The sequence below is a fragment of the Staurois parvus genome, unplaced genomic scaffold (genome assembly GCF_062004578.1).
Source record: "Staurois parvus isolate SC_StPar_1 unplaced genomic scaffold, SC_StPar_1.0 ptg000153l, whole genome shotgun sequence".
In the NCBI taxonomy this organism is placed as follows: domain Eukaryota; kingdom Metazoa; phylum Chordata; class Amphibia; order Anura; family Ranidae; genus Staurois; species Staurois parvus.
The window spans coordinates 25,153,689-25,282,500 of NW_028317949.1; the positions used below are offsets into that span (position 1 = coordinate 25,153,689).

Genomic DNA, 128,812 nt, shown 5'->3' on the forward strand with positions numbered 1-128,812 from the left:
TGCAACACAAAATAATAATAAATGCATTTTTTTTACCTGCAAAAAAAGTGCATTTTATATTTTTTGTCAAAAGGTAAAACTTCTCCTTTAAGCTGGGGCTTGGCAGATGAAAAACAGTCTGAAAATCAACTCCTAACCCTTCTGCCGGTTTGTAGAAAATAATTTCTTGAAGCAATCAGCTATGTTCATGATTTTCATAGCATAAATCCAAATACTCCACTGCTTGGCTTGCCAGCAAAGGTCAAGATGACCAAATACCCTGGCCCAGTCACTGGATTTAAATCTTGTTGAGAACTTAGGAGTCCTTCTCAAATGTGACACTTATAGTGAGAGAAGACAATACACCCACTTTAAAACAGCATGTGCGGTGGTTGTTGTTTCAGCAAATGTTTATTGCACACAGATCAACAGACCCCATGGATAGGGCTAGGGTGGTTATTAAAAATAAAGGGGCTAGGTTAATCACTGAATATTTCTGAAAGGCAAGGATGTTATATTTAATTTTATGTTATTGTTTATTCTCAAGTTTTACAGTAATAATTCCACACACAAATAGTTGCCCAATAATTATGCAGGCTTATAACTTCCCCTGAGAGAGACAAAATGCACAACCTAAGTGCAACATCCCAGAATTAAATGTCCAGTATCCCAGGAGGCTGTGTGACCAAAGAAATTTGCAAGGAGGCTGCAGGGGCAGGTTCACAGAGGGGGCAGAGGGCAGGCTAAACTCACCATTGTCAGTGGATTGCAGTGGGACAGTATTTGATTCACTGCGTGCGCAAAAAACACTTACTGGGGGAGGGATTAGGCTTACCTTTAAATACAACGCACAGCTTGATTTTGTGTAATAGGTTAGAACAGGCCTGGGTAGATATAGAAGAATGCCACATCAGTGCTGCCACTAGAGGCAAAACGTTTTTGAACTGATCTCACAATAGGCTACAGATTTCATATATCTGTTACTATATAAAAAGCAAGTTACAGCATTTAGCTACTTGTTGGAGGAACACAATAGTGCTGCGATTTCCCTGAAATATGTTCTACACTAGACACAGAGCTTTTGTTCCCCCAACACTGTGCCTCACAAGGACCAATAATATTTTCACAGTAACTTAGAAAAGGCACATTCCATTCTGGTGAGAACAATAGTAGTGCTATAGACACAGATATGTACAAACAATATACAAAGTATAGAATACAGATCATTGTTTGTGTAAAAAAGAAAAAAACAAAAAAACATGCTTGAATCACAACTTTTTGGTTCTTAAACTAAATTGCTAGATGTTGATTATACCCAGGAATTTTTTCTTGAATGGTTGCTTTGGATATTCCACAAGGATCCATTTTACCCTAGTAAATACAGCGATTATTCCATACATATTGTACGAGTACCCTGTAAGTGCATTGCTATTGCTGACTATTCATAAATAGACATCAAAAGCGTAGCACGAGATCAGTAATGTAAAAACTGTGCAGGATAAAACTTTGGGCTAGCACTTGCTTCAATGTCCCAACATTTTCTGTTCTAATCATTCCCAATGAATACACCCAAATTGGACTCTAGCATAAAAAGGCACCAACATTGTATTAGAAACAACAGTCTGACATCCTAGAAGTGAAAAAAAAAAAAAAATCAAAAAACAGTTCACTATTAAACAACACTGCTAGCTATTTACAAGTTAAATTTGTTCAAGGAAAACCTCAGCTTAACAGTAAAGTGAGGATTTAAAAATGTCTTTGGCCTTTAACAAAATCCTCTTCCATACAATTTCATCAACATATACCATGGAGAAAAGTAGGCACTGCACACGTTACAATATGACCCAACACTGAACTTTTGCAATAGTTACTAACTGCAAATACTCAAATATTTGCTGGGAAACAGATCTAATAAATTTAACATTTTAAAAGCTGCTGGTCACTTCTGCTCCAATTGAAAAATCACATACTGGAGAAAGAGCTGCAGCATAAAGCTGAAATGCAGGACAATATGGATAACTACATACACTGCTCAAAAAATATAAAAAAAGGAACACTTTTTTTTTTAATCAGGAGTATAGCATCAAGTCAATTAAACTCATTTTGTATTTATCTGTTCAGTTAAGTAGCAGATGGGGTTTTAAGTTTCAGCTGTTTTGGTGCACTAGATGGGCAACAATGAGACGATCCCCAAAACAGGAATGGTTTTTACAGCTAGAGGCCACTGAAAATTGTTTTCCCTACTCCTCTTTTCTGACTGTTTTTCACTAGTTTTGCATTTGGCTAGGGTCCGTGTCACTACTGGTAGCATGATGCAATACCTTGTCCCTACAGAGGTTGCACAGGCAGTCAAACTCCTCCAGTATGGCACATAAATACATGCCATTGCCAGAAGGCTTGCTGCATCTCAAGAGCATGGAGGAGATTCCAGGAGACAGGCAGTTACTCTAGGAGAGCTGGACAGGGCCGTAAAAGGTCATCAGCAGGACAGGTATCTGCTCATTTGTGCAAGGAGGAACAGGATGAGCACTGCCAGAGCCCTACAAAAATTACCTCCAGCAGGCTACTGGTGTGAATGTCTTCGACCAAAGAAACAGACTTCATGAGGGTGGACTGAGGGCCCCACGTCCTCTAGGGGGCCCTGTGCTCACTGCCAGGTACCATAGAGCTCAATTGGCATTTGCCATTGAACACTAGAATTGGCAGGTCCACCACTGGGTCCCTGTGCTTTTCGCTGATGAGTGCAGATTCACCCTGAGCACATTTAACAGACATGAAAGGGTCTGGAGAAGCTGTGGAGACTGTTATGCTGCCTGTGACATTGTTCAGCATGACTATTTTGGTGGTGGGTTAATGATGGTCTGAGGAAGGAATATACATGGAGGGACAAACAGACCTCTACAGGCTAGACAATGGCACCCTGACTGCAATTAGGTATCGGGATGAAATCCTTGGACCCATTGTCAGACCCTACGCTGGTGCAGTGGGTCCTGGGTTCCTCCTGGTGCACGACAGTGCCCGGCCTCATGTGACAAGAGTATGCAGGCAGTTCTTGGATGAAGAAGGAATTGATACCATTGAATGGCCTCCACGCTCTACAGACCTAAATTCAATAGAACAGCTCTGGGATATGTTTCGGTCCAACAGACGCCATCAGGTTGCGCCTCAGACTGTCCAGGAGCTCGGTGATGCCCTGGTCCAGGACTAGGAGGAAATACCCCAGGACACCTTTTCATTGTCTCATTAGGAGCATGCCCTGACATTTTCAGGCATGCATACAAGCATGTGGGGGCCATACAAACTACTGAGTACCATTTTGAGTTGCTACAATGAAATTGCAGCAAAATGGACTAGCTTGCTGCATAATTTTTTTTTCAATTTGATTTTGGAGGTGTCTTTGAATTCAGTCCTCTGTAGCTTGATACTTTTCACTTCCATCAAATGATGGGGCATCCTTACGTTCCTAACCCATTACCCAGTCCATATCAGTATAGAGATCCAGCATATTTATTTCCCCATTGAGATCTGATGTATTGTTACATTAATTTTTTTTTTTTAAAGCAGTGTATAGTGTAGCTGATTTGCCTGGAAAATTTGTACTTATATTCATCCAGTCCTGAGATTTACACAGCTTTGCCATACCACAAAGTCTTGTATGGCAGGATAGGAGACCTGATGTTCCCCTACCCTGTGAATAGACCGTGAAGAGGAGAAGCAGCAGACCAATGTATTCCTCTCTTGAGCACTCTGCTCCGAGTAAGCTCCTTGCACTGTAGCACAACATATTGGCTTCTTATGCCGCTTACCCTTTTCATGGTTGAGTTCTGCTGTACAAGGGACTGTAAGAGGCTGATACCAAATCAAAATTCAGTTACTTAAACTGCTTGGATATTAGAGAAAAAAAACAAACATTAAAGAATGAATGAAGAGCTACACTACTTTGTGTCTTATATCTGCCCAGTGTTCAGTTTTAACATTTTGAAATAGTTTACTCTGAATAACAGTTGAAATTATTGCTCAGTATCAGATTGCAAAATGCTGATAACTGTGCCTTATAACATCCATTCACATCATTAGATAAGATGGATAATTCAGCAAAAAAAAAAAAAAAATGGATAGAGCATAAGGTGATAAGGAACAGAGCAAATTGAACATCAGAAAATATTTTAGGCAATACTTTAAGAAAAAAAAAAAAAACCTTAAGTATAAACCTCAATACAATTTGCATAGTACCATGCTGGTGCTCAGCATATTTCAAACACTCTTCCCTATTCATTTAGACATGTAGCTCCATGGTGGGAACAGTATAATCTAGTCAGATGGTAGAATTATCTTCAGGTCATATACTTTCTAGCAGCAAGCATTTGAATTAAGTTCTTGGCAGTCCAAGGTTCAGTCTGTTTTATTGGCTTGCTCACAGGTCTGCTTTTGCATCATGCAGCGACGGACGATACTGTCAAAACTGCCAAGGTAGAACAATGCAATTGTACGAAACAGTCCCATTGTGACAACCTAGAATGGAAATCAGTAGTATTAAAATACTATCAAAGCTCAAGTGCAATTTTATTTATTTTTTTCAATCTAAATCTTTATTCATAGGCACATACACAACCCTGAGTCACCAAGAACAAAAGACTCCAGCATAGTTCTGGTAATCTAAAAGAGGAACTAGCCTTAGAAAGGTGTTGCCCTAGCAAAGTCAAACATCCCTTATAACCCAACTAATTCATTTTCAAAGTATTACATGGGGGGGGGGGGGGGGGCAAAAACACTTTCCTACAAGGAGATGCCAGAGGCACATTTATAACATTTCCTTCCTTCATTACAGTGACAATATCCCATTCACAAAACTTGTGATGTGCCGCCTTATGGTGCGCTCTGCATTTCCCTTAAGCAGAGACAGATGTGTGATAGAAATAGCCAGATATGTGATGGAAATAGCCAGTTAGGTGACTGACAAGTCACATGACCAGGCTCTCTTCCCAGAACTTCCCCCAAATACAACTTTCATTTAGAGGGTAGTGGAGCACAGAGTTCCTGTAATGCACAAGCAATGGAGGTCATGCTACTGTTTTTCAAACGAGCCCATTATTTTCACTTCACTAATGGGGCCCTATATCATCAGTCAGCTTAAGGCACTAAAAGAAGACAGTATGTCATCAATAAAGAAATGTATGACTCCCCCTTTTCATGCTCTTTGCTCAATTTTGTTGCCAATATCCTGCAGCTGAGCATGCACACAAGTAGCATAGTGAAGGAAGTGATGAATGAGGCTAAAAGTAAAGTAACTCTTAATCTTGATTTTTACCTACAGGTAAGCGTATACTAAACATTTAGGAGATATTCTAGGGAGCAGCAGCCAGTGACATCACGTGCACATGCACTCTGAAGGGACAGTATACCCGTGCTGTTCCTTCACAGCTCTGTGCCGTGGCACACATGCACAGGAGTGACGTCATCACAGCTTGGCCACTCACTCCGTGCAGCCACAGCCTGCAAACCCAGAAGAAAGACCAGATGAAGACAGAAGTCTCTGCAGCGGTGGACGGCTTTGTTCTCAGGCAAGTCTTTCACAATGTGCTAGTATGCAATGCATTGTAGTACTTTATGCTTTTACCTTGTAAGGTTTTGTTTTTTTACCTTTACTACCACTTTGAATCTGGGTGCCTTTCCAATAATCCCTTTTTAATCACTGAAGATGCAACCAAGTGGCTGAAAATTCATTACTCACATTCCATTGTAGAAGAGAGAAGAATGGTCACAAAATGGATCTGAACAAATATCAGGGTACGGATTGTATGGCTTTTTACCTGTGTGGCCCTAACCAGCATTGACTAATCCATATTTGTTGCTTTTTTCTTCAAAATTTTTAAAGGTAGGTTGAAACTTTTTTTTTGTATATTTTAAATTTGAGAGAAAGCTTGAAAAGCTGGGAAAGATAATCTGTGATATGCTCCAGCCATGCAGAACTAGAGTAAGTTTAATAAAACAGCAAAGAACATGGCATCAGTCCTAATTGCAGGGTGAAATTCTTTTGTTTGCAGTATGCAACATTTTAACCTAGGTCTTGGAAAAAGGATAGTAGTCAAAAGTCACATCCTGGTACCTTTTCAGTCTCAATCAACTAACACATTTCAAATATTATTACCTGCTGGAGTCCTTCTGTGATGGTGGTGACAGGTGACATGCCACATGTTAAAGACGACAGCATATAGCCATCAGATCCAACAGAACTGTTGAAATTACCTTGCTGCAATTAGATGGTAAGAGAAAAAAAAAAAAAAAAAAAAAAACACAAACATTTAATAGCAAGATTATGTTAGGAAGTTCACAATAATGCAAAACGAGTGAAATTAGGGCAGCAACATTTGAAAATAACTTGATACTGCCTTGACCTTAACCACCTCCCGCCTGCCACATAGTCCAATGACGAGTGCAAGGTGGTTCTCTCGTTCTGAGGACGTCATATGACATCCTCCCATTCTCATCGCGCATGCGCGGCTCAGGGAGCATGCAACGCGGCGATCGGATCGGCGGTGCGCTATTTCCCTTGGACACAGCGGATCACTAATCACGGAAAGAGCCAAGGATGTCGGCTTGGTCATGTGATCAGCTGTGTCCAATCACAGCTGATCACATGTAAACAGGGAAATGCCGGTTATCGGCATTTCTCTCCTCTCGAGCTGTCACGCTGACAGCTCGAGAGGAGAGCCGGTAATCGGCTTTCCGCGGAGGGGATATGTACACTGATCATCAGGGCACTGATGATCAGTGTGCCCTGATGATCAGTGTAGCCCCAGCAGTGCCACCTGTGACAGTCCATCAGTGCCAGCTGTCAGTGCCTATCAGTGCCACTTGCCAGTGCCTATCAGTGCCACATCAATGCCACATATCAGTGCATACCAGTGCACATCAATGCCACATATCAGTACCCTTCTGAGCTGCCTTTCAGTGTCATCCATCAGTGCCAGTCAGTGCCGCCTATCAGTGCCAGTCAGTGCCGCCTATCAGTGCCAGTCAGTGCCGCCTATCAGTGCCAGTCAGTGCCGCCTATCAGTGCCAGTCAGTGCCGCCTATCAGTGCCAGTCAGTGCCGCCTATCAGTGCCAGTCAGTGCCGCCTATCAGTGCCAGTCAGTGCCGCCTATCAGTGCCAGTCAGTGCCGCCTATCAGTGCCAGTCAGTGCCGCCTATCAGTGCCAGTCAGTGCCGCCTATCAGTGCCAGTCAGTGCCGCCTATCAGTGCCAGTCAGTGCCGCCTATCAGTGCCAGTCAGTGCCGCCTATCAGTGCCAGTCAGTGCCGCCTATCAGTGCCAGTCAGTGCCGCCTATCAGTGCCAGTCAGTGCCGCCTATCAGTGCCAGTCAGTGCCGCCTATCAGTGCCAGTCAGTGCCGCCTATCAGTGCCAGTCAGTGCCGCCTATCAGTGCCAGTCAGTGCCGCCTATCAGTGCCAGTCAGTGCCGCCTATCAGTGCCAGTCAGTGCCGCCTATCAGTGCCAGTCAGTGCCGCCTATCAGTGCCAGTCAGTGCCGCCTATCAGTGCCAGTCAGTGCCGCCTATCAGTGCCAGTCAGTGCCGCCTATCAGTGCCAGTCAGTGCCGCCTATCAGTGCCAGTCAGTGCCGCCTATCAGTGCCAGTCAGTGCCGCCTATCAGTGCCAGTCAGTGCCGCCTATCAGTGCCAGTCAGTGCCGCCTATCAGTGCCAGTCAGTGCCGCCTATCAGTGCCTGTTGGTGATGCCTGTCAATGCCCATCAGGTCCACCTCATCAGTGTCCATCAGTGCAGCCTCATTAGCGTACATCAGTGAAAAATCACTTATTTACAAAATTTTATAACAAAAACTAAGAAAAAAACTTTTTTTTTCAAAATTTTCAGTGGTTTTTAGTTTAAGAAAAAATAAAAAACCCCGAGGTGATTAAATACCACCAAAAGAAAGCTCTGTCACAAAAAAAATGATAAAAATTTCATATGGGTACAGTGTTGCATGACCGTGCAATTGTCATTCAAAGTGCGACAGTGCTGAAAGCTGGAAATTGGCCTGGGCAGGAAGGGGGTATAAGTTCCCAGTAGGCAAGTTGTTAACTAAAGGATCCAAGCCAAATTTAAAAAAAAAAAAAAAAATTTACCCCAAAAAAGGTACACCCACAGACTTGTTTTAATGAACAAAACCTGGCACTTGCTGTTTTTGATCCTCCTTTTGGACCAGATGCAATAAAACTGGGAACAGAAAATGAGCACACAAATAAATTTGCCAGCAACAACCAGTTAGGTTGCCAAATGAGGTTTTATCTTATTTCAGGTAAAATCTCAAACTCCGGTGTGGTGCCATTTGTTCCTCCAGCTTTAATGCATCAGTCCTTTTTTGTAAAGTGAACCTGTTCTTTGTCAAAGGGCAAAATACCAAGATCACCTACAGATGGAATTTAAGCAGATAGTCCTAACCTTCCCTGCAATCTGCTATTGCTCTGATCAGAGATTTCTGCGCATAGTGTCCAAGCACATTCTCCCCCACATGATTCTTCGGTTTAGAAACTAATTGGACACAGAGTGCTGCATTGTAGGGAGCCAAGAGAAAAGTCATGACTCATTCCATACCAAAAAAATTTCAGATACTTCTTGGCAGACTGGTAACAGGATGTGCAGGGAAGGTAAATAATGGCTGCTTAAGGTTCATTCTGTAAGATGAACCCATTTCCCCAAAAATAAATAATACAGGTTCAATTTAAAACCTCTATTATAATTAAAACTCTCACTATTTTTTGCATGCTCCAGTCTCACAGTATATGTTGCTTTTTATCCCTTGCTTCTGGGCAGGGGCAGACTGACAACTCATGGGGCCCCCGGGCAATAGGGGGTCATGGGGCCCCTGTGTCCTTGCCCAAACTCAAAAAAGCCTATGGAAAAAAAAAAAAAAAAAAAGAAGGTACCAGGGGCATCGCATGGGGCCCCCTACTGACCCCGGGCTTTGCCCGAGTTTCCAAATGGTCAGTCCGCCCCTGCTTCTGGGTATAGTGTAAACAGAGCATGTAAGGCTCTATGCAGACTGGGCTTTTGCTGGTAGCATTAGCTGTGTGAAGTCACATTAAAAACACGAGTTTCAGTGTTTTAGCATTAGTGTTAAGTGGCATGTGTTTTTTTTGCTAAAAAAAAACCAAAAACAACAAAAAAAACACCTGGTCTGGTTTGCTGCATTTTACAGCTAAAAAACCCTCTAGAAACCCACTAGTTCTGAGTTTTTTTTCCCACCCCCCCCCCCCCCCGGGAAAAAAAAAAAAAAAATGCTGATTACAGTCTGTGTGCATGGAAATATAGGATAACTTGCTGGGGAGTTTACTGGCTGTAGAAAAATCAAAAAGAAAAAAAAAACAAAAAAACATCAATGTGCATGAGGACTAAGGGTAATGGCATGCACCCTCTATCCCTGATGTTGCGTTATAAAAGGAGATGGACCTGTCACTCATCTCCCTCTCCGTGTTCCCAAGACAAGCACAGTATGCTTTATCTCAACAAAATGAATACAGTTTACACACAAAAATTGAATCTATTTTTAGCAGACATTGTTCAAGCTATATTTAATTTTTATAGTGCCACGAGAACACTTCTTCTCCAGAGGATTTACCCCCTTTCCTGACCAGGCCATTTTTTGTGATACGGCACTGCGTTACTTTAATTGACAATTGCACGGTCATGCAACTCTGCACCCAAATGAAATTTATATGTCTTTTCCCCACAAATAGAGCTTTATTTTGGTGGTATTTGCACAAACAACCTTTTACTTTTGCTATTAAACATGTCCAATAAAATTTAGGCTAAAAATGTATTCTGCTACATGTCTTTGCTAAGTCAAAATCCCATTATGTGTAAATTAACTGGTTTACGTGAAAGTTATAGCGTCTACAAATGACGGTATAGATACTGGAATTGTTTTTTGTATACATTAGTAATGGCAGCTATCAGCAACTTATAGCGAACTGCGGCAGGCTTTCTGACACAGGGGGGAGGAACTGCCACTGACATCCCCAGCGACACCAATACAGTGATCAGTGCTAATAAAAAGAACTGACACTGTACGAACGACACCGATTGCCCCAGATGTTAGTACCCAGTTAACCCTTTGGGCAGAAAGGGGTTGTGTGTGCGCTTTACACTGTAAGCACACTTCTTTGTATGGCTCTGCTATGAAGAGCCATACAAAGCAGTGTGCAGGAGCTGACAGGGGAGAGATCTGTCTTGTTTACATACAGGTCTCTCCCCCGTTCGGGTGACGACGAAGAATCACCGGCCAGGACCCAGTGATCGTCAGGTGAGGCTGCCAATGACCCCCTACCCGGAAACACAATTTTGAGCACCCCAAGAAAACACACACCAGAGTTGATAGCAACCACTTTAAGAATAGGTTATAACAAAAGTGAAAACACAAGGCTCAGAATATGACAAGACTTTCTGTATACTCCAATTCTGTGATATGTCAGCTGGCAAGGGTACAGATCATTCGCACCAACAGGTCTGTGTCCAGCCATAAAAAATGAAATCAAAAACATCTACCAGCAAAAACAAATCGTCTCCTGCTGTTGGGGTAACAATATTTTGTTCAGTTTTCAAGTGATCACTGCGTAGGCAGAGAGAAGCATATGAGCTCTCTACCAGATTACCAACAGATATTACACAACATCCAGTATGTCAGGTCTGATCTGCCGGGGATCCCCTTGTTAATTAGGTACAGAAAAAGCACCTCATATAGAACTAGCACAGATTGTGTTCTGTTAATGTGGTGCAAGCCTCTCGTGCCAGTTTCTTGCACCATTATACCAACATAGGAAGCTTTGCCAATTCCCTACAATGTGTTCACCAAAAAAAAAAAAAAAAACCCAATATGGCCTTGCAAAGATGGCGGATATCTAGGCAAGGAATTTAGCACACATCTGCACAAAACATTACTTCTGTTTTGGCAGTCAGACAATTTGTCAAATGGTCATTTGATTAATGTATGCATACAAAGTAGTATGACATTTATCAGAGGTTTGCCATCTCAGCATCACCTTAGAGTATATTCCTGTAGCCCTTTTTGTTTACTGCTTATATACACAATTACAAGGAATTAGGTGTTCATGTATACATAGGTATGTGTTATACATGTGAAATTTCAGAAATACTGGGGGGGGGGGGGGTGTATGGATGCATCTCATATTACTTGAGATTATATGCCGTCATCCAGATGGCCATGATAAATGACTGGATGTATCCAAATACTCTCTGATTGTGAAGTCCTTCTGACTCCACCACAGACAAAAAGGTCACTGTCATTTTCCAGGTTTTCCAAAGCCTTACTATTTGCTTATCACAATTAGATTGTCTAAACCCTCACAATTCTGAAAAAACAGTCACAAAAAAAATATGGAAGAACACTTTAGTTGTTCCATAAATTATATACCATTTCACATTTCTAAGCGTCCTGTCCCCCAAACCTAAAAGAAAAATACTTTTAAATCATATACAAGGGGGGGAAAAAAATTCTAAACTGGGGATAAACTGTTTCCAATGCATGATCAGACGTAAAATGTGTACTTCACAGGTGAGTAAAGCCCTCATACTTACTATGGCATCTCTAACTATTACTCTGGCAACTTGTTCAGGTTGGCAAAGACTTGAAGATTCTGAAATTAACTTGGTTTCCAGTGGCTTGAAATGAGACAAAACATGGGTTAACAGAAACATTCATCATTTACATTTGAAATTAGTGGTTACAAGAGTTGCATATGCATGAACATACACTATATTGCCAAAAGTATTGGAACACCCCTCCAAATGATTGGATTCAGGTGTTCTAATCACCTCCATGACTACAGGTGTAAGAAATCAAGCACCTAGGCATGCAGACTGCTTCTACAAACATTTGTGAAAGAATGGGTCGCTCTCAGGAGCTCAGTGAATTCAAGCGTGGTACTGTGATAGTCCATCTGTGAAATTTCCTTGCTACATTCTCAGCACAGAGCGCAGGAGTTAATCCATCCAAGAGTTAAACCAATCAAGATAACAAAAGACCAAGCACCTGCAAGAAACTTGGGCAGATATCTGAGTATTGTGGAGTTTAGTTGTGTTTTAACTTCTACAATTAAAACACACATTTAATCAGGTGGCCAAACGGTTGTGCACAATTTTAGATATTCACAAATTCCACTCTCCCCACACGTGTCAAGGACAGCAAGTGAGTTACAGTGAGCAGCAAGATTGTGTTGTATTTTCATTTGGAAGCAAATGTGCTAATCACATATTAGGAGCTCTACTCTATAGGAATGTATGTTTTGTTTTAGGTACGCACTTGTTCTCTCCCAGTATAAAACACTGAAGTGCCAGTGTCAATATGACTTCGAGCAGCACCTTTAGCCTAGATATAGGAGTGAACCAGTAAAGATATATGCAAATACTACCTTTGATTTGTTCTCTTCAGCAAACCCAGGTGTGTCAGTGTCTGGAGGATAGGCAACAGTAACATAAACGTTATATGGCTTAACCTGGAAAAAAAATAAAAAATAAAAAAAATTGTGGCAGCTTCAATGTGCGATATATTTGTGGAACATTACAGGGGTTACTACATTGATTTGCAGGTGTGAAAGTGACAATATGTTTCATGTTGAAAACAGAAGTGGTGCAACATTCTTTTGCTTCCACTGTGTGATGCGACACCTAGCTAACAGGTGGGAAACCTCACTTTCATAATCATTCACGGCATACACTGCTACTAATATGGAGTCATGTCAGAGCTTACAGAGTTTTCAAAGAGGGCAAATTGTTGGTTCCCGCTTAGCTGGTGCCTCTGACTTTGTTGCCAATTTGCCATGTCATGAGGTACAGTATCAAAAGTGACAGCATATACAGTTTCCAGGAAAACTTAGTCTGTTAAGTGTAAGTGCAGTCGACATGTCAACTGACCGAAAAAAACAAAACAAAAAAAACCAAAACACACACCACACACGACATTGCACAGGATTGTAACTTGGAATAAGACAACTGCTGCAAAATTGACTGCAGAGCTCAATCTCAGTCTTCCAAAGCCTGTGTTCACAAAAATTGTCTGGAGAGAACTCCATAAGCAAAACATGCACGAGCGAGCTGCAACTGATAAACCACTAGTAACCAACATTCATGCTCAGATGAGGAGAGTGGGGCAACACCTATAAATTATGGACTATCAATGCAAGACTAATATAAACACAAGATATAAGGCGAGTGCAGATAATATGGTAGCTGATAGCACAAAAGGCAAGGTAACAAAAAGCCCACAGTAATCAATTCAAATGTAAGTGCAGCGCTAAAGTGACAAATGCAATCACAAAGTGCTTATGTGAATATAAGTGTTCATACAATATTCAAGTGAAAACACACACACACACACACACACTAAAAATCTGAACAAAAATAGTGGATATAAATAGTCTGTTGCACTACAGGTCACAGAAGTGACTAGTGATACATGTGTGCTTATTTAGCAATAGGGATTATGCAAGTCCGTGGCACTACAGGTCACAGCAATGCCTGGTGATCGTGGAACTACAAGGTGCAACAATATCAGCTGGGATGCTCAGGAGTGCTCATGATCCAACATGGGAATCCACCACCTTATATCGATGTGCACTTGTCAGAATGCTACTTGTATAATAGCGTTAATGTTGATCCTTATGGGGGGGGTCTCAGGAAGCCATAAATTAGGGACCAGACTTCTCCAGGGACAGGGCTATGCAAGACCAGCAAAGGATCCTCCTAAGGGGAGAAGCTCACCACAGGAGACGAAGGTATGTGTAGTATTTATTGTAAAATAATACAAGTAATCCATGTGGATACAGCAGAGTTAAATGCATAAAAGCATACCATGATGGCTGCTGCTCCGAGGTCCGGCAGCGTGACGTCAGCACGTAAGGCTCCACCCAACGAGTTTCATGCGCATGCACATCCTCAGGGGGCACGCCTACTAGCCAATGTCATGGACAGACTGTTTAAATAGCCTGCAGGGCACCATGTAAATTGGTTGGCGCCATTTTGTTGGAGACAGGAAGTGCTCACAGAATAGCAGGAGCCATGATCCCGTATGACAAAAACTTTATTGGATCGGACATCTGTACTGCTAAGGAGCAATGTAAACAGGAGGAAAAACTGCTGTGAAAGACTAATATGATCTGATGAATCAAGCTTCACACTGTTCCCAACCACTGGACGTGTTTATGTGTGGTGCACACATTCTGAAGACTCTTGTGCCAACGGTAAAGCATGGCGGTGGCGCAATTATGGTTTGGGCAGCCATATCTTAGTATTCAGCAGGCCCCATCATCTTGAAATGCAGAGTCACTGCCAGCGACTATGTACAAATGTTTGGCTGACCATGTGCACCCAATGGTGCAGACATTCTTTCCTGAAGACAGTGCCATTTACAAAGACAATACTACTCCGATTCACACAGCTGGTCTTGTCAAATTGTTTGATGAGCATGCAGACTAATCCTCACACCTTCCCTGGGCTCCACATCTTAATATCATAGAGCCATTATGGTCAATTTTGGAGGACAAGGTTTGAGCTCGTTTTCGGTCTCCGGCATCTCTGCACGAACTGGAAAGGTTTTTGCATGAAGAGTGGTATCAGATGCCACCATCTATTACTAGGAGAATTCAGGCTGTCTTGGATGCCAAAGGCGGTCCAACACCATATTAGATATCGATTTAATTTTTACCTGGCGTTTCCATATTTCCATGGAGGTGTAATAAATTACACACAAAAATTTTAGTTAGGTCCACAGTATACAGAGTACCCTTGACGTGGGACTGTGGCTTACACATGTATTTGAAAATGTGTGCAAACAAAACCCTCTGTTTTTAAACACATACTGTTAGACAGGGCTAAAGTCGTTGTTTCGCAAGCTGGCGCTGGAGTAGTATTGTGGATGGTCTGGAGTGTTTTTCACGTATGGAGTGCAAAACCAGTGGATAGAAGCTTCAAGAGTACACAGGAAGCGGATTAGATTGGAGGCTTGCTGAAGTACCAAACGCGCAGTTTGACCTACCTATGCAGGTGGTCAACATCTTGTGGTGAGTGGGGCTCTGGAGGGGGAGCATTCAACACAAAGATCTACGGATAAGAAGATTGATCACTGAATCACATTGTAGCACTTGGGAAGTGAATGTGGAAAGTGTTTTACACTGGGACTTTGAAACATATTTCCGCACAAGTGCACTGCATATATTTAATTATATACCTCCTTTTTATTGGGAGGACTGATGTCCATGATTATTGTATTTGAACTTTCATAGCACAGTATATTGCATTGGTTTTATGCACGCATGGTATAGATATGTATACTTCCTCCTAACCAAAGGGATGCACAGAGGCCCTGGGGAGGAAGGGTGAATATAAGGCACAGTATGTTTATATGGCAACAGTCACGTATTTGTGGGTCACAATCACGATTGAAGTGTGGCACAGATAGCAATTTTTAGCATTTAAAAATCACAAGTGGCAGCGCAGCATTTACATTCTTATTAACATATTTGTGGTACTGCTAGCAGCAGCCAGCTCAATTAACACTACCTCCAGTCCACTGCGCAGGTTTTATTTGCATTTACCAAGTAGCAGCTTTACAAAACTTGAGCTGCCAAAGTACGATGTTGAATAGCCCAGAAAGCAATCACACTCCTGGTAGAATAAGCAGTCACCTAAACGATGGAACTTCACCCTTTAGACTGTAAGCATGAGTAATAAGCTGATGGATCCATTAAAAAAAATGGTGGACTTGGAAGCTGCATGACCCTTCCTCGGGCCTTCAAGAAGCACAAATCACATCCAAAGTATGAAGAACCTTGTCCCCCAGTGTCTGCAGCTTAGGATAGAAAGACAGCAACACAATGTCCTGGTTGAGATAAAGGCAAGAAACCACCTTAGGTAAAAATGAAGGCCGAGACTGTAGAACGACCATGTGGCAGAGCACCAGGAAGGGTTCCCTACAGGAAAGGGTAGGCAATTCCAAACCTCTGCAAGCCAAAGTAATGGCAACCAGATAAATAACGGAGTCAGGACTAAAAGGGATATATTGGATGTTTCAAATGGAGATTTCTGCAATACAGAAAATTACCAAGTTGAAGTCCACAGAGCCCTGACTGGTGGATTACACATGAAGCCTTATACAAAAAGGCATGCACCAAGGAACGTGAGGCAATCTGTCTCTGAAAAAGGACTACCAAGGTCAAAATCTAACCCTTGATTGTACTCGAGGCCAATTCCAGATCAACTTCAGATTGAAGAAAAGCTAGGATGTGCACCATGACATACAGGATAGAATCCCCTAGCCTCACACGACAAAGGATTTCCAAATTCTGTGGTAAATCATCCTTGAAGCCACCTGTCGAGTCTTCATTAGGGTATGAATGGTTAAGAGCTTGCAGAAGAGCAATTTTTTTTTGGATTCAAAGAAACATTTGAAAGTATAAAGCGCAGAGGGAGAAAGCTCTGAAAGATCAGTGTCTAGCTGAAAGTCACTATACTGCAGACCCATTTGATAGCACTCCCTCTGCCAAAAACTTTCATGAGGGCCAGCAAATGTCCCCCTATCCGGATGGGTAGAAGTGTCCCCTCATTGTGAAGAGGACTTGAGTGTGTGGTTTCATAGAAAACTGGGACTGTGGTTTCAGGTTAGCGCCAGGGGCCTGAGATTGGTGAAAGGAACTCTTTTGAAGTAGGGTGTGGCAGGATCCTCAGCTTAGCCTTCTTTTAGCCATAACCATTTACTCTTACCCACCATCACCTTCTGAATGTAATCTTCCAAAGCAGGACTGAACAAAGCCATGGTCCACAGAGAGCTTCCAAAGCATCAAAGGGATCTTATTGTTAAAAGGTATCAGTCAGGAGAAGGGTACAAAAAAATTTCCAAGGCATTAGATATACCATGGAACACAGTCCGCATCAAGTGGAGAAAATATGGCGCAACAGTGACATTACCAAGAACTGGATGTCCCTCCAAAATTGATGAAGACAAGAAAACTAGTCTGGGAGGCTTCCAAGAGGCCTACAGCAATATTAAAGGAGCTGCAGGAATATCTGGCAAGTACTGGCTGCGTGGTACATGTGACAACAATCTCCCATATTCTTCATATGTCTGGGCTATGGGGTAGAGTGGCGAAACTGACACACACACACACACACACACACACACACACACACACACACACACACACACACACACACACACACACACACACACACACACACACACACTAAATTTTGCAAAAAAAAACACATCTGAAGTCTCCCAAAAGCATATGGGAAAAGATGTTATGGTCTGATGAAACCGAGATTGAACTTTTTGGCCATGACTCCAAAAGATATGTTTGGCGCAAATACACTGTATATCACCAAAAGAACACCATACCCACACAGTGAAGCATGGTGGTGGCAGCATCATGCTTTTCGGCAGTTTTTCTTCAGCTGGAACTGGGGCCTTAGTCAAGGTAAAGGGAATTATGAACAGTTCCAAATACCAGTCAATATCGGTACGAAACATTCAGACTTCTGCTAGAAAGCTGAACATGAAGAAGAGGAACTTCATCTTTCAGCATGACAACAACCCAAAGCATACGTCCAAATCAACAAAGGAATGGCTTCACCAAAAGAAGATTAAAAGTTTTGGAATGGCCCAGCCAGAGCCCAGACCTGAATCCGATCAAAAATCTGTGGGTTGATCTGAAGAGGCGCTGTGCACAGGAGATGACCTCGCAATCTGACAGATTTGGAGTGTTTTTTTTTCCAAGGAAGAGTGAGCAAATATTGCCAAATCCAGATGTGCCAAGCTGATAGACTCATACCCAAAAAAGACTGAGTGCTGGAATACAATCAAAATGGTGCTTCAACAAAGTATTAGTTTAAGGGTGTGCACACTTATGCAACCATATTATTTTAGTTTTTTATTTTTACTTCCCTCCACCTAAAAGATTTCAGTTTGTTGTTCAACTGAGTTGTACAGTTTCTAGGTTACATTATAAAAAAAAAAAAAAAAGAAAATAAAGAAATAATTTCAGAACTTTTTCCATTACAGAAACCTGACTTTTTAACAAGGGCGTGTATACTTTTTAGAATATCTATATCCCCTCTATCAAAAAATGTTCTTACCTCAATTTTTTTGGGTGAAAGGGTAGGGGTACAATGCACCCCATAGGCATTCATTAGGGGCAGGATCTGGGAACCCACCTCCCCACCATCCCAGGGTTGTAGGGAAGAGGATCTTGTCATCAAACATGGGGACAAGGTGCTGTGGGGTGGGGGTTGGGTGGGGGGTAATAAGGGTCTGCTATAGATTCTGGAGAGGGGACAATCTCCTTTTGGAGAGGAGTACTTTATTCACTTTTTTTTTTTTTTTTTTTTACAAAAAAGGTGCCTGCAAAGCATTGCATACACAACAAGCAGATCACGGGTGCAATCTCAGGCTCCTGCAGACTCAGCATAGCTGTCTGTTCATACCTTGTGCAGGCAGGCAGTTACTTGAGAGCAGGACTACGAGAGTGCTCACCAGTGCTCTAGTAGCTCATTGAGAACTATGAGCCATCTGCCACAATAGATGATGGTACTTGTAGGCATTCATTCACAAGTATCTAAATGAATGACCTGGCCGTGTGGACAGAGTGACAAATTGTAACAGCGGGTGCAGCAGTAGGATCTCCCACCCGCCCGGGAGGAAGATGCTGGAACATTTTACATTAGGTAACATACTACTGAATAAATCATCTTTCATGTAGAAAAAAAAAAAAAAAAATTGTCAAAAAACGGACTATTGTTTAAGGTGTACAGATTCACACAGTATAAGCCCAAAGAACAAAATTCTCTATTCATTTCATGTGCTCTTTATGGAAGATCTAGTGTCACAACTGAACACATTGTGAACACTTTTCACAAGATTACACAACTGATTATGGGTCAGTGTAATGAAAGATTTCCAGTGGTTTAAGCTGGGGAAAAAAAAAGTGATGAATTTTCATAAAAACAAAAAAACAAAAAAAACAAAACAAAAAAAACCCCAAAAACTGATGGCTAAACAGAAGTTGGCTAAAGGTTTTTCTTCATATCAGAAACAGAATGATATATTAAAGCATTGAACTCTTTAGCAGACTCCAAGCTGGTTGTTCTACCCAATGTTGGTAACAACAGGGATATAACAGACACAGAACCAGTTTAGGGTTTTTTTTCCTTGCAGATAGAGAAATGCTTTCAAAAGACAAGACTGAACGTTGAAGAAGGGCAGTATAAAGGAGAAAATGGCCTTGTTTATCAAACCTCCATTTGTAGTGCTTCTGCTAGTCCTCGGAGAGCAAATTTTGTAGGAGAATATGCAGTGTATCCAAATAATCCCAGCTGTCCAGCCTGAGAAGACACAAATACAATTCTTCCCATCCTTCGTTCCTTCATAGTGGAAATCACAGCACGACTAGCATATACACTGCCCAGATAATTCACTTCCATCAGTCTCTACAGAAAAAAATTAAATAAAATATATAATATAATACAATAAGATAGTGTCAGAGAAAGCTCAAAAACAGATACTACACGTTTGAAATAAACATACACAAAAAAGGTGCGACTTGACAGAGCAAAACTCACCAGCACAGGTGTCCCCAAATTATGCTATCAGTGCAGTATTTCTGGCATGAAAGCAAAACATACACAGTACTTCACAGAACAAGATGATTTGGATGAGAGAAAAAACAAAAAAAAACAAAACACCACAAACAAAACACTATACTTTGTGAAACTGTACCAAAGCAATTATCTTAATTATGTTGTGCAGCTTCTTAACCACTTCCTGTCAGGACGCTTTTACCCCCTTCCTGTCCAGGGCAATTTTCAGCTTTCAGCGCTATCACACTTTGAATGACAATTGCGCGGTCATGCAACACTGTACCCATATGAATTTTTTACCATTTTTTTGAGGCAGATAAAAAAAAAACAACTTTATTTTGGTGGTGTTTATTCACCGCTGGGATTTTTATTTTTTTTGCTATGTAAATGAAAATGTCCAAAAAAGTGTTTTTCTTATACAAGTTTGCAAATAAATAATATTTAATCATAAATCCTGGCCAAAATTTATTCTGTTATATTTTTAGTAAAAAAATAAGCCAAATTAGTTTATAACCAAAATTATAATTTTTAAACATTTTTTTTTAATTTTTATATTATTTATTTTATTATTATTATTATTATTTTTTTTACATACGGTCACCCTAGCAGTACAGTATCACCATGGTGACACTGTACTACTTTTGGGGGGTGATGAAGATTTTTTGTTTTTACATTGACTGCTTTTACACCCATATAGGATGTAAAAGCAATAATTTCTCTGTCTGCATTCTTGCAGCCATTGAGAACTACTGAGTGATCTGTGATTGGTCACAGCTTGTCACATGGTACAAGGCTGTTGTTAATAGCCTTGTACCATGTGACCCCATTCCATGTGACCCCATTCACAGATTTCACATGTAGTAAGCAATGATGTCAGAAGTGAGATCTTGCTTACTACTTTGCATGTGATCACTGATTGGCCAATCAGTGATCACATGATCGGGACCTCGTACAGAGGTCCCGTCCGACGATCAGTGTTTCACGGTGTCCTGAGGACACAGCGGGCACCGGATCGCGGTGCTGCGTGCTCCCAGGGAGCGCGCACAAGCAGGGTGCGGGGAGGCAGTTTATAAACGGCACCCCAACCCTGCAGTGCCACCGTCTGGCCGTTTATATACAACGGCCGGTCGGGAAGTGGTTAAAGTTGCATGAAAGGCATTGTACCAAGACTGTCATTGCAGTAGCATAAAAATAAGTCTTACATCAAATTGGCAGACCTAATGGGTTAGTAAACCTGCTTGTTACTAGTCAGTTTTGTGCTTCAGTGACAGGACCGTGAAAGTTCATGTTCTTTGTTTACTTATATCAGTCTATACCAGGGCTCTGTGGAACCCTAGGGTTCCTTCAGAGGTTGCCGGGGTTCCTTGAGAAATTAGCAATTTCTGCCTCCCACGTAAGTTCCCACTGACACCACTGATCTTTTTAGCAATCTAAGGGGTAATTCTTCCCAATGACCAGTGTAAGGAGCATTCTTTCTTCTGACCATCACACTAATGTATCATGAGTTGCAGATATAGTAATTTTTAGCAGGGGTTTCCCGAGATAAGAAAGTTACATCAAGGGTTCCTCGGAGTTGAAAAGGTTGAGAAAGGCTGCTCTACACAATAGACCAAGACAACACTGTTCATGTTGCCCTAACAGTGTCATCTCTGATCAACTAGATTCCCAGTCACTTCCTGTCCCGGAGACAAGACAAAGGCATTTACGTATCTCCTTTACTTTTTCATATCCAATTTTTACAGTATGGTTTGCCCTTCACCTGTGTGTAGAGCCTTTCAATACCAGAATTCAACAATGTGGATAGAGGTCTCTGGTCATGTTTTGCAAGAGGAAACCCCTTATCTGTACAAGCCCTTAATATATTTGTACATTGGTAAACGGACAATTGGAGTAAAGTCGTAGAAAACAAAAAATTGTGACCAAGTTGGGCTGTGATCCAGTCTCACCGTTTCTAATTAACCCCTTCCTCTTCGGAAGATTTACCCCCCCTTAATAACCAGGCTATTTGTTGCTATTCGGCACTGCGCTATTTCAACTGGTAATTGCGTGGTCATCCAACACTGTACACAAAATAAATGTATGCATTTTTTCACACAAAAATAGAGCTCTTTGAGTTGTTTGATCACCACTGGACATTTTCTGTTTAAAAAAAAAAAAAAAAAAAAAAAAAATTCCAATAAAATAAAATTTAGGCCAAAAATGTCTTTGGTAAAAAAAAAAAAAAAGCAAAAAAAAAAACCCAGTAAGTATATTCACTGGTTTTTGTGAAAGTTACAGCATCTACAAACTATGGTATAGATACTGGCATTTACACAACCTTTACTTTTGATTGCCTTCCTTGGGGTGCTAAAATGCCAGGGCAGTACAAACAACCTCCAAATGACCCCTTTTCAGAAAATAGACACCCTAAGCTATTTGATGAGAGGCATATTTAGTCCATGGAAGATTTTTTTTGTTTCTCCAAAAGTTTTTGGAAAATAAAAAAATATATATATATTTTTTTAAACCACACAAAGTTGTCGATTAACTGATATATTGCTCACACATGCAATGGGTATATGTGGAATTTCACCCCAAAATATATTCTGCTACTTCTGCAGAGTATGGGGATACCACATGTGAGACTTTTTGGCAGCCCAGCCTCAAACAGGAGCCCAAAATCCAATGACACCTTTGAGTGCCTGATGGTGTGTAAATTCCTCATTTCACTTCCTCGCTACCTATTAGTTTAAAAGGCTTTGAAATACCCTAAATGACCCCTTTTTGGAAAGTAGACACCGCAAACTAATTAAAAAAATATAAATAAACAGCGCAAATCAAAACCCCCTCACCAAATAAATAACATACACACAAATCCATACAGTGTATAAATCAATATTAAATAGAGTGTCCTTACGTCCTGCGTCACTTTCGGTCAGTGGAACGCACGCTGAGTGGTGTGTTCCAAGCGGCCATTTTTGTGTGTTTGAGCTGTATCCTGTCATCCTCTGCTAAAATAGGCTGTGAGGTTTCTAGAATCTGGAATTTATGCTAGCCGATGGAAGCAATAAATTAATGCTTTTATTCATCTTTTGAAATGTGAGTGACCTGGTATTATTATTAGTACTGCATGGGGTAATATCAGTATTACACTATTTTATTTTTTTCTCCCTTGCACTGCTGTGGAGCTTGGTTGAAAGGAGAAAGCAGGAGCGAGGGGGAAGGACAATCCAAAGTCCTATATGGTGGAAAGGAGTCCTGGAGGCTATAGTGGAGGTGTAGGATCCCTAAAATCCTAAAAGGCGCATTACTCACCATCATCTGGTGAGTGCGGTTGATGTTGGTTTCTCACTGGTGGATGGTGGAAGCACAATCCTTTAGGAGAAGGCTTTTGTTTATAGTTTTCTAAAACACCCAATTTATTTGGGAAGAAGGACTTTTGCTCATTTTTTTATTATTTTTTATATTTTCCTAATTATTTTTAATTAATTTTTTTGGACACTCTGTTATTATTTAATATTGATTTATACACTGTATGGATTTGATCTATGTTATTTATTTGGTGAGGGGGTTTTGATTTGCGCTGTTTATTTATATTTTTTATATTATTTGGTATATTATACCTGTGCACAGCAGCAATCTATACCCTTATTGTACCTTGGAGGTTCTTTCCTGTGTGCTGGGGTTTGTATTACATTTACCACAAACTATTTGCTTAGAGGAATGCTAAGTCAATGAAAGTTTTTTTTTTTTTTTTTTTTTTTTTTTTTTTTTAAACACAACCACAAGTTTTTGGAAAGTTTATAAAAAAAAAAAAAAAATATATATATATATATATATATATATATATATATATATATATATATATATATATATATATATATATATATATATATATAAAAACAAAAAAAACAATTGTCCAAGTTGTCACTTAAATGATATATTACTCACACATTCCATGGGTATATGTGGCCTTACACCCCAAGATACATTCTGATACTTCTCTCGAATATGGGGATACCACATGTAAGAATTTTTGCCAGCCTAGCTGCATACAGCAGGCCAAAATCCAATGACCCCTTTGAAAGCCTGAAAGTGTGCAACTTCCCCATTTCACTTCATTTCTACCTATCACAGTTTCAGAGGCCTGAAATGCCAGGATAGCGCAATAGCCCCCAGCCCTTTTATTTAGTACATAGACATCCAAAAGGAATTTAATGAGGAGGTATGGTGAGTATTTTATCAATCTCATTTTTTGTCACAAGGATTTGAAAAAACACACACTTTCATTTTCTTTCTTCATTTTCCAAAAACTTTGTGGCAACAAATGAGATATGCAAAATACTCACCATGCCTCTTAGCAAATACCTTGCAGTGACTACTTTCCAAAAATGGGTCATTTGGGGGGTTTGTACACTGCTCAAAACAATTAAGGAAACACTTTGAAAACACATCAGATTTCAATGCGGAAAAATATCATGCTGGATATCTATACCGATATGGACTGGGTAATGTGGTTAGGAATGTAATGATGCCCCATCGTTTGATGGAAATGAAAATGCTCACCCTACAAAGGACTGAATTCAAAGACACCCTGAAAATCAAAGTGAAAAAATGATGCAGCAGTCTATTCCATTTTGCTGAAATTTAATTGCACCAAGTAGTTTGTATGGCCCCCGTGTGCTTGTATGCATACCTGACAACATTGGGGCATACTCCTAATGAGACAATGCATGGTGTCCTGGGGTATTTCTTCCCAGGTCTGGACCTGGGCATCACTGAGCTCCTGGACAGTCTGAGGTGCAACCTGGTAGCATTGGATGGACTGAAACATGATATCCCAGAGGTGTTCTATTGGATTTAGGTCAGGTGAACGTCGGGGACATTCAATGGTATCAATTCTTTCATCCTCCAGGAACTGCCTGCATATGCTTGCCACATGAGGCTAGGCATTGTCAAATGAGAAACACAGGACCCACTGCACCAATGTAGGGTCTAACAATGGATCCAAGGATATCATCCCAATACCCAATGGCAGTCAGGGTGCCATTGTCTAGCCCAGCAATGGGCAAACTACGGCCCGCGGGCCGTATACGGCCCGGCGGACCTTTTAATCCGGCCCGCGGAGCTAGGCTCCCGCAAGGCCAGTGGTCGGCAAGCCGCGGCTCTTTACAAATTTAGATGCGGCTCTCCTGTGTGCCGGGCGCCCGCTCCCCTCCCTCCTCTCGGATGGCAGGACTCTGCAGCTGTCAGGATGTAGGCGGGGCAGCCAGGATGTAGGCGGGGCAGCGTGACGAACTCCTCTCACAGTCCTCCCTGAAGACCAGAACGGCGCGGGAATACGAGAGGAACGCGCGGACCAAAGGTAAGTGAATTGACACAGGGGGGGGACTTACTATATGGGGGACTTACTATATGGGGGATGAATTACTATAGGGGGGACTTACTATATGGGGAATGAATTACTATATGGAGGACTTACTATATGGGGAATGAATTACTATATGGAGGACTTACTATATGGGGGATGAATTACTATATGGGGGACTTACTATATGGGGAATTAATTACTATATGGAGGACTTACTATATGGGGAATGAATTACTATATGGGGGACTTACTATATGGGGAATGAATTACTATATGGGGGACTTACTATATGGGGAATGAATTACTATATGGAGGACTTACTATATGGGGAATGAATTACTATATGGAGGACTTACTATATGGGGAATGAATTACTATATGGAGGACTTACTATATGGGGGATGAATTACTATATGGGGGATGAATTAATATGGGGGATGAATTAATATGGGGGATGAATTACTATATGGGGGATGAATTACTATAGGGGGGATGAATTACTATGGGGGACGAATTACTATATGGGGGACGAATTACTATATGGGGGACGAATTACTATATGGGGGACGAATTACTATATGGGGGACGAATTACTATGGGGGATGAATTACTATATGGGGGATGAATTACTATATGGGGGATGAATTACTATATGGGGGATTAATTACTATATGGGGGATTAATTACTATGCTTACTATGGGGGAATATTACTATACTTACTATGGATGACACATACACATCATTCATCTACTCTTGGTCCGGCCCCCGGGTCCAATATATGAACCCATTGCGGCCCTCAAGTCAAAAAGTTTGCCCACCCCTGGTCTAGCCTGTAGAGGTCTGTGCATCCCTCCATGGATATGCCTCCTCAGACAATCACTGATCATGGTCATCACGGTCATGCTGAACAATGTTAGAGACAGCATAACAGTCTCCATGGTTTTTCCAGACCCTTCCACGTCTGTCACATGTGCTCAGGGTGAACCTGCTCTCATCTGTGAAAAGCACAGGGTGCCAGTGGCGGACCTGTCAATTCTGGTGTTCAATGACAAATGCAAATTGAGCGCTATGGTGCCGGGCAGTGAGCACAGGGCCCACTAGAACACATTTGGCCCACAGGCCACTCTCATGAAGTCTGTTTGAATGTTTGGTCAGAGACATTCACACCAGTGGCCTGCTGGAGGTTACTTTGTAGAGCTGCGGCAGTGCTCATCCTCCTTGCACAAAGGAGCAAATACCAGTCCTGCTGATGGGTTAAGGATCTTCTACAGCCCTGTCCAGCTCTCCTAGAATAACTGCCTGTCTCCTGGAATCTCCTCCATGCTCTTGAGATTGTGCTGGGAGACATAGCAAACCTTCTGGCAATGGCATGTATTGATGTGCTATCCTGGGGGAGCTGGACTGCTTGTGCAACCTCTGTAGGGTCCAGGTATCGTGTCATGCTACCAGTAGTGACACTGACCTGAGTCAAATGCAAAGAACTTGTGGAGAAAAAAAAACAAAAAAACAAAAAAAAAAAAAACACAAGAATAGTAGGGAAAAAAAAAAAAAAAAAAGTCAGTGGCCTCCACCTGTAAAACCATTCCTGTTTTGGGGATAGTCTCATTGTTGCCAATCTAGTGCACCTGTTAATTTCATTAACACCAAAGCTGAAACTGATTAAAAAACCTCCTCTGCTACTTAACTGACCAGATCAATATCCCAGGAGTTTAACGGACTTTATGAGATACTTTGATTAAAAAAGTGTTCCTTTAATTTTTCATAGTAGTGTATTATTTTGGCATTTCAGGGCCTCTGAAACTGATAGGTAGTCAGGAAGTGTAATGAGGAAATAAAGCTCTTTAAGCCTGAAAGGTGCTTTTTGGATTTTGGGGTCCTGTACTTAACTAGACTGCCAAAATGTTCACGTGGTATCCCCATACGGAGAAGTAGCAGAATGTGTTTTGTGGTTTAATTCCACATATACCCATGGCATGTGTGAGCAGTATATCTTTTAAGTGAGAACTGTAAAAAAAAAAAAAAAAAGTATTTTTTTGTAATTTAAAAAAAAAAAAAATTAATTCTTCTATTGACTCAACAAGCCTCTCAAATAGTTTGAGGGTGTCTAAAAATGTATGTACCCAAATGACCCATTTTTTGGTATTTTCCACAGGCGACACTTTACAGGCTACCACTTTAGAACTCAGGTCTAGTGCTAGAATTACTGCCCTCAATCTGACGTTCGCAGCAATACCTCACATGCATTGTACAACTGCTGTTTATATATTGACAAGGGGCCGACGCTCGCATACGCCTTTGCGCATGTGGACAGGGGTGCTTTAATGTAATCATATTTTAATATTTATTTTGCCACGGTCCCATTTATTTTTTGATCACTTTTTTTGCCATCACAGGGAATGTAGATATCCCCTACGATAACAGGCAGTGACTGGTACTCTTTTTCTGAGAATTCTGGGTTCTATTTGACTGTAGAGATCTCTTCTGCCCTTAAAGCATCTGATCACCCAAAGATTAGACTGATCAGATTCTTTCCCATTTTAAAAAATGGCATGGTTTATATCCAGCAAAACCAAAGTGACAAAATGCTCAGAGCTTCCGATTCCCTAGACCATAGAGATGATTGGAGCCATTCCAGGCTCTGATCAGCAGGCAGAACCACTGGCTGCATTCTCTGGTTCTCAGGTGGGACGGGAGAGCCCAAGAAAACCGAGGAAGACGGTGGGGGTGGGGGCGCACATTCCCTCCTGCTGCTTGTAAAAGATATTCCTCCATTCACATCAATCAAGAAATTCACACTCACACTCTTAACCAGCAGATGAAAAATCCATCCAGCAGTGCTACATGCACTGATATATATTTTGAGAGCAAGAGCCCTGTTGCTGTCAGAAAACACAGATCTGTGCTGAATGGTGTTCTTGCAAACAACAACAGTTAACAATGAAACAATAGCACATTAACTAAAAAAACCAAAAAACCAAAAAAAACACAACCCACAACTTTTTTGGAGTTATATTTTTTTTGTAACTCAAGAACAGTCTGATTTTTGGATCTCAAAATATAATTTCCTGACTAACATCCTTCGAGACCCAGTGTGAAAATGGTGAATATGTGCCCTAGACTGTGCCGTGCTGTACCATATACAGTTGCAAGAAAAAGTATGTGAACCCCTTGGGATTACGTGGAGTTTTGCATGAATTGGGCATAAAATGTGCTCTGAATGTCATCTAAGTCACAACAATAGAAGAACACAGTCTGCTGAACATAATACTACACAAACATTAGATGTTGCCATGGTTTACTTGCACATAACATGTAAACATTCACAGTGCAGGGAGGAAAAATTATGTGAGGCCCTAGCTTAATGACTTCTCCCAGAGCTAATTGGAGCCAGGAGTGAGCCAACCTTGACTCCAATCAGTGTGATGATATTGGATGTGTTGCTGACAGCTGTCATGCACTTAAAAAACACACACCTGTTTTGGGTTTACTGGTTTCAAGAAGCACTGTCTGATGTGAACCATGCCTCGCAGAAAAGAGCTCTCTGAAGACCTACGATCAAGAATTGTTGACTTGCATGAAGCTGGAAAGGGTTACAAAAGTATCTCCAAAAGCCTTGATGTTCATGTGTCCACGGTAAGACAGACTGTCTACAAATGGAGAAAGTTTAGCACTGCTACTACTCTCCCTAGGTGTGGTCGTCCTGTAAAAATGACTGCAAGAGCACAGCGCAGAATGCTGCATGAGGTAAAGAAGAATCCCAGAGTGTCAGCTAAAGACCTACAGAAATCTCTGGCACATGCTAACATTTTTGTTGACACATCTACAATAAGGAAAACATTAAACAAGAATGGAGTACATGGGAGGACACCACGGAGGAAGCCATTGCTGTCCAAAAAGAATATTGCAGCACGTTTGAAGTTTGCAAAAGAGCACCTGGATGTTCCACAGCACTACTGGCAAAATATACTGTGGACAGATGAAACCAAGATTGAGTTGTTTGCGAAGAACACACAACACTATGTGTGGAGAAAAAAAAGGCACAGCACACCAACATCAAAACCTCATCCCCACTGTAAAACATGGCGGAGGGGGCATCATGGTTTGGGGCTGCTTTGCTGCCTCAGGGCCTGGACGGATTGTGGTCATTGATGGGAAAATGAATTCCAGAGTTTATCAAGACATTTTGCAGGAAAACGTACAACCATCTGTCCACCAACTGAAGCTCCGCAGAGGATGGGTGATGCAACAGGACAATGACCCAAAGCATACAAGTAATTCAACAAAACAATGGCTGCAACAGCACAGAATACGCCTTCAGGAGTGGCCCAGTCAGAGTCCTGACCTCAACCCGATTGAAATGCTGTGGCATGACCTTAAGAGAGCGATTCACACCAGACATCCCAAGAATATTGCTACACTGAAATAGTTTTGTGAAGAGGAGTGGTCCAAAATTACTCCAGATCGTTGTGCAGGTCTGATCTGCAACTACAGGAAACGTTTGGTTGAGGTTATTGCTGCCAAAAGGAGGGTCAACCAGTTATTAAGTCCAAAGGTTCACATACTTTTTCCTCCCTGCACTGTGAATGTTTACATGTTATGTGCAATTAAACCATGGCAACATCTAATGTTTGTGTAGTATTATGTTCAGCAGACTGTGTTCTTCTATTGTTGTGACTTAGATGACATTCAGAGCACATTTTATGCCCAATTCATGCAAAACTCCACGTAATCCCAAGGGGTTCACATACTTTTTCTTGCAACTGTACCAATACTCCACTAGTTTGTGGTAGTGACGGAAGCAAAGACCAGGTTGTCCAGGACAGGAGAGACAAAAAAACCCACACAGCAAACCCACACAGCAGGTGTTGTGTCCTATTCCATGTCTGCTACAGACACATCTTTGGGGTGACCTTTGGGTTTGGGTACCAGAGAGGATATCTGTAAAATGCTTCTCATGCAGTCGACTCACAGCATCTTGATTTAGAAACTGGGCCACAGCACTTTTTGTATACAAAAAGGGCCGTGACTATCTTCCTGAAATTTGAGGAAGGGTCCACTTCGTCCAGGTGCTTTGTAAATTACAAAAGCGTTATACATAACCAGTTGAAATAAACAAATGGACACCTTTTTATAAATGTCGAACGTTGTAGAAAATTAGGTACAGATTCATCATTTGGTCGCTGAAGTCCTCCCCTCCCATGTTAAGGTTATAATCATGGACACAGAGGGGTTTCTCAACAACGCCAGATGCCATGCTAATTTAGGTCATCATGAATGGAGGACAGGATGAAAACATCTAGTTTGTCCTTCCACTTCACTGCAAGCAATTCATCATTTCTCAAGCAGGCTTTCTCCCCCTTTCTAAGTCATGTTTACAAGTAGTTGGGGGAAGCCCCAGCAATTTAGGTTGCACCGTGACACATGAGCCAAGATTGTACAAATGTCTAAAATAGTGGCACGCTTTTATAGAAATTGTCCAAGTATAAGTGGTACCCCTTGTGGAACAAAGACGACACCAAGTCCTATACTGCTCCCCAAGTAGTCTGGGCAGTCAAGGGGCTCCACTTCAGTCTCTTCACTCAAACCCTAAAATTGTATGTATAGCCTGTGGCCCTCTCACAGAGCTTATACAATTTGACCCCGTATCTGGCTCGCTTGCTACAGAGGTAATGTTTGAATGCAGGGCAGCCAGTCAAGTGAATGAGGGACTCATCCATGCAGATGTTTTGCTGTGGCATATACGCATCTGCAAATTTCTCAGTGGAGGTAGTTTAGGAGGGGCCAAATTTTGTAGAGCCGGTCATGTTCAAGGTCACCCCGAGGATAACCGGGTGTTATCACTGAAATGCATGAAGCGCATTATCAGCTCATATCTACATTGGGCCATGGCAGCAGAGAACATGCGCATATGATGAATTGGGTCTGAGGACCAATAAGACCACAACTCATTCTTTTTTATAATGCCCATGTTGAGGGTTAGGCCCAAAAAAGTTTTAAGTTCGGAAACTGTATTAGGTTGCCATGCAAATGATCTGGCAAGAGCTGAATTTGGGTTGGTGGAGATATATTGTGTGTATAAATTGCTTTGGCCCACCACAATCAAAATTATACAAATCTATGAAAGACTGCTCCAAAAAAGAAAATCAAGGGGAGTAGTTAAAGTGTTACTAAACCCAGGACCCCGCATTCACTATATCTGGTCTCCCAAAGTACACAGAACATGGAAATGCAATTTTAGTAAATAAACTGCTAAATGCCTTTTCTCATCAGCAGGAGATAAAAAAGGGGGACACTGGAAGAAGGGGAGGATCAGAGAAGCAAGGATCAAACAGCATTTTTACACAATGCAGATGATTAGCCCTTAAGGTTCCACAGCGAGTAGAAAGCATGATTTACTGCATCTACAGACTGATTTTATGGTTGTGGGTTTAGGAACACTTTAAATTTGCTGTTTCCACCTGAATTCTAGGTTGGGCAGCAAATGAGGGAAGTATGGGTGCTGCAGAATCTGTGTGCTGCCAATCAGAATTTGCAAGCATGTCCAGAAGAACACTGGGCTCTACCGCCCTGTGTAGGAATTCTTGGTGGCTGCGGGATGCTACTTGGGCTCACCACTTCACCAGCTTGTACTGCACTTCTGGGACTCGCCACATTATTATTATGTATTAAATAGTTAAGCGCTCCCAAAATTACCTAAAAAAATTCCCTCTATGCATACCATGAATACCAACTGAACTTAAAAATAATCGATACCATAAGGTGATGAAAAACATATAAACTAAGTCTATTAGTGAAAAACTAGAATACATAAACACCTCTCATATATACCAATTACTAATGCCTCATAATTAATCTGTGATGGAAAATAACGAATATAAAATTCATGATAAATACTCAAATATCAGTGATAAAATCAATTTTCATAATAATACTAATTCATAATAAAAAAATGTGACAAATCGTGATAAATTGTGACAAACCTATAGATCAAAATAAATAGTGATTCTTCAACAAAATATGTAATACATATATCCTGTGGTAAACCCTATAACAGAATAAAATTAAGATTAAATAGATAGCTACTTAATTCAGTGAAAAAATAAATGAACTCAGTGTCCAGAATAAACTCAAAAAGTCCATGCAAAATGTGAAAACACTCTGTGATCTTCACTTCTAGTGCTCAAAAAGGAATCCTCCAATGGCAGCAATGCCTGCTCACCTCCCCTCCTCGACCCACACAGGGCCACAAGGCAAAAAACCTCCTCAAAAGGCAATCCTTTACTCCAGGCAGCTCAGCAAGGGACCTCAGGACTTCCACTCCACCTCCTCTCAAACGTTATATAGGACACTAACTAACACTATAGAACGCCATTCCCAGTTCGAGATCACGTCACTTCCGGTCACGTGGGGACGTTTGTCCGGACGCAGCGGCCATATTTGTTTCCCTCCCTGTATGAGAATACACCCATGATGTGAGGTGGAAAGCGCTGTATACAAGGATTACATGTGAGTGGGAAAAGTATGTTATGCCAAATTACTCCTAATAAACGGTATTACACTATGGGAAGCTTTTGTTTGTGTCCTATATGACGTTTGAGAGGAGGTGGAGTGGAAGTCCTGAGGTCCCTTGCTGAGCTGCCTGGAGTAAAGGATTGCCTTTTGAGGAGGTTTTTTGCCTTGTGGCCCTGTGTGGGTCGAGGAGGGGAGGTGAGCAGGCATTGCTGCCATTGGAGGATTCCTTTTTGAGCACTAGAAGTGAAGATCACAGAGTGTTTTCACATTTTGCATGGACTTTTTGAGTTTATTCTGGACACCGAGTTCATTTATTTTTTCACTGAATTAAGTAGCTATCTATTTAATCTTAATTTTATTCTGTTATAGGGTTTATCACAGGATATATGTATTACATATTTTGTTGAAGAATCACTATTTATTTTGATCTATAGGTTTGTCACAATTTATCATGATTTGTCACATTTTTTATTATGAATTAGTATTATTATGAAAATTGATTTTATCACTGATATTTGAGTATTTATCATGAATTTTATATTCGTTATTTTCCATCACAGATTAATTATGAGGCATTAGTAATTGGTATATATGAGAGGTGTTTATGTATTCTAGTTTTTCACTAATAGACTTAGTTTATATGTTTTTCATCACCTTATGGTATCGATTATTTTTAAGTTCAGTTGGTATTCATGGTATGCATAGAGGGAATTTTTTTTAGGTAATTTGGGAGCGCTTCACTATTTAATACATGGTATTTACGACTTATTGGTTGAGGTTGAGTGATTGCAGCTGGTAGATAGGGACGTACCCATATCAAGCGCAGGAGGATATCCCCCCCCTTGCCACATTATTATTATTTATTACACAGGATTTATATAGCGCCAACAGGTTGCTCAGCGCTTTGCAATATAACGGGAGACAATACAGCAACAATACAGTTCAATACAAGAGGGTTAGGGGGGCCCAGCTCCTCGGAGCTTACAATCTGGGAGGTAGGGGCTAGTGGTACAAAAAGGTAGTAACTGTGGGGGATGAACTAGTAGGAAAAGTTGAAGACTCCATTACTAACTGAGGGCAGGATAGGCTTCCCTGAAGAGATAGGTTTTCAGAGATCGCCTAAAAGTGAGCAGAGTAGGCGATAGTCTGATAAATTGGGGTAGAGAGTTAGAGGATGGGGGAAGCTCTGGAGAAGTCCTGGAGACGAGCTTGGGAGGAGGAGACTAGGGAGCTAGAGAGCAGGAGGTCGTGCAAGTAGCAGAGAGTGATACTGCAGTGCTGGTATGAAAGACCAGGATGTACTAGGCTGCTGGTGCTCCAGTTCAACAAAAAGGTAATGTGGCACTAGTACGTTCCTAGCACTTCGGCTTCATGGGGTCAGGTACGCCTGACCTTAACAGGAACCTTCTCTCCATCAGAGTTACCTGTTGAAGCGCCACTGCTTTATACAGGTTCACATTCTGAGGCAGATTCTGTCAGAGAGGCTTCCCCTTCGCTCTCATCCAACATGCTCAGAACCGTGTAGGCCTCATCACTAATGTTCCTTTTTAGGGGAAATTTTGGGCTCTAAGTTTACAGCTACCTAGTGCGACTCATGGGAAAAAAAGCACCTGGCTGTCATGTACTGCTTGAACCACCACCAATAAAATTCACCTGATAGTGTTAGCAGAGATCAGGCCTGATTCTACCAACGCTGCAGTTGTGTGCAATGTATCACAGGTGACAGTGATCAGAAATGACACTGACACTGTACTCCTTGTTAGGCATGGAGGTATGAGGAGCATGGGGCTAAATGCAAGAGCTGGCAGCAAACAGAGCTGTTCCTGCCAACACTGCATTTTTGGGGACACTAATACTAAGGGGACACTGGTATAGTTCTGTTTGTGATCAATATATTGATCCATACTAACACTATACTAGTAATGACTGATCAGCGCTAGTGGCACCAATACACTGATCAGTGAAAAATACTGTACTAATGGCACTGGCAGGGTGGCAGGGCGATCAAAGGGTTAAAAAGGTGTCTAATGTGTGGGTGCAAATGCACTGCTTTTACTCAGATCAGCAGAATCCCAGCCAAAAATCACTGGCTGAGACCTGCTGACATGCATCTCCTACAGCGATCCGTGCTCTAAACCCAGAAGAGTGAAGTGACATATGGTTATATGTCACTGGTCCTGCTGCTGCCGCCCATTCGCAGTACATTGTGGGTGGGCTGACCAAAACTGGATAAGTGCCATTACAATTAAATAGGATTGCCCCATGCTGCCCTGTCTGGAAGAAGCCAGGGAGAAGATGCCAGCAAGGAACCTCACAGGTGTTGGACCATTGGAGCAAAAAATAAGCATTTGTGCCTTTAGTTCTGTTTTAAGTTGGCTATACACAATTAGTAACCGCTTCCTCCATCCACACAAATGAGACGGATGGAGGAATCCCACCCCCTGCTGCAGTCCAAATACACTGGTCAGTGGCTGCAGCCACTGATCGAGAAAAGGTTTCCAGCTTATCCATTCTATAGAAAATGATCCACCGATCGATTCAAACAGGGACAACCACACACTGATCCAAATTCAGCAGATCCCAGCTTTACAGTTATCAGAAGAACACTTGTCCCCATCAGATTTACTCTGACTTCTTACTTTGGATTTCGCCACCATTTTCAGACAGTGTCAATGCTCACCAGGACCAATAGAGCATGAATCTCCACTGGGAGCACGGATCACCATAGAAACTGACAAAACCCTTCCCCACATTGCTCACAAGTGTTTTCTTAACACACGTTACAATAATAATAATAATAAAAAAAAAATAAAAAAAAAATTGCATGGCATTAATTTATATAAAAAAAGCACGTTATGAGGCTTCCAGTAATCATAAGCCAAACAAACAACAACAACACAACAGCACACCACATACTACTTACAATAAATTGACCGATTTCTATCTCTTCAAATCGTCCAGCAATTGCCATACCAGCACAATTCACCAACATATCAACAGGTCCTAGTTTTTCTTGAGCCTAAAAAAACATAACAATTAACTTGATTATGATGATTATTATTATATTATGTAATGCAGCAGGAAAAAAACAAAAATTTCTGGTCTTATACCAGACCCCTGTAGTGTTCTGCAGGCAGCCTGTAATGTGTGAATATGGATTACTGTGCTATGATGAGCAACTATGGCAGTTTGGGACTTTACAAGTTGAATTAGTGGGTGAAGCTACTCTCCAGGGTCCCACACACACAGGCTATGTCCAGCACAGCAATGATGTCACCACTGTTTTTTAGGTGATTTCTGCATCTGAAAATGTATTTGGTGCAACAAAAGGGATTTAAATCATTTTCAGTTAAAGAGGAATGCACTGTGTGCACAATTAGACAAGGGAGTTTGACCAAGTCATTTTAATGCATATTTTCAAACTCCAAGCTGTATAAACGTGAATCTCACCCTATATCAAGTTTTGCATAATTAGGCAGTTTTCCTCAGGCAAAATGGCTACAAAAAAAAAAAAACAAAAAAAAACGACAAAGATTTAACCGACTCTAAAAAGTCAAAAATTGTAAAAAGCAATTTCGAGAGTGCTACATCCCTCTGAAAGACTAAGATATTGGAGCATGATCGCAGAACCATCAAAGTTTTGTTGCAAATAGTCAGGGTCGCAAGAAACTTGAGAGAGAAAAAAAACAAAAAAAAAAAACATGAAGCTACCAGGAACCCATTATCCTCCAGTGCTGTTATATTCCAGAACTGCAACCTACCTGGAGTGCCCAGAAGTAAAAAGGTGTTCACTGCTCAGAGACATGGCCAAGGTGAGGAAAGCTAACCTGACCACCACTGAACAAGACACATAAGTTGAAATGTCAAGAATGAGCCAAGAAATATTTGAAGACAGATTTTGCAAAGGTTTTATGGACCGATGGATGAGATGAGAGTGACTCTTGACGGACCAGATGTATGAGCCTGTGGCTGGATCAGTAACAGGCAGAGCTCCACTTTGACTCAGATGCCAGCAAGGTGGACGGTGGAGACCTGGTATTAAAGATGAGCTAGGTGGACCTTTTCAGGTTGAAGATGGAATCCAAAACTGGCAGTAGTTTTGGAGAGTTGATTTTAAGAAACTTTCTTCAAGCAGTGGTACAGGGGGAAGAGTCTGCATCTTTCAAAAAAGACCAGGATAGTTATGCAGGACAATGCTCCATTGTATGCATCAAGTACTCCACTGCGTGGCTGGCAAGTAAAGGCCTTAAAGATGAAAGAATAAATTACATACTCCCCCACTTTCTCTTCTGACCTAAACCCTACTGAACTTGTGGGCCCTTAAATGGGAGATTTACAGTGAAGGAAAACAGTACATCTCTCTGAACAGTGTCTGGGAAGCTGATGCTGTAGCACAAACTTGATCAACAGATCAAGAAACTGACGACTCCATGAATGGAAGGCTCATGACTTATTGAAAAGAGTGACTATATTGGGCACCAATTTTTTTTTTTTTTTCGGTCAGAAAGGTTTATTTGTAAATTTAGTTGGTTTATTACTCACTTTAAGAGATGAAAAAACAAAAAACAAGATGAGAAAAGGTTTTCCATTTAGTTGCATAGTAATTCTGCACACCTATATTTGCTCAATAATTGTGTACAGATAGATATTCCTCTAAGAAAGCCAAAACCCAACTCACTTTCTTAAATATTCAGGTTTGAAGTTCATGAACATTTTGCACTGTAGTTGTTCAATAATGAAATTAATCCTCAAAAATACAACTTGCCTAATTGCGCACAGTGTACATTTAAAATCTTTGTGACCATAGGCATTAAATATACATTAAAAATAGAAAACAAAAACAAAGCCATAACTGAAGGTAGAAGTAGTGACTAAGGCGGATTAGAAAAATTGGCCTACTGAAGTCTTTTTAAACCCCACTTCAGATGGTATAGTCACTATATTGTAGGAATGACATGCCATTTACCAAGGAAACCACTTTAAACTGTCAAGTCAAACTGAGCATAATTAGATGAGCTTGACATCTTACCTGTTTTATGACATTTTCTACTTGTCTATATTCTTTGGATACATCAACTGAGATGCACAATACTACCTAGTAGAAAAAAAGAAAAGCATAAAAAACATCACTGTGTTAAAAAGCGCTTCTTCCCTTAATGAATATAATCCTGGGAGAATACATGCATTACTCAGTATTTTTTCTACTGTAGCTGCTCATATTAAAGTAGAAGTGGGTTTTTACCACAAATATGTAAACCTCAAGATTTCCTATTAACATAGGAGGCTATTTGTCCATAAACATTGGCAAAGTTGAAAAATTAGGATAGGGTCACAGCCATATTTAAAGTGGAACTACACCACCTGAGCACCACAAACTAAAAATACTATTTAATTAATTTTTAATATTCAAAGCAAACACACCCACCCATCCATGCTTTATTTTGTTGAGAAATCACTTTGAAACACTCCAAAGCATTTCTGACCATGGCCATCTTGAGTAAGGGCTGATGATTCATGTAGCATTTACTTCCTGGAATGCTCTTGCCCTTAAGCTCAGGAATGCAAGCAGGAGTGGATATGCTTAGCTGAGAAAGCCCCCTCTCTACTGAAGACTCCTGCGATGTATGACATTTGACTAGGCATGGAAACCAAGAAGTAACTGAAGAAATCAAGTAAATTATATATTTTCCTATCCATTTACTAATGCTAGCAGCATAAGAATTAAGTCAATGCTTATTGAGAGAGTGAAGTTCTGCTTTAAAAGGCATATCATGTTGCAGTTCACCAGCCCTTCTCAACTCCCCCCCCCCCCAAATTCCCGGTAGATATAGCTATGTAACACATTAAAAATGAAGTGCCTATACTGTTTGAAATCGAGTAATAGACTCTCACCCTTTATTGCACATGCTCAGTTGCTCTATTTTTTAGGCACTGTGCTGATTTTGTAGAGGCCGATCTGCTGGCAACTTAAAGATTTAATGCAGGTCAGGACTCTGGGCTTCAGCAAAATGGCAGCCTCCAGCAGGAAGAAAAAAAAAAAAAATAGTGCTGAGGCAATTTACACACATTCATTTTGGTAACTTTTTTTTATCAAGTTGATATGGTAAAGTTCCACTTTAATAATTTACCAAAATTGGGTAAAATATTGCTTGTCTGCACTAACATTTTTTACTACATTTTTGCATTTGATAACTGGTCATGCTACAATCTTGTGACCAAATAAACAAATAGATCTTTTCTAAAAGCAGACAATGTTGAATGTTGATAGTTTCCTATTTTTTTGGCGGTTTTAACAAGTTTTTAGTCCCAAAATGTGCATTTTAACATGTGAAAAAAAAAAACAAAAAAAAAAAACACAACCACCACACAGATCTGGCAGTGAAAGGGTTAATCAAAAAGTTTGGCTGGACGAGTCAGAGTGTAATTAACCACTTGAAGGCCATTTTTGCAGTTTTTAGCACTGGAAAAAACTAAAACAAAACCCCAAATAACACCATTCTCTTTTGGTGGTACTTGCAGCAGAACGTCACTCTCTCAATCACCAGTAACCATTATTAATACTACTGCTAGCATTAGTAGTGAGCTAGGAAAATATTATTTACTTGTTTTAAACTTTTTTTTTTTATATTTTACAATTCTTCAGTTACTTCCTGGTTTTCAGTCATGGGAAAATTAGGCAATACATCTCAGGAGTCTTCAGGAAGTGTTTTCTCAGCTAGGCACACCCTCTTGTCTGCATGCCTGAGATAAGGGCAGATTGATCCCAGGAAAAATGCTACATGAATCACCTGTCCTTACTCAAGATGGCCATAGCCAGAAATGCTAGGGGGCATTTTTCAAAGTGATTTCTCAACAAAATAAAGCATGGATGGAAGGGATTTTGAAAAGACTACTGAATTAATTTTTAATATTCAAAGCAGTTTGTGGTGCTCAAATGAAATCTAGTTCTGCTGTAATTGCCACTGTGCACTGTTTTTTTTCCCCCCCACTAGAAAAAAAACAAAGACAAAAACAAAGTGTGAAATATTCAGATTGTGTAAAAGCTGGTGTCTACAAACAATTGCATATACTGTATATTTGAAATTTAAAATGCCAGGACAGTACACACCCAAAATGACCTATTTTTGGAAAGATATGTCAAGGTATGAATCATGCCACAATTCTTTGGAAAATTAAGTAAAATAAATATTTCTTTGTACACAGCACGGGCATTCTTACAATTACACCCCAAAACACATTCTACTCCTCCCTACTATGGGAATACCACACGTGTGAGACTTGCACTGTATAGATGCAAATAAAGGGACCATCAAAATCCATAAGTCAGACCATAAATAAGGCATCCGATTTCCTGGATACCCATTACACTGCTTGAGGCCCTGAATTGCCAGGACAGAAGAAACACCCCAAAAAAATTACCACATTTTGCAAAGTAGGCCCTTCAAGTATTAGTGGCACAGTATGTCTTTTGAAGATCACATTTTTGTCACATTTTAAGAAAATGACGGAAGAATATAATAAAAACAAAAAATAATTGGAAGGACGAAGAGATCACAGGGATTACCACTGCGCATGCTAGTAGGTGTGCGCATAAGTGGGACAACATTTTATTACATCCGCTCACCTGCAGGAATGAACCATCTGCCCATTGAGTAAAGCAGCTGGATGGCAAGTGATTAAACTTGCCACAGCCCATCTGAAGCAGAGCAATATTTAAAATATATTTAGTTATCCCTCTCATATTCTGAGAAGTGTCTCATATTCTGAGTAGTGTCTTTCAGTGTCAAAATACTCAAAAAAAAAAAAAAAGTATAATTTCTTCATGTCCTTACCTGTTTGTCATTTATAGCATACTTTTCAATTTCTTTTTTGGCTTGAAGTAGTTTGCTCTGCAAGAAAAACATGACAATCAATATGCACAAAGGCTCAGCCAGACATGGCTATATGTTCCAAAGCAGATATTTAGTTGACAGACTAGAGGTCAGTACAGTTCAATAAACATATTTGTTAATACAGGTTGAAGTCCAACAGCATGCATATACGTCTATTTTTCACGTTACAGTTGACCTGTCTGGACTGAAGCAATGCTCCATAAACACACCAGTATAGATATAGATTTCAATTATACTAGTAAAAGTCAAGTAAGTAAAACAAATCTGTTTTCATTTTACACTGGATATATCAAGCAAAATCAATCAATCAATATTCCTCTGCCAAGATCAGGAGGGAAGACACCCAACTGCATTGGAGAGAGGAGGATAGAGAAGTTGTAAAACATAAGAGACACTACTTAGGAAGGGTATACACCAAGTTTCTTTTAATTAATTCCCCCCCCCCCTACAAAAAAAAAAAAAAGAAAGAAACAGTGCTGCAGCCATTGTCTGTGTGTGCCAATTGAATGCTCATTTTCTAGCACCATTTGACAGAAGCCAGTCTAACTAGCAGCTTCTGTTCAACAGATAGGGGTATACCTGTACTGAAATGTATCCAGTTCGTGCTGAACTGGTAAATTTTTGGTGCACATGTACCCGGCTTTAGATGTACAATAATTATTTACAGCTGTGTTGGCCATGTTGCAATGTAATGGTGTATATTGATTGGGTGGGGGTCACGTTACCTCTAACACAAGGATAGTACTACTTTCCCCCTGCAAGATCCCCTCTACACTGATCTGAACACAAAAAAAAAAAACAAAAAAACCAACATTTTCAAAAATGCAGCTACAGGAAAACTGTGGTATTTGACCATGCGATTCCCGCTCCTGCGATCGTGCTGCAAGCTGAAATGTGTGGGGTGCCATTCAGAATGAATGGCAGCCCCGCACATCTCCCAGAAGCGATTCGGCTTGCCTAGGCCAGAATGACATGTCACTGGTCTTGCATCCCAATAGGAAACTCATATCCCCCCAGAGACTGCAGCACCAGTCACAGCTGGCTGCCAATCTACAGATTGCAGATGTCAAGAATAATAAACTTTTTTTTTATATTACAGGTAGTATATGAGACAGTTAAATGATTCCTATACTGACTATTGAAAACCCTTCCCTCAGCACCTTTGTTGTTTAGAGGGCAGTACATATTCAGTTTCAATACATTTTTATTCAAGGATTTGTAAGCATACATGACAGCAAGCACAATTTCAGTCAAGGCAAATACAGTCAAAAGTGCAATAGAATGGTCGTCTAGAAACAAAAGTGCCATGCCCATAATCTATGTGCACATTACTATTCAATGGAAAATCCATTAAATTGTGCTACAATGGTCAACTAGAGGGGTAAGTAATAAAAAGAAGTAGAAGAAAGGAACAAAGATAGGAGTAGGTTAACAATGGATGGACATAAATTGCTCTTAACCAGACAGAATAGCTCAGTGAAGAAATCAGATGAATAAAACCAAGTTGTCAAAGTTCCCTAACTAAAAGGTTCAATCCAGGGGATCTAGATCCAGTCAAAATATCAATTGGATGAAGGACAATCAAGCTTTGGCAACGTGTTTTGCCACTCTAAAAAAGGAAAGCAAGAAGTCGAAAACTGAATATTTGTACAGTGCTTTGGCTTCAAATTTTGTATGGCTTCCTTAGAATCTGTCAGAGTATTTCCTTTAGTGAGTGTAGACATCTGATGTACCACTCCAAAATCTCCTAGTGCAAGGACAGGTCCACCATACGTGGAAGAGGGTCTGGCAGCCCCTGAAAAACTTAAGACAGTACATTTTGCCAGCTGTTGTGGGACTATGTACCAACACGCAAGTAGCTTATAGATTCTATAGCTGAGGCATTCATACAGCAGTAGGAAGTGGTATACCAGATATGCCCCCCAGGTCTATGGATTCACCTAAGTCTTTTCCCAGCACTCCATATATTGTAGAGGTTGGACAGCACCGACTTTGAAATTATAATTATTAAATTATATACTGTTGATATAATTCCTCTGGCAGTTGGATTTTGGGGGTGCTCAATCTTTTGTAGGTACCGAAAGATCTGAGGCCAGGCTACACATGAGCTATGTAATGAGGTGAAGCTAACAAACTGTGTGAAAACATGGGATTCTGAATTTGAGAGGCTAATAATGCATACATCACACAGCAATTTGCCTGAATATTTTACACTTAGATAGGTTTGTAGCGATTGATGGACAACTGGGTTTGCCATTTGGGTTTTGCTTCCATGGAGAAGAGTGGTGGACCTGCTAACAGGCAATATGTTGATAGTTGGGCGATTTGTGCTGTGGTATACTAGTGCACTATATGAGGTACCAAGAAGCCCTCCCCCGATGCATAGGTGCAAATAAGATTTGTTGTCTTATTCGAAGTCCGGAATTCCCCAGATAGAGGAGAGGAGCGGTCTGTGGAGGATGAGCATCATGTAGTAAGGAATTTTGATAGGTAGAACTTGAAATTGATGCAACAAAACTTGGTAGGAGGCAAATTTTGGTAACCACTATGTGGTCTAGGCATGAAATTCAGTATTTTTCCCAAGATTCCATGAACTGGGTAAGCAGTCTTGGAGAGGAATAATTTGCCATGTACAGGGTATTGTAGAAGGGGTAACCTAGAACCAGATATATGGCAAGCAATTGTAAATGACCAAATCAGGTACGAAGGTGGGTTGATCGTTCTTGGGGCATGCATTTATCATTGCATAAGCCTGAAAAGCTCTAAAATGTATCCAAGACTGAGATTAGATTCAGGAGAGGGGAAAAAAATAAAAAAGAAGAAGATTGGTCAAAAATAAAGGAGTATAGAATTTGCAAAAAGACAAATGTTATGATTAAAACCTGCTATTTCCAAGTCTTTTACATGTGAGTCCTGTCCTATTGCTTATAATAAAGGCTGGACAGTTAAAGTGAAGAGGTGCAGGGACAGGGGGCATCCCTATTTTGCCCCTCTCGATCTGAAGGTAGGGGGAGAGAGCCTAGATGATGTAAGCCCTTTGTTCATCAAAGAGTGATCCTACCCATTTTCTAAAGCAAGGACCAAGTCCCCAGTGCTCCCACAGGAATGTTAACCACGTACCCATATGTCCTCAGGTTTAAGTGGCTGTATCAGGATCATGGCCAATTTTCAGCCAGCGATTCTCTTTTCTGTAACAGTGATCCAAGCAGCTACAGACAACCGATCGCTTTTACAGGGGGTGGGAGTATCTCTTCCTCTCCCCATCGCCTTTGCTGGGTTCTCCCATACCACTGCGGAGCCTGGGCTTGATGTAGGCAGTTGGGCCAACTTACCATGGAGAAGGAGGAAAATCCATTCCCCGATAGTGTATATCGTGCATGAAACTAGAAGCAATGAAGATTGCGTCAGTTCCAGTTTGCAGTTTAAAAGCGGTTACCAGCTTGTGAGAAATCTGATCAAACTGATGTAAGTTTGATCAGATGCTTTTGAGGGCAGAGGAGAGATTACCGCCCATGCCATCGCAAGGAATGTTGAATAATAATTCAAAGTTAAAAAAAAAAAAATGTTTAAGCACGTCTGTCTCCCAAAGCCCCCCCCCCCCCCACTCACAAGGTAATGCAAATTTACATATAGGTTCTGAACATATATGTAAAAGGTGAGCACAGCACATACACAAGTTATCATGAATGTCAAGAGTGAGCAAGAATTTTAGCATCAGACCTCCTGTTTAACGCTAAAATGATAACATGTAAAAGATATTTTATATTTTACCAAAAAAAAATTGTGTAGTTATATTTGTGTGCACCAAAATTCATTCCAAGTGCATGTTTTCCTGAAAATCTGTGCTAGATAAACTGCTGCACAAATATGTTATATAACAAATAAAAAATATGCACAAAAAAAAAAAAATCTAACTAAAAGTGTCAGAACTTGTTTGTGCATCAAGTGGTTATGTACGGCAGTATAGAATCAAAGACTTTACTATCTAAAGCTAATAAGAATGATGGACAGGGTCTTTTCTTGGAGATATGGATAAGGTGCAAAATGCGGATATAGTTCCCTGCCTGCCTTTTAAAAACAATGCCAACCCAATCTTTACTGATCAAATTTCTGTTGCCTGTGTTTAAGCGAGCAGATAAGACCTTGGCATCTAAGTTAAACATAGGGATGGCATTGGAAGCTGGACCATGAGGCAGTGTGTTTTTATTGGGGATCATGCCAACTGCAGCAGTAAACATATCAGCACTCAAAGAGTGCTTAGTGTTAAGGTAACTGAAAAGCATTAACCTCCTCGGCGGTATGATTCCGATTTTTTGTGCTGAAAGCGGTACATTTTTTTGCATGGAAATATGTAGTTTTTTATTGTAGGCTGTAATTTTTAGGAATAACTCACTGAAATCTGTCCGAACAAGAGTCTAGTAAACATTCCGCATATGATAAAACTTGAAAGACGAAATCATAAATTATAATTTAATAAATAATAATAAAAAATAATAATAATATAATAATAATAAATTTAATTCAGTAATATAATCAAACCAAAAACACTGAAATTTGAAATACAGAGGCAAATTCGCACAACGCTGAGCAAAGTCGCAAAATCGTTTTCAGTGTCTGATGACGAATTTCCCCACAAATCATCACTCAATTCTGCAAGTGGTTCTGATTTACTATCGCTGTTCTAAATCCGCTTTTGACGTAAAAGGGACGCTTTTTGGACGCCATGGACTTTTCTAAGTTTCCAGGCAGAAAGAACAGTCAAAATGCAGGCAGGGCGCAGGACAAAGCAGTAGGGACAAAATATATGTGAAATGCATTGAAACCGCAATGACAGCAAAAATGACATTTTTAAAAATTTCAAATTTCCCGCCGGTTCCGGCGCCCGTACGTCCTGAGGTCACAGGGACCGGAACACAGAAGCCGGATGCCGGCATCGGCCGGAGGAGATGGCCGGGGACGCTGCAGGGGACACACCACGGGAGCGAAGGACAAGGTAAGTGCTGCAGGGACCCACGGAGAACGCCGCATGGTAAGCCCAAGTGTAGCTCGGGGTTACCGCTCTTGGTACTTAAATTTTACCCCGAGTTACACTCGGGAAAATCGCTAAGGAGGTTAATAACCGCAGGGCCAGTATAACTTTGCGTTTCCTGCAATATAAGGCTGTGAAGTCATCTGGCCAACAGCAGTGCATATTCACAGGGTATACCGCATATATGTGCTGCAGGCTGGAAACGGCTTTTATATACAAAAGGCTTTATATTTATTTACACAATGTGAGTGCGATTTTAAAAAAGGGGAATTTTGATTAACAAACATTTAAACGTTATTATGCTATGGCGAGTGTTTTCTATCTATTCACATGTGGCTTATACTTGCCATGATGGAGAGTATTGAGATCATCTGATGAATGAGTATTATCGATATGTTGCCGATTTTTCCACATTCATTGATATTTGAAAGATATGCTGGCTTATCACCAGTATCTGGTGAGTTTGCACTTTGAAGGGGTGTTGAGCACTGAAATATTCACGTTTTTGTGGAGGAATATTTTTTTTCAGAAAGATTCCATATCTTCATTGAAGAAAGATCATATATTTAATATGGACTTTATGTTGGATTGTATATAGGTTTGATATACACAGATACATGTTTTTTGGCACATAGCTGCACTTTATTTGGTGGCAGTTTAATTTATTTTATCTCCTAGATTGTAAGCTCGTAAGAGTAGGGCCCTCTTACCCCTCGTACGTTGTTTGTTGTTGTTGTACTGTGCCATGTATTGTCCCCCCTATTGTACAGCGCTGAGCAAACCCTTTGGCGCTATATAAACTCGTAGTAATAATAATAATAATAATTTTATTTAATCTTTGTTATGACATTTATATTTTGGTATAGTTGTAGGTTGAGAGCGCTGTTTTGAGGGTCTTTTCACACATTTTTCTTTTACATATATTTCACAGAATTCTAGGACATACATGTGTGGGATTTTTTCAAAGCTTTTTTTAACCAGCAAAATTATTCAGATTGATAGACGTAGATTAAAAGTAATTGACATTAAAAGTGGAACATACGATTTTACATTTTGACAATAGACACTTTAAAATGTCACTTTTTTGTGGTTTGTGTCTAATTGATATTTCCCTTCTGTAACGGTCTCAGAAACAATACAAAAGTGAGGCAACAGTCACTGACAGCTTTCACCTGTACAGTTTTCTCCCATTGGAAAACTTACCCCTCAAACAGTTAAAACCGGTTTCAACACGTTCAGTTTCACGCTCTATCCAAAATTAAGAAACATTTTGGTTTTAGACACACCTTAATATATGGCGGATGCAAGGGGGTTTGCGGAGCAGTTGGTGATGGAATATTCACGGGGTCGGTCCCCCCGCACTGTAATGTAAAGGAGCACTGTGAAATAAAAAAGGGACTGCACTGTAAAGGGGCACTGTATTGATTACAGTGCCCCCTTACTTTTTAGTGCCCCTAGAGATCTAATCACAGTGCCCCCCTATACATTCAGAGACAGGCCCAGTCCAGCACTGAGCTGTAACAGAGTGCTGGCAGATGAAGGCTAGAGGCTGGCGTTGTCCCTTCAGTGTGACTGTGTGCAGCGGCCAGCGAGGTGCCTGTGTGTCCTCGGCGGCGCTTCCTGCCTGTCACTGGAGCTGTCACTAACGCTCCTCCTGTCAGCCCTGCTTTGGGCATAGCCACACAGCAGGAGCTGAGCAGCGGCTGCGGTCTGAGTTAGCCCTGTCCAGGCCACAGTCGCCACTTACCTCGTGCTGTGCGGCCTGCTCATGAACAGGCTGCTCTTCTGCAGCCCGGCAGCCTCGGCCCACTGGGCAAATGCCCGGTGTGCCCTATGGTCAGTCTGCGCCTGGTTGAGTCTGATTTTAGCATTATGTGTTAGGAATATGAAATAAAAAAATTCATGCAGAAACCTGACCAATTGCATATCTGAAACAATGGCATTTATTTTACCTCATCACGTGCTACCAAAGTAATAAAAGCTCCCTGTTTAAAGCATTCAATGGCAATACATTTTCCAATACCGCTGGAACCACCAGTCACCTAGAAAAAAAAAAAAAATATTAGTTAAAAATCTATTAGTAAGACTTTCTACCATTTGCTCTGGTGTGAGTGTTGCACAAATAACCAAACAAATGAACTTAATTCCTACCCTTCATATCCAGCCTCTACATGTTGACATTCTGCAATGTAAACCAGGTTCACCAGCAATTCATCAAAGATGGAATGGCTTAAAAAGCTAGTCAGGCTAAGATGTAGGCACCTCAAAACTGAATTGGTTATCCAGCTTTAGATGAAGCTATTCCAAAATGTTGCTAAATACCATGCATACAAACACAAGTAGGGTAGCTGACATTACCAGATTTTTTTTACCCCATAACATACAGTAATAGTATTTTAAATATCATTTTAAGCTTCCTGTGCAAAAAAATGGTCAGGAGTAGCAAACACCACGATAACTAAACAGGCTCAAGGTTCTTTACCTTCATGCATTCTATGCTTGATGGTAAAAAAAAAACCTTCTGTGTGCAGCATCCTCCTCTGTCCCCCTAAGTCTAGGTTCACACCTATGCAGGTTGCGTTTGAGGAGTTTTTGCATTGTGTTTTTAATGCATTTTTCTTTATTTTTCTTGTTGCTAGGCAGATTTTAAATGCAACACGCATCAAACACATGGCAAAAAAACCCGCAATACATGTTTTTCTGCTGCGTTCCCATTGAAGTCAATAAAAACACAAACACGTTTTGCATTCAAAAAAAGTCCCTGACCCTTTCCAAACAATGCACTGGGTGAATATGCGGAGATGTGAACATGTCCCATAGGAAATCATGTTAAATAATCTGTACTGAGTTTCTGAAAAACACCTACGTGTTAATCTAGGGTAATACTTGAGCCCCATTGCAGTCCAGCGATGTGCACAAGAGCTTCGGCTCTCTGGGAACTCTCCCTCATTGGCTGAGACAGCAGTGGTAGTCAATGGCAATCACAGCCAGTGAGCTGAGGAGAGAGGGGGCGGGGCCAAGCAATGGCTGTGTGTGAATGGACAAGCAGAGCAACGACTCAGGAGTGAACCTGCTTGGGTGCCCCCATAGAAAGCTGCTTGCTCTGGGGCACTTGGCAGGAGGCAGGGGCCCAGAGCACCAGTGGGGCACCCAAGAAGATCGTGGTGCTCTGTGCAAACCACTGCACCGAGCAGGTAAATATTTTTTATATATCACTTTAGAACCTATTTCAGGTTTATTTGTGCCACCTGCACCAGTTTCTATTTCACAGAAAAATGAAGAAAACATCTGCACATCTCAGCCAAGTCTGACCAGGAGTATTTGATGACATTCCAGACTTCCAGCACAGAGTGACAAAGATACTATGCAGCATTCCAGAAATGTTTCCAGCACTGGTACAGCTGTCTAGAAAAGTGTGTTGCTTCACAAGGGGCCTACTTTCAAGATGACAAACTGCTAGTGTATAGGTAAGCAAACATTTGCCAGTCCATTCCTGGAATTAAATAGTATACTTCAAGCAAACTTTGGATTTGCAAACTTGGTCTACGCTTGTGACTTAGAAAGTACTGAAATAACGGGGCACAGTTCCTACCAGTGACATCAATAATGCGGCATGATTCTTCCCATCCAATGACACCAATCACGGGGCACAGCTCCTACCAGTGACATCAATAATGCGGCATGATTCTTCCCATCCAATGACACCAATCACGGGGCGCAGCTCCTACCAGTGACATCAATAATGCGGCATGATTCTTCCCATCCAATGACACCAATCACGGGGCACAGCTCCTACCAGTGACATCAATAATGCGGCATGATTCTTCCCATCCAATGACACCAATCACGGGGCGCAGCTCCTACCAGTGACATCAATAATGCGGCATGATTCTTCCCATCCAATGACACCAATCACGGGGCGCAGCTCCTACCAGTGACATCAATAATGCGGCATGATTCTTCCCATCTAATGACACCAATAACGGGGCACAGTTCCTACCAGTGACACCAATAATGGGACAAAATTCCTCTGACCATCACCGATGATGGGGCATTGCTTACTCCCAGTGATGCCAGGGCATTTTCTACTTCCAACGTCCACAGTCGGACCCCCCCTGAAGGACACCAAACCGTTTAGAGACCCCTGGTCCACGCAGACAAGTTCCTTTTCCTGTACTGTACGTACAATAACAGCACAACCTACAAACACAAAATGACAAATGTTAAAGGTCGGACTTGACTCACCACTATATGGGCACCGGACAGTTTTAGGGGGTTTGGACTGATGAGCGGAGACACCATGTACAGCAGCAGCACAAACGCCACTAGGAAGGCAGCGGCCAGCAGCAGCATGACGGATTGCGTGAGGATGTCCAGCCTGAAGAAAGGGAAGGCACACAGGGGGAAATAGGGGCTCAGTCACAGTATGAGGGGAAGTACACAAGGAAGGCTGACTGCCAACAGATGCCCTGGGAAGGAGTTCAGTGGATGACTGAATAGGGTAGAGAGTGCCAGAGGAAAGGCAAGTAAGACAGGTTTGGAGGGGAGACTAAAGAGCAGCAGGACACAGACAGACACACACATGGATATGTTACTGAACAACTGGAAGGAGACAATGTGGAGGGACAGAACAGTCAGCACGTGATAGAGAAACAGGGAAGAGGATGCCAGGAGCACGTGTGACCAACACTCAGGACAGCAGGAGGAAATCACAACCAACAGCTCCTTCATAACATGGGACTGCAGGCAGAAGTGGCAGTTCGCTGACAGAGCCGGGCTCGTCTATGTGACAGCATGCACCTCTCCCAAGCTGGGTCCTCCGCACGCCCCTCCCCCTGCGCTGCTCTTCCTGTTTACATTTCACTTTCTCTACAGTCAAGAGGGCTCGCTGTGGGTTCTGGCGCCCGGGAGATGTTATGCTGCCATCTAGTGTCAGAATTCAAGAATGCCGTTATCATTTCTTCAGGCGTTTCACACGATCTATCTGCAGGTTTGGAAACCTTTTCAAGAACAAACCTCCGCTAAATATAACTGATGGTAAAGTGGAACCAGGGGCGGACTGACAACTCATGGGGCCCCCGGGCAATAGGGGATCATGGGGCCCCTGTGTCCTTGCCCAAACTCAAAAAAGCCCATAAAAAAGGTACAAGGGGCATCTCATGGGGCCCAATACTGACCCCGGGCCCTCAGCGGTGCCCGAGTTTCCAAATGGCCAGTCCGCCTCTGAGTGGAACTTTACCCATATCTGCTTGATAAAAAATAATGTTGTTTAACATTCATGCCACATTAATAATTATGCTACCAAAAGGTGTGTGTGCTGTAAATTGCCTCCAGCATTGCTCCTGTTGGAAGCTGTCAATTTGCTGAACCCCAGAGGCCCTGGACTCCAGTAAGGCCTGCTTCACACCATAGGATTTATTTATTAAAGCTGAAGAGTATAAAATCAGGCTCACTGCTGCATAGGAACCAATCAGCTTCCAGGTTTTATTGCCAAATTAATTGAACAAGCTGAAGTTAGAAGCTGATTGGCTACCATGCACAGCTGCAGCAGATTCTGAGTGCTCCATGTTTAGTGAATCTACCCCTATATGTGCAAAAAAACTGATTGAAACTGGCCAACAGATTTCACTTGCAGAGACATCCATTTTCATATGTGCTGCAATTAGTTTTACACACGTTGCAGATTCCTGCATAGAAAAAATCTGCATGTGATACCAATGTGGTGGTGTGAACAGGGGCATTTAGAGAGCAATTGATTTCATGGTGCCCTTGCAGAATGGGTGCAGAAAAACTGGCATCTCTGCACAATGGTGTGAATGAGCACTAGATCATAAAGCAGAAGTAAAGTGTTACTAAACCCAGGACCCGGCCTTCACTATATCTAGTCTCCCACAGTACACAGAACATGAAAATGCAATTATTTTAGTAAATATAAACTGCTAAATACCTTTTCTCATCAGCAGTATTGTGACTTCTATCAGTGCCCAGCAGAGCACTGGTTAAAGCTTGTAGCAGGAGTTTTCTTTCTGCTGTAGGAGGATGCAGAACCTCTGACCTCTGTCTGGACAGTGCTGATTTGCCCTGTGATGATCACATGCACTCTTCCAAGAAAAAAAAAACCTCTCTAGTAATACACACCAAACTGAGCATGTGCAGAGTGTCTCCACACGATATATCTTATCAGGAGATAAGAGGGGGACACTGGAAGAAGGGGAGGATCAGAGAAGTCAGGAGCAAACAGCATTTCTACTCAATGCAGAGGATTAACCCCTTAGGTTCCACAGTGAGTATAACAAGCATGCTTTACTGCATATACAGACTGATTTTATTGTTGTGGGTTCAGTAACACTTTAATGGTTTCACAAAACAGCTACATTCCTGAAATGCCGTGATTGCTAAGGGCTCGTTCACACCACGGTGCAGAGACATCAGTCTTTCTGCATGTGATCTGCAAGGGCGCAATGAAATCAATTGTTCCCTATGTGCCCTGTTCACACCACAACACTGGTATCACATGCAGATTTTTTCTGCACAGGAATCTGCAACATGTATAAAAATCATTGAAGCGTGCATGAACCTGATGCTTCTGTGATGAATTCTGCACATCAATTTCGATCAGTTTTTCTGCATGTATGGTGCGAATGAGGCCTAACTGTCACATTTGCTTGGTGTCCTCAGCCAAACTGTCAAACCATCAAATTGGCTGGTGTCATGACTGCACTAGTATCACAGTGCAGATTTGTTCACATCTGCAATATGTATAAGGCCTTGTTCACACCCTACATGCAGAAAAACTGATGGAAACTGAGCAGCAGATTTCACTTGCAGAGACATCCGTTAACATTAGTTTTCATGTGCGCTCCAAAGAGTTGCAAATTCCTGCACAGGAAAAATCTGAATGTGATACTAGTGTTGTGGTGTGAACAGGGCACATAGAGAACAATTGATTTTGTTGTGTCCTTGCAGAACATGTACAGAAAAACCATCTCTGCACCAAGGTGTGATTGAGCCTTAAAACTCATTGAAGCGTGCATGAAAACTAATGTAAACTGATGTCTCTGCAAGTGATTTTCCTTCAGTTTTTCTGCATGTATGGTGTGAATGAGGCCTGCAAAAAGGATGGAATGGTTTAATTCCACTTTAAAGCTGTCAGCAGATTGGCCTCTACAAATTCTGCAGTGCCTAAAAATAGAGAGCAACTGAGCATGTGCAGAGCACGGTGAGGCAGTGCATTACTGGGTTTACACAGAATAGGCTTTGTTTTAGGCCTTGTTCACACCATTATTATTATTATACAGTATTTATATAGCGCCAAAAGGTTTGCTCAGCGCTGTACATTATAGTGGGGGACAGTACATGAGACAATACAGTAACAAAACAATACATGAGGGGTTCGAGGGCCCTGCTCTTTTGAGCTTACAATCTAGGAGGGAGGGGATAGTGGTACAGGAGGAAGTGGCTGTGGGGGATGCAGTGGTAGGAGGAGTGAAGGAGATCGGCAGTTAGGTGAGGGTGGTGTAGGCTTCCCTGAAGAGATGGGTTTTCAGGGTGCGCCTAAAGGTGAGGAGGGTAGGTGACAGTCTGATGGATTGGGGTAGTGAGTTCCAGAGGATGGGGGAAGTCCTGGAGAAGTCCTGCAGTCGGGCGTGGGAGGTGGAGACCAGGGAGCTAGAAAGTAGGAGGTCTTGTAAGGAGCGAAGATTATGGGTTGGGTGATATTTGTACACCATGGTGCAGAGATGTCAGTGTTTCTACCTGTGCTCTGCAAGGGCACAAAAAATACAATTGCTATGTGCCCTGTTCACACCACAACACTAGCATCACATGCAGATTTTTTTCATCGCAGGAATCTGCAACGTGTATAAACCTCACTGAAACGTGCATGAAAACTGATGTAAACTTGTGTCTCTGCAAGTGAAATCTGCTTGGTTTTCCCATCATTTTTTATGCATATATGGTGTGAACAAGGCCTTAATGTTTTACATAGCTATACCTGCAAAAGGGGCCAGCCTGAAGTGTGCTAGCAGGACTTAAAGTTCCACTTTAAGAATAGATAATGCTTATGTGCTAAACTGTCTGTTGAAAAAATAAGTAGTTAAAAACATTTTATATATTCATGGCAGTTACAGTTAATATCATCTTAGGGCTTGTTCACACTAGAATGCTGTGCGGTATTCAAACATATCACATTCAATTGCACTGCCCTTGAGATCTGCAGTGGGTGTTGTAACGATTATGCGCAATAGAGACTTGGAAGTTGTACGCCACAGCCATCTTCTTAAGGTCTCAGCCATTTTGTTTTTCATGAACAATCATCTTTCTCCCCTCCTCCCTCCTCTTGAAAATGGAATTTGTAGCTGTAAGTTGTAACAAAACTTCAAAAGAGCCTCTTATCTTAAATAAAACACAGATAGAGGCCAGCTCCAGAGCTGTAAACCGCCAATTAGGCTTGGCAGGATGTCTATTTTGCAAAGACACTTTCCTCTGCCTTATCGTAAAACAATAACTCAGCCATCACACATGACCTGTTAGCGCATTAGAGCTCTAGGAATGCAGAGTGTGTCATAAAACGTCTATTCCACATGTAACAATTCTTAAAATGCAACAGGAACTGGGCACATTAATATTAGGTATATATTTGGATAGATCATTTCATGCTGAGCCAAATAAGGTCCTACATAACTATGTTAGCACATAGGAAAGGGAAGAAAGCAGTCTCTTCCCTCCTGGGTGACAAAGGTACGCTGTGTTTGGTATCCCTGGGTTTGAAATATAATTCTGAATATTAATCTGCCAGTTGCTAGAATACCACCTGCACATACTGGAAGTTATTAATATTAGTATGAAATTGTAGTTGGGACTTGGCCATAAACTTGGTGACCTCCTAGCACTCATCCCCTAAATCGGATGATTGGTCAGTTGTTCTCAGGTGACACCCCTTTAATATCATAGAAAAGGACTGACAGGCCTGGTAAAGGGAGCTCTCATTTAACATCAATCAATAAACATCGTAACGGACTTGATAGCCAAGGAAACATTTTTGCTGGGACAATCGGACTCTTCTAAACCAGGACTTTGCAAGTATTCTGCCTTATTAACTCCTTTCTTTTATTTCTCTGTTGCTGTATTGTTCTCTTTATGTGTTTGTAACATCTTTTTCTGTAAATATTTTAATTGCACCGTTTTGACCTTTTTAGTAATAAACCCTATTTTGAAAAGTGTTGAAACTGTCTCTAAGGCTTTTAATGCAAACTAAAGAATCCCTGTCTCTTGAAGAGTGCTACTGTATACAATAATCCTTTGAATATCCATGTCTGTGGTGACAGTGTGTGTTACAGACGCTTATGCTAATATCATAGTGTTATTGCTAGGATTTGTGAGTTTCCTCCTTCTCTGTAAAAAGACGATGGTGGCAGTGTGAAGGGTAAATTGCGTAATTAACCTAACCTAGTGACAATCGCTCTCAGGCTGCTGGCATACAGATTGTGGTCCCACAAGCTGGAAAATCTTTGTGCAGGGTGCAGCTGAGAGTGGCATTGTTACACAAGTGACAGCGTGGTGTGAGATTGGCTGGTCCTTTGTCACGAGTTGGTGAGAAAGGCACTGCATTCTGTCACAGGTGTTAGTGCAAAGTTAACGACACCCCAAACGAAGGGTGTTTTCCCTCATTGGATCATATGTTACCAAAGGACCATGCGATCTGGTTGCAGTGAATTTCCAAAAGCAGTGCATGCAGTACTTTGGTGCCATGGGGTGCGATTTGAGTCCATTCGAAATGAATGGGCTAAAACTGCACTGCACAGAACCACATGTGAATCGCACAGGTATCTGCAGTGCATTCCTGTGCATTCCACATGCAGTTCCTGGTATCAATGGGCCCTTAAAGCAAAACTAAACCAAAGTTAAAGTAGAACTAAAGGCAAACTTTTTTTTTCGTATTTTTTGGTATTAAGTAAGGGAGGGCTATAGCTCCTGTCAGTTTTATTGTTACCATCTGTGTCCCATTATGGAGATTTGCCTCCATTTCCTGTGCCATAGCCAAAACAGGAAGTGAGAAGATCCCCCAAAGTGAAGGAATCTCTGGTTGTCACCAGGATCACAAGAACTAGTGTCCTCATTGGAAGATTCCCCCTCTATTACTGTTTTGGGGACAACCAAAAACTTGGGATTTTCTTTTACTTTCACTTTCAGTGATAAAGAAAAACCAGGCAAAGAGAGGTTGAATCTCCTTAACGGGGTACAGAAAACAATAACAACCTGACAGGTGTTCTAACCCCTCTCCACTCTATCCAAAACAACAAAAAAAGTGTAAAGAAAACTGCACATAGGCAAGCTCTTGTTCTGCAACAACAAACACTTAACTTCCTGCTTAGTCTTCTATTAATTGCACACACTGATTTGCACAACTGTCCCTGATTTCGCATGACTGTCATTTGGAACAAAGTCCCTCTGTCCCTCTTTCCTCCTCATTTGTCCCCCGGCTTGGTCTGATCCATATAGTTGTATATAAAATGCACTACTTAGCTATCAAAAAGTGTTTCACAGTGCTAAACCTTTCATCTTATTTCTAGATTGTTGCATTTGTTAACTTCAAAGGCCAATATAAAGAAATAGTAGTAGTAAAAATGCACTTGTTAGTTTAACCTATCATTTTTTTTTTTGTACCATTCTTCTTTTTAGGGGGGCATTGCAGGGGTGTGTGTCCTATGCCTACACATGTTTGCTATTGGGTGTCCCTCATTCCCATATCAGAAAGTTGGAAGGTATACAGTTGCAAGAAAAAGTATGTGAACCCCTTGGGATTACATAGAGTTTTGCATGAATTGGGCATAAAATGTGCTCTGAACGTCATCTAAGTCACAACAATAGAAGAACACAGTCTGCTGAACATAATACTACACAAACATTAGATGTTGCCATGGTTTAATTGCACATAACATGTAAACATTCACAGTGCAGGGAGGAAAAAGTATGTGAACCTTTGGACTTAATAACTGGTTGACCCTCCTTTGGCAGCAATAAACTCAACCAAACGTTTCCTGTAGTTGCAGATCACACCTGCACAATGATCTGGAGTCATTTTGGACCACTCCTCTTTTACAAAACTGTTTCAGTGTAGCAATATTCTTGGGATGTCTGGTGTGAATCTCTCTCTTAAGGTCATGCCACAGCATTTCAATCGGGTTGAGGTCAGGACTCTGACTGGGCCACTCCAGAAGGCGTATTCTGTGCTGTTGCAGCCATTGTTTTGTTGAATTACTTGTATGCTTTGGGTCATTGTCCTGTTGCATCACCCATCCTCTGCGGAGCTTCAGTTGGCGGACAGATGGTCGTACGTTTTCCTGCAAAATGTCTTGATAAACTCTGGAATTCATTTTCCCATCAATGACAACAATCCGTCCAGGCCCTGAGGCAGCAAAGCAACCCCAAACCATGATGCTCCCTCCGCCATGTTTTACAGTGGGGATGAGGTTTTGATGTTGGTGTGCTGTGCCCTTTTTTCTCCACACATAGTGTTGTGTGTTCTTCCCAAACAACTCAATCTTGGTTTCATCTGTCCACAGTATATTTTGCCAGTAGTGCTGTGGAACATCCAGGTGCTCTTTTGCAAACTTCAAACGTGCTGCAATCTTCTTTTTGGACAGCAATGGCTTCCTCCGTGGTGTCCTCCCATGTACTCCATTCTTGTTTAATGTTTTCCTTATTGTAGATGTGTCAACAAAAATGTTAGCATGGGCCAGAGATTTCTGTAGGTCTTTAGCTGACACTCTTGGATTCTTCTTTACCTCATGCAGCATTCTGCGCTGTGCTCTTGCAGTCATTTTTACAGGACGACCACGCCTAGGGAGAGTAGCAACAGTGCTAAACTTTCTCCATTTGTAGACAGTCTGTCTTACCGTGGACACGTGAACATCAAGGCTTTTGGAGATACTTTTGTAACCCTTTCCAGCTTCATGCAAGTCAACAATTCTTGATGGTAGGTCTTCTGAGAGCCCTTTTCTGCGAGGCATGGTTCACATCAGACAGTGCTTCTTGAAACCAGTAAACCCAAAACAGGTGTGTGTTTTTTAAGGGCAGGATAGCTGTCAGCAACACATCCAATATCATCACACTGATTGGAGTCAAGGTTAGCTCCCTCCTGGCTCCAATTAGCTCTGGGAGAAGTCATTAAGCTAGGGCCTCACATACTTTTTCCTCCCTGCACTGTGAATGTTTACATGTTATGTGCAATTAAACCATGGCAACATCTAATGTTTGTGTAGTATTATGTTCAGCAGACTGTGTTCTTCTATTGTTGTGACTTAGATGACGTTCAAAGCCCATTTTATGCCCAATTCATGCAAAACTCCACGTAATCCCAAGGGGTTCACATACTTTTTCTTGCAACTGTAGCACAGCTCAACATACATTTGAGGTACACTCCAGCTGTACTGGAATGATGGATTCCCATGCACATGATGGTGTCATTCCACCACCTGCCAATCATCAGGCCGAAAACCTGGCACCTGAGAAGAAGGTGACAGCAGCCAGTGAGGGATGTAACAATCGCATCACTAAAAGGTGGAGGTGAGTATTTTGATAGTATTTTCTGTGTTATTTTCCTAATTTTCCCTCCAGCCCTGCTCCTTGCCACCATTCTGGCCTAAGACAGAATGATGTGTCCCTGGTCCTGCAGCCTCCTAGAAACTCATGTTACATCTCCCAGGAGGCTGCAAGACCAGTCACCGATAGTGGCTGGAGGGCGGGCCTGGCACATCATGTAGAGCTGGTTGCCTGCACTCAGAAGATACAGCCAGCTGAAAAGGGCCAAGATGGCAGCACGGAACCTGGGCTATGTCACCCCAACACCACAGCACAGAAGGACAATTGTGGATTTGCTCTGCAGGTGACTGTTTTGAAAATAACCCAGCAACACAGGAAGGAAGGGAAAAAATATACTGGGGGAGTTAATACTTTAACTTGATGAACAAGTGAAAAGTATTAGGTGGTAAACTGATAAGTTGTGAGGAGGTCTTTACAATTGATGGCTGATGTGCATGTGTGTTTTAGAATCAGTTAGGGGCAGTCTTGAATCAATGTGTACTGTATTTTCTTCATAACATGAATGTGCCACAGGCATGTTAAAAGGATATTGGAGAACTGGAGAAAATGCAGAGAAGGACAACCAAACTGATAAGAGGCATTGAGGAGCTTGGCTATGAGGAAAGATTAGAGGAACTGAATTTATTCTTTCTTGAGAAGAGATGGTTAAGGGGGATATGATCACCATATATAAATACAGTTGTGTTCAAAATAATAGCAGTGTGTTGAAAAAAGTGAATAAAGCTCAAAATCCTTCAGATAGCTTTTATTTCCATACGCACAAATGCATTGGGAACACTACACATTCTATTCCAAATCAAAACATGAAGAAAATATATCAAATTTGTGTTGTTCCTCTAAAAAAAAATTGAAGAAAAGTGAATATTAGACTGTTCAAAAAAATAGCAGTGTTTGTATTCTTCTTTACAAACTCAAACATTCACTATATAAACTGAAAAATGTTTGAAGATTTTGCTTTCCTTTGAATCACTTAATGAATATTTAGTTGTATAAGCACTGTTTCTGAGAACTGCTGTACATCTGTGTTGCATGGAGTCACCCAACTTCTGGCACCTGTGAACAGGTATTGCAGCCCAGGATGATTGGACTACATTCCACAGTTCTTCTCTATTTCTTGGTTTTGCCTCGGAAACTGCATTTTTGATGTCACCCCACAAGTTTTCTATTGGATTAAGATCCGGGGATTGGGCTGGCCACTCCATAACGTCAATCTTGTTGGTCTGGAACCAAGATGTTGCACGTTTACTGGTGTGTTTGGGGTCGTTGTTCTGTTGGAACACCCATTTCAAGGGCATTTCCTCTTCAGCATAAGGCAGCATGACCTCTTCAAGTATTCTGATGTATTCAAACTGATTAGAGATGAGCAAATTATTCAAAAATTCGATTCGGCTGATTCGCCGAATGCGCGGAATAAATTTGATTCGATGCGAATATATTCGCTGCGAATTTAACTTATAAAAAGGGTGTTTCTAGGCTTCAGAGAGCCTTTATATTAGTGCAGAACACTGTACCTTTAATTTAAATGCCCTTGGAGTCTGCTGGGGAAGAGAAATAATACTGTCAGTCAGTATGACATGCAGATGAGTGCCGTCGATCTTAGAATCACCGCACACTTCACTCATTTGGGCAGTCACGGGGCCAAAACCAGAGTGTGGAGCCACAGTGTGGCGGTGGAGGCAGCAGCAATGGGAGGCCATACAGCACCCTATGACAAAATGGAACCCACCAGCAGTGTGAGGAGACCTGAAAGTGGCACATGGCAGAGTGTGGCGATGGAGACAGCAGCAATGGGAGGCCGTACAGGGACCCATGACACACTCTGGACCTGGCAGCAGCATGAGGAGGCGGTACAGGGGCCCATGACAGATTACAGGCCTGGCAGCAGCATGAGGAGTCGGTACGGGGGCCCATGGCAGATTACGGGCCTGGCAGCAGCAATGGGAGGCCATACAGCACCCTATGACAAAATGGAACCCACCAGCAGTGTGAGGAGACCTGAAAGTGGCACATGGCAGAGTGTGGCGATGGAGACAGCAGCAATGGGAGGCCGTACAGGGACCCATGACACACTCTGGACCTGGCAGCAGCATGAGGAGGCGGTACAGGGGCCCATGACAGATTACGGGCCTGGCAGCAGCATGAGGAGTCGGTACGGGGGCCCATGGCAGATTACGGGCCTGGCAGCAGCAATGGGAGGCCATACAGCACCCTATGACAAAATGGAACCCACCAGCAGTGTGAGGAGACCTGAAAGTGGCACATGGCAGAGTGTGGCGATGGAGACAGCAGCAATGGGAGGCCGTACAGGGACCCATGACACACTCTGGACCTGGCAGCAGCATAAGGAGGCGGTACAGGGGCCCATGACAGATTACGGGCCTGGCAGCAGCATGAGGAGTCGGTACGGGGGCCCATGGCAGATTACGGGCCTGGCAGCAGCAATGGGAGGCCATACAGCACCCTATGACAAAATGGAACCCACCAGCAGTGTGAGGAGACCTGAAAGTGGCACATGGCAGAGTGTGGCGATGGAGACAGCAGCAATGGGAGGCCGTACAGGGACCCATGACACACTCTGGACCTGGCAGCAGCATGAGGAGGCGGTACAGGGGCCCATGACAGATTACGGGCCTGGCAGCAGCATGAGGAGTCGGTACGGGGGCCCATGGCAGATTACGGGCCTGGCAGCAGCATGAGGAGGCGATACAGGGGCCCATGGCAGGGTGGCGGAGCAGAAGCAGCTTCAATTGAAGGCCATACACAGGCCTAGGTTTAAAAGTCCCTCACAGTTAATTCCAATAACGAACTCTACTCCTCCGTGCAATCTACTTACGAGACCCTGGGCAGGTCTTGGTCCAATTTGTGGTAGAGACTGGTTTTGTTCAGCCATGCTTGAGCGAGTAATAACAGGTCTGTGCTGCCCTTTGGTGTCTGGCTTAATGCGCACAACACTGAACGTCCCAGCGTTTGGCAACGATTTGCCGTTAAGTGATGCAAACCCGCTGAACCACGTTCATGAGGAGCCGGTACAGGGGGCCATGAATCAGTATGGACCTGGCAGCAGCGTGAGCAGACGACAGAGGCACATGGCGCAGGGTGGCGGTGTAGGCAGCATTATTCTGAAGCCATACACAGGCCTAGGTTAAAAAGCGGAAGCCGTCAGCAGCGTGAGCAGACGACAGAGACACATGGCGCAGGGTGGCGGTGGATGCAGCAGTATTCGGAAGCCAAACACAGGCCTCGGTTAAAAAGCGGAAGCCGTCAGCAGCGTGAGCAGACGACAGAGGCACATGGCGCAGGGTGGCGGTGGAGGCAGCAGCAATGGAAGGCCATACAGCACCCTATCACAAAATGGAACCCACCAACAGTGTAAGGAGACCTGAAAGTGGCACATGGCAGAGTCTGGCGATGAAGTCAGCAGCAATGGGAGGCCGTACAGGGACCCATGACACACTCTGGACCTGGCAGCAGCAAGAGGAGGCGGTACAGGGGCCCATGGCAGAGTGGCGAAGCGTAAGCAGCTTAAATTGAAGGCCATACAGAGGCCTATGTTAAAAATAATAACATGTTTGGGGCATGATTCATGGCGGATTTAGTCAGTTGTGTCAGGAACTGGTGGTTTGAAATCCAGACTAATCCATGCCTGATTCATTTTCACAAACGTGAGTCTCTCCACACTTTGGGTGGACAGTCGTGTCCTCCGCGGAGTTACAATACCTCCTGCCGCACTAAACACGCGCTCCGATGCCACGCTACTGGCCGGGCATGACAGCCTTTCAAGGGCAAATTCAGCTAGTTGGGGCCAAAGGTCAAGTTTCGTTGCCCAGTAGTCAAGGGGATTGTCTACCTTGGTTGGCAGGGTGCTGTCCAAGTAGGCCCAAGCCTGTTGTTTGAGGTCCTGCTCCAGGTCCACCTGATGCTGCTGCGGCTGGTTAGTAGTTTCCTCACTGCGCTGGTGAAGAAAGCTACTCATCATCGACTGCAGACTGAGGCAGCCGCTGCTGGTGGAGCTGCCACTGCTCCTACCACCCCACCCCTCCCCTGCTGCCATGGCAGCGGAACGCGAGCGCACAGGGCCCACAGTGTCTGAGGATGGACGTTGGCGCAGAAAGGCAGAGACCAACTGACTACATAGGTGGTTTTTATAGTACTTTATTTTGGCCTCCCTCTCAGCAGGTGTGAAAAAGGCCACCATTTTTGAACGGTAGCGAGGGTCCAACAAGGTGGACAGCCAAAAGTCATCCCTCTGTCTGATGGTTATTATTCAGCTGTCGCTACGCAAGCAACCGAGCATGCTATGGGCCATTTGTGCCAAGGAATGCGAGGGACTCCCTGCCTCCATCTCCACAGCATACTGCCACGGTGCGTCTGGGTCCTCTGTCTCCTCCTCCTCCTCTACCAGATGCTCCTGCTCCTCCACTCCTGTCCGCTGAGTGGAAAAACCACCCATTTCACTCAATAATTCCTGAGCACCAATGTCCTCCTCTACCTCCTCCTCTTCTTCCTGTCCTGCCCCCACAGGGGTCATGTGGCATTGAGATCTGTGCGCCACGTCTACCGCACCCTGACCAGCCATTGTTAACAGCATTTGTTCCAGGACGTGCAACAGAGGAAGGACGTCGTTCATCCCATAGTCCTGCCGACTCATGAATAGCGTGGCCTCCTCAAAGGGCCTGAGCAAGCGGCAGGTGTCACGCATGAGCTGCCAATGGCTGACATCTAAGTTACACAGGGGAGTACCTTTATCCGCTTGTAACATCAGGAAATCGGTGATGGCCTTTCGCTGTTCGTAAAGGCGGTCTAACATATGTAGGGTTGAATTCCACCTTGTTGCAACGTCGCAGATCAGGCGATGCTGTGGAATTCCGTTCTGCCGCTGCAGCTCAAGGAGGGTGTGCTTTGCGGTGTAGGAATGGCTGAAATGCATGCAAAGTTTACGTGACATTTTAAGGATGTCTTGCAGTGGGATGGTGGATTTTAGGAACCGCTTGACAACCAGATTGAACACGTGAGCCATGCTTGGCGCATGGCACAACCTTCCTTGACGCAGAGCAGACACCATGTTCTTTCCGTTGTCGGTCAACATGGTTCCGATTTTCAGTTTGCGCGGAGACAGCCATCTGTCGATTTCTCTGTTCATTACACTCAGAAGTTCCTCCCCTGTGTGACTACGTTCGCCAAGGCATACCAGGTGCAGCACAGCGTGACACCGTTGCGCCCTGCACATGTGATATGCCGGTCGGGTAATGGGACTTGGCACGGGGGTGGCGGCTGAGGACACGGCGGAAGAAGAGGTGGTAGAGGCGGACATCTTTGCTGGACCAAGGATGTGCAAACGTGGAGGCAAAAGCGGCGTGACCTGTCCAAGTTGCTGGTGCGGCTGTGCCGGAACCACGTTCACCCAGTGGGCCGTAAATGACATGTACTGTCCATGACCGTAGTTACAGCTCCACATGTCGGCGCTGCCGTGCACTTTGGCAGAGACCGACATGCTCAAAGACTGGCCCACCATCTCTTCTACATGTGAATGCAGGGCTGGCACTGCCTTTTTGGCGAGGAAATGCTGACTTGGCACTCTCCACCGCGGCTCGGCACAAGCCATCATTTCTCGGAAAGGTGCTGAGTCCACCACTTGGAAAGGGAGGGACTGCAGCACCAGCAACTTGGACAGGAGGACGTTCAGCTTCTGCACCGTCGGGTGCGTGCTCGCAAACTGTTGTCTCTTGGAAACGGATTCCAAGAAAGACTGCTGACGGAATCCGTGAAGAGGAGTAGCAGGAGAAGGAGCATCTGAACGAGCGGAAGATGCCAACGAGCGACAACTCCCCTCAGCAGAGGTGTTGGAGCCTTGACTGGCTGATAGAGGGCGATTGACGTCGGGTGACGGAGCAAGTAACGGAGCGGGTGATGGAGCGGGGGCTGGGGCAGGCAGAACCGCCATATCTTTATCACGGTTTTCCCAGGCCACCGAATGGCGACGCTGCATATGCTGACGCAACGCTGTAGTCCCAACATGGGCCCCCTGGCCACGCTTGACTTTCTGGCCACATAGTCGACATACGGCTACGTTTACTTCCTCGGGCGGCTTGACGAAAAATTGCCACACCGCCGAGTAGGAAACTTTGCCCCCGCTACTCCTCACTGGCTGACTGCTACTTCCTCCGTGCACACCGGCACCACTACTGGCCGTGGTGGTAGGCTGCAGTGGAGCTGGTGCTCTACTCCGTGGCCGTTTGCCTCCACTGACACTGCTGCGACCCTGCTGCCTCCTGGGCAACCCACCGACTGTTTTGCTCGCTGCCAAGCTGGCACCCTCTTCTCCTGATGATGCGGAAGCAATAGCCTGATGACGACGAGGCTGCCAAGTGCGATCAGCCTCATCATCATCAATTAGGGTCTCCGCCTCACTACTAGCCCCCTCGGCTGCGTGTGGGTCAGGAGACAGACCTGTCTCCAGACCGGCTAACGAGCCACTCTCCTCGCCAGTACTTCTTCGCCTGGCTGCTGAAGAGGCGGATGTCTACCCCCGTTCCTGACCGCCCTCTGTTAGCTCTTCCTCACTGTACAGTGGGGCTGAGCCCACAGCATGCGATACTTCGCTTGGTGAGGGAACACCAAAGGACAGGGGCAGGTAGAGGACACGTGATTTCAGTGGGCTTGCTCCCGGGCCGTGCCAACTAACGGTTGTGTCTGACGTACACACCGACCGTTGGCTGTAGGTGTCAGAGGTGACCTGGGAAGAGGAAGACGACCGAGCCAACCAATCGATGACGGCAGGGTTGTCGGTGGAGACACGACCGCTGGATGACACCGGGAGCACTGGCCTCTGGCTGCGACTAGTGCTGCCTCGACCCCTTCCTCTGCTGCCACGTCTGCTCGCTCCTGAAACATTGCCTCCTCTGCCACTCCTCTGCGTGTTGTCTGACATACTCTTTAATTCAATAAGCACCCCAAAAATAACGTAACGATTCTGTGTCCCTGAGTAACAATTCTGTGTCCCTGAGTAACAATTCTGTGTCCCTGAGTAACGATTCTGTGTCCCTCAGTAACGATTCTGTGTCCCTGAGTAACAATTCTGTGTCCCTGAGTAACAATTCTGTGTCCCTGAGTAACGATTCTGTGTCCCTCAGTAACGATTCTGTGTCCCTCAGTACCGATTCTGTGTCCCTGAGTAACGATTCTGTGTCCCTGAGTAACGATTCTGTGTCCCTGAGTAACGATTCTGTGTCTGTCCCTGAGTAACGATTCTGTGTCCCTGAGTAACGATTCTGTGTCCCTGAGTAACGATTCTGTGTCCCTGAGTAACGATTCTGTGTCTGTCCCTGAGTAACGATTCTGTGTCCCTGAGTAACGATTCTGTGTCCCTGAGTAACGATTCTGTGTCTGTCCCTGAGTAACGATTCTGTGTCTGTCCCGGAGTAACAATTCTGTGTCCCTGAGTAACGATTCTGTGTCCCTGAGTAACGATTCTGTGTCCCTGAGTAACAATTCTGTGTCCCTGAGTAACGATTCTGTGTCCCTGAGTAACGATTCTGTGTCCCTCAGTAACGATTCTGTGTCCCTGAGTAACGATTCTGTGTCCCTGAGTAACGATTCTGTGTCCCTGAGTAACGAGTCTGTGTCCCTCAGTAACGATTCTGTGTCCCTGAGTAACGATTCTGTGTCCCTGAGTAACGATTCTGTGTCCCTGAGTAACGATTCTGTGTCCCTGAGTAACGATTCTGTGTCCCTCAGTAACGATTCTGTGTCCCTGAGTAACGATTCTGTGTCCCTGAGTAACGATTCTGTGTCCCTGAGTAACGATTCTGTGTCCCTGAGTAACGATTCTGTGTCCCTCAGTAACGATTCTGTGTCCCTGAGTAACAATTCTGTGTCCCTGAGTAACAATTCTGTGTCCCTGAGTAACGATTCTGTGTCCCTGAGTAACGATTCTGTGTCCCTGAGTAACGATTCTGTGTCCCTGAGTAACGATTCTGTGTCCCTGAGTAACGATTCTGTGTCCCTGAGTAACGATTCTGTGTCTGTCCCTGAGTAACAATTCTGTGTCCCTGAGTAACGATTCTGTGTCCCTCAGTAACGATTCTGTGTCCCTGAGTAACGATTCTGTGTCCCTGAGTAACAATTCTGTGTCTGTCCCTGAGTAACGATTCTGTGTCCCTGAGTAACAATTCTGTGTCCCTGAGTAACAATTCTGTGTCCCTGAGTAACGATTCTGTGTCCCTGAGTAACGATTCTGTGTCTGTCCCTGAGTAACAATTCTGTGTCCCTGAGTAACGATTCTGTGTCCCTGAGTAACAATTCTGTGTCCCTGAGTAACGATTCTGTGTCCCTGAGTAACAATTCTGTGTCTGTCCCTGAGTAACGATTCTGTGTCCCTGAGTAACAATTCTGTGTCCCTGAGTAACAATTCTGTGTCCCTGAGTAACGATTCTGTGTCCCTAAGTAACGATTCTGTGGCCCTAAAGTCTCTGTGGCCCTAACTCTGTCCCTAATACACACAGGTCTGTCTCTCTTGAATGACCGGAGGCTAATGGAGAATTCTAAGATGGCCGCGATTTATAGCTCCACCATTACACAGTGCTGGCTGGCTGGCTGCTGATTGGCTAATGCGATCACATGTCATGAATGAATGCATTATGGGTCAGCGCGCCTTGTCTGCGCGCCTTCCCAGAGATCCCCGCTCCGTCGCCACACATGTCGCCGCCATTTTTTGGGAAAATTCGATTCGTGCATCCGAGGTTTGCTAATTTTCGGATTCGGCGCGAATCGAATATTTCCTAATCTTTGAAACGAATTCCACTTCATCATGTTCGATTCGCTCATCTCTAAAACTGATCCATGATCCCTGGTATGCGATAAATAGGCCCAACACCGTAGTATGAGAAACATCCCCATATCATGATGCTTGCCCAACCATGCTTCACTGTCTTCACAGTGTACTGTGGCTTGAATTCAGTGTTTGGGGGTCGTCTGATAAACTGTCTCCGGCCACTAGACCCAAAAAGAACAATCTTACTTTCATCAGTCCACAAAATGTTGCACCATTTCTCTTTAGGCCAGTCAATGTGCTCTTTGGCCAATTGTAACCTCTTCAGCACATGTCTTTTTTTCAACAGTGGGACTTTGCGGGGGCTTCTTGCAGATAGCTTGGCTTCACATAGGCGTCTTCTAATTGTAACAGTACTCACAGGGAACTTTAGACCTTCTTTGATCTTCCTGGAGCTGATTGTTGGCTGAGTCCTTCCCATTTTGGCTATTCTTCTATCCATTCGAATGGTAGTTTTTAGCTTTCTTCCACGTCTTTCAGGTTTTGGTTGCCATTTTAAAGCATTTGTGATCATTTTAGCTGAGCGGCCTATCATTTTCTGCACTTCTTTATATGTTTTCCCCTCCAATCAACTTTTTAATCAAGGTACGCTGTTCTTCTGAACAATGTCTGGAACGACCCATTTTCCTCAGAATTTCAGAGAGAAATGCACTGTAACCAGCATGTACATTTGCTGCCTTCCTTCCTTAAATAAGGGCAATAATTGCCACCTGTTTTTCAAAGAATGAATGACCTCACTAATAGAACTCCACACTGCTATTATTTTGAACATGCCCCTTTTAATTAGTGATTCAATTACACAGAATCAGCAGCATGCATGTCATGACTGTTGGGTCTGTTGGATTTCTATTACTCTACTACACCTGCTAGTAAATTATTTGCCATGTAGAAATATCATTTCTACCAAAAACAGTGATTGATCAGGTTAGTGATGTCTGACTGCTATTTTTTTGAACACAACTGTAACTGGATGTTAACATTTATAGGTAATAGAACCAGAGATTGTTGATTCAGGAAATCAGGAATTCATGTCACATCCCCCAGGAGGCTGCAGGACTAGGCTCAGGCATCAGCCAGGGGAGGTAGATATTCTCATCAAGAACTGGCTGCCTGAATCTAGAAGAGGCAACTAGCTGAAGAGGACCAAGATGGCAGGACAGGACCTGGGCTATTTCACCCAGTGAAACGCAGCTGGATTGACTAATAACTGACTCATTTGTCTACCTAAAATTACATTGTTAAGGACATATAATACTTTCATTTAGTACACATCTTTCAGAAATATCCTGCTCGTGTTTTTATTATAAGCTGACAAAAATGTTTACATCCGCCTGTCCATAGGGATGAATGAAGGGTGTGATCAGGTCCAAGCTGACAGACAGACCTGATTGGACCTGCCATGTGAAAGGAGGCTCAGGTCCCATTCACAGCGGGGGGTTTTCTATCTTTGGCAGAATTGTGGCAAATCTACCCTAAATACAAAATGCCCAGATGTGAATGGGTCCTGAGGCTCCTTTCACACGGCAGGTCTGAAAATGCTCTGCAAAAACAACAAATCACACCGCATGTGTTCAGGTGCCATTCCTTTTTAAATGGCACCTATTTGCGGTGCGGGTCTGCTGTGATTGTCACGCTCTAAATCGTGGAAAACTGCATTGTGTGAAGCTAATCACCCAAAAGAAGCTCCTGCTCCTCTTTGGGCGACAAGCTTCATGTAATGTGCCTTTCTGCGATTGCAGCGAGATTTATTGCATGACAATCGTGGCAGAACCACACCATGTTTATGTGCCATTGAAAATGAATGACACCTGAACACCTGGTACGATTTGTCATTTTTGCAGAGCATTTTGGGATTGCAGGCAGAACCTTGGCGATTCTGCCCAAGATACAAAATACCCAGAAGTGATGGCGTCAGCAAGCAAAAATAGAGATACCACCTTTGTCAGCTAACAGCACTTTTTTCTAAAATTTTAGATAGAAGTAAAAAAATCCCATGTAGCACTGTCCTGACTGTAAAAAATTGGACAGTGTAGTTTTAAACCCAATTACTCACAGTCACTGCTAATGCTACACAAATAACAAAAAGGATAGGCCCGTTGCAGACTTTTTTCACTTCTACAGAAATGTTGATAATCATCTGGAGATCCATTGTAGAGACACAGAACTTACCTCCATTGCTGGCACTTCACCAGAAGAATGCAAGGGGGCTGGGAGCGATCATCTGAGGCTGGCTGCACACACTTCCACCCATCACACTGTAAAGCCTCTCTACCTGGGGGATGCCGGAGTTCTCAGTGACAGCGCCTGGACAGAGCTGCTGGGGGAGTTGGTGGGGCAAGGGATGGGTCTCGACTTTCTGCCCGCCAGCTCAATAATGCATGAAAAAAGTACAGTGAGCTGACTTGTTGCGTCGGCCACTCACAGGCAATCCATAGTGACACAACCTACTGCCTGTTGTTGAGCTGGGACCTGGTGTAAATTTACAGAAGGAAGGCTGGGAAAAATATACTGTATTTCGGGGCTTGGCTTTAAAATTGTGACTGGCAATTTGTGACAGTTGGCAACTATGCATGTATGATAGCTATTTTATCTGCCAAAGGATTTGTATTTCTACCCATCCAGTCTTAAGAGTTAGAAAGCTCTAGCCCACAGCACAGTCCAGTGTAGCAGGGGAAGGTTACTGACTTTTCTCTGCTGTAGTTTCACTTATAGGGCTCCATCCACCTCCACCCTGTGACTTGACAGTGATAGGAAAAGCAGCACAACAATGAGCTCAACTCTCACTCTTTTCTGTCCTCCAATCAGCATTATAGTTGCACTGTAGCAAACCTAAATGGCTCCTTGTGCTGCTTCTCTTTCTCCCTCTCTGAGCTCTGCAATACAGGGACTCCAAGAAGTTGATACCAAGTCAAATTCATGAACTTGCACTACTTTTATTTCATGTATTATTAAGTACAGCTACTGACATATTTTAGTGCTTATAGTATTAGTTCTTTGGCCACCAAACCATTTATTTTTTTTATTTTTTACACACATGTATACACAAATATACCCCATTTTATGTACTGGAAACAGAAGCTGTAGAATAAACAAATAACTTAGTTCCAAATGTTGCATATTTATACAACTGTCTATCAAATTTATTTTTTTTGTAAATAATCTGTTTATCAAACCTGTAAAAATGTGTGCAACTGAAATAGCGACAGACTGTGATACTTAAAATTTTACAAAGGAGGCACTTTTAAAAATCCTTTATGGCTCATCAGTTTAGAGTCGAAAAGGCTAAGTTTGCCTTACCAGTAAAACTTTCCATGCATTCAACTTTCTGCACTAAAAAAATATATATATATATACTGTATATATACCGGGCAGCTTTTAAAAACTAAGCTTCTACATACCTGTAGGTCATCCACAGCCTCTTCCAAGCCTGTCAGGAAAACCCCTAGTGTGAGCCACCCTCTTCATTCCGCCTAGATTCCAGACTACACCATGCGTTGGGCACATTCCCTTAGCACTGCAGGAATGAGCACTCCACCAGTTTCAAAGCTTCTGTCACAGAAAATGTTTAATCTACTGGGCATGCTCGAATGCATGGGAACCTTTACTGGAAAAGTGAATTTGGCTTTTAACCATAAATGATAGACCTAGAATTATTCCTCTTATTTTTTCATGTACGGCGATACCCAATATGTGTTGCCCAATCAGTGTTTATGTAGCTATGTGCATCCCAAGGGCATATAATTTTACATATTTACCAGGGAATAAGTGAAATTGGGTGCCTTTAAATTAGTTTTTTTTTTAAATAGATTTTATTTTACTTTTTTTAACTAATTTTTTCTGACCGAACTTTATTGCCATCACAATGCAGTTTCCATCCCCCTTAGTGATAGACTTGTTTAGGCGACAGGTGCTCTTCAGGAAGACATCAGAAGTCACTCTCGCACTCTGCATCAAGTCTCTCCTCCAAAGACACCACCAACCATCATGATCTAAGTTTTGGTTTTCTTGGCCTCCAATGAGGAGCAAGAGAGCCTGGGAACTACAGAGAATGGATGATATTTCCAGAGTTTATAAAGGTGACCGGGAAGTTTTAAAGCTGTTCTGATCACTTCTACAATGAAGGCAGGAGCTGGCTGGCCATAACTATATATATTATGCACCGCTTGTTTCTAAGGACTGTTTCCACAAAGGTTACAATCCTTCAGTGCAGAGCCAATTTTCAACACTGCACTGAAGCTCTTAATGCAACTATCCCACGTACGCTGCCAACCAATATGTGACGAACGCGGCGTCAGGGCCCAGCCCTTCTCATCAAACTCGTGACTGAAGGACTAGCCAATCTAAAACCGCAATGTCACGTATGCCACACCCAGCTGCACCCTGCACAACGATTTTCCAGCTAATTGGACCACACTCTATGTACCGGCAGCCTGAGCGATTGTTACTGGGTCAAGTTAATTACGCAATTAACCCTTCACACTGCCACCACCTCCTTTTTGTACAGAGAAAGAGGAAACTCGGCAATATCAGCTATAACACTATAATGGTTGAGATAATCGTCTGTATAACACTGTCACCGCAGGCCAGTTATACAGAGGGTTAAACAAACACAGTAGTGCTCTTTTAGAGGCAGGAATTCGTAAATTGCAATAAAGAGCTTTAGAAACAGTTCAACACTTTCAGAAGGAAAGATTTATTACTAAAAGGTCAAACGGGTGCAATAAAAATATTTACAGAAAAAAGATGTACCCAATATATATATAAATATACAGAGAACAACAGCACAGTGAAGAGGTAACAGAAATTAGGTTAAAGGGTTAAAGTACCTGCCAAAGTCCTGGGTTAGCAGATCAAGTTTCAGAGCGAAAGGGCTGTCTCCCAAGCTGGTTCTGATGTTAAACGGGAGAATTCTTCAACTTAACCCATTTTGTAGTTCCCGGACAGGGGGTGTCTCTGAAGTCAAGGACTAATAGCCCGTTTAGGGCGGGAAGGTCTGGGCGTAGACCTAAACTAGAGCCAAAATCTCTTATAGTTCACATTTTGGCTCATAACTTTCCCTGCGCACAAGTGACACTCCACCCACGGGAAGATTATTATGCAGATGCCTCTGATGAGCGGGTAGATATGAAATATGAAATACATATTTGAAGGGTTCCAGAGATGTAATTTTCTGCTTTCCTATGTATTCCAGTCAGGGAGTGTGACCTACCAAACGGTTTGTCTCCTCGTGGCCAATCTGAAGATATGCCTGTTTTGTTTTTTTTTCAAAAACTTAATTGGAGAGGGGAAAACATAAAGAAGTGCAGAAAATGATAGGCTGCTCAGCTAAAATGGTCACAAATACATTAAAATGGGAACCAAAACCTGAAAGACGTGGAAGAAAGCGAAAAACTACCATTCGAATGGATAGAAGAATAGCCAAAATGGCAAGGACTCAGCCAACAATCAGCTCCAGGAAGATCAAAGAAGGTCTAAAGTTACCTGTGAGTACTGTTACCATTAGAAGACGCCTATGTGAAGCCAAGCTATCTGCAAGAAGCCCCCACAAAGTCCCACTGTTGAAAAAAAGACATGTGCTAAAGAGGTTACAATTTGCCAAAAACCACATTGACTGGCCTAAAGAGAAATGACACAACATTTTGTGGACTGATGAAAGTAAGATTGTTCTTTTTGGGTCTAGTGGCCGGAGGCAGTTTGTCAGACGACCCCCAAACACTGAATTCAAGCCACAGTACACTGTGAAGACAGTGAAGCATGGTTGTGCAAGCATTATATGGGAATGTTTCTCATACTACAGTGTTGGGCCTATTTATCGCATACCAGGGATCATGGATCAGTTTGAATACATCAGAATACTTGAAGAGGTCATTCTGCCTTATGCTGAAGAGGAAATGCCCTTGAAATGGGTGTTCTAACAAGACAACGACCCCAAACACACCAGTAAACGTGCAACATCTTGGTTCCAGACCAACAAGATTGACGTTATGGAGTGTCCAGCCCAATCCCCGGATCTTAATCCAATAGAAAACTTGTGGGGTGACATCAAAAATGCAGTTTCTGAGGCAAAACCAAGAAATAGAGAAGAACTGTGGAATGTAGTCCAATCATCCTGAGCTGGAATACCTGTTCACAGGTGCCAGAAGTTGGGTGACTCCATGCAACACAGATGTACAGCAGTTCTCAGAAACAGTGCTTATACAGTCAGGTCCATAAATATTGGGACATCGACACAATTCTAACATTTTTGGCTCTATACACCACCACAATGGATTTGAAATGAAACGAACAAGATGTGCTTTAACTGCAGACTGTCAGCTTTAATTTGAGGGTATTTACATCCAAATCAGGTGAACGGTGTAGGAATTTCAACAGTTTGCATATGTGCCTCCCACTTGTTAAGGGACCAAAAGTAATGGGACAATTGGCTTCTCAGCTGTTCCATGGCCAGGTGTATGTTATTCCCTCATTATCCCAATTACAATGAGCAGATAAAGGTCCAGAGTTAATTTCAAGTATGCCATTTGCATTTGGAATCTGTTGCTGTCAACTCTCAACATGATATCCAAAGAGCTGTCACTATCAGTGAAGCAAGCCATCATTAGGCTGAAAACACAAAGCAAACCCACCAGAGAGATAGCAAAAACATTAGACATGGCCAAAACAACTGTTTGGAACATTCTTAAAAAGAAGGAACGCACCGGTGAGCTCAGCAACACCAAAAGACCCAGAAGACCACGGAAAACAACTGTGGTGGATGAGCGAAGAATTCTTTCCCTGGTGAAGAAAACACCCTTCACAACAGTTGGCCAGATCAAGAACACTCTCCAGGAGGTAGGTGTATGTGTGTCAAAGTCAACAATCAAGAGAAGACTTCACCAGAGTGAATACAGAGGGTTCACCACAAGATGTAAACCATTGGTGAGTCTCAAAAACAGGAAGGCCAGATTAGAGTTTGCCAAACGACATCTAAAAAAGCCTTCACAGTTCTGGAACAACATCCTATGGACAGATGAGACCAAGATCAACTTGTACCAGAGTGATTGGAAGAGACGAGTATGGAGAAGGAAAGGAACTGCTCATGAAATGTTATGCAATGGCCAAGTCAATCACCTGACCTGAATCCGATTGAGCATGCATTTCACTTGCTGAAGACAAAACTGAAGGGAAAATGCCCCAAGAACAAGCAGGAACTGAAGACAGTTGCAGTAGAGGCCTGGCAGAGCATCACCAGGGATGAAACCCAGCGTCTGGTGATGTCTATGCATTCCAGACTTCAGGCTGTAATTGATTGCAAATGATTTGCAACCAAATATTAAAAAGTGAAAGTTTGATTTATGATTATTATTCTGTCCCATTACTTTTGGTCCCTTAACAAGTGGGAGGCACAAATGCAAACTGTTGTAATTCCTACACCGCTCACCTGATTTGGATGTAAATACCCTCAAATTAAAGCTGACAGTCTGCAGTTAAAGCACATCTTGTTCGTTTCATTTTAAATCCATTGTGGTGGTGTATAGACCCAAAAATGTTAGAATTGTGTCGATGTCCTAATATTTATGGACCTGACTGTACAACTAAATATTAATTGATTCAAAGGAAAGCAAAATCTTCAAACATTTTTCATGTTTGAGTTTGTAAAGAAGAATACAAACACTGCTATTTTTTTGAACAGTCTAATATTCACTTTTCTTTAATTTTTGTTAGAGGAACAACACAAATTTGATATATTTTTCTTCATGTTTTGATTTGGAATAGAATGTGTAGTGTTCCCAATTCATTTGTGTGTATGGAAATAAAAGCTATTAGAAGGATTTCGAGCTTTATTCACTTTTTTTCAACACACTGCTATTATTTTGAACACAACTGTAAGTCTCTCATATTCCAAGATATGAGACATAGGGGAAAAATGGATTTTAAAAGGGTTATCTGGTTTCCTGCTTCTCTGGAATGCCTTGAACTCCTGGGAAGGCCTGCCTTAGCTTTTACGAGGTGCTATATGGCACAGCTCCCTCAGACAACCAGGCACCTTGCTCAAAGAGGTGTTTTATAGCTCTGGGCTGCCTGCTGTGCCCTGGCCTGTGACACTCCTAACAAACAGGCCATATGTCAACGTGTATGAACAGAGAAGGGGGGAAAATGAGGGACAACATGGAGATTCTTAACAAAATGGAGGGTTGGAGCAAAATGGTTGAACCGCATTCATCTCTGTGTGTCCGCTTGCTACATGGTCCAAAAAGATTGTCACCCTAGAAGGGAAAGGTGCAAAGATGCAGTTTAGACGCCGAATCCCCTGCCCAGGTTTTTAACCATAAGGCCCACCTGGCTGAATTTACTAAGGCTGAAGACCTTGCGGCTAGCTTTACAGATTCTGCCGAGGCATCAGCAAGGAAACCTCCCGCCTTAAAAACAGTAAAGGCAAAGATTTTAGAATCTGCTGCCTTAACGTTCCAGCCGCCAGGTGATTCTGCAACTGGGTAAGCCAGCTCTCCAGGTTTCTGGCTACACAAGTAGCCAATAGGGCTGGTTTAAAAGACTAATAAATGAGGATTTCCATGCCCTACACTGCAAGACTTCTCCCCTCTTATCCATGGGGTTCTTTAGAGCCCCCATGTCCTCAAATGCCAAATCCATCCTCTTGGAAACTCTGGATAAGGGGGCGTCCAATCTTGGAACCTTGTTCCAAGGTTGGGAGGCATCCTCGTCAAAAGTAAATCATTTTAAACTGCCTGAAAAAAAGGATTTCCTCTTTGGGCTTTCCCACTCCTCCTTAATGGTATCAACCAGGGAGCTGTGGACTGGAAAGACCCTACTTCTCTTAGCATGAAGCCCCTGGTACATGAGGTCATGCTTGGATAGACAAGCTTCCTCCTCAATCTCTAAGGTCTCATAGATAGCCTTCAGGAGGTCGTCCACATCTTCCAGGACTAATTTGTACCTAGAATTTCTGGAGGCGCTAATATCCTCCTTGTTATTTGCCTCTGAACCCGACAGAGGAGGCAAGGGACCAAGGGTCCTCCTCCGGGTCTTTCTGCCTAGCTGACACTACTGCTGCGGCCGACTGAGTCCAAGGGCACAGCGGTGTCTGCATTCTATCCAAGAGGGACCTGAAGGACTGGAATGTCGCTGTCATGTCATCCTTAATAGTGGCGAGAACCTTGTAACAGGCCGTGAAAGACTCATCTTTAACCAGGCTATCTACACAGCTGCGGCATAAGGGTTTGTCACAAGAAGACCCCAATTTAGCCACGCACACTGCACACTTCTGTCTCTTTCTTTTAGGTTAAGACCCAGAATCAGACCCCAAAGAAGAACACAAGGCGGACCCTCAGCCCTAATCTCCCTCCACACACCCTGTGCTAGGGGAGACCTGCAGTGTGCCCCACCATCACCTGCCCTCAGAGACTGGGGGAACAATCACCCATCCCCCAGGAGTCAGCTAAAGGGACTGTCCCCAAGCCTACCTGAGAGGAGCCGGAACCAGGATCTGCTTGCTACGATGAGCCAGCTTCCGTGGCGTCCCATCTGGCATGGTCCGCAGCCTCTGCTGGTTTTAAAGGCCGCACTGACTGCCCGAAGTGGATGCTTGCGCCTTTTCTTCAATGGAGACCGGAACCAGCGTCTCCAGGTGCCCGCCGATGACGTCACCGCGCCGGACTTCCGGTCTTTGGAACGCAAACCACGCCCCCCGGAAGTCACACCCTGGTCTTCCTTCCGCCCAGCACACCCACGCTACGAAGGGAAAGGAAGGACTCCCAGGCACCAGGGAGAGCGGATGCCTGGGGCTCTCCGCCGGGCACCCCCCTGTCCACCTGCGGGTGACCTGCCAGCAGCGGTCCCTCACCTGAGGATGAAGGCCTATCCACAGCGCAGCCCCACTCTGCTCACCATGGAGGGATTGCATCGGGAGAGTAGGTAAGCAGACCCTAGGAGCTTATACTCTTCCAGGACCTACCCCAAGAGTGCAGAGACCCCTCAGGTTCCAAACGTGGGTTCCGCCGGATCAGGAAACACTAAAAACTGGGGATGGAGGCCTGGAGATCCGCCTTTTAAGGCTTGAGGGATTGTGTGTTTCCTGACCCGGAGGGAGGAGCTCTCTGTCTCAAGGGACTGTCCTGGAAGACGCTGGGAGAAAGTCATATGCCTTTATCTGCATACTTGTTCCAGGTCTTTCACTCAAAATTTTAAAACCAAGAGACTCAAGACAGGCAAATGGCATTTACAATTAGCAGCGAGAGCCTCCATATTTATCTTATGACATGCTTCCTTTAAAATAGAAGTGTGACACTTCTAAATCTGCAGTGTGAAATGTAGTGTAGTCTAATGCAATAAAGAGCAACTATAAGTAACCAACACCTTTTCAATATTCTGACTATTCTAAATTGATAAAAATGAAATTTGTAGCATTTATCAGAGCAAAATACTAACAAAAAAAAAAAATAAGATCACATTGTAGTGAATAGAAGTTTATTGAAGTAAACAGATGATTCAACAGTTCTAGGATTTCACACATACAGTACAAAAGCCCGGAATAAAACAAACAGTTGACAACAAGAATGTCATTAGGAGTAACTGCAGGAATGGAAAATTCCATAAACAGCAAGCTTAATGGAATTATTGGTACTGAATACATATGGCTAAAACAATCTAGCCCCATGGAATATACTGACTTCTGAACAAAAACTAAATTCTAACCTCCTACCTTACAAGGCACTACTTAGGTCAAACCTGTTATTAAGGTTGTAGCAAAATACATTCAGCTCTACTCCGAGGTCACAAATATACAGTATGCATTTTTGCTCATAATCAGCCAAGGCATCTGTGAAGTAAGGAAGTTTTACTTTTTCCCGGGACATTAGAATCCTCTGGACTGTAACAGGATTGCGACTGTTGTGTTATTAAATTCTGAAACTTGGACAAGGAAGATAAATACGCATTTGCAATAAATTCCTTTTAGTCCTGCTGTAATAATTTGGCATGTGATTGACAAATTTATGCACCTGGAAATGTAAAAAAATAGATATATACAGAATACATTGCATAATAATCTAAACTGTTACATTTTTCTAGAACAAAACAAGAAGTGAAGAAAAAAAACAAAAAAACAAAAACATCACCACATAAAAAAGGTATACATCCTTATTATCTTATACTTTTTGCTGAAAAAAAAAACCTGAAGAGGACAAACAGCAAAGGGGTTAAAGTTACATTAATCCTGTAGGCTTTCGAAACATTAAATCAGTTTTTCATTGAATATTTTAACTAGTCTCCCTCAGTGCTGGTCTAAAGGACTGATTGCACATATATATTTGCCTCTGACTTTTTTTTTCCAAAGCAAAAAAACTTTCATCTTTACTGGCATACATTTTATAAGTGCCAAATGTTGAATTAATAGTCCAGCAACAAAGTTCTTGTATGATTTTACACATTCTGGTACAATATGGCCTTGGATGCTTGGTTAGTGGTCCCACATGCTTCTTCTTGACAGTCATCTAAGCCATTACAGGAATATATTTTTTTTTAAATACAGACTTTACAGTAGATTCTGGTATATTAGACAGCTCAGAAAGCGTTTGGTAGGATTGAAATCACTTCCACGCGACTTAAATAATCAGTTTTACAGGCAAATATTTGGTATGCCATGTATATTGTTGCAAGAACATATGAGAAAAGAAAAAAGGCTTCAGAAAACGGTCTTGTATCTGTTTGCATGCCAATTTATCCTTCTTGTCCAAAGTCTTCTGTGAATTTCTTTAATTTCTCCAGATCCTGTTCATTCACAGTGGGTTTGGTGTGAGCTAATGATCTCAGCATATCAGCCTGAAATGGAAAGAATTGTACAGTTAATATATAGAACACTCTCCACAGGGTCACTTTTACAGAATAGCCTATCTGTAAAAGAAGTGCTTATTTACTTACCTTTTCCAGTGGTTCATATATTGAAACACCATTGCCTGTTAACCAGCAGCTGCAAGTATTTTTACACTTGTTTTGCTCCCTGAAGAGTGAACCACATTCCGGTCACTCTAAAAAGAGCATTTGGCAGGATGTGAAAAGGCACTGTATTGCCATGTTGTGGGGGGCAATTGCAATGCAGTGCCTGCTGAGCGCAACAGAGTAGAATTCCTGTCGCAGCTTTGGCCTGTGAACACCCCCGGAAGCTGCCTCAGAGTTGTATGATAAAGACACTGCAAACCTGGGTGCAGAGCAGAATGCACAGTCAAATGTGCGCATGATAGCTCATGGGTTTTAAGTTGTATATGTATGTTGCCTAAATAAAGGTTTTTACACTAGTAAAACCCTTTATTTCCTCTGTTTTATGAAATCCCTGATTGTGGAGAGAGGAAGGAGTGGTGGCACCTTGGATGATTAGCCCCTAGGGGGATAAAGCACTGATTGACCTACTCTAGCTGGGGGTCAATTCTGTCTGGTGAGTTTTCACATGTGGTGGTAGCTCTCTGCTGAACACAAGCACTTTTTGAAGGACACTTTATGATTACCAGCATTTGGTTTGCAGTTTGCACAGAGCACTTTTTGAACTGTATTGCACAAGATACAGGATAGCTGCAAGCAGCACTTGAAGGATGTTAATAATTAATGGATGTTTTAATTTAAAGTTCCATTATTATTATTATTATACAGGATTTATATAACGCCAACAGTTTGCTCAGCGCTTTACAATATAAAACAGGAGACAATACAGAAACAACACAGTTCAATACAAGAGAGTTAGGAGGGCCCTGCTCCTTGGAGCCATTACGTGGGATATTATATATTTATTTAATAATTTAGTATTTTGCACAATTGTTGGTTGTTGGTTTAAAGTTCAGTGATAAAGGACTAAAAATGTTATGTAAGCTTACACACAGCAGCTTTTTTTTTTAGGTATTTAGTTAATTGCAGTCACTGAGTGCAGGTGTGTAATAGGTATTTCTTGTTTGCCCCGTCCCTGCTCCTCTGTGAGCACTGGGGTCACATTAGGTGAATGAGGGAGAAGAGAAACACTGAAATACTAGTCAGTAGCAGTGTGCAAAGTGTATTTACTTTGGAAGCATAAATCACCTCTAACTTTGGGTGTCCTACATATGTGAATGTTGCTGCATTATGTAAAACTATTAGTTTATTACATTGTATAATGGGGTGCCTCAATATTGTGCAGAATTGTAAAGGGCGGCTTGACTGAGAAGAGGTTGAGAAACACTGTCTTACAGTGAAAATGCTCACTCACTGAGCTGTATCTATAAAAGGAGAAGTGTTGTCATCCCAGGGCAGAAAGAAATGCAGTTCACATCCCTCTTTTCATTATCATAGGAAAGATACGTTCACAACATAGGGGAGGGTTTTTGGTTGTTCCCAGAGGTAAACTTGTCAGGGCTAATAACACTGCTTCAGATAAAACTGCAGAGTGCAAAGGGTAGCACTGCTTTTAGGACAAGATCAACAGGCCCCTCAGGCCCCCTCAATACCTACCTAAGCCAGATCGGGAACCAGTGATGTGCATGGGAGCAGCAGATCTCCTGGCTTTTTTTCCTGCTCATTGGCTCAGACAGAGCAGCAGGAGCCATTGGCTTCTGCTGCTGTCAATCACAGCCAGTGAGAAGGGAGAAAGGGCTTGGGAGCAATCAAGTGGCTTGCTATGGGGGCACGGGCCAAGAGCTCTGGCGGGGACCTGAGAAGAGGACAAGCGGGGCTGCTCAGTGCAAAATCATTGCATGGAGCATGGAAGTATAAAATGTTGATATTTTTAAAAAATAAAGCCTAAGTCTTTAATATCATTTTAACATTTAAATAAAGCTTTCAAATTTATATTAATAGATTTAAATGGAGCAAATAAAAGCAGTTAATTTTTAGGGATTACATATACTCTCACAGTTTAGGTAATCCCAATGAATTAGATAATGGACCCTATTACACCTTCTTTGGTCAAGCGACTAACATCTTTCAGGATCTTATTTCTGACACTTCTGAAAGTTGTTTGTGAACATTCTTATTGAATATTTTATTTCACTACAATTCTAGTGTTAGAATTCTGTATGTACTCTTGCATTGCAAATATAATTTCATACCTCTATTCCATTATGCTACTTCCATAATGCACATTTCTTGGAAATACAAAACTTGGCAGGAGCCAATTGTTGAGCAGAATAAACATAGGGATGGTATTCTCAGCAAGAACACTAATTCAAATGCACTGCATTGAATTTTCTAGGTGATCATAATTCAGCTTGACTAACTGACCGCACAAAGTGAAGTCACTGCTATAATAATGCAATTGCTGCTTGGAGAAGAACGAAAGCTCGTGAATCACATGGCTTATTCTGAAGAAATTATAAGTAATGACAAGCAGCATTGTGCTGTCCAAACAATACTGAAGCATTGAAGTAATACACAAAATAAATGCAAGCTGTACTCCAACTGCAAGGAAAAAGAAAAATATACCTCACAAAAGAGTAGCATCCATTAATGCATATACAGTACACATAACCGCATTATAGCAATATTTTTAGACAACGGTCTGCTGTCATTAGCGATCACTGGAAATCACTAGTGATCCACAAAATGGGAGGAGCAGAAGTTTCACAGACCAATTTCTATATACCAGTAATAACTGCCACTTTAACATACCAAATTATACTTTACAAGAATGATATGTCTTGGAAGAAAAGTGTTTTTTTTAGCAGTTCTACTGAATATGCTCCCAACTAATTTCGAAGGACTTTCTTGATGTAGAGATTTTAATTCATACTCTCAAAATACCTGCAGGTGTTTGGGATTGCTTTCAGCTAGGTTCACACTACTGTGGCTTAGCCAGCCGCATTTGCTTGGGCACGACAGCCCATTCATTTGAATGGGCTGCCATGCCTGCTTTTTATGCAAGACAAAGGTTCCTGCACCACTTTAAAAATGCAGCGTCTGGGAATATGATTTGTCATGCGATTTGACCGCTCAAAATCGCATGGCAAATCGCACCCTATTTGGAACCGTTCAAATTGGTGCGACTGATTTTGACAGAGGTTCCAGCACTATTTCTGGTAATTTCATGTGCGACTTGCATTGACAACTGTGCATTAAGTTGCACAGATGTCAGCAAGCCGCATATGAAATCACACTGATCGGCGACTTTAAAATTGCACTACTTTAGCTGAAGTAGTGCAATTTTAAAGCCACATTCAGTGTAAACCAGGACTTAGCTAGAATGAAGACCTCAGTAGGTACTGCTTACTTCTTAATTAGAGGAATAGAAAAAAGATATCTGAAATTTTTAGGGCAATTTTTTAAATTTGCATTATCTCTGACTAACCATGCCTACGATGGGTTCCAGTAACTTATCTCCAGGTACATCCACCCATGTCATTTCACGGGCATTTGGATCTCCAGGAGAACACGGAGTAAGCATATCATCACAGATCTCATCTGGATTGAGAGGAGATTTCCCTCGTACCTAGAAAAACAACACACTTCTGTTACTGTTCTGGCATCCAACAAATAAAGGAATATTATGCACAACAAAAGAATAACATTGCGCACAAGTAATGCCTTACTATCCATAGCAGTCAATTTACAAAACTTTAAGATTATTGAAATGAACAATAGAAAGATTTATTGCATGAAAAAAGCAAAAAAGAAAAAAAACTTTATGTAAAAGGAAAACACCTTTCATTGTAATAAGTAGAAAACAAGTGAGACTGTTTTGTTAGAAATACTGTAGCAAACATCTGAAGTCAGCATAAGGTAGGCTAGTATAAAAATTATCCACGCATTTCATTTTGAGAAAAAAAAAAAAAAAAAAACAAAGATCTGTACCCTCATGCCCCAGTACAGCAACACACATTTTATAAAGCGATCTGCACATTTCAATGGAATCTCATTTGTATATACAAACACACAGTACTCCAACTTTTTCACTGTAAAACACTAAAACTGTGTGCTACCAGTGGAGTTTATTGCCTCCGATATCTATCTTGAGGTGAACAAAAAAGAAAAAATTTATATTTGCTGAAAAAGGAGTCAAGAGGTCATCTCCTTATGTCTTCAGGATAAAACTACAACAGATATGTAAACGAGATCTACAGAGAAAAGATCTGCACCTAGCATAGTGAGAAATGGCAAAGTACCTTTTTAAAATGAGTGGCAGACTGAACTTTCCTGACAGGCTGCATTAGGGCGTCTCGTACAATTATGCTGACATCAGCACCAGAGTAGCCATTTGTTCTTTTCCCCAGGTCTCGAAAATCTGCATCTGTGATGCTGTGAGCTGTAGTTCCAAGATGAAGTTTAAACATGTCTGTTCGGGCGTGTGCTTCTGGAAGAGGAATGTAAATTCGCTTTTCAAATCTAAAAAAGAAAAGATTTAAAATTACAACTAAATGCTGTGGAGCACGTGACCAACACAAAAGCATTGACAAAATTATAAAAACATAAGATGCAAATATGAAGATGCAGACTATACTATGTGTGGACATTCTTAAGAAAGTAAATTGTAAATTCCATGACCATACAATAGAATGACATTTGCATCACAAAGCAACAATAGCTGTGTGTAAAATTCAGATCAAGCATTTGGGAACATCAAAGTGGTTGTAAACCCTCACATATACCCAGTGAGGTGACCAGCCTCCGATGATGAAACGTAAATTGCACTATACCTAATAACCTGAAGCTATTTGTCCTGTAAACCTTCTACAATACATAGATTAACACAAAATCTGGCAGTATTTCTCGCATGCAGAAAGTACTGGGGTGGGAACCCGAATTCACACACTGTACAGCTCAGAGAGAACTCCTAGCCCTCATTGGAAGGGAAGCCCCCCCCCCCCACACTCTACACAGAGAACAAGCACAGCAGTAACTATCAGTCAAAGGCTGGAGCTCTCCTCTCGGTCACCTTTTTTCTGCTGGTGTCTGGAAAAGCTGTCAGAAGTGAGTCATGCTAATAAAAGAAGAACTGGGCAGCAAAGAGAAACAAAACTAAGTTTTTGGAGAGAGCCAAGTACACAGCATAGGAGGATGTGCTTTGTTCAGATTTCATGTCTCAGGTTTACAACCACTTTAAATAAATGGATTTTCTTGGTTGCCTGTGAAGGAGGTGGTGTCAAGGCAGATATATGTGAGTTGACAGTTCTGACCTTTCTCTGATGGTGCATGCTCCAGGGCTGTCATCTTAAACAGATGTCACTGCCACTGACCTTAATGAAGCATGTGTGTATCAGGAGTCTTGACATTTGATATAAACATGCTTCTTTTAGGCTAGCAACCTACCAGATAATTACCACTTGCACTGCAGAGGATTTACCCCCCTTCCTGACCTGGACATTTTTTGTAATACGGCACTGACAATTAAATGGTCATGCAACGCTGCACCCAAACGAAAATTATGTCCTTTTTTCCCCACAAATGGAGCTTTCTTTCGGTGGTATTTGATTGCCTGTGCGGTTTTTATTCTTTGCGCTATAAACAACAATCTTGAGAAAAACAATATTTTTGACTCTTTGCTATTAAACATGCCCAGTAAAAATTAAAAAAAAATAAATAAATAAAATTTCGTCATAAATTTAGTCCAAAATGAATTCTTCTACATATCTTTGCTAAAAAAACAAAAAAAAAAACCAAAAAAACAATGTGTATGTGTAAATTAAACTGATTTACATGAAAGGTATAGCATCTACAAATGGCGGTATATATACTGGAATTTATTTTTTTTTTTTCTTCTTCTTGTACTAGTAATGTTGACGATCAGCGACTTATAGCAGGACTGTGGCGGGCATTCTGACACTGGGTGGAAGGGACATCCCCAGTGACACTAATACAGTGATCAGTAATAATAAAAAGCACTGACATTGTACTAATGGCACTGGGCAGGAAGGGGTTAATATCTGGGGCGATCAAAGGGTTAACTGTGTGCTGTTTTAAGGTGTGCTGTGTGTGTGTTTTACTGTGTAAACATATTGCTTTGTATTGCTCTGATATGCAGAGCAATACAAAGCAGTGTGCAGGAGCTGACGGGAGAGATCTGTATTGTTTACATACAGGAGGCTAGAATGTTAAAGAGGCTAGAAAAACTACTTAACACAGATCCTAAAAAAGAACGGATTCTTGCAGCTCTGCAACATACTAGTAAAATATAGGTTGAACAACTGACATTATAGAATAAACAATATTTCAAACTTTTACAACTTAGGGCCCAGTTCAAACTGGTGCATTATAAAAAAATTAATAAATAATATGCGTTTTTGGAAAATGTTTATGAGCTTTTGTTGCACTGGAAAGTTGCGTTTTAGTGCAGCAACACACCAATGCGAGCAAGGCCTTCACTACATACTGTTGCTCAGTTTCAAACTAGGACGACAAACTGTAAGCTTTTGATGCAATGGTATCATATCCCATTGAGACTGCATACAATTTATCCAGCATACTCAATGAGATTTTGAAAATGAGAGAGCTTATTGTAAGAAAACCATTATTCCCTATACACTTAATGTAGCCAAAGCTACTATATATCAGCAAACTGGAAACTTATTCCACTCACTAAAACATGGTGGTAAAAATTTAAATGTATAAGACTAACAGGAGAACTTACTCCTGATGTCAAAACAGCTCATGAAGCTACTACTCAATATGGGCATACTGAAATGCCTTAAATATAGGATGTCAGTGCTTACCATAAAATTCTTTCCCAGGGAGCGCGCACAGCTTGAAAATGCGGGCGCCGTTTATGAACGGCAACCCGCCCCTGGACTGCCACTGTCCTGCCGTTTATATACAGCGGCCGGACGGCAAGTGGTTAAAGTGTATTTTTTTCCAAAAAACATACATTAATTTTTAAAAACCGTCCATTTCGGTTTTGGTTTTCAGCCAAGTGCATCCTGAATATTCAGTTTCTGTACCAGAATTTTCATTTGGGTGCACCACTACTGTGTACTGTGGAAGACTGGATATAGTGACTGCAGGGTCACGGGTTTAGTAACACTTTAATGCTATTTCTAAAAATAATAGTTCTATCAATATAACACCAATGTTCTGTGACCTGTAGATGTGAACATTTCAGAGGTTCCTTAAGACTTTTTGCCAAGGGTTCCTCCAAGGGAAAAAAGGTTGAGAAACTCTGCACCAAGGCAACATAGCTCCAACTCACATGCATTTTCATATTTTTACTCATTTACCCCTCTGTCTTTCCCTAAATTCAATAAAAGTACATATTAAAAAAAAAAAAATGTAAAGGTTTATTTATTGATGACCAACTTAGATTATCTAGCATGATGTAATATACTTAACTCACTGTATTTCCTTTCCATTTATCATCTACCTTCTTTAGGTAGGACAGTACTGAAAGGCTCAGTAGTCCTGGCCCCAAAGTCATATGATTGCCCGACAATTCATGCTACCAAGGATATACAAGAAGTGGCAGGGGATTGCAAGCTGCTGCTAAGAGACTCTAGATGCCTGATGCTTCAGGATCTGCAAACACTCCAGTTGGCGGTCTTAGTTCAAGGCAAAAGGGGCTGCACATAAATAGCTGGAGTGCTGCAGGTAGAGCACCAAGGCTCTAATGGGTTCACAACGTGATATTTAAAGCACAGAGAGAACCAGAATCAGACCCCACGGAGTCACAGAGTATCGAACAGGGATAGGTACATGGGAGACTCCCTGTACAAAGGTCTAAATCAAAGAGTGAAAGATCAAGAAGAAGGTTATCCTCTGCTGGCCAATTTAGTTTTTTTGCAGGTGTCCATTTCTCCTGTAGGCAGTAATATAATCTGACAGCCTAAGAATTACAGTTTCCATCAACAGACAGAAAAGAAAACAAGACTCTTTTCATTAGTGTCACTTAGTGTTATAAAACCCAGGACCCTTTTTATATAAAATGTGTTCCCTGTCTGACCTACCACCCATGTTATCCCAATATGTTATGCTGCAATAAAGCATAGGATCCAGTCCCCTTTCCCATGTCACCACCATTATGTAGCCCTGTCTTGTGCCTCGCTGTTTTGTCTACTCACAACACAGGAGTACAATGTTGCTGAAAAATATAAAAATTATCTATACGATTATTGTATAAACCATCAAAAATCTCTACAGCTGAACAATGTAATTAAAAAAAATATGATGCAGACTGGTAATGTATTGCTTTTTGTGAACATAAAAAAAGCTCCATCATCAGGGTGCTAAGAACACCTGTAACATAAGCAACGACTTACCGCCTCCGGATGGCAGAATCTAATACCCATGGTATATTTGTGGCTCCAAGAACTAAGATGCCCTCATTGTCAACTCCAACACCTGTTTTCAATTGAAGAAAACATTTGAATGACATGTCAAATCCATAAATGCTTATGATTAGGTGTTAGAAGAGCCATATCTTGCCTTGCATTTGTACCAGGAACTCTGTTTTGATTCTGCGAGCAGCCTCACTTTCATTCTCACTTCGAGACCCGCACAGTGAATCGATCTCATCAATAAAGATGATTGAAGGCTTATGTTCCCTGGCAAGCTGAAATAAATTCTTCACCAACCTGAAACACAAGTAATGACGTGTCAGCAAGCATTTAAATATTATTGGCAAACAACTGGATCAAACAGTCAGCAATTGCACCATATGAAAATGCACAATATTAAAAAAATACACAAACAATACACAACTAAGGCGCTATATTTACACATGTAGCTGTCATTGCAGATCTCTTTTTGAAGGAATTTGACAGGTGGTGAGGAGGTGATAGGTCCCCTCCTCATACCCGTTTTAACTCTGTAAACCCCACACCAACATGGTGCATCCATGTGTACTGCACATGGTTGTGGGTCAATTACAGCATGGCCTCAGTTGCTTAAGCGGGTCATGTTCAGCGGCAGTACTGCCTGCTGAATGCAACAGGGCGGACAATATCTGCTGTCACTGAGAAGTACAGGGTCACTGCTGTGACTTTGTAACACCCGTGCGTACCTTTGCAGCCTAAAAGCAGTATTAAACCTAAAAGCAAACAAACATTCATTATATTGCAGCTTACCAATTCCTAGAAGTGATGGCTGCATTAGTTTTTTTTTTTTTTTTTATTAGTAAGCTTGCTTTCCTTTATTTTCATCTGGTCATCCTGCCAGTAAGTGCTGAATTTCAACAGAACTTGCTGTTCTGCAGACGTAGCAGGTAGATGTTGAGGCAAACAATTTTACACTGACAGGGGTGCTTACAATCAGCTTTTATTTAAAACCTTTATTCCAAAAGGATAAAAAAAAAGAAACTGCTTGCTATAACTGCTTAAAAAGTGTTATATGGAATTAGATTTCAATTTGTTAGTGTATTTAAATCTGCCAATGCATCTAGCACTAGTGAAACCCTCTCTCCCCTCCCTTCATCCAGAGTGTCGGCATTCTAAGGCTGTGTAGAACATGTGTGGAGCTTTATGACACTGCTCTGAAGCTGGATTCAAAGAAAAGAATCACCCCACCAGCATAGGAATGATGGGAGTAGTGACTTTTGGTCTGCTCCAGCGTCTAGAATGAGGGGAGGGGGAGCGGATGCCACTCAGAACCAATCTCTGGAGTCAGGCATGTTAGGTACATGGGGTGGCCTCAGCACCACGCCAGCCACACCCTCTGACGCGTTTCACCCCACCCATCAGGGCTTGGTCACAGAGGTGAGAGGAGAACAAGCTGCTAGGGGATAAATTCTCAATCATCGGTGAATGAAGTGAGGTGAATCAGGGTGTGTGTGTGTGAAAAGGTACAGGAAAACAAAACAAAAGCAGACAGAATAAAAAGTATAAGAGAAAGAAAAAGTAATTAAACAAATAAGGAATAAAAGATGAAAGCAAACATGAAATTAAAAATAAGAAATGAAGAATAAAAAACGCAAACAAATACAAAAATACAGAGAAGAATTGAATGAGAAACAAATGAAAAAAGGAAAGGAATTAAATCAGATGAAAAGATTTGTTTTTCATCCTATTTAATGTCATTTGTTTCTCATTATTCCATTCAATTCTTCTCTGTATGGTTTACTTTGTTTATTCTTTTAATTTCTTATTTTTACACACACACATGGAGGGACAAAACATGTCAGAGGGCGTGGCTAGCATGGTGCTGAAGCCACTTCATATACCGAACACTCCTGACTCCCATGGTTGGTTCTGAGAGGCGTCTGCTCCCCCACATGGCATTCTAAGGCTGGCCACACACTACACAATCTCCTTCAGATCTACCAGCAACTATGCAGTGTAAAGGCCTTCCTGAGTTGTCATTAAGCGAATAAATTGTTTAGGTTTGTCCTCCTATTACATAGTTTTGGTAAGTATAAAGGAAATTTTGCAATCGGATTGTACACTTTATATCCAGCTTTATAAGGAAGTGTGTTAAGCTGGCCATACACGTGTAGATTTTCAGACGAGAAAATTTGTACGAAAATTCTTTCAACATTCCGTGAATGGACAAATGTCGTTCAAAAATTGTCTTTTGCCGTTAACATTCGAGTTTAAAATGAATGTAATTTCTGAACGATAACCACATATACTGGCTGAAAATTTGTTTGATCAAGAAAAGTTAAGTTTATCCAACTTTTGTACTCATATTCAGCATACTATATGAAGTATACTCACTTTTCACTTTCTCCCAGCCACTTTGACACAAGGTCTGAAGAGGATATTGAGAAGAAGGTGGAGTTGTTTGCTTCTGTAGCTACAGCCTTGGCTAAATAGGATTTCCCTGTTCCTGGAGGTCCAAAAAGTAGGATTCCTCTCCATGGGGTTCTTTTACCTAAAAGGTAGAAATGAACATGAAACGATTGTCTATACATTAGAGCAAAATGTGCTCAATGCCTTCTCCTCACAGTTAATTCCTAGTGAATTGGGCGAATAAATGACCCCTGCCTTCTTCAAAACAACCCCCATTCCCTACTAAAAGATCTCAACAGCATAAAGAACATCCAATTGCCAGAACAGTTATTGGCCGAAATACTTAATACGACTGAGAAACACTCCAAGGTTTTAGGAACCCTGGAACCATTTGGCTTTAACCCTTGATTAATGAACAAAACCCTATAAGGTTTGTTGAACCCCTAATGGCTGGATACCTTCACAACCTGTTTCCGAGTAGTTCAACCCTTCCTTCCTTTCCAGTTCCAACCCACACTTATGTGCTTTAGAACATCCTTATTTTGGTTTCAACTGACCTTTCCTATAGCATGGTTAAGCAGACAAACATTATGCAGTTCTTTGAAGTGTCTTCTCTAGCGGCTTCCCGACCACCCTACAGCAGCAATACTGCTACAGGGCGGCACAGGTGCGCAAAAGCACGTATATATACACAGGTGATTTTGCATTTCCGGGTAGGGGGTGCGCGCCCTACTCACGCTGCCATTCGCAGCTGCGGCTGTAAATCACCAGGTCCCGGCCAGTAATTACTCGCTGACGCCCGATGGTTTACGAAGATCTCCGACGGGGAGGATGACTGTTTTGTTTACTACTTAGTTCTCCTCTCTGTCAACTTGGGCACACTGGTCTGGATGTCTGTGCACAGCCCAGCCATCCAGAAAAGTGAGATTACAGTGAAGCACCCTGACACAGCCCCCTAGTAAAACACTCCCTCCACACAGTTAACCCTATGATCGCCCCTCATGTTAACTCCTTAATACCCAGTGCCATTAGTACAGTGTCAGTGTTTTTCTTTTTTTTAGCACTGATCACTGTATTGGTGTCACTGGGAATATCAGTGACACCAAGTCAGTTCCCACCAGTGTCAGAATGTCCGCTGCAGTCCAGCTATAAGTCGCTGATCGCCGCCGTTACTAGTAAATATAAAAAAAAAAAATCCCAGTATATATACACCGCCATTGTAAATGCTATAACTTTCATGTAAACCAATTAATTTACACATGTTGGGATTTTTTTTTCTAGCAAAGATGTAGCAGAATACATTTTGGTGTATATTTATGACAAAATTAGATTTTTAAAATATTTTTCTTGGACATGTTTAATAGCAAAAATTCAAAATATTGTTTTTTTCTCAAAATGCTTTTTTTTCCCATAGTGCAAAAAATAAACGCACAGGCGATCAAATACCACTGGATGAAATCTCAATTTGTGGGGGAAAAAAAACCCTGTAAATTTTATTTGGGTGCAGTTTTGCATGAGCGCGCAATTATTGGTTAAAGTAACGCAGCGCTGTAACGCAAAAAATTGCCTTGTCAGGAGGGGGGGGGGGAGGGTAAATTCTCAGGAGGGCAAGGGGCTAGAAAACATTCCCTATGTTTTCATACTACCAAATGTTTATAAAAATCAAATTGTTAAAGTGTTTTAAATCCAAGAACAAAAATGTATAGTACTCCAGCTTATCAGTCTTTAGATGTGGTGGCTGCATTACTTTTGTCTTTTTTCACACTTTTCCTTCTTTTTAACCTAGTAATCATGCCATTAACTCACTTCCTGTCCTAAGGTGACAACCATACTCAGCAGCACTGTCACACTTAAGTCAAGGGTTGTGTTAGGACTACATAATGGGGGGGATGGTTTGTAGCCCATAGATATAGAGGAGTAGTCCATGAAAAACTGGACGTTAACAGCTCAAAAGATTTCTGGCTGTTTTATTATATCGGATTGACAGATGCCAAGAAAAGCTGTTAAATTAAATACTTTCAATGGTATATTTAACAGACCAAAAGGAAGCAAATAGAAGAAATTTATTAGACTACGCATGCATGCATACTTTAACTATGCAAAACTGGAAGAGATTGTAAGTAAAATCAGAGTGTTTCCAGTACATTACACCATTGTGACAAAGAGAATTTACATAATCTATAAAATTATCAGATTTCAAATGCAAAGCAACCATTTCTGTATTTTTCTATGTATCACTATCATTCTATAAAATATATTATAAGTCTGGTGAGACTATTTATGTGGAATATTGTGTAATGGTCACTGTATTGTATGGGTGCCCTTATAACCACCATAATACTACTAAATAAATTGAAAGAAACAAAAAAACCCCCAGAATTTTACAAAAAGTAAATAAAAACCTTTCTTCTCCAAAAAATAGAAAGAAAAAAAAAAAAAAAAAAAAGATTTATGGATTTAACCAAGAAAATCACTCAAATGGGCCCCAGTGGCACTAACACAGTGATCGGTGCTAAATAAAAAAGCACTGACACTAAACTAATGATAATGGGCAGGAAGACGTTAGCATCTGGGGTGATCAAAGGGTTAGCTGTGTGCGTTTTACATTGGAGTGCTGTTTTACTTGGGAGACATGCTGCTTTGTATCTCTTTGCTATGCAGAGATACAAAGCAGCATGTCCATGCTGACAGGAGAGAGATCTGTGTTGTTTACACACAGATCTCTCCCCTCAGCCCTGCAGACGACCACCAAGTCCAGGCCGGGCATGTCCAGCCAGGACCCGGTGATTGACATCCCCAGCAGCCAATAGTGGTGGAAATGCAAATCACACATATACACACACGTGATTTTTCACAGCCATGTCGCCCTGTAGTAGTATATCTGCTATAGGCGGCAAGCAAGTGGTTAAGCAACTCTGATCAGGACAAGGTTTTTTTCAAGATTTTCAACTTTGCAATTTATACTGCCAACAGTATCAGGATGTACTTATTGTGATCAAACATGTGCAGTGCTTACAACTGATGCTCACAGAGCCACTCCTTTGTTGCCTTGGCAGTATGTTTTGGGTCATTGTCATGCTGGAAGACCCATCCACAACCCATTGTCCGTGTTCTAGCTGAGGGAAGAAGGTCCTCATCCAAGATTTTACAATACAGGGCCCCATCCATTGGCCCATCAATGTAGCAAAGTCGGCCTGTACATTTAGCAGAGAAACTGCCCAAAACATAATGTTTCCACCTCCATGCGTGACTGTAGGGATGGTGTTCTTAGGGTCATAGTCAGCATTTTTCTTCCTCCAAACACGGCGAGTCGAGTTTATGTCAAAGAGCTCAATTTTGGTCTCTTCTGACCACAGCACTTTCTCCCAGTCCTTTTCTGAATCATTCAGATGTTCATTGGCAAATTTCAGACGGGCCTGTACACGTGCCTTCTTGAAGAGAGGGGGACCTTGTGGGCACTGCAGGATTTCAATCCATGGCGGTGTATCGTGTTGCCAATGGTTTGTTTGGTGACCGTGGTCCCAACTGCCTTGAGATCATTCAAAAGCTCTTACCGTGTAGTTCTGGACGGATCCCTCACTTTTCTCATGATCATCCTTATCCCATGAAGCGAAATCTTGCATGGAGCTCCAAACCGAGGGCGATTGATGGTTATTTTGTATTTCGTCCATTTTCCCATTAACCTCCCTAGCGGTCTGATTATGTCCATATTTCTGTGCTCAAAGCGGTACTTTTTTTGCATGGAAATATGTTTTTTCTTTTTATTGTAGGACTGTAATTTTTAGGAATAACTCACTGAAATCTGTCCGAACAAGAGTCTAGTAAACATCCCGGGTAGGATAAAACTTGAAACACGAAATCATAAATTATAATTTAATCATAAAAAATAATAATAATAATTTTAATTCAATAATATAATCAAACCAAAAACACTGAAATTTGAAATATAGCGCCAAGTTCGCACATCAGTGAGCAAAGTCACAAAATCGTATTCAGTGCCCGATGACGAATTTCCCCACGAATCATCACTCAATTTTGCAAGCGGTTCCGATTTACTATCGCTGTTCTCTAGCCGGTCTAAAACCGCTTTTGACCTAAAGGGACGCTTTTTGGACGCCATGGACATTTCTCAGTTTCCAGGCAGAAAAAACAGTAAAAATGCAGGCAGGGCACAGGACAAAGCACTCAGCACTCGGGACAAAATGTATGTGAAATGGTTTGATACAGTAATGTTTTACTAAATTGCCCGCCGTTCCATTCCCTGTACGTCCCGACGCTCGCAGGGGACGGAACCCAGATGACAGATGCCGGCATCCGCCGGATTACATTGCCGGGGACACTGCAGGAAGGACATCGCGGGAGCGCAGGACAAGGTAAGTGATTGAGGGATCGCGGAGCAGCACCGCATGGTAAGCCTGAGTGTAGCTCGGGGTTACCGCTTGTGGTACTGAACTTTACCCCGAGCTACACTCAGAAATACCACCAGGGAGGTTAATCTCGCCAACAGTTGTCTCCTTCTCACCAAGCTTTTTGCTGATGGTATAGTAGCCCATTCCAGCCTTGTGCAGGTCTACAATCTTGTCCCGGATGTCCTTAGATAGCTCTTTGCTCTTGCCCATGGGGATGAGGTTTGAATGGAAGGATGAGATTTTGTGGACAGGTGTCTTTCATACACAAAACAAGTTGTCGTTAGGAGCAACTTCTTAAATTGACAGAACTTATCTGTGTACCACATAGCCAATCTGTGGGAGCCAGAATTATTGTTGGTTGGTAGGGGGCCAAATACTTATTTTGCTCACTGAACTGCAACTCAATTTATAAACTTTGTATAATGTGTTTTTTCTGGATTTTTGGTTGATATTCTGTCTCTATCATTTAAATTACAACTATTATAAAAATTAGAGACCCTTCATTTCTTTGTAGGTGGGCAAACTTACAAAATCTGCAGGAGATCAAATAATTATTTTCGCCACTTTAACAATTACCTAAGCCCCAGCGCGATCCAGCGATGTGCACAAGAGCCATTGGCTCCCACTGTTGTCAATCACAGCCAGTAAGCCAATGAGGAGGGGGGGGGGGGGCGAGGCCAAGCCATGGCTCTGTGTGTTCTAGGGGCAAAACCACTACACAGAGCAGGTAAGTATGTCATGTTTGTTGTTTTTGCTTTTATAATATTGCCTTTAATACCAAGTTAAAAGAGAAGTACGGGATGTTTTTTTTTTTTCTTTTCAAATCATACTTACCTAGGTGGATGCATCATCGATCCAATGCAGCATCTGTCCCCCGCTGGCTCCAAGTGTGAGAACACTGAACGCTGATAGCCGAGTCCTCACCGCAACTGTGAGCAGAGAGTGATAACTGTCTGCTCTGCTCCCCCCACACTGTCAGTGGATTGCTGAGAGACTGAGTCAGGTGCCGCTCCAGACTCTTGGGTGGATCCCGACTTTAAAGTTGGGATCTTTCCATAGCCTGGACCAGCTGAGTGACTTCAACCCGCTTTAAGTTGAAAACTGGTCACAGGAGTGAAGATCAAACTGCACTTCTGTGATCCACAGAAGTACAGCCAAAAGATCTTTGGCTATATATTTCACCTTTAAGTAGATTTTGAAAACCAAAAGAGAGGCTACGTGATTCTGAAAAGCTGAGTATTGGCATACATTATACAGAATATATATATATATAGCGCCAACAGTTTGCGCAGCGCTTTACAAAATGAACCAGCAAAGTAATCCCTAATACAGTCATGACTACCACGTACTATTGTTAAAAGCACAATGGGTTAATGTTTCCAACAATACAGCTTTGGAGCCACGAGTCATTGATATGTTAGGGCAATGTGGCATTTTCAAATGCTCACCTCAACTGCTCAAAAAATTGGTGACATGTCAAAAATAAAAATAAATTTTGTAACCAACAGTTAAACAGGTAAAATTTTCACAAGAAAACAATAGGGTAAATATCTACCTGTAAAGAGATGAGGAAATTTAATTGGTAAAATAACAGCTTCTTTGAGTGCCTCTTTGGCTCCTTCCAGGCCAGCAACATCACTCCATTTTACATTTGGTTTTTCCATGACAATGGCACCTGCAAATTAAGAAGAAGCCATTAATAATTTTAAAAAACCCACACCCGATCTTAATATATTGGAAGCTCAGACAGTTCTGACTTAGGGACCAAAAACTTTTCAGAAGTGCCTTGACAAAGTAGTTTGGGATTTACATGTATTTGCAAATGTATGCCACAAAACCTGTTTTACCCTTAAATGTTTAAATGGTTTAAATGAAATCAGACTTTTTGTACACTAAGGCCCCTTTGAAATAAGGGGTATGTTCAAAGCAACATGCAGCAATGCATACGTAAGTGTGAAATTGCCATCACTGATTAAAGCGAATTGCCTAAAATAGAGCAAATTGTGAAAATTTGAGTTTGTAATGTAAAAAAAAAAAAGAAAAAAAAAAAGTTCTGTATACAGTAAGCCCCCTACTTATGAACTGGTTGCGTTCTGGGGTTCTGGGAGTTCGTTCGTAAGTCCAATTTGTTTGTAAGTACAACAAAGTAAGGTTTATAATACTTTTCACACAAATAATGCATAAAAAACAAACATAAGAAATACTGTAAAAAAAAGATGTTTAATCTTACAGTACCTTGAAAACATTCTAGTAGTACAGTACAAAAGCTTACATACAGGGGCTGGCATGGAGTGATCAGACAAGACCGCTGCTTTTATGCTTGCTTCCAGACACCCTAGGCTTGAAATCAACACTGTACTACTGTACACTATTGTAATATACAGTAAATTACGCAGCAGAACAACCGCTTGTGGCAGAGGGTGCACACAGCTGACAATGTCTGGCAGACACGTGAGATACTTTCGTGACCTGGTATGTGAATGCAAGTTCACAACTTGGAGGTTGTTTGTATCTTTGAAAGTTTGCAATTCGAATGTTTGTAAGTAGAGGACTTACTGTAGCCAGATAGGATTTCATACTAAAAACCATAAAAAAAAAAAAAAACGAACAAAAATCGTATTTATAACATACAGAAAAGAAATATGACCTTGAAGCTGGCTCTGCATCTTCTTTTTTTCTGGGTCTTCCGACTCCGCTTCATCACTATCATTCCTAAAATAAACATATAATAAATAAAAATATGATTATCTATTTAACTGCTTAAGGAAGATAAACACTTGAAAAGAATGGGTCAGCTAACCGATTACATCTTCAAAATGTCCAAGGAGAACTATTCATCTGGTTTCAAGCATTATATATCTGTTTGGTGATCAAAATGACCAAATGCAAAGAATAGCTTAACATTCATTAAAACAGTCAAACTATCAATATAAAAGATATAAAAAAAAAAATAATGTACAAATAAGAGAAAATTCACAAAACTTATAAACTCATCGTTAGCTACAAAACTAAAACTGGTTTACTGAAAGTAAGAGGGTACAGTCCACAGCAGAGGAATTTTTTGCTCCAACTCCTACTGACAGAGCTTACATACAGATTAAATAAATGCTTTTAGGACTCATTTAGAAGCACGCTAAGACTCATCTGTGCTGAGCCATCATTTGCTGCGTGTGCATCCACCTCGGAGCTGCATGCAGGGCGACCACAAAAGTAGATGCAGACACAACAGCTGGACAGACAGTTGTATATCAAAATTTGAGTCTACCTCCATACGCCGGGATGCTCGCTATGCTTTGCTTCATTGCCCCATACCGGGCCTCTTGGCTCACCAGCAGAAGTTGGCTTCCTATCTGTTTTTATTCGCCACTAGAACAATTGCTCAGGCCTGGAAGAGTCCGTTTGTCCCTCTTCAGGGGGTGCGGGATCGTATGACCGCTACGATGCTCAACGAACAGATGTTGAGTATCCGCAACGACTCCCAACGTAAATTTTTGAAAATATGGGAGCCGTGGTTGCAATATGCCTTTCCCTCACTCCCCCCGGCTAGTCTGGGGATGTAATGGCGCTCTTGGACCCCTGCTCTTTGCCCCCTTTTTTTTTTTTTTCTCTCCTTTCTTCCTTTTTCTCTCTCTCTCTGTTTTTGGTGTGACTAGATAGCTGTATTTAGTTGTTATAGTCAGTTACATTAATGTTTTGTAACTTATGTGTCATTAATAGCCCCTGCGTGGGCGTACCTTTTGCCCTGTTGGTGTTACAGCACTGTTTTTCCTTTTTTTTTTATTTTGCATTTTATCTGTGCAATTTATAGCCCCTGCGTGGGCATGTTTTATTGCCTCTGTTTTATACGGTTTAAAAAAACTAATAAAAACCATTGAAATAGAAAAAAAAAAAAAAATATGTGTGTCTACCTTCAGATTGCAGTCTGTATTTATTGCACCAGCTCCTGCCTGCATACCAAATTTTTACATGCAACCTGTGTCCGTTCAGCTGCTCCATCAGCATCCATCTCTATGGGCTGCCTGCACTCAGCTCTGAGTTGGATGAAAATGCAGCAAAAAGTTGCTCAGCACGGAAAACAGGTCTCAGGCCCTCATCTGAATGAGCACTTAGAGGCATATACCCTTTATCTTCAGCAGGTCGAGGAGCTCCTTCCTTTACAGGTTTTGCTGCTGGGGCTTTCTCCTTTTTCTTCAAATATGCCTTCAGCTGTTCTGCCCTGTCAAGGTACTCTATACACTTCGCTCGAATACTCTGCTTTGCTTTTTCACCCTGAGTGTCATCTAAAGAAAAAAAAAAAAAATACACATACAAAGATTAATTGCAACATTTCAAGTTCCTTCTACTTAGGGCTATATATTTTCTGTATAGATTTCCTTGAAAGCACATGTCTTTTAATCCAGTATCTGCAAGAAGACGCATCATCCTGTTAATGCCAGTATGATGGACAAATTCTTTTCACACTAAATAAGCTCAAAATGAGACGGATTATCCAAATCAACTTCTGAAAGCTTGTTTTAACCCTTTTGCTGCCAGGTCATTTTTGCAATTTTTTAAAAAAGGTTTAAAAAATAATTTTGGGCCTTATTTTGGGCCTTAAGGTTTAGTTAAAACACCCAAGACATATTTTTTGAAAGACACCCTGGAGAATAGTATACCAGTAGTTCCAATTTTTTATGTCACAAGATATTTGGGCAAAAGTTAAACAAGTGCAAATTTTCAGTAAACAATAGACTAAAGTTCATTTTAGAGCACACAAAACACATTACCCATATTTTTGTAATATAAAAGATGAAATTGTGCAGAGTACATAGATACCCAACATGAAAGTTAAAGTTATGAGCGGCTGCAAAAAAAAAAGTTTGATACCGTATATTTTCCATAGCCAATGCTTTAAAAGCCTCTACAGGTCACCACTTTAGAGTGAACGGTGAATACTGTCCCTGTCATTATTGCTCTCACTTTGGCAGGCACAGTGATACGTAACATCTGCGGCAAAAGCAACGTTTTTGCACCTAGGCTCCACATTACTTGCTGATACCGAGTACCCGTACTTTGCGACGTGATTTGCGTCCATAAAAAATGACCGGGTGCGAATTGCACTGTGATTTGAACAGAAAAGTGGTGTGATTCTTGTCCGAAATCACGTGTGGTTTCCTGTTCCGCTCCTGTGTGAACCCAGGCTGAAATCACTATGACAAGCCTTGGTTCACACAGCAGCAGTGGGGAAACCCCATGCGATTTGGTCAGGAATCACACCGCATTCCTGCTCAAATTGCATGCCATTTTCTGCAGTGCGATTTGTGTTCATTCATTTTGTATGGACACAAATCACGTCACAAAGTATGGGTACTCGGTATCAGCAAGTAATTGACCGAAAGTATCGGCACTCATACTCACGGATTTTACAAAAAGGGTATCGGTGCATCCCTACTTACTAGGTTTTGTTTTTTTATTATTTTTTCATTCATTTTAAAAATATTTTAAATTATAATACTTTATACTTTTTTTTTGGCAACATATTAGGGATCAAAACATCGGGGTTAAAAAAAAAAAAAAGACCCCTGGTGTCTCTTTTTTGAGACAGAGAAAGGGACTGAAGAAAGTCCCTTTCTCTGCAGCCCGAGCTGCACATTACATAAATGAATGAGGACTGTATAAGAGCCTCCTTTTCATTCATAAACTGACATAGAAAACACAGTTTACTATACTAAATATAAGAGCAATCAGTAGTAGTTGCTAACTGTATCCACTGAAAGAAAGGCTGGTAAAGACATATTTACCAAATATCATTTGCATAATAATTTGGAACAGGGTGTATATGTGGGTCAAAGCCCTTCACCACTTCAGCTCCAGGCTGTTAAAAATCAGTATTTTTTGCTAGAAAATGCCTTAGAACCCACAGATATTTTTTTAAAGCAGAGCTCCTAGGGAAAAAAATTACATAACCCAATTTTTTTGTAAAATATAAAAGATAATGTTACACATACCAAACATGTCACGCTTTAAAGTTGTGCAAACCTGTGCAACGGCAACAAACAACATAATTTTGACTATTTATAGGGGACGCTTTACAGGTTACCAGTTTAGATTTACAGAGAAACTGTAGTGCTAGAATTACTGCCCGTGATCTGGCGTTCATGGTGATAGTTCATCACGGTTTGTGTGTGTGCGGGACCAACGCGTGCGTTTACCTTTGCATGAAAGCACGGGGGAAAGAGGAGCCTTTAATTTTTTTTTAATTATTAATTTTTACGCTGTCACTTTAATTTTTTTTTTTTTTTTAAATCGCATTTATTGCCGTTACATGGAAGGCAAACATGCCTTGTGACAGCAATAGGTACTTGACAGGTACTCCTTATGAGGGATCTGTGGAATTGAAACTTCCCCTGCAGCAGCTTGTACAGGAAACTGAGTGGTTAATTCGGTCCTCGAATTGCCTGTACAAGAGAGCCAACCATTGGCTCCAACAAAAAGGTACCAAGATGATGCCTGGTATATCAAACCGAAGTTCAGCGGCGTACGGGTACGTTGCTGGTCCGGAAGTGGTTTTGTAAACCCTAATGTACACCAAGTGACATGACTAGCCTCAGGTGATACACAGATTAAACAAATCCTCCTACATACAGTGAAGGAAATAAGTATTTGATCCCCTGCTGATTTTGAATGTTTGCCCACTCACAAAGAAATGATCAGTCTAAAAATCGAATGGTAGGTGTATTGTAACACTGAGAGACAGAATAGCAACATAAAATTCAAGAGAAATGCATGTCTAACAAATTATGCACTGAATTGCATGTTCATGAGGGAAATAAGTATTTGATCCCCTATCATTCAGCAGGATTTCTGGCTACCAGGTGTCTTTCATACAGGTAACAAGCTGAGATTAGAAGCAGTCTCTTAAAGGGAGTGCTGCTAATCTCATTTTGTTACCTGTATAAAAGACACCTGTCTACAGGAGCAATCAAACAATCAGATTCCAAACTCTACACCATGAAGAAGCCTTTTTTTTCCCGGCAATGGATTATGCCGTTATAACCTTTGATATTGTACCTTGCGACATGGCAAATAAATTGCCAACTTCAGTTACATAGGCACCAGTGAAGTGGGCACCGACAATTTGCCCTACTTGAAGCTCAGTAAGCTATAACACGACTCAGTAACATTAATATTCCCAAAGACGCTCGGCCCGTGTTACTCAATGACCCTGTGGACAATGTCCCAAGATCCATGTAGACCTTGATACATTTCATATTCCTAGCCGCTAAGATAGCTACTAGAGATGAGCGAATCGAACTTGGCGAAGTGGAATTCGTTTCGAATATTAGGAAAAATTCGATTCGCACCGAATCCGAAAATTAGCAAACTTCGGATGCACGAATCGAATTTTTCCCAATCGGCCGATTTTCATCCCTTCTACAGCCGGCAAAAAGTGTCCCTGCAGAGAGCTCCGCTATTTCTGACAGTTCTCTGACAGTTCCTTCACATTTACAGCGGTTGAAACATTGTATCTATTTGTTTCCATTTAGGATACAGATGTTTTTATTCGGAAACAAATAGATACAATGTTTCAACCGCTGTAAATGTGAAGGAACTGTCAGAAATAGCGGAGCTCTCTGCAGATACACTTTTTGCTGTACTGGAATTCTTCTTCTTTTCATTCTTCTTCTTCTTCTTCTCATTCCTCTTCTCCTCTTCTCCTTCTTGCCCCGTGACTGCCCAAATGAGTGAAGTGTGCGGTGATTCTAAGATCGACGGCACTCATCTGCATGTCATACTGACTGACAGTATTATTTCTCTTCCCCAGCAGACTCCAAGGGCATTTCAATTAAAGGTACAGTGTTCTGCACTAATATAAAAGGCTCTCTGAAGCCTAGAAACCCTTTTAATAAGTTAAATTCGCAGCGAATAAATTCGCATCGAATCGAATTTATTCCGCAAATTCGGCGAATCAGCCGAATCGAATTTTTGAATAATTCGCTCATCTCTAATAGCTACTGCTACTGCTTGCAAAAGCCCAGTGATTGATTTGTCTTTAATGAAACAGAAACCAACCTGGATCATGTTAGAAGAAAAACAAGTCATTGCTCTACGGGATAAACAACCCTTGTTTGCAAAAATATGGCATCCTTGGCTATCCTACTTGCAGGTACCAGACACTTAAGATAGTGATCGAGTTGATGGCGGAGCAGACTTCTCTGATGGGTGTATACCTCCTTTGCTACTCTCACTTTTTTTTTTGTGTGTGTGTTTTTTTAGTATTACTTACATTGGTACTCAGGGCTCAAAAATATAGTCTAGATTACAAGGGTGCTTCCACCCCCCCAGGAAGAAGAAGAACTGATTGTAGTGTTATTACCTCCTCTTCCCCATTGTCCCTCGTATCCCTCATTTTGAAGTAATATCCTTATGGTCACCTAGGCTTATTTCTGTAAACGCCTCATTTTGATCAATGCTTCAGTGCTTTTGTATTGCTTTGTTATTTCATACTCAAAAAGATTGCAACAGAATGCCTGAAGGTGGTCACTGGATTTTGGGGGCCTGCATGTGGCTAGGCTGCCAAACAGTCTCGCACATGTGGTATCCCCATATCCAGGAGAAGTAGCAGAATGTGTTTTGGGGTGTAATTCCGCATATACCCATGGCATGTGTAAGAAATATCTTATTAAATTAACAATTGTGTGTACTGCCTTGGCATTTTAGCACCTCAACAAATGTGATAGGCAGTCAAAGTAAAAGCTGCCCAAACTCCATTATATATATATATATATATATATATATATATATATATATATATATATACATATATATATATATACACACACACACACACACACACATATATATATATATATATATATATATATATATATATATACATAGTCAGGTCCATAAATATTGGGACATGGACACAATTCTAACATTTTTGACTCTATACACCACCACAATGGATTTGAAATGAAACGAACAAGATGTGCTTTAATTGCAGACTGTCCGCTTTAATTTGAGGGTATTTACATCCAAATCAGGTGAACAGTGTAGGAATTACAACAGTTTGCATATGTGCCTCCCACTTGTTAAGGGACCAAAAGTAATGGGACAGAATAATAATCATAAATCAAACTTTCACTTTTTAATACTTGGCTGCAAATCCTTTGCAGTCAATTACAGCCTGAAGTCTGGAACGCATAGACATCACCAGACGCTGGGTTTCATCCCTGGTGATGCTCTGCCAGGCCTCTACTGCAACTGTCTTCAGTTCCTGCTTGTTCTTGGGGCATTTTCCCTTCAGCTTTGTCTTCAGCAAGTGAAATGCATGCTCAATCGGATTCAGGTCAGGTGATTGACTTGGCCATTGCATAACATTCCACTTCTTTCCCTTAAAAAACTCTTTGGTTGCTTTTGCAGTATGCTTTGGGTCATTGTCCATCTGCACTGTGAAGCGTCCAATGAGTTCTGAAGCATTTGGCTGAATATGAGCAGATAATATTGCCCGAAACACTTCAGAATTCATCCTGCTGCTTTTGTCAGCAGTCACATCATCAATAAATACAAGAGAACCAGTTCCATTGGCAGCCATACATGCCCACACCATGACACTACCACCACCATGCTTCACTGATGAGGTGGTATGCTTAGGATCATGAGCAGTTCATTTCCTTCTCCATACTCTTCTCTTCCCATCACTCTGGTACAAGTTGATCTTGGTCTCATCTGTCCATAGGATGTTGTTCCAGAACTGTGAAGGCTTTTTTAGATGTCGTTTGGAAAACTCTAATCTGGCCTTCCTGTTTTTGAGGCTCACCAATGGTTTCCATCTTGTGGTGAACCCTCTGTATTCACTCTGGTGAAGTCTTCTCTTGATTGTTGACTTTGACACACATACACCTACCTCCTGGAGAGTGTTCTTGATCTGGCCAACTGTTGTGAAGGGTGTTTTCTTCACCAGGGAAAGAATTCTTCGGTCATCCACCACAGTTGTTTTACATGGTCTTCCGGGTCTTTTGGTGTTGCTGAGCTCACCGATGCATTCCTTCTTTTTAAGAATGTTCCAAACAGTTGTTTTGGCCACGCCTAATGTTTTTGCTATCTCTCTGATGGGTTTGTTTTTTTTTTTCAGCCTAATGATGGCTTGCTTCACTGATAGTGACAGCTCTTTGGATCTCATCTTGAGAGTTGACAGCAACAGATTCCAAATGCAAATAGCACACTTGAAATGAACTCTGGACCTTTTATCTGCTCATTGTAATTGGGATAATGAGGGAATAACATACACCTGGCCATGGAACAGCTGAGAAGTCAATTGTCCCATTACTTTTGGTCCCTTAACAAGTGGGAGGCACATATGCAAACTGTTGTAATTCCTACACCGTTCACCTGATTTGGATGTAAATACCCTCAAATTAAAGATGACAGTCTGCAGGCAGTTAAAGCACATCTTGTTCGTTTCATTTCAAATCCATTGTGGTGGTGTATAGAGCCAAAAATGTTAGAATTGTGTCAATGTCCCAATATTTATGGACCTGACTGTATATATATATATATATATATATATATATATATATATATATATATATATATATATATACACACACACATATACATATACACACACACACACACATTGCAAAAGTATTGAGACGCCTGCCTTTTCACACATATGAACTTTAATTGTAACCCAGTCTTAGTCCGTAGGGTTCAATATTGAGTTGGCACGCCCTTTACGGCTATAAACAGCTTCAACTCTTAAGGGAACTAAGGGGCCAAATCCAACCCCTGAAACACAACCCCACACCATAATCCCCCCTCCACCAAAACTTTACACTTGGCACAATGCAGTCAGGCAAGTACTGTTCTCCTGGAAAGCACTAAATCCAGACACATCAATTGGATTGCCAGACAAAGAATCGTGATTCGTCACTCCAGAGAACACGTCTCCACTGCTCTAGAGTCCGGGGGCGATATGCTTTACACCACTGCATCCAACGCTTTGCATTGCACTTGGTTATGTAAGGCTTGGATGCAGCTGCTCGGCCATGAAAAGCCATTCCATGAAGCTCTCTATGCACTGTTGTTGTGCTAAGCTGAAAGCCACACAAAGTTTGGAGGTCTTTAGCTATTAACTCTGCAGACAGTTGGCGACTTCTGTGCGGTTCAGCATGCGCTGACCCCGCTCTGTCATTTTATATGGCTTACCACTTCATGGCTGAGTTGCTGTTGTTCCCAGTTGCTTCCACTTTGTTATAATACCACTAACAGTTGACTGGAATATTTAGTAGCAAAGAAATTTCACAGATGGACTTATTGCACAGGTGGCAACCTATCACAGTACCACGCTTGAATTCACTGAGCTCCTTAGAGCGACCCATTCTTTCACAAATGTTTGTAGAAGCAGTCTGCATGCCTAGGTGCTTGATTTTATACACCTGTGGCCATGGAGGTGATTGGAACATCTGAGTGTGAGTGTGTGTGTGTGAGTGTGTGTGTGTGTGAGTGTGTGTGAGTGTGTGTGTGTGTGTGTGTGTATGTATCTATCTACATACACACATGAAATTTTCACCACATTTCGGTAACAACCCATGTAGATCCATACATACAAGAAAATAAGTTATGTGTACTAAAGTGGAATGACACAGGGAAAAAGTATGGAGCACATGAAGAAAGGGAGGTGTAAAAAAGGTATGGAAAGCCAAGACACCAGCTGAAATCTATTGATAATTAGAAAGCAATCCTGCCCCTTGTCAGTGCAAATTAAGATCAGCTGGTTCAGTCTCAACTGATGGCCTATAAAAAGGTGTCTCATTACCAAGGTGTCACATCTCATGATGGGTAAAAGCATAGCATGCTTTGCTGCATATACAGACTGATTTTACGGTTATGGGTTTAGTAACACTTTAAAGTAAAGTAGTGCAGTGGAGAAAAGCAAAAAATGGCCTGGTCCGAAAGGGGGTAAAACCTTCCAAAGCTCAAGTGGTTAAACATGATAAGTACAGAAATGCATAACAACTCACATTTTACCACGTGCAAAAAATACTGTACAGCACACTGATATAGACGAAGGGCCTCCTCATAGTTCCCTGCTTTGTCTTCCTGAGAGGCTTTGCTGGCGAGGTCAATCGCTTTCTGTTGGAAATACAAAATAACATAGTATGCAGTTAGTTCCTTTGCAAACAGATTGTGCCAGTTATGAGTGCATGATTTTTAAAGGATTGAAGCCTCACCTTTACACGAGGTTCATACAGCAGCAAAGCCAAGAACTGAGTGATTGATGCTAGAGGATTCTGCCACCAGGAATGAATGAACCATTCGTGTGCCTCTTCTGAGATCTGATTAAAGGGTTTTACATTGCAATGCTAACAAGTCCATGAGTGCTACCTTCTCTGGTAATAATTTACTGTCCAGAACTGCAACACTTTCTTGTACCAATTCACCCACTTGGCATGCTACTATATTTGGTGCCCTTCCACAACTGGGAGCGCCGTCATCCCTGGTGCCCCCCAACCAACCAGACATCAATTTGCTCTGTTGCACTGTAACCATCCAGGTAACAACCTGGTCTGCTGCACCACAAATAACTGGGTGCCACACACTCTGCTGCACCTCAACCAACCAGAGGCACTACTTTATTGAATCCTGGCTTAACAAGGGTTTCTTCAGTGTACGGGCAGGGCTTCCTGCAGATAATTTCTCACCAATATCAATCAAACTGTTACCCATGTTTGCAGTCTGAATCACAATGCACAGGAACTAATTTGAGCTACTTACCAAATGTTGAATATTAAATCCCAATATTTAGTGCACAAAGAAAGGGGGACAAGCTCTCTCAACCAGATACATCTGGCTTTATGGACGTTATATGAACCGTAAATCAGTAAGCAGCAGTTACTGACACTCTCAGTAGCTCAATGGGCATAAACATGACACTCAATGGATCTGGTGGGGGGCTGGGCAACACTAGACAGTGTACCTGCTGCAATGCTCTTCAATGGAACTTCAAAATGGCACACAGTAGGGTGAACAGAGGGAGAAAATTTAAGGAGCAGCACAGTTTTCCCACCAAGTACTACAGATACAAAAAAGGAATGAAACAGGAGAAACTAGAATTGCTCTTTAAATATCACCTGAAATTACATATGCATTGCAGGTGTTTTTGTCAGATGTGTTTTGGCTGGTGCAAATGGCAGAAAAAGAGATAAGAATTGCCATTCCTCAGGAGGGAGAAATGACAGTTTATGCATGACCAACACCTCCCATGATTACTTACTTCTCTCTTTTCTACCCCTCAGCAACAGTCAGTTCTTATTGTCTTCTCTGCCATGTCCTTCCCCATAAAGCTTTCTCTATATCTCCAGCTTTTCCTCTGTGTTAGGATGTAACCGGTGGCATTGGCTCCCCTGAATAGTGAGAGGAACTGATCTTGCTCCTTCCACAGTGTGACGTCATAAACTGGAAACGACGTCCGGTTTTGGTATCTTTTTTTTTTTACAAGCCGTTACTGCCTTTTTAGTTTGATCTGCTGCTTTGGAGGCCAGAAGAAGTTGTTTGACCCCTGTGATAGCAGTAAGTGATCAAAATATGTAAATTGTATAGTGTAAAAATAAATAAAATGTAATAAAAATAAAAATGTAATTAAAATAAAATATATTTTTTTTTTTTAAAGAGCTCCTTTCCCCTATGCTCACGTGCATAGGTGAACGCACACACTGGTCCCACAAACATACATAAATGGTAATCACACCACACGTGAAGTTTCAGAGCAAACATCAAAGTGAGAGCAATTCTTCTAGGGCCAGACCTCCTATGTAACTGGTAACCTGTAAAAGGCTTTTAAAAGATCCCCTATGGAAAATGCTGTAACTGGTAACCTGTAAAAGGCTTTTAAAGGATCCCCTATGGAAAATGCTGTAACTGGTAACCTGTAAAAGGCTTCTAAAGGATCCCCTATGGAAAATGCTGTAACTGGTAACCTGTAAAAGGCTTTTAAAAGATCCCCTATGGAAAATGCTGTAACTGGTAACCTGTAAAAGGCTTCTAAAGGATCCCCTATGGAAAATGCTGTAACTGGTAACCTGTAAAAGGCTTCTAAAGGATCCCCTATGGAAAATGCTGTAACTGGTAACCTGTAAAAGGCTTCTAAAGGATCCCCTATGGAAAATGCTGTAACTGGTAACCTGTAAAGGCTTTTAAAGGATCCCCTATGGAAAATGCTGTCGCCTTTCCATGGGCGTGGGCAATTTTCAAGCGTGACATATTTGGTATCCGTTTACATGGCGTAATATCCTAATTTATATTTTACCCCAAAAATGGGTATTATATTGTGTTTGTGTTCACTAAAATTAATAAACAGCTGAACAAATATTTTATTTTATTTATTTCATGTGCTTATATAGTAGTCCTGCACTCAAGGAGCTTAAATATTGTGTGACAAATTGCAACACCTACCATTTCATTCTCTAGGGCTTCTGCTAAATAAAAAAATATATATTATAATGGGGGTTTAAAGTAATTTTCTAGCAAAAAAGACAATGTCTCCTCAGTCAATTCAAGTTAAGGAGTTTGTGATAATATCCTCATGACCGAATGACGTTTATCAGAAATAAGGAGCGGTACAAACATTCTTTTTTGCTTGAAGAAAAAAAAAAAAATCAATAAATAAATCAATAGCACTTTTCTTTAAGCATGTGAAATTTAATGCAGTATTTTCTATTATTTTAATAGTTTCTAGACTTCCCTATTAACCACTTGGCCTCCAGAGGATTTAACCCCCTTTCTCACCAGGCCAATTTTTTTCGACACGTCACTGCGCTACTTTAAGAGACAATTGCCCGGTCATGCAACGCTGTACATAAATTACATTTATGTAATTTTTTCCCCACAAATAAGCTTTCTTTCAGTGGTATTTGATCATCTCTGCGGTTTTTATTTTTTGCGCTATAAACAAACAAACAAACAAAAAAAGGAACATCAATATTGAAAAAATAACTAAACAATATTTTTGACTTTTTGCTATAAAACATATCCAATTAAAAAAAAAATGTCTTCATAAATTTAGGCCAGAATGTATTCTGCTAAGTCTTTGCTAAAAAGAAAAAAATTGGTTTACGTTAAAGTTATAGCATCTACAAATGCCGGTATACTGGGATTTGTATTTAATTTATACTAGGGATGGTGGTGATCAGCAACTTCTAGTGGGACTGTGGCGGGCATTCTGACACTGGGTGGGGACTGACTAAAGGCCAGTGACACTAATACAGTGATCAGTGCTAATAAAAAGATCTGGCACTGTACTATTGATACTGGACAAAAAGGAGTTAACATCTGGGGCGATCAAAGGGTTAACTGTGTGTTGAGCGTACACTAGGTGCAGATAGTGGTTTTACTAGACAGACATCATTGCCTGACCTCACAAATGTGCTTCTCAAACATTCCCATAGACACTCCTAAACCTTGTGGACGGCCTTCCCAGAAGAGTTGAAGCCGTTATAGCTGCAAAGGGTGGGCCAACTCAATATTGAACCCTACGGACTAAGGCTGAGATGCCATTAATGATCATGTTCGTGTAAAGGAAGGCGTCCCAATACTTTTGGCAATATAGCGTATTACTGTTAGGGATGTGTTGATGTAATAGGAACACACCTTTCTTCATACTTTACCCTATTTAAGCTAGACCACATGATTTATTATTAACTCTATACATACGGCATGTAAGCCCAGAAGAAAGGTTTGTTCTGGGGGACTTAACCTGTGTAAGTGAAGTGCTGAGGACTACAGCAATCCGGTTCCAAATATCCAGGGAGTATTTGGAACTCATAAACTGACTACTATACAAAACAGTGGAAGAAATTTGAGAAATTCCAGAAAACAAGTGAAGGAATCCACCGAGCTGCAAATGTTATTCAGTAAACACTGGCACAAAGTTTACTTTTAACTCTAGCCAAATTAGCTGTAGGATTTAAATGCCATATATAATCCTAAAGCCGGCCACAGACAATGCGATTTTCTTTCCTGCAACCACGGGGGAGGGCAGAATGCAGTGATTATTACTAGCAACTATAGCTGCTGGCAATAGTCTAATGAAAAATCCAGCAGGCTGGTAGTACCCAAGTCGTACAACAATCGAATTGGTTACAATTGGCCTAAATCTTGCCCGTTCCCTGCTGAACGGGCCGAGATTTGAACCATCTATGGCCGGCTTTAAGGCAAGAGTTTCCCTCACTTCCTGTTCTGCAGAGACGTGTTCACTATAATGAAGGGGAATCTTCAATGGCCTCATAATCAACATTAAAATGTGGGCAAATTTATTGGGTAATTAAAACCCCCAAAAAACTGTGTGTAAAAAAAAATGTGTGTAAGTATATGTATCAAAAATACAAAATAATATTCACCCATGTGATGAAGTCAGAATTGACAAAATGCGTCAGCGTGTAGCTACATGGCGACTGGAAGTAATGTCAGGGCTGGAACTGGAAGTGAGCTGCGTAGACACCCGAGGTTCCCAGAGGTGGTAAGACAGCTGAGGAACCACTATACACGTTTGCCTGACACCATTTTTTAATGTTGATTAGCACAATTATATTTTCATCTGTGAGTGGCTTTTTATTAATAAATTGTTGTGGGTGAGTTTACTGCACCATGGGAGGCTGGTTCTTTTTCTTCCAAATATTTTGTAGTGACTAATGAGCCAGATGGAGGAATGATCTAGTGAAAAGTTACCCTGGAGTTGTGGTGTAAGTGAGCTATGCCAGTCATGGGAGAGAGTGTAGCATAGAGGTCTGGTGAGATTCTTCCTGAAGGGAGAGGGACGTCATGTACACAAGTGGTGTGTGGCAGAACTGCTCATGGGAGCAAATGAAACATTTTTTCTTAGCACAAATTTACGGACTATTTGAGGACTTTTCCAATGTGTTTGATTGCCTGTTAATGGTGGAAATTATATCACAGTGCTACTGTGAAGTTTGAGGTGTTTTTTTGGTTTTTGAGTGAACACATCTTTATTTCATATATTGAAATTTCTTGGGTAGGTTGAAAAATCTCAGACCAATAACTATTCCCCATTCCTCTACCCCACCTGGTTCTGAAAATGCTTGCCTACCATTATCTTCTCCATAAATAGAAGTATATTTATCCATTGCATACACACTTGTTTGTACAAGTATCTGCATTAAAGTATTGTCTACTGATCAGATCTTGTGTGATTAAGCAGCTGAGTAATTTATGGGACATACGGTGTAGCATTATATATATTTAAATCATGTATGGCCTAGCCAATCCCCCAAAAGCTGCTACCTTAAACCCAGTGCTCAAAATAGGGTCCGTGCTGTGGAGCCTGTGGGGTCACATGGAGTTCTCTCTGCCTATAAGTGTATCTCTAGGCAAGACAAGACCCTTTTTTGAGCTACAAAGTCAATTATATAGTGTGTTTTATGTCAAATTAATAGCACAGGTTTTTGTCACATTTAAACTGTATGTAAAGGCAAATTTGTTTTTGGAAGGAGTAGGAAAGGGTTCGACCCTCTGTTAAGTTTTTATGGCTGTCTGGGTCACCATTGGGAGATTTGCCCCTCTATTTGTAATGGTGACCAATGTGACCAAGATGAAAAAAAAAAAGGGAAATCAATATTTTAGAGCTGTCCCCAAAACAACAGGTAGGAGGGAAATCTTTCAAAAGGGAGCACCCGTCCGAACATGACTGTCTTAGAGGTAAATTCCTCTCAGTTTGGGCTTTACTGTAACTTTCTGTTACTAAAACAGGAAATAAACCCAAAAATAAAAATGTTGCACCTCCCTGTGACCATGTAATCCATGCACCAAAACTCATCATCAAAATAAATAAAATGGCATGTTAACATTGAAACACTATGTTTATTACTATGTTGGATTAAATCTTTATTTAGTATTTAAAGCTTTGCAAATTGTATCAACTTTGGTGTATTGTATATATCATAGTTTTTAAATTATGTTTCTACTGGCTTAACATACGGCTCCCATACTGATGTGGTGTAGACACGGCTACAGCATCTCACAGAAGTGAGTGCACCCCTCACATGTTTGTAAATATTTTATTATATCTTTCATGTGACAACACTGAAGAAATGACACTTTGCTGCAATGTGACGTAGTGAGTGTACAGCTTGTATAACAGTGTAAATTGCTGTCCCCTCAAAATAACTCAACACACAGCCATTCATGTCTAAACCGCTGGCAGCAAAAAGTGAGTACACCCCTAAGGGAAAATGTCCAAATTGGGCCCAAAGTGCCAATATTTTGTGTGGCCACCATTATTTTCCAGCACTGCCTTAACCCTCTTGGGCAGGAATAAAATTAGAAGAGCAAGATAAGAAAATACTCAGACTGGCATATAGTGCTGTAACTTTGAACATAGTAGAAATGAACTATAAATGTCTAGTAAGATGGTACTGTACACCTAGTGTAGCACACAAACAATGACCACAGAACGCACATTTATGATGGAGGGGTGTGGGCTTGAAAGGACTATGGCACATATATGGTGGATTTGTAAGAATTTTGATATTGAAAATGCACTGTTGTATTATGTGAAATAATGCATGCTTTAACTGCTTGCCTACAGGGCACTTATACCCCCTTTCTGCCCAGGCCAATTTCCAGCTATTGCACTTTGAATGACAATTGCACGGTCATGCAACACTGTACCCATATGAAATTTTTATCATTTTTTTGTGACATATAGAGCTTTATTTTCATGGTATTTAATCACCTCTGGGTTTTTTATTTTTTCCTCAACCAAATACCGCAGAAAATTTTGAAAAATTTTTTTTCTTATTTTAGGTTGTAAAATTTTAAAAATAAGTGATTTTTCTCCTTCACTGATGTGCGCTAATGAGACTGCAGTGATGGGCATTGATAGGCTGCACTGATGGACACTGATAGGTGGCACTGATGGGCATTAATGATGGGCACTGAAAAGCGGCACTGATGCACACTGATAGTTGGCACTGACGGGCACTGAAAAGCAGCACTGATAGGCGGCACTGACAAGCAGCACTGACAGGCAGCGCAGATGGACACTGATATGTGGCATTGATGTGCACTGGTATGCACTGACATGTGGCATTGTTCAGCACTGACAGCTGGCACTGATGGCGACTTAAATGTGTAATAATTTTACCATTGTGCTGTTTCTCTTCCTCCCCTCCCTACCTCTCTCCAGCACCGCACCCAGGAACTAGCAGGGAGGAGAGAAACTTTGCAGTGTAATGAGCACTGATTGGCTGCATGTCAGGAAAGGGAGGGTCAGGGCTTATATTTTTTTCCTGCCAGATCCGTTTTTGCATTTTTTGCACAAGTTTAAAAAAATCATTTTAGGCCTAAAGGATTACATAAAACCCCTAACATTAAAAATTTTCTGAAAGCAGAGACCCTAGAGAATAAAATAGTGGTAGTTCTAATTTTTTATGGCGCATGATATTACTGCAAAATTTCGTTTTTATTAAGTTAATTTTAGGGCACAATAAATTACCCTATTTTTTTTTTTTTTTTTAAATATAAAAGATGAGGTTGCACCGAGTAAACAGATATCCAACTTGTCAAACCTTAAATTTGTTTCTATATATTTTCTATAGGTCGACTTTTAAAGCTCCTTATAGGTCATCAGTTTAGCGTTACGGAGGAGGTCTGGTGCTAGAATTATTGCTCTCATTCTGGCGTGCACGGCGATATGTGACATGTGTACCACAATCAATGTTTTCTTGCGTAGGTGCCCCAGCGTGTGCCTTTACGTTTGTACTTGCGTATATGTGGGGGTGGGGAGCCTCAATTTTTTTTGGGGGGTGGTATCTGCTTGGGTGTAACTTTTTTTTTTCATCACATAGGGGACAAAGTCCCCTATGTGATGAATTTTTGGTGACAGGTTCTCTTTATTGAGGCATCCAAGGTCTAAAAGACCCTGTGCTCCACTGAATGAAATGTAGTGCACATCACACTGCTCTACATTCTTTTTCCCAGCTTCCATGGCTGGGAATGTATCAACGGGGACCTACAAGTGACATCATAACGTCACTTCCGGATCAGGACAAGAAGGGGAGCGGACCCATCCCCTCTAGCCGACGGCGGTGAGCCAGTCCCCGGGCCCACAGATGGACAAGCAGAGCCCAGGAGACCTCACGGGGGAGGCTAGCACTGTGTGGAACCAATCGAGTGGCAATGCTGCAGCCTGAATGCTTCCACCTGACAGGTGAGCCCGTTGCTTGCTTGCAGGGCTAAAAAGGTAGGAAAAAAAAAAAACTACCTGCCCGACACCCAGAACTACATGTCCTGGGCATCGGGCAATAGGAATGAAACATCCCTGAACCTCCTAAGACCTATACTGTAGCCACCTTGGATCCAGCCACAGAGATTATCCAGCAAAATAACGGGACTTTTTTTTTTAACACAGATATAGATAGCAAGTCTGCCACTCCTATTGATGGCCAGAAATAGGGCCATTTTAAGAATAAGAAACTTCACTGATGCTTCTTGAAGTGGTTCAAAAGGTTGATAAGTCAGGCCTATAAAGGACCTAGGACCAATCCTACAGGGGTATAATCTGTTGTTGAGGAGTGGCCCACTCCCTGTGAAAAATCTAACAGGTTCTGTGCCAATTTCATGTCAGGAAATACCAAAAAGGCAGAAATCTGAACCTGTAGGGTACTTAGGGTCAGGTCTAGCTCTACCCCATTTTAAGATAACTTGAACCGGGCAAAAATGAAATATACTGCTCAAAAAAATTAAAGGAACACTTTGAAAACACATCAGATCTCAATGGGGAAAAATCTCCTGCTGGATATCTATACTGATATGGACTGGGTAACGTGTAAGGAACGTAAGAATGCCCCATCATTTGGATGGAAATGAAAATTATCAACCCACAGAGGACCGAATTCAAAGACACCCTAAAAATCAAAGTGAAAAAATGATGCAGCAGGCTAATCCATTTTGCTGAAATTTCATTGCAGCAACTCAAAATGGTACCCACTAGTTTGTATGGCCCTCACATGCTTGTATGCATGGCTGACAAAGCCGGGGCATGCTCTTAATGAGAGGACGGATGGTGTCCTGGGGTATTTCCTCCCAGATCTGGAATAAGGCATCACTGAGCTCCTGGACAGTCTGAGGTGCAACCTGGTGGAGTCGGATGGACCAAAACAGGATATCCCAGAGGTGTTCTATTGGATTTAGGTCATGCACGTTTGGGGGCCCATTCAATGGTATCAATTCCTTCAACCTCCAGGAACTGCCTGCATACTCTCGCCACATGAGGCCAGGCATTGTCGTGCACCAGGAGGAACCCAGGATCCACTGAACCAGCGTAGGGTCTGACAAAGGGTCCAAGGATTTCATCCTGATTCCCAATTACAGTCAGGGTGCCATTGGCTTGTCTGTAGAGGTCTGTGCGTCCCTTGGCTTCTCCAGATCCTTTCACATCTGTCACATGTGCTCAGGGTGAACCTGCTCTCATCTGTGAAAAACACAGGGTGCCACTGGTGGGCCTGCCAATTCTGGTGTTCAAAGGCAAATGCCAATCAGGCCCACTAGAGGATGTGGGGCCCTCAGGCCACCCTCATGGTCTGTTTCTGATTGTTTGGTCAGAGACATTCACACCAGTGGCCTGCTGGAGGTAATTTTGTAGGGCTCTGGCAGTGCTCATCCTGTTTCTCCTTACACAAAACAGCAGAAAGCGGTCCTGCTGTTGAGTTAAGGACCCTCTACAGCCTTGTCTAGCTCTCTTAGAGTAACTGCCTGTCTCCTGGAATCTCCTCCATACTCTTGAGACTGTGCTGGGAGACACAGCAAACTTTCTGGCAATGGCACGTATTGATGTGCCATTCCGGAGGAGCTGGACTGCCCGTGCAACCTCTGTAGGGTCCAGGTATCGCCTCATGCTACCAGTAGTGAAACCTACCCTAGCCAAATGCAAAAATAGTGAAAAACAGAAAAGAGTAGGGAAATTAAAAAAAAAAAGTCTGTGGAGTCCACCTGTAAAACCATTCCTGTTTTGGGGGTCATCTCATTGCTGCCCATATAGTGCACATGCTGTTAATTTCATTAACACCAAAGCAGCTGAAACGGTTTAACAACCCCCTCTACTACTTAACTGACCAGATCAATATTCCAGGAGTTTTAACAGATTTGATGCAATACTCGGATTAAAAAGTGTTCCTTAAACTTTTGCATAGTATGTACACTGCTCAAAAAGATTAATGGCAGGTGTGAAAAAATGCTGTAAGTTAAGAATGCTTTCAGAAATAGAATTAATATTTAATTTTTATCAATTAACAAAATGGAAAGTAAATAAACTGAAGAGAAACCCAAAATCAAATCAATATTTGGTGTGACCACCCTTTACATTCAAAACAGCATCAATTCTTCAAGGTATACTTGCACACAGTTTTTGAAGGAACTCGGCAGGAAGGATTTTCCAAACATCTTGGAGAACTAACCACAGATCTTCTGTGGATGTAGGCGGCCTCAAATTCTTCTGTCTCATGTAATCCCAGACAGTCTCAATGTTGAGATCAGGACTCCCTGGGGGCCAAACCATCACTTCCAGGATTCTCCTTCATGGTGAAGATAGTTCTTACCGTCACTGGCTGTATGTTTGGGGTTGTTGTCCTGATGCAGAATAAAATTGGGGCTAATCGCCCGCCTCCCTAATGGTACGGCATGATGAATAAGTATTTGCTGTATCTCTCAGCATTAAGGACACCCTTGATCCTGACCAAATCTCCAACTCCTGCAGAAACGCAGCCCCAAACTTGCAAGGAACCTCCACCATGCTTCAGTGCTGCTCTCCAGTCCTTCAGTGGACAAACTGCCTTCTGCTGTAGCTGTGGATTGAGGAGTCAAATTTTCAAAAATTTGACTCTTCAATCCACAACACCTGCTGTCTTTTTTTTCTGCACCCCAGTTCCTATGTTTTTTTGATTAGTTGAGTCGCTTAGCTTTGTTTCCAGGTCAGATAGTTTTTTTGGCTTTTTGGCTGCAATTCTGCCATGAAGAGCACATCTAGCCAGACTTCTTTCGGACAACAGATGGGTGTACCAGGGTCCCACCAGTTCTGTGCGGATGACACTGCTGAACATCTTCCAATGTCGAAGAGAAGTAAGCATGATGTGATCATCTACTGCTCTCAGCTTCCTAGGCCGACCACTGCGTCTACAGTCCTTAACGTTGCCCATTTATGTGTTCTTCTTCAAAAGAGCTTGAACACCACATTCTGGTGTGGTTTGAAATCTTTACCTTGCATCTCTCAAAGAGACTATGGTTGGTCATAGGAAAAAGGTTGGATAATTTGTTCCCTGAGGAATTCTAAAAAGATGCTGTTCTGGGTTGGACTGGAGATTTCTAACTGTTCATCACCCAGCCCAGTTTTTCTAATGTGAGGAGGACTTCCAACACATTCATTTTTGTTAGGGTGTACAGCAAAATATCATCCAGGTAAGGGATTAAAAAAATTCTTCTGGGAGTCTGCTAGGATCTTGGTGAGGCTCCCTGGAGCTGCAAAAAAATACCTTTGAGCTAAAAGAATTGCAAAAGTAAGAAAACACTGATACATGGGATAGATTAGGACATGCAAATAAGCATCCTTTAGGTTGAGGGTAAACAAACTTCTTTAAAGAGGGTCTTGTTGACCAGCTAAATGTTTTCCATTCAGAATTTTCTGTACTGCAGATACCAGTTCAGATTCCTCAAGTTTAAAATTATCCTGTTTTTCCCTGATGGTTTCTGAACTAGGAAAACATGGGGGTGAAATTCCTGAACAAGGAAATGTTATAGAACAGGAACAGTCATGTTTTGATGGGCAAAAGGACATGAATCTGAAAGCAGATGTGAGGCACCAGGGCAACTGCAGGTCAAACAGAGGCCAAGATTGCAGCTTTCTTAGCTGTAGAGAATAGGAGGGCTAACTGCCACTTTCAGAGGGCACAGGATTGAAGAAAGCCCCTCTAACATGCCTGTTTGTGGTTTCCCTTGATCTCTCCAAGCTGTGTTTGGCTCCAAATGTGGCTACCTTGATAAGCCAAAAGTGTACATTAAATTCTGTTAAGCAAAATGATTCACACCTTTACGTAAGCATTTTTAATTCAAATCAATAGGATACATCAAAACATATGTATGAAGATGATTGTCAATGTACATTATGATGTGAATCAACGTATTACAACAGACTATAGCATACACTAATGCATGATATGACGAATATTGACATTCAATACAAAGTGCACTACAAAGCATGTAAAGTTAACGTGTTTTAATGAGTTTCTATTGACTTCAATAGAAAATGCATCAGAGGGAAAGGAATGTATAGTTTTTGAATAGATCCTCCATGATTCCATGTTTACTTCAGCTGTAATGTCACTTCGCACCTATACATTTTTTGGTGCTTTTTTTCAGAAAAGTACTACAGTCCATTTAACATGGTTTCCCATGGGACACATTCACATCTATGCTTTTTTCTTCTGATGTGTTTTTGGAAAGGGTCAGGGACTTTTTTTAAACGTAAAACAGTGCATTTTTGATTCAATAGACCTCAATGGAGACCCTGCAGAAAAGCATGCAGTGCATTTTTTATGCAATTGACACCTTTTGCATTTTTATCTGCCCAACAACAAATTGCCCAAAAAAAAAAAAAGGAAGCATAAAAACGCATCAAAAATGTGTGTGCAAAACATACCTCAAAAAGCACTGCAGAAACGAATTAAAAGCAAACTGAATAGGTGTGAGCCAAGCTTAAGACATTAAACTTCATACATTTTGATAAAAAAAAAACTGGAAAAATGGACCATTTTACAACTTGACCACTTGTGCATATCTAAGACTATACTGACACTAGTGACTATTGCTGCTGCACTTCTGAGAAGCGGTCAACTCACTTTTCTGAACCATTTGACAAGCAACGAGAAGGCAATGTTTGAACTCCTCATTGCCCATTTAACCCTGTAAATGCAAGAACATATTGCTCGCAGTTGGGGCATGGACCCATTTGCTTGAAAAGTTACATTCAAGGCATACCGCAATTGACCACTGTTGATGTTTCTTGCACTATCATCTGAACTGTCAACACATCAAATGGTTGGTGTCATTACAGGGGTATTATTATATCTCTCTCTGGAGTCTATACCTCTTTTAATACAAGAGAGGATTTTGCTCGCTTTACAAACCGCAGCTTGACATTGCATGCCATTATTAAGCATATGATCTACCAGAACTCCCACTGTGCGTGCAATCAGTAAACCGCTGTGCCCTAGGGACACAGTGCACCACTGATCGCTGCACACCGCCAGGGGCGTGCATGCGCGGCTAGAGTGGAAGGACATCATATGACATCTTCCCAGAACGAGAGAGCCGCCACCCTCCTGTCATTTTCTTCTATGGCGGATGGAAGGCGGTTAAAATGGTTCTAATGGCATGCATGAAGGTAAAAAACCTTCAGTGTGCAGTTTCCACATCAGCCCTCCCAGTACTTACCTGAGCCCAATCTCAATCCAGTGATGGGTATGAGAGCAGCAGCTCTCTCACTCCTCATTGGCTCAGGCACAGCAGCAGGAGTCATTGGCTCCTGCTGCAGTCAATCACAGCCAGTGAGAAGGGAGTGGGGCGCGGCTGAGCCGCACTCTGTACGTCCCATAAACACACAGAGAAAGCTCCAGTGCAAGTACACATGAGTGCCACAGAGCAAGCAGCTTGCTATGGGGGGGGGGGGGGGGGGGGGGACTACTCATCAATGTTGAAGGGCCAGAAGCGCCGGCAGGGGACCCAGAGAAGAGGAGGATCAGAGCTGCTCTGTGCAATGATTATTCATTATTTTAAAGAATAAGGAGCCTTTAGAATCACAAACCCCCCTGGCAGTATTCCCAAGTGTAGCTCGGGGTAAAGTTTCAGTACCAAAAGCGGTAACCCCGAGCTACACTCGGGCTTACCATGCGGCGCTGCTCCGGGATCCCTCGATCCCTTACCTTGTCCTGCGCTCCCGCGATGTCCCTCCTGCAGTGTCCCCTGTAATGTCCTCCAGCCGATGCTGGCATCTGTCTTCTGGGTTCCGTCCCCTGCGAGCGTCGGGACGGAACGGCGGGAAATTTGAAAATGACATATTGTGACATTCACTAAATACACTAAAATCACATAGTAAACCATTACTGTATCAAACCATTTCACATACATTTTGTCCCGAGTGCTTTGTCCTGTGCCCTGCCTGCATTTTTGCTGTTCTTTCTGCCTGGAAACTGAGAAATGTCCATGGCATCCAAAAAGCGTCCCTTTAGGTCAAAATCGGTTTTAGACCAGCTAGAGAACAGCAATAGTAAATCAGAAAACGATTCTGCAACTTTGCTCAGTGATGTGCGAACTTGGCACTCTATTTCAAATTTCAGTGTTTTTGGTTTGATTATATTATTGAATTACATTTATTATTATATTACTTTTTATGATTATTTATTAAATTATAATTTATGATTTCGTGTATCAAATTTAAATATACCCGGGATGTTTACTAGACTCTTGTTCGGACAGATTTCAGTGAGCTATTCCTACAAATTACAGGCCTACAATAAAAAAAACTACATATTTCCATGCAAAAAAACATACCGCTTTGAGCACAGAAATATGGACATAATCAGACCGCTGGGGGGGGGGTTAAGGAGGGCATTGTAAATACACAGATCAACAAGCTCTAAGGCCAAACCTTTTTTCTTTAGTTTTAGATAGATTACAAATCCTGTCCATTTTTCCCCTTTTTATCATCTATGTCCCACAGGGAAGAATTACCGTCACTTCTGTCCCACTGATGTAACAGGAAGTGAAGGAAGAGCTCCTCTCCGCTTAGACCACAGGAACAAGTGTCCCCTTTGATGATTTCCTTTCCTGTTCCGGTGACAGCTCAAGGTTTGGATTTTACCTTCATTAAAGGATGCTGTACTTTGTATTGGTATTGTTCTGTCACATGTTCTGTCCCCCTCTGTAATGTACAGCGCTGAGCGAACTATTGGCGCTTTATAAATACTGTATAATAATAATACTTGCATCCCCTGGATGAATAGAGAGGGTTGTTCTCTCAAATGGGGACACCACCAGCAATAAAAACCTGACACGGGTCCAGCCCATTCACTAGTATTACAAAGCTAGCTTCAATACACTTGGAATGGAAGACTTGTTTCTACCTCTGACCTATTGGAGGATCACCGGAGGTCAGGGGTCATGTATATTACACAACCGGGAGCTTTGATGATATATTTCCTGGGTGTCATTCTATATACAAACATTACACTACATAGGAATGAGGAGGACATACTGCAAGAGGACGCACATTCAGGAACACCCCTTTATCCCCGTATGAAGCCTGCTGAGAGTGCCGCTGATTACCTGTAGATTAGTCCCGTTCGCTGCCATCTCTCCTCCCGGTGTCGTGTGATGTCTCGGTCTCCCCTATTAATCCCCCCACTTCACAGAGTCCGGAAAGGGACGTGTATCGGGCGTCCAACAACACCCTCCGGTCCTCTCTTACTTCCGCGTGTAGCAAAACGCTTCCGGATTACGTCACCGATGACTCACCCACCACCTGACTAGAGGAGTTCTAGCACATGACCGAGAGAGGACAGCGTCAACGTCACCGGGCCGCACCTGTCTGACGTAACACGCCTCTCGTGATAGGTCCCCATAGCGCATGCCTACTTCGAGGTCGACGATTCGATGGTTTTCCCAGAAGCCTGGCTGATGTCTGGGTCACATGGCTTAGCCTGGGCCTTGTCACGTGACATCAAACTTGGTGGCTAATAATTCTTTTCCTTCAGATATAATGGGGACAAGTGAAGCGTTTTCTCACAATTTCTATTGGTCTGTTGAGAACAGGGGTGGACTGACAACTCATGGGGTCCCCAGGCAATAGGGGATCATGGGGTCCCTGTATACTTGCCCAAATTCAAAAAAGCCTATGAAAAAGGTACCAGGGGCATCTCATGGGGCCCCCTACTGACCCCGGGCCCTCGGGCAGTGCCCGAGTTTCAAAATGGTCAGTCCGCCTCTGGTTGAGACGCTTTCTACTGCTATGCTGCTGAATGACATGGAAATACTGGAACAGGAAGTGAGGAGCAATCTCCCAGCAGGGGTACAGATGTTCTAACAGCTTCTCATACTATTCAATTCCTCCCAAATGTCCTGATGGTGAGGGGGACTGTTCCTGATTTGGAACAAAATCCCTCTTTCCTCCTAATTTGTCCCTCATTTTAGTCTGAACTTTACAGTTGTATATAAAATGTATTATTTATCTTTCAAAAAGTGTTTTACGGTGCTTAGTGCCTGTTCACATATATGCAGATTGCTTGTCATTGGAACCACATCCACTCCACATGACGTGAAATAACATTGCTTCCCATGGTGCCTGTTCACATATATGCAGATTGCTTGTCGTTTGAACCTCATCCACTTCACATGATGTGAAATAACATTGCTTCCTATGGTGCCTGTTCACATATATGCAGATTGCTTGTCATTGGAACCACATCCACTCCACATGACGTGAAATAACATTGCTTCCCATGGTGCCTGTTCACATATATGCAGATTGCTTGTCGTTTGGACCGCATCCACTCCACATGACGTGAAATAACATTGCTTCCCATGGTGCCTGTTCACATATATGCAGATTGCTTGTCGTTTGAACCTCATCCAATCCACGTGACGTGAAATAACATTGCTTCCTATGGTGCCTGTTCACATATATGCAGATTGCTTGTCATTGGAACCACATCCACTCCACATGATGTGAAATAACATTGCTTCCCATGGTGCCTGTTCACATATATGCAGATTGCTTGTCGTTTGGACCGCATCCACTCCACATGACGTGAAATAACATTGCTTCCCATGGTGCCTGTTCACATATATGCAGATTGCTTGTCGTTTGAACCTCATCCAATCCACGTGACGTGAAATAACATTGCTTCCTATGGTGCCTGTTCACATATATGCAGATTGCTTGTCGTTTGGACCGCATCCACTCCACATGATGTGAAATAACATTGCTTCCCATGGTGCCTGTTCACATATATGCAGATTGCTTGTCGTTTGGACCGCATCCACTCCACATGACGTGAAATAACATTGCTTCCCATGGTGCCTGTTCACATATATGCAGATTGCTTGTCGTTTGAACCTCATCCAATCCACGTGACGTGAAATAACATTGCTTCCTATGGTGCCTGTTCACATATATGCAGATTGCTTGTCGTTTGGACCGCATCCACTCCACATGATGTGAAATAACATTGCTTCCCATGGTGCCTGTTCACATATATGCAGATTGCTTGTCGTTTGGACCGCATCCACTCCACGTGACGTGAAATAACATTGCTTCCCATGGTGCCTGTTCACATATATGCAGATTGCTTGTCGTTTGAACCTCATCCAATCCACGTGACGTGAAATAACATTGCTTCCTATGGTGCCTGTTCACATATATGCAGATTGCTTGTCATTGGAACCACATCCACTCCACATGATGTGAAATAACATTGCTTCCCATGGTGCCTGTTCACATATATGCAGATTGCTTGTCGTTTGGACCGCATCCACTCCACATGACGTGAAATAACATTGCTTCCCATGGTGCCTGTTCACATATATGCAGATTGCTTGTCGTTTGAACCTCATCCAATCCACGTGACGTGAAATAACATTGCTTCCTATGGTGCCTGTTCACATATATGCAGATTGCTTGTCGTTTGGACCGCATCCACTCCACATGATGTGAAATAACATTGCTTCCTATGGTGCCTGTTCACATATGTCCGATGCACTGCCAGTGCGGATTGAAAAAGAGTCCTGTCCGATTTCTGAGCAGTGCGGTCCAGTTCAGGTGTGAAGTACAGGCTATTGACTTCTATGGGAACCGTTTCTAAATCGCATATGTCATCAGTTGTGAAAAGGATAAAATCCTGATCTAATCCTGTCCTGAACCTGATGTAAATCTGACCTGAACTGCTGAACAACTACTGTATCAATTAGCTGTGAAACCTGCTCTTCATTCTGCACCCCACGTGTGAGAGCTGATTCACACATATGTAGTGGGGATTGAAGATCAGGTTTTACAGTTAATTGATGCAGTAGTTGTTCACAGGTTCAGGTCAGGTTTACATCAGGTTCAGGACAGGATTAGATCAGGATCTTGTTCACACATATGTGGTTTAGAAACGGTTCCCTAGAAGTCAGTAGCCTGTAATCCGTGACCGGACCGTACTGCTCAGAAATCGGACTTGACTTTTTTTTAAAACCGCACTAAATCTGCACTGCCAGTGCATCGGACATGTGTGAACAGGCACCATAGTAAGCAATGTTTTTTCACATGTCATGCGAATTGGATGCGGTTCAAATCACATCCAATCAGCATATATGTGAATAAGCACTGAATCAGCGCTAAACCATTCATCCACTTTCTAAATTGTTGCATTTATAAACTTCAAAAGCCAGGAATAGTAATGGTAAAAAAGCACTTGTGGATTGAGCTAATCCTTTTTTTGTGTAATTCTTCAACTACTTCCCACCTGGCCTATAGTAAAATGACGGCCGGGCGAACCTCTCATCCCTCCAGGATATGACGTCCTTCACGTATCGCGCGTGCCCTTAGGGCCACGATGTGGTGAGATCTGTCACCGGCTGTGTACCTCGGACACGGCTGATAACAGATCTGTTTACCGGTCCCATTGTCAGTACCATGTGACCTGCTGTGACCAATAACAGTAAGTCACCTGAAAGTTGTATACAATGGATGGCTTCCTTTAACCACTTGCCCTCCTGAGGATTTACCGCCCTTAATGACCAGGCCTCTTTTTGCTACTCAGCGCTGCACTAATTCAACTGATAATTGCGCGGTCATGCAATGCTGCACCCAAACAAAATTTACATCCTTTTTTTCACACAAATAGAGCTTTCTTTTGGTGGTATTTGAACACCTGTGCGCTTTTTATTTTTCGCGCTATAAACAAAAAAGTCCAAACATTTTGAAGAAAAACTATATTTTTTACTTTCGGCTATAAAAAATATATAGCACACTCAAAGTTAGTTATAAATTTGGGCCAAAATGTATTCTGCTACATGTTTTTGGTAAATAAAATCCCAATAAGTGTATATTGATTGCTTTGTGTGAAAGTTATAGCATCTACAAACTATAGTATAGATATTGCAATTTACGCCTTTTTGTTTGCTATACAGCACTGCACTAGTTTAACTGACAACTGCGCGGTCATGCAAAACGGTACATAAATGAAATTTATGTCCTTTCTTTCACACAAATAGAGTTTTCTTATGGTGGTATTTTATCACCTGTGCGGTTTTTATTTTTGGTGCTATAAACAAAAAATATTTTCTCATTTCTGTCATAAAAAATATCCAAAAAAACTAAAATTTCGTCATAAATTTAGGCCAAAATGTATTCTGCTACATGTTTTTGGTTAAAAAAATCCCCAAAAGTGTATATTGATTGCTTTGCGTGAAAGTTATAGGGTCTACAAACTATGGTATAGATAATGGAATTTACACAGCTTTTCCTTTCTGACTGCTCATCACATGTCTTGAGGTGCTAAAATACCAGGACAGTACAAACACCCCCAAATGACCCCTTTTCGGAAAGTAGACACCCTAAGCTATCTGTTGATAGGCATATTGAGTCCATGGAAGATTTATTTTTTTTCCACACTTTTCTGGAAAATGAGAAAAACTTTTTTTTTTACACAAAGTTGTCAATTAAATTATACATTTCTCACACAAGCCATGGGTATATGTGGAATTACACCCCAAAATACATTCTGCTACTTCTATCAAGTATGGGGATACCACATGTGTGAGACTTTTTGGGAGCCTAGCCACATACAGGAGCCTGAAATCCAATGACCACTTTGAAAGACTGAAGGTGCGTAACTTCCTCATTTCACTTTCTTTCTACCTATCACAGTTTCGGAGGCCCAGAAGTGCCAGGATAGCACCAAACTCCCCCAAATTACCCCTTTTTGGAAAGTAGACACCCCAAGGAATTTAAAAAGGCATGATGAGTATTTTGCAGATCTCATTTTTTCTCACAAGGTTTTGAAATATAAAAAAAGAAAAGAAAAAATATGTTTTTGTTTTTTTTCTTCAATTTTCAAAAACTTGTGGCAACAAACGAGATCTGCAAAATACTCACCATGCTTCTGATCAAATTCCTTGGGGTGTCTACTTTCCAAAAAGTGGTCATTTGGGGGGGGTTTGGTGCTATCCTGGCATTTCAGGACCTCCGAAACTGTGATAGGTACTCAGGAAGCGTAATGAGGAAATAAAGCCTGATGGTGCTTATTGGATTTTGGGGTCCTGTACTTGGCTAGACTGCCAAAACATCTCTCACATGTGGTACCCCCATACTCGAGAGAAGTAGCAGAATGTATTTTGGGGAGTAATTCCACATATACCCATGGCATGTGTGAGCAATAAATCATTTGAGTGACAATTTTGTGTAAAAAAAAAGAAGAAAACATTTTTTGTTTGTCGTTTTCCAAAAATTTGTGGTAAAAAAATAAATTCTTCTATTGATTCAACATGCTTCTCAGCAAATAGTTTGGGGTGTCTACTTTCCAAAAAGGGGTCGTATTGGGGGGTGGGGGCATTTTATGCCCAGCATTAGACGTTTATGCCACACATCACTCACTCTTCTAACCACCTGAAGATCAAGCCTTTTCTGACACTTTTTGTTCACATGAAAAAAATCTGTATTTTTACCAGGAAATTAATTGAAACCCCCAAACATTATATATTTTTTTTAAAGCAAACACCCTAGTGAATAAAACAGTGGGTGATGCAATTTTTTATGTCACATAGTACTCGCGCAGCGATTTTTCAAATGCAATTTTTTTTACAAATATACACTTTTTTTACTTTTAATGCACAAAACACTAAATATTGGCCAATTATTTGGTAAAATATAAAAGATGATGATATGCCGAGTAAATAGATACCAAACATGACATGCTTTAAAACTGCGCATGCCCCGTGCAATGGCAACAAACTGCATACGTTTTTAATATCCATAGGCAACGTGTTAAAAGCCTTTACAAGCTACCATTTTAGATTTATAGAGGAGGTCTAGTGTTAAAATTACTGCCCTTGATCTGACGTTCGTGGCAATACCACACATGCATGGTGCAACCGCTGTTTCCATACTGGCACAGGGTCAATGCTCACGAACGCATATGTGCACAGGGGTGGCGAGGGTACTTTTTTTTTTTTAAGTTGTTTTGATTTTTTTTATTATTTTTACACTGTCGCTTCATTTTTTTTTATCATTTCTAATGCTATCACAGGGAATGCAAATATCCCCTATAACTTCAATGGGCATTGTCATATATTCTTTTTTTTAGAAATCTGGGTTCTATCAGACTCTAGATATCTCATCTGCCCTTACATTATCTAATCAAACCAAGATCGGTGTGATCAGATGCTTTCCCAATTTACAAATGGTGCTGTTTATATCCTGTGAAACTGAAGTGATGAAATGCTCGTATCTTCCAATTTCTTAGGCTATAGAGATGATTGGCACCATTCTGGTCTCCAAATCAGCTCTATGGTCAGCTAGCAGAAACACTGGCTGCATTCTCAGGTTGCCCTGATGGCATGGGACTGCCCGAGAAGGTCGTGGAAGGCAGTGGGGGAGGGGGGTATCGTTTCCGCTGCTTGTAAAAGCAATCCTGCAGATAATTAGCCACTAGGATTTCTTTTACATGAAAGCCGATCGCCGGATGAAAAAAACAATACCAGGATGATGCCTGCAGCTGTAGGCATCATCCTGGTATAACCATTCAAAGTCCAGTGATGTACCAGTACCTCGGTTTATGAATTTAATTCTTTCTGCAGGACATTTCATATAGCGAAAAATTTGTAAACCGAAACACTGTTTCCCATAGGAATGCATTGAAAACCAATTAATCCATTCAGAAGGTCACAAAAACATTAAACGCTACTAAAATACTGCATGAGTTATTTTATTATTGCAGTATTTTAGTAGTGACAACCATGTGTTAATATTTCAGCTGTCAGCGGGGTTCCCCACTGACAGATGAATGTAAAAGAATTGCTGGTAATTTAAAAAAAAAAAATTTAATTGCAGGCAATGCACTCAGCTGTCAGGTGCCAGTTTTTAAACGTAATTACCGTTTTTTTTTCCCTTCACTATACAGTAGTACAGAAATTCCCCCTCCAGCTGAAAGAAAGTTTCTTTTAGTTTATTTCCCCAAGTTAAAAGATACAATGTTTACTTTCAGTTTCTTAAAAGTTACAATGTGTACTTTCAGTTTCTTAAAATATACAAAGTATCCTTTAGCTCTGGGAAACTGAGAGCTAATGTTGTGAGCTATACTGAAGAAAAAAAAAAGATGGCAATTGCATTTAAAAATCAGCACTGACATACACTTAGTATTGAAAAGAAAATTAGTAAAAAATTTGTAAACCGAGGCATTATTTTCAATGGATTTTCATTCGTAAACTAAAAATTACATTAACAGAGGCATTCGTAAACCGAGGTATTACTGTATATGCTATGTTCTTTTTTTTTTTTGTACGCAGCCTGTAGACTGAATGGAACAAAGTGAAGAAATCTCTGCCAGAAAAAGTGTGTGGTATGCACACCATTGGAATATACCGCCCTGCATCCACCCACTTCTAATGGTGGTCACACTTTGCCACATGTGCCAGTTCCAAGATTGTACAAATATCTAAATAGTGGCACGCTTGAATAAAAATTGTCCATGTATAAGTAGTACCCCATATGGAGAAGGATGACACCAATTACCAAACTATCTTGCCACTGCTCCCCATGTAGTCTGGGCATCTGGGGGGCTCCACGTGACTATCTTTTCCCTCGTAAATCTGAACAATACCTGTGCTCTCCACCGCACCAGCTTGTACTACACTTATGGGACTCGCCACATCGCCAAGTGATA

General features: G+C 41.8%; 2 protein-coding genes across 2 annotated transcripts; both read right to left on the reverse strand.

Annotated features, from left to right (window-relative positions):
• Window positions 1-371: 371 nt before the first annotated feature.
• On the reverse strand, window positions 372-50,234 carry KDSR (3-ketodihydrosphingosine reductase). Its single transcript, XM_089674873.1, has 10 exons — window positions 49,654-50,234; window positions 47,361-47,450; window positions 40,320-40,376; window positions 37,517-37,582; window positions 35,411-35,506; window positions 19,283-19,474; window positions 12,409-12,492; window positions 11,576-11,659; window positions 6,128-6,229; window positions 372-4,491 (listed from the first exon to the last, which is right to left on the reverse strand). The coding sequence occupies exons 1-10, from the start codon at window positions 49,759-49,761 to the stop codon at window positions 4,372-4,374; spliced, it is 999 nt and encodes a 332-aa protein (XP_089530999.1). The 5' UTR covers window positions 49,762-50,234; the 3' UTR covers window positions 372-4,371.
• A 27,051-nt stretch (window positions 50,235-77,285) lies between these two features.
• Window positions 77,286-121,425, reverse strand: VPS4B (vacuolar protein sorting 4 homolog B). The gene is made up of 11 exons (XM_089674875.1): window positions 121,218-121,425; window positions 105,854-105,965; window positions 97,966-98,125; window positions 96,493-96,557; window positions 95,401-95,520; window positions 89,422-89,578; window positions 87,197-87,345; window positions 87,031-87,112; window positions 82,951-83,170; window positions 82,137-82,277; window positions 77,286-78,655 (listed from the first exon to the last, which is right to left on the reverse strand). The coding sequence occupies exons 1-11, from the start codon at window positions 121,242-121,244 to the stop codon at window positions 78,554-78,556; spliced, it is 1,335 nt and encodes a 444-aa protein (XP_089531001.1). The 5' UTR covers window positions 121,245-121,425; the 3' UTR covers window positions 77,286-78,553.
• Window positions 121,426-128,812: the final 7,387 nt, after the last annotated feature.

Bases quoted from the DNA above. Each gene is read 5' to 3' on its own strand.
- KDSR (XM_089674873.1), bottom strand. From the start codon at position 49,761: ATGCTGCTGCTGGCCGCTGCCTTCCTAGTGGCGTTTGTGCTGCTGCTG. The intron at 40,377-47,360 runs GTAAAATAAATG...TTTTTCTTGCAG, and splicing joins CTTTGGTAGCACGTGATGAG to AGCAAACTACTTCAAGCCAA. The intron at 11,660-12,408 runs GTAGTATTTGCA...TCTCATTTCAAG, and splicing joins CTGAAGAGAACAAATCAAAG to CCACTGGAAACCAAGTTAAT.
- VPS4B (XM_089674875.1), bottom strand. From the start codon at position 121,244: ATGGCAGCGAACGGGACTAATCTACAG. The intron at 96,558-97,965 runs GTATATGCCTCT...TGTTTATTTTAG, and splicing joins CGACCTGCTGAAGATAAAGG to GAATGATAGTGATGAAGCGG. The intron at 78,656-82,136 runs GTTAGTCAGAGA...TTTCCATTTCAG, and splicing joins TGGAACCCATCGTAGGCATG to GCTGATATGCTGAGATCATT.